At 43.4% G+C, this 129,427-nt stretch overlaps 2 protein-coding genes and 1 long non-coding RNA gene across 4 annotated transcripts; 2 read left to right on the forward strand and 1 right to left on the reverse strand.

The window, feature by feature from the left end:
• Positions 1 to 818: 818 nt before the first annotated feature.
• On the forward strand, positions 819 to 76,243 carry LOC145432274 (NACHT, LRR and PYD domains-containing protein 3-like). 2 transcript variants are annotated; one of them, XM_080309010.1, is made up of 10 exons: positions 823 to 1,094; positions 1,325 to 1,366; positions 3,614 to 5,411; positions 14,054 to 14,227; positions 24,470 to 24,649; positions 39,255 to 39,452; positions 49,990 to 50,163; positions 63,765 to 63,938; positions 69,796 to 69,972; positions 71,210 to 76,243. In XM_080309010.1, the coding sequence occupies exons 1-10, from the start codon at positions 827 to 829 to the stop codon at positions 71,217 to 71,219; spliced, it is 3,195 nt and encodes a 1,064-aa protein (XP_080165136.1). In that variant the 5' UTR covers positions 823 to 826; the 3' UTR covers positions 71,220 to 76,243. The 2 variants fall into 2 exon arrangements, with proteins under 2 accessions (XP_080165139.1, XP_080165136.1); XM_080309013.1 differs by lacking the exon at positions 49,990 to 50,163 and having other exon boundaries at positions 819 to 1,094.
• A 9,277-nt stretch (positions 76,244 to 85,520) lies between these two features.
• Positions 85,521 to 96,703, reverse strand: dnd1 (DND microRNA-mediated repression inhibitor 1). Its single transcript, XM_026181357.2, has 5 exons — positions 96,555 to 96,703; positions 93,941 to 94,046; positions 93,124 to 93,449; positions 91,522 to 91,654; positions 85,521 to 86,279 (listed from the first exon to the last, which is right to left on the reverse strand). The coding sequence occupies exons 1-5, from the start codon at positions 96,573 to 96,575 to the stop codon at positions 85,723 to 85,725; spliced, it is 1,143 nt and encodes a 380-aa protein (XP_026037142.1). The 5' UTR covers positions 96,576 to 96,703; the 3' UTR covers positions 85,521 to 85,722.
• Positions 96,704 to 116,543: 19,840 nt separating this feature from the next.
• Positions 116,544 to 117,314, forward strand: LOC145420445 (uncharacterized). The gene is made up of 2 exons (XR_013901756.1): positions 116,544 to 116,684; positions 116,773 to 117,314. It is a non-coding gene; the product is annotated as an uncharacterized LOC145420445 (long non-coding RNA).
• The last annotated feature ends 12,113 nt before the right edge of the window (positions 117,315 to 129,427 follow it).

The following is a 129,427-nucleotide window of genomic DNA, read 5'->3' on the forward strand; positions in this document are numbered from 1 at the left end:
CTCAAACCTTTTGTAAACAATTAAACAAATAACAGAAAACTGCAATAAATTACAGGCAGCAGTAAAATAAACTATTAACTCTTTTACGCTACGTCCACATGTACACTGGTATTTTTGAAAACGCAACTTTTCGCACCTTTTTCTATGCGTTTGGATCTTTCGTCCACACTTCAACAGTGTTTCTAATCACCGAAAACTGAGATTTTTTTAAAACTCCTGTCAGGTTGGAGATTTTTGAAAACTGCGTTTACATGTGGACGAGGAATACGGAGTTTGGCACACAACATCAAAGCTATGTGCCTTTTTTCACGTCACGCTGTGGCCACGTTATTGTTTACATGAGATGAACTGCAGAATGGCAGATAGAGACGAAATACTGTTAATCTGACTGTCTGCAGGTTTACACGCAGCTACTGTCCCTCCATTTACAAAGGCAGAGGCGTCACGGTGTCATTATTTTACGTGTAGTTGTTTTTTTTCCTGTGTAATAATATTCAACATTGCAATCAAATCAAAAAATGCCTCTCTGTGCAAAATGGGTTTAAAAACATAAACAGCTGTGGGATCCTGTTTGTCTGTGATTTGAAGAGCCCAGCGCTGCTCCCAACGCAGGGAAAACCAATCCTGCAGGGAGACCTACCTCAGCACCTGTGCAGGTGAAGCCAAAGGGAAGATTTGCTTCACCATATTTTCTAGTCTTTGGCTTGAAAATATGGCTCTGGCCCTCCACTTTGGGAACCTCTGCAGTATGTGATGGTTTTCCCATAATCCAGATTGAAAATGTAATCTGCTGTGAAATATACTAAATAAGTAAAAAGTAGATGTGATGAGACATGTTCTCATGTTTTACAGATCAAAGATGGAGAAGTCTTTTCAGGAGCAGCTGCTGGATATGCTGGATGATTTGGGAGAAGAGGAGCTGGAACGTTTCCACTTTTATCTGGAGAAAGGACCTGGAGGTGATTTCACAACCATCAAAAAGAGCCGTCTGGAGAAAGCAAGCAGAACAAGAACAGTGGATCTTATGGTGGAGACATATACTACTGACCGTGTGATGGAGGCGACAAGGTTGATTTTAAAGAAGATGAATGAAGGTCAGTCAGAGGAAAAAGAAACATTAAACACTCGGTGCAGTATGCAGACAAGGCATTGTCACAATTTATTTTATGAAGGTATTAAACTGTTTTAGTCTGACTTTTTAGTTTTGTGTCTTTCTAATTTAACTCTTTAGTACAAATGTTACATTTACATGATTTTGAAGCCAGGTAGGCTTTCATTTTTAAAGAGAGCAGTTCATGATTCAAGGTGCACTTTCCTCCAACAGGAAGTCCCTCAGCCCAGGAAGCTTCATCGCGATTATCAGAAGGTAAGAATTCGTGTGTTTGTCTGTAGAGACGTCAATATGGCAGAAACACATGAAGCCTGAGCTGACCAGTCAGAGCTCTGATTATTTCCATGTGGTATCGCTGTAGCCTCAGTGTATGTATGATTAAAGTCAGAGCTCCAATGGTTGTTTGGTTTAATAATGTCTAACTTTAGTTTCTGCATGTAACAGCAAACAACATTAAAACAGAGGACATGGTTACACAGCTTTACATGAGATGTGAGGATGGCTCATAGCAGTTTATAAGAAATCTAGAAAAACATCTAGCATGTTTGCACTCAGAAATAGTCACAGTTATCATGCTTATAATACATTTAGACCTTCACTCTTCATGGTTTTAAATGGCTTTTACATTTTAAACTGGAGTTTTTAGAAATGTTTTATTAATTTGTGATATGAATGAACTAAAGATATTCAATATTTTAACTGTGCTGTGCAGGATGTTATTAGTTTAAAATTATCAAAGTAAGTCAATAATTAATAACCAGAAAAAAAATGTCCATTAAAGTCTAAAACCTGATTGGAATTCACATAAAATCCAGCTGTCTTTTGTCACCTCAAGGTGCCTCATGTTATAATGCAGAGACGCTGCAATAGTGCAGAGAAAAGCTTAACAATGAGACAGCCCCCTTTGAACAGTGGGAAGAAAAAACTCCCCTTTAACAGGCAGACATGCTGTGGAAGAGGGCCAGAGATTTATAACAGCTGTGTGCTGTATAAACAAGGAGAGGAGAAGAAGAAGACAAAGAAGAAACACCCAGTGCATCATGGGAATCCCCAGCAGCCTACACCTATTGCAGCATAACTAAGGGAGGATTCAGGGTCACCTGGTCCAGCCCTAACTATATGCTTTAGCAAAAAGGAAAGTTTGAAGCCTAATCTTGAAAGTAGAGATAGTGTCTGTCTCCTGAATCCAAACTGGAAGCTGGTTCCACAGAAGAGGGGCCTGAAAACTGAAGGCTCTGCCTCCCATTCTACTTTTAAATACTCTAGGAACAACAAGTAGGCCTGCAGAGCGAGAGCCAAGTGCTCTAATAGGGTGATATGGTACTACAAGGTCATTAAGATAAGATGGGGCCTGATTATTTAAGACCTTGTATGTGAGCAGCAGGATTTTGAATTCTGGATTTAACAGGAAGCCAAAACAGGAGAAATCTGCTCTCTCTTTCTAGTCCCTGTCAGGACTCTTGCTGCAGCATTTTGGATCAGCTGAAGGCTTTTCAGGGAGTTTTTAGGACTTCCTGATAATAATGAATTACAGTCGTCCAGCCTGGAAGTAATAAATGCATGAACTAGTTTTTCAGCGTCACTCTGAGACAGGATATTTCTAACTTTAGAGATGTTGGCAGAAAGCAGTCCTATATCAGTCTGGTGCAGAACAGTCTCCAAGTCTATGAATCTGCTACATTAATAATAACTGAATGAGGCCAAGGAGTGACTAAACATTAGACACCTTGAGATGTAGAATGTGAGACTGAGACAGCTTAAACATGGCTATGCCAGTTCATCAAAAAGTTAAGTTGACACACCTTAAAATTCTTAATAAATAAATGCTACACCTCCAATTTCCCACTGACTAAGCAGAAAGTAGTTTACAATATGAAAAAAAAGACACTATGTAAAAGATTAATTACCAATCATGTTTTCCAAACTAAAATGATCAGACCACTGTCACCAAGTCCTTTTCTCATAGAAGATCTTTGAATGTTTGGGTTTTCTCTTTATTATTGTAGAGTCTTTACCTCACAATGTAAAGCACCTTGAGATGAATGTTGCTGTGATTTTGCGTTATGTAAATAAAACTGATTAAAAATCTATTTTTTTTAGGATTTCTCAAAAATGTCATAAAACCTGATTTTATTTTTTTTATCTTCTTTTTTCTTTCATTCCATTATTTACATAAACTTTACAGGAATGAATTTAAAAAAAAAATTAAAAATTAAATAAAGAATATATATATTTTAACTAGACAGTACTCACAGATCCTTTCTCCTTTTTACGTGAAGAAAGAGTAGTTAAAATTAGGCTTTTAGGCTTTTATTTTTAATGGTCTGAGGTATTATTGTTCAAACATTTCATTGTGGGGAAAAGACATGCTGGGATTCAGTGGACTATTTTAAAAAAATCCTAAATATCTCATGAGATTCAATTAAAATAGGCAAATAAATGAAGTTATTTACACTATAAACCGCAATTGGCCAATCATCTTATCTCCTGTTTCAAATTCAGAGGCTCTTCAAAACTGTCGACTTAAATTAAAGTCTAACCTGGAAGAGCAGTTCCAGTGTGTGTTTGAGGGCATCGCTAAAGCAGGAAACCCAACCCTTCTGAATCAGATCTACACAGAGCTCTACATCACAGAGGGAGGGACTGCAGAGGTCAATGATGAACACGAGGTCAGACAGATTGAAACAGCATCCAGGAAACCAGACAGACCAGAAACAACAATCAGACAAGAAGACATCTTTAAAGTCTCACCTGGAAGAGATGAACCAATCAGAACAGTGCTGACAAAGGGAGTGGCTGGCATTGGGAAAACAGTCTTAACACAGAAATACAGCCTGGACTGGGCTGAAGACAAAGCCAACCAGGACATCCAGTTCATATTTCCATTCACTTTCAGAGAGCTGAATGTGCTGAAAGAGGAAAAGTTCAGCTTGGTGGGACTTGTTCATCACTTCTTTATTGAAACCAAACAAGCAGGAATCTGCAGCTTTGAAGACTTCCAGGTTGTGTTCATCTTTGATGGTCTGGATGAGTGTCGACTTCCTCTGGACTTCCACAAAACTACAATCCTAACTGACCCTAGAAAGTCCACCTCAGTGGATGTGCTGCTGATAAACCTCATCAGGGGGAAACTGCTTCCCTCTGCTCGCCTCTGGATAACCACACGACCTGCAGCAGCCAATCAGATCCCTCCTGACTGTGTTGGCATGGTGACAGAGGTCAGAGGGTTCACTGACCCACAGAAGGAGGAGTACTTCAGGAAGAGATTCAGAGATGAGGAGCAGGCCAGCAGCATCATCTCCCACATCAAGACATCACAAAGCCTCCACATCATGTGCCACATCCCAGTCTTCTGCTGGATCACTGCTACAGTTCTGGAGGATGTGCTGGAAACCAGAGAGGGAGGACAGCTGCCCAAGACCCTGACTGAGATGTACATCCACTTCCTGGTGGTTCAGGCCAAAGTGAAGAGGGTCAAGTATGATGGAGGAGCTGAGACAGATCCACACTGGAGTCCAGAGAGCAGGAAGATGATGGAGTCTCTGGGAAAACTGGCTTTTGATCAGCTGCAGAAAGGAAACCTGATCTTCTATGAATCAGACCTGACAGAGTGTGGCATCGATATCAGAGCAGCCTCAGTGTACTCAGGAGTGTTCACACAGATCTTTAAAGAGGAGAGCGGACTGTACCAGGACAAGGTGTTCTGCTTCATCCATCTGAGTGTTCAGGAGTTTCTGGCTGCTCTTCATGTCCATCTGACCTTCATCAACTCTGGAGTCAACCTGCTGGAAGAACAACAAGCAACACCGTGGTCTAAATTCTTTAAAAAGACAAAGAGTTTAAAATCTCTCCACCAGACTGCTGTGAACAAGGCCTTACAGAGTCCAAATGGGCACCTGGACTTGTTCCTCCGCTTCCTCCTGGGTCTTTCACTGCAGACCAATCAGACTCTCGTACGAGGTCTGCTGACACAGACAGGAAGTAGCTCACAGACCAATCCGGAAACAGTCGAGTACATCAAGGAGAAGCTCAGTGAGAATCTGTCTGCAGAGAAAAGCATCAATCTGCTCCACTGTCTGAATGAACTGAATGATCGTTCTCTAGTGGAGGAGATCCAACAGTCCCTGAGATCAGGAAGTCTCTCCACAGATGAACTGTCTCCTGCTCAGTGGTCAGCTCTGGTCTTCATCTTACTGTCATCAGAAAAAGATCTGGATGTGTTTGACCTGAAGAAATACTCTGCTTCAGAGGAGGCTCTTCTGAGGCTGCTGCCAGTGGTCAAAGCCTCCAACAAAGCTCTGTGAGTACATTTGTAGTTTTTAACATCCAACTGTGTCAGCAATTTATTTCACCAGGCTTTCTGTCGTCATATGAATTCTCTTTTTGGAATTTCTCCAGTATAACTTTAACCTCTTTGATGGCTCAAAAACTCGGTGTACTCAAGACACTGAATCAACCAAAAACTTTGGTCATTACTGCGGCTGTAGTGTTATCAGTCTTTTTTTAAAAACTGGGGGGCTGCATTTGCTAATGTTGTAATACTTTATATTCACATGCATGCTCCTAGATACTGCTGGTCTGTTTTCAGTCACAAATGTTGGTGAAACACTCGCTTTTACATGCATGGTGGCTCATGCATTAAACAAAGCATTTTCACTGAGAATGTTTTATAATCAAGTTCTTTGAATTACTCAGTGAATCATTTTAGCTATAGAAACATCCCTAGTTACATTTTTTTAAGCTTAGATTTCTGGGCATTTCCCAGGATGTACTGAGCATTACTTCTTCACCCACCTGTCTCCACTTTCCATGTGTTCATGCTCCATTGTTGAATTGAACTGATTACTAAACTCTGCCTCGGTCTTCCACAGTGTGGTTTTTTGTTTCTTTGTTGTTTTTGGCCTGCTCTCTTCCCTCACTCCAAACTGGTTGCAGCAGATGGTTGTCCCTCCCTGAACGTGCTTTTCTTCAAGTTTTTCTTTCACACTGTTGCCAAGCGGGGGTTGTCATAATGTTGGTACAGACTTTGGTGCAGCACATCAGTTAATCTTCAATCTAAAATGAGCTGTTTTAGCCACTTCCCCTTTAAGCACACCTTCCCTGGTCATCTCTGCTATGGTTGCCATAAAATTTGATCTTGATTAAAAAAACAAACAAAAGAAAACCAATAACAACAACAAAAAAACCCAAGTCAGACTTCAAACCATTTATTGGCAGCATGGTGCCTGTTTGTCAGCCTTTGATGATAAACTGCGACCTAGTCTAAAGCAAACCTTCTCATCTCTTTTCCTAACAGCCTATGAAAGACATGATGGGCAGAGTTTTCCTCTGTGTGTTGCATATCTATCATGTATGTATTCTTCCTGTTCCCCTTGGACACACACAACAGCTCTCTTTTTGTTCTGACCTAAAGGTCAGAACCTAAATTGGACCTAAATTGGACCTAAATTGTTTTCTAGATCCAATCTAGATGATTTTTAAAGTGGCATCCTAATGAAAAGTTAAAGATCAACTTGGATGGCCTGTACAATGATAGCTGTCCTTTATGATGGCCTTGGTTGCACTACATTGATAGCCATTCTTGCCCAAGGACTCCTTGGGCAAGAAGACCATTCAAGCTCACTGTTTTTCCCCCTTGTTGGCTGATGATAAGTAATTTTTTTTTTTTTTTTTTTTTACCTGACTTTGTAACAACCCTTATTATGGTATAACATAGGGGGGCGTCGGCCTATCATTGTAGTAGTTGGAGAGTCTCCTAGTGTGAGTGCAGCCGCAGCCATTACATCCGAGTATGCTGCTCTCCATGCATCTGTTGAGAGCAGGGGTCGACGGTGGATTGGCCAGATGTGGCCAGTGTGTAAAAAATAACTCAGTTGTTTGGTAGTGGCTATGGCGTAGCTTCCACAGATTCAGTAACATTAGCAGAGGCCAGCAGGTGGATGAGGGAAAGGGGAAGCAAGAGGAGAGCCCCGAGGCGGCCGCCGGTCCGAGTGTCAGGTGAACTGAACTTCAGGTAAAAAGTTATGACCTGCAGTCTGTCTGGGAAACATCTAAACCAAGTTTAGGTGGAGTTTATTTTTGTTTTGCAGACTTTTTACCTTACAATAACTTGTACTGCGTACTAGCTAGCATGACGGAGTTTCTATACAGCTGGGTGGGTGCTATGATGTTACTGATAGTGAACTTTATTTTATTCATAAGGTTAGTTAGTAGCGTTGCCAAATGTCAAAAGACGGAATCGTCCCGTATTCAGAGAAAATATTACGCGTTTCGTGTTGAGGTGAAAAGGAGAACAGTTTGTCCCGGACTTAGAATGGAAAAAGACACAAAGCTGGAGTTATTCTGTCTTTGCTGCGCAGCTGCCTCTTCTTCTCTCATTCTCTCCCCCTCCCTCTCCTGTTGCTACTTCAATCATGAAACTGATCAATGATCAGCTGATCGGCTTTTCTCTCTTGTTTATTTATCGCCCATTTTGCGCCAGAATGCGGAAACAGGCGGCTGTCGCACTAAACAACAGCAGCACGTTTAAGCTTGATCAGCTGTTGGTAGAATTTATTTAATATTAATTTCTAGTATCAGCTGATGTTTGCTGGAGCCACAACTGTAAAGCTGCTGGTCATGATGTCGGTTTGGATATGTGGTGAGAGGGAAACATGAAGATGAAACCAGGAGATGTCCTTACTGAACCATCAGAGCTGAACAGGTGATGGAGAAACAGGTTTACCTTTTAGGTGACATGAATGAGTTGAAGTTATGAACTGTTTCTGAGAGACAAATAACACCAGGATCCTTTTCTAAGCAGCTGACAGCTGGTAACTGTGCAGGGGCGGGTCTATCAAAGTTTTGCCAGGGAGGCAGGTAGGGCATTAACAGGGAGAGGGGGGCACAAAGAAATACTTTCTTATTCTCATTTAAAATGTCTCGCTATTATTAAATAATTATCTGAAGGTTACAACCAAAGTTTTTATCTGACGTAAAATGTATAGAAATCATACATATACCAACAAGACTGTACATCACTGTCAACAGCGTTTGTTTTCATTCAAAGGCTTTATGGCTTTAATACCTGGTGGGCCGGTCTCTATTCACAATGCCCGGGCTGATTTCTTTTCCCAGTCCAGCCCGGGCACGACACGCAGTGAATTAATCTGAGAATGTGCATTAAAAAATAAATGGCCGCGCCAGCGGTGCACATCGCAGATTAGCTCGCATACACACATTAGTTGTGCCGCTTTTTAATGACGGTATCTTAGCTATTAACCCCAACTACCAGATTCAGCTTGTAATTGGCTAAAAATAACTTGGCCTACCGATGAGAGGGACGTTGCTAGCTTTCCACATTCTGAAATTTCAAAAGCTTCAGCAGCTGTCCGCTCAGCGCAGCATCAGCACCACGGAAATACACGGATACATCCGTAGACTCGAGACAGAATTCACAATGCGTTTTTGGGACTTTCAGGTGTTTGGACCAATGTTTATGATCAAACCAGAAAGCTTTAATGAGCAGCTGGATTTGTCTCTCATTAACTGACTGAGTTAATGCCAGTTAATGAAACATCGAAACAGCTGGAATCCACAGCTGTTTGTGTTCATGGAGCTGCATGTTCACCTGCTGGACGTCACTACCTGACAAGGTTAACTGTCTTCAGAACATTGCAGAGGCCTTATTGACAGTATTTGGCTCTACATGTCTGTGTGAGCAGATTCTCTCTCACATGAGTCCTCAGGTAGCCTCTGAATGCTGGACACTCGGAGACCTGAGTCTCTGAGTGGGAGACCAGAGATCAGATTAACATGTGTATTAACAAACATGCCATATTGGCTCAGTTTATTTTTCTTATCATTGTTGTGAGGAGACCATAAATAGAATGTGCATTTTCTGTTGTACAGTTCATTTGCTGTTATGAAGTTCTTGTTATGGATAAAAAGTGTCTTTTTTTTGTTTCAGAATAGCTGATAACTATTCGCTGATAGCTGCCAACATCTGCAAACAAATATAATTCTATAAAGTGGTTCTATATAGTGTGTAACTGTTCATATAGAGCGTTATTAAATTTATTGCTAATGCAATCATATGGCACATTGACTTCTGAGGAAATTTCAGATGGCACTCGTCATCAGAAAGGTTGCCTACCCCTGGTTTAGAGAGACCATACCATTGTAACAGGCTACCTAACCCTGGCACATGTATGTACAAATAGGGCAGAGCCTTGGACACCTGGCTTGCATGGTCTTGTTAAAGGTCTGTTGTTCTATCTAACTGACTGGCCTCCGAGTTGTCCGGCTAACCTCCATTTTTCTGCGAGCGAAACATCGGGAAGTGGCGTCTTTTTTTTTCTCTCTTTTTTTGTCTGTCCACAATGACCAAGCTGATAGGATGCTGTGATGGAGCTAACACCTCGCAATTTCAGTGATATTCGCAGGCAGGGGAGAATGCCGACCCACTGGCTGAAACGCTCGCCTGCTGAAGAAGAGTACTCCATGAGTAACTGTATGGTCCATGGGACTGCCAGCGCAGTAATATTGTACTGTTATGAGATCAGCGGTGCTAATACTAATGCTAAAGCCACAGTGAGTTTGACTTGGTGTTCATTCAGAGGGACGTATTATTTTGTGTGAGACATTAAGGCATCACAGTGTGCACAGACACTCGGCATCTGACTGATATTGACACTGTGTAAACACTCTTTCCACTTTGCCATAACTCTTGTTCGGAGAGAGTAGTTTCGGCCACAGACTTGAAATGGCATCCCACGCAGACACATGGGCTGTGTCCCAATCCAGCAACCGCATGCTTCGGAGTACACGCAGTTCGCGCACTACGTACGGCGCGTACTACGAAGTACGAGAAGTGCAGAAGTGAGAGGCTTGTGAAATGGGAAATGGGTTACCACGCGTACGTGCCCAAGTTGCATCTGGGTTGCCCCTAAGAGAATGAGGTGCTGCCACACCCAGGCCAGCCTCCCAGCAACCCAGTCCTGCCATCATCAGCCCTAGGGCCAGCCGATGCAGAGGGGCTCCAGTGACTACCAGCAGCTCGTGTAGCTGGCCGGCAGTCAGGAAACCCCAGAGGAGGGAGGATATTTCACTGAGGCAACCCTTCCCCCATTTGCAAAATATGCCTCACCCACATGATGCCCCCCAGGTAGTGCAAGGCATTGTTGGGTACGTGGAAGATGTGGAGTCTAGAGCGCACTGGAATACTCCACTGAAAGCTAAAGTTAACTTCAACTCAGTGGCATTCAACGCCACCCTTGACAAGGGGGGCGTCCTTGTCTGCTGTGCGAGTCAAAGGCATTCAGGTGAACAATTTGTATCCCAACAGGATTCAAACTGTTTGCTGGAGGCTAAAGCTCCAGAGGCAAACCTAGCAGATTGTGAGAGAGAATCATTGGTTGACCTCCTCGAGCAATTTAGCGATATGTTTGACGGCCATTTGGGTCGCATGTCCTTAACGGAGCATCCGATCGACATGGGAGATGCAAAGCCTATTAACCCCTGTAGCGCACCTCCCCAGCAAAAAACAACAAATTGAAGAACAGGTTTAGAAAATGCTGGAAGACGTAAAAATCGAACCCTCCAAAAGTCCCTGCGCCTCGCCTGTCATGATTGTTAACAGGCTGGGCTCAGACCCATGGTTCTGTGTGGACTTTAGGGGGCTGAACCAGGTGATGCGTAAGGACTCATACCCCTTACCACGAGTCAACGATTTTCTCAACTTCCTGGCAAGAGGTCGATTCATTTCGACATTGGATCCGAGAGGTTACTGGCAGGTGCTACTCTCAGAGGACTCGCACCCCAAAACGGCCTGTGTTTCACAGGATGTTTCAGTTTCGTGTGCTCCCTTTCGGCCTCTGCCGGACTTTGACTTCACCGTTGTACTTAAAGCAAGGGTGCACACCAGGGTGCCAGATGGTCTGTCTCACAACCCCCTGCTTGAGTCTGAGGGTCCCCCTATTGAAATCCTGCCAGAACATGCTGTTATCTGGGGCATGAACCCTTGTACTTATGATACAAGGGTATCATAAGTACGGTCCTCCAAAAAAATGGGTATCATTTTTTTGGAGGACCGAGCACAACTCAGGCAGCGGCAGTTGAATGACGCAGACACGGGTCAGAAGCTCCGAGACCTGGAGTTGTCCCCCCGTCCGTATATCCACTGTCCTTGGTGGTCAACGACGGCATGCTCTATTACCCAGGCCCAAAACGATTTTGTCGGACCACTGCCTCGCACCGCTTCTGGCAACTCTTACATACTGGTCTTTGTGGACTACTTCTCCAGGTGGATCAAGGTGTGTGCTGTTCAGGATAGAACTGCTCAAGTGGCAGCTAGTAAGTTTGTTAGTGAAGTGTTCGCTAGACACAGGGCCCCTAGGTACCTTATTTCGGACTGAAAAAATGAACAGAATTCTCAAAACAGCTATTCGTGTGTATGTGGATGATAAACACACTTCATGGGATAAGTTCATGTCCCAAATCTGTTTCACATTGCGCTCGGCCCCCCATGAGAGTACAGGACTCAGCCCTGCTATGATGTTATATGGCAGCGAGCTGGGGACACCACTTGACCTGCTTTCAAGGCCCTCTGTGGAAAGCAAGGAGACCCCCATCCCCTATCCAGAGACCCTTAAAGCTTCACTGCAGGAGGCCCATGATTGAGCCAGGCAGACACTGGCTCACAGCCATGCTAGGCAGAAATGCTACTATGACCTGGGGGGGCGATCGTGGCTCAAGAGTTGGGAGTTCGCCTTGTAATCGGAAGGTTGACGGTTCGAGCCCCGGCTCCGACAGTCTTGGTCGTTGTGTCCTTGGGCAAGACGCTTCACCCGTTGCCTACTGGTGGTGGTCAGAGGGCCCGGTGGCGCCAGTGTCCGGCAGCCTCGCCTCTGTCAGTGCGCCCCAGGGTGGCTGTGGCTACAATGTAGCTGCCATCACCAGTGTGTGTGAATGGGTGGATGACAGGTTGTGTAAAGCGCTTTGGGGTCCTTAGGGACTAGAAAAGCGCTATACAAATACAGGCCATTTACCTGAGGCGCCGGCCGATGACCTATGTAATCGGTGACTTGGTCAAAGTCAAAACTCATCATTACTCAGATGCCCAATCTAGCTTCATTGAGAAGCTGGTGCCCCTGTTCACAGCCCCCCACCAGGTTACTCAGAAGCTGGGGGAGGTTAGCCAAGTTTGACACCGGTGAAGATGCGGGAGATGTGAACGTGTTGTGCCCCTTTTTATGCCTGGGACTCCACACCACCTTCAGGACAGTGGGCTCCAGTCCACGAGAGGCCAGATGAGACTGGAGCGTGGGTTCAGCCCTCATTCTTGAATCCGGTGGATGACGGCACAGCCGGACACCCCTCTAAGGGTGTCTCTGCATCTCAACTGGCCAAGGTGGCGCGCTATCATTTGAGACCCCGCCAGTGCCCCAGGATCACTGATGGTTGGAATGGTACCAGGTGGACTAACCGTTATCATACAGACAAGCTCATTGTTGACTGAGGGGTGGTTGCATACAAGATAGATGTGTTGTGATTGTTCTGTTCATAAGGGATGCTTACTTGTTCTGTTCCACTCAACCTACATCAACGCTGCCCATGGGAGGCTTTGGGTTTGATCTTCTATACTACCAGGTTAAGCGACAAGATGTCTTGTATTTTTGACTGTTTTTCCCTGGTCTAGGACTGTCTCCAGAGGATGACTAGCCAGTGACACTACATGTTCTATATTGTTTGCCTCAAGGATTCAGTATGTTTATTAACTGTAGCAATGCTATAAGGGTGTATCAAAATTCCTCCAGAACGTGCTTATTACCTGAAGTAGTTATATATTGGGGGGGTTACCTGGGTCCGGCTGAGGCCAGCCTCCTTATTAAATAGATCTGAGAAGATTACATTTCCAATCATGGGCCAGAAATGACCTTTCTACTAGATTTACAGTTTGTTTTCATGTCAGAAGGTGCAGCAGTTGGAGCTTACATGGAGTAAGTGCTGATATAGAAGGACAGTTGTGTTTTGATTAAGCTATTTAGCTGTACCTGCTGCGGAGACTCAGGTCGTTTGGAGTGGAGGGCCCACTCCTGAAGACCTTCTATGACTCTGTGGTGGCCTCAGCCGTCTTCTATGGTGTGGTCTGCTGGGGCGGGACAGGAAGAGACTGAACAGGCTGATCCGAAGGGCCAGCTCTGTTCTGGAATGCCCTCTGGACCCAGTGGAGGTAGTGAGTGACAGGAGAATGGTGGCTAAGCTGTCATCCCTGTTGGACAACATCTCCCACCCCATGCATGAGACTCTGACAGCACTGAACAGCTCCTTCAGTGGGAGACTGCGGCACCCACGGTGTAAAATGGCCTGTATTTATATAGCGCTTTACTAGTCCCTAAGGACCCCAAAGCGCTTTACATATCCAGTTATCCACCCATTCACACACACATTCACACACTGGTGATGGCAAGCTACGGACGGAGAGATTTCGCAGGTCTTTCCTCCCCACTGCTGTCAGACTCCACAACAAAGACTTTTGCAGCTGATCAAAAACACAAACCCACACATGTGCAATAAGACTGCTATATGTGCAATTCTTCTTCTGACGAAGTTGTATTTTTGTATTTTCCTACTCAGTTGTATATAGTATTTGTATTTCTATTTTATTCTATTGTATATATTATTCTATTCTATTTTATTCTATTGTATATAGTATTTTATTTTATTTTATTTTATTCTATTGTATTTTATTGCATTCCAGTGTTTCCTAATTTCTGCTACATAACTTTGCACTTTTGCTGTAACAAAACAAATTTCCCACCTGTGGGACTAATAAAGGTTATCTTATCTTATCTTATCTTATCTTATCTTATCTTATCTTAGTTAACCATTAATTGTATTGCATTTTTTTTAAATGGTTTCATTTAACTGATATAATTTAATTTGTGTTTTTGTTTTTTTCAGACTGAGTCACTGCAACCTCTCAGAGAGAAGCTGTGAGGCTCTGTCCTCAGTTCTCAACTCTGTGTCCTCTTGTCTGAAAGAGCTGGACCTCAGTAACAATAACCTACAGGTCTCAGGAGCAAAGTTTCTGTCTGCTGCACTGCAGAGTCCACATTGTACACTGGAAACACTCAGGTCAGGATCCAAATGCTTCCACTGCTGATCATTTAAAGTCTGAATGATATTTTCCATAAACAACTGAGCTTTTTAGATTTGTCAAGTAACCTTTTCATTATCTTTGGATAGCTTGGGAGATTCTTAATTACTGTCTGAAGATTTTTTACAGTTACAGTTATTTCGTTTAATTGGTAAAAGAAAAGTATTGTTCGATTCATGTTTTCTGTGGAAGGGTTTGTTTGACACACTGATGAGCAGGCCATTTGTTCCACAGCAGTCAGTATAGCCAACAAGAGGCCTGCTCCCCTCACAATACATTAATAGATAATTCAGATTTTGCTACAATCCATATATTGAATTTGAGGAGTTTGTGAGCACTGATCACGTTGAGCTCTTTTTCCACATTGACTGGTTCAGATATTTATTGTGGCCATTTTTATCTGCATTTTTGGTGTAAAGTTTCAATCTATGGCCAGTAATTCCCTTCTTACCAACACTGTGGGGTTCCCAGTGCTGACACATTGGCTCCTCCCGGGGTGCTAGATTGATCAGATGACCTTGATGCTATGTCCATGTGGTTTTTTTTTTTGCCAACTTTCCCCAGTTTAATGGTTCTGGTCACTTCAGTGGGGTGGTCACTTTCCTTGTTTCTTCCGTGGGAAGAAAACTGTGTCAAAATTAAATGGTATGGTGTCTAAATGGTCGTAATTAAAATTAATATTCTATACTATCTAATCATCTCCATGTCCATATTTCAGGAAACTTATGATTTAAATTTATTTCAACCATAATGTTTACCTGTGTGGAGAGAGATTGGTTCATAGTTTATTTGTTTGGTAGCTTGTTTTGTTTTTCATTTGTATTAAATTATCTGTAATTTTAGAGAACATATTTTTAAAGTCTTATTTCTTAAATTTACATTGTAATTGGATTCTGTGAGAATACGGCTTCACGTCTGCAACACTTCCATCAATAAAAGCTTCAGTTTCCTGTCAGTATTCATTTTTATAGAGCTGTTTGTTCATATATCAGACTCTGATTTATGTTATTTTCTTGTTCAGATTTATCAAGTGGTCAGATTTAGCTTTGCCAGCTGTATAAAACCACAACAACACAAAATTGGGCAACTGTTGTTGTGTTCCAAAGGGATAATTATTTAATATGTGCCAGAAGTTGTTACAAAAACAACAAGTGCATGTTAACATGGTGACTGCAAACTAACAGTTGTCCCTATTTGGCTCAGGTTTCTTCTTCTGCAGGCTTATCTCCTTATGTGGAGATGCCTCCTCGCCCATCACCATGGCAAACAGGTTTTACCCTCTGGTCAGACCTGCATAAAGACTCAAAAACCAGTGTTATTTGTTATCATCTACCATCCACCTGGGCCTTACACAGAGTTTCTGTCTGATTTAGTGCTCAGCTCAGCCGCAACACATCATTTAACCTGTTATTAAACTCAATTGGCTTCTCTGAAAATGTAAAAGAACCCACCTACTTTAATAACATTCTAGAGCAGCGGTCTCCAACCTTTTTTGCGCCACAGACCGGTTTATGCCCGACAATATTTTCACGGGCCGGCCTTTAAGGTGTCGCGGATAAATACAACAAAATAAAACTAGTACCGGTACCGAAAAAAGAAAATTTATTCATAACACACGTGAAAAGACCCAGGAAAACCGAGTTAACGATAAAAACGATAACAAAATAACACTGAAAACTGATAAAAACCCTGAAAACCATACATTTCACACCTGAGGCCTCAACTCTCGCGGCCCGGTACCAAACGACTCACGGACCGGTACCGGTCCGAGGCCCGGGGGTTGGGGACCGCTGTTCTAGATCATGTTTTAACATATGGCGTAGAAACTGAACTTTTAACAGTGTTTCCTGAAAACCCTCTCTTTATTTTTTTATTTTTATTTTTTAAACTTCTGGTGCCGCTACGAGCTGGCAGCCAGTATCAGCAGCTCCGACCTGACAGTCTTTTTTTTTCTCTTTAATATACTTTTTTTTTTGCTGTTCTTGTGTTTCTTTTTTTTATTTTTCTATTGTGGGATGCTGTCCCCCACAATGGAGCTCAGATTTTTATTGACAATCGTGTTTTTATTACATTTTTTACGGCATCTGTGTCCAGAGAGCACATGGAGGTCTGATCTCCCATTGTTTACAGCAGGGATCGTCTGTTAGCCCTCGGGGCCTCCGCTGTTCTTCCTACCGCCGAGTGAGCGAACATCCCCCCACGGTACTCTGGCTGGGATCGGGCATTGCAGTAAGGTTAGGAGGTACTGGACAGCCATTCCATCTGTTGGGGAATGTGAGATCTCTCCCCAATAAAGTGGATGAGCTGGCGGCTCTAACCCAACATCAGAGGAGCTACAGGGAGTGCAGCGTGATGTGCTTCACAGAGTCGTGGCTAACTGCGCTAACTCCGGACTCACATAAACATGGATGGTTTCAATCTGATCCAGGCCAACAGAACAATGGAGATTGGTAAAAAGAGAGGAGGGGGTCTGGCTGTGTTTGTGAACAATCGATGGTGTAACTCTGAGCATTTATCTATCAAAGAGACGCTATGCTGTAAGGACACTGAGCTGCTAGCGGTTAGCATGAGACTGTACTAACTACCGCGAGAGTTTACACACGTTATTGTGATAGCTGTGTATGTTCCGCCCTCTGCTAGCGCTGCAGCAGCCTGTGAGGTCCTGCACACTGTAACCAGCAGACTCCAAACACAGCACCCTCAGGCCCTTTTCCTGATCTCTGAGTACTTTAATCACATCTCCCTGTCCTCCACTCTCCCCACCTTCACCCAGTATGTCACCTACCACACCAGAAACAATAAAACATTGGACTTACTGTATGCCAAGACCAAGGAGGCCCACAGCTCATCACCTCTCTCTCCCCTGGGGGCTTGGATTACAACCTGGCTCATCTCCAGCCTGTGTATAAACCGCTGGTACACAGAGAACCAGTTGTGAAACGCACAGTAAAAAAAGGGCCTGAAGGGGCCCTGAGGGACTGTTTCCGTTCTACTGTGTGGGACAACCTCTGCAGGATGACCTAATCAGCATCACAGACTGCCTTACGGATTACATCAACTTCTGTGTGGACAACACCGTGCCTTTATGCTGGGTACGGTGGTCCTCCAGCCGATCCAGGAGAGAAGGACAACTGCTGCCAAAGCGAAAACCTCTAGTGATCCCATATGTGTCAGGAGAATCAGAGCAGGTGAGACGCATTTTTTCTAAACCATGGGTTTCTGTGGTTTTTAAACCCCAAAACATGCTGCACCAAAAACTGGTCCAGCCCAAGGATCGGGTCCCCGACACAAACAGAGTAACATAGTGTACGCTGTTAAGTGCAGGAGGATTGACAGGATTTATACAGCGGGGAAACCAAACAACCTCTGGCGAAGCAGATGGCACAACATAGAAGAGCTACTTCGTCAGGCCAGGACTCTGCAGTCTATTTACATGTACAGGCCACTCTTTCACTCTTTCAAGGATAAGGATGTGCACATCTTGGACAGGGAAGAACGCTGGTTTGACCGCGGAGTCAAGGAGGCCATTTAAGTGAAAAGGGAAAGACCATCTCTGAATCGAGGAGGGGGCCTAAGGGTACATCTGTCACCATCTTACAATGCTGTGATTGCAGCCATTCCCCAACTCTCTGTGAATGGGACTCATGGCCATTGATCAGTGGTTGTTGATCAGTGGATTTTGGTCAGTGGTTGTTGATCAATGGTCATGAGAATGATTAAGGAACTGACCCCCCAGCCCATTGTTCATCAGTGGGCTGGTTTCAGTCATTATGCAAATGTACTGTTTATAAGATTGGGGAAACCTGCAGTCAGCTGAGACTGAAGAAGTCACTTGGATGAGTGACGAAACGTTTCTCCCACAAAACGCTACGTCCAGATGAACAGAATCAACTTTTGGAGATACTGTATTTTGTGTGTTGCGTTTGACTTACCTCGGAAATAGGAACACAGACCTGGGAATGATGTTTACTCAAATAAACGGCGTGTTAGCCTCGTCAGAGAAGTCGGGATTCCAAGATGACGACGCCCTCAGAAATGTTTTTTTTTGCTAGCCCTCTACATAAACAAATTACTACTAAACACATATGCAGCCGTAGCTGGACTGGCCATCGGCCCACTGGCCAATTTTTCGTTTTTATGGGCCGATGTTTTATTTCTTTTATTTTTTTTTCCGTAATGGTATAAACAATGAAAGGTGGTGGATTGGCCAGATGCTGGCAGATGTGTAAAAATAACTCAGTTGTTTGGTGGTGGCTATGGTGGAGCTTCCACACATTCAGTAACAATTATTATTATTATTATTTTTTGCCTGTCCCGTTTGGCTCTTTTGCCATCAGAATTATTGTCTAAAGGCAAAGAAAGATGCCCAACGGATTTACTTTACCAAATTGACCATCCCAGCCTTGCCATAATGGTCCGTTTGATTCACCTTTTATTGTTTATTTTATTTTCACTTACTGAATACGGGACAGACTTGACTGGGGGAAAGAAGGGGAGAAAGAAAGAGGGAAAGAGAAACAGCTGAGAAGAGGGACAGGGGAGAAGGGCAAAAGACAAAAACCAACAGAACGGGCAGAAAAAAAAATGCATATATCAATCACCTGGATCACCTGCTGAGAAAGAAAAAAGAAAACAAGCAGAAGAGAACAAGAGTAATAGAATAAACAACATCACAATGATATATGGGAATATGACAGTAAATACTAAATATTAAACATTATTGTGCAGCACATAAGATCAACAGAACACAGTGTGCTTTGAGGTAGGAGCCAAAAAGGGTGTAGTTTGTGGGTGTGATCACCCGTGTGTACACCTGTGAGCATGGACGCGCTTGTTTTTTTAAAAGGTTCCTTCATGTAATGATCTGCTAGAGGGTGTGGGGGGGCCACAGCCCCGTCCTCCAGGGCATGAAGCAGGTATGGAGGAGATCAAAACTCCAGACATCCAGAGGTCCCCAGAACACAAGAGACCAAGGAAGACCAACAGAGAGGCAGCTGCGCCACTGTCCCAGAAAGAGCTGAGGAGAGTCCCAGATGAGGGCTCACTCAGCAGCCGCGGAGCAGAAGCCAGGGGGAGTTGCAGTGACGCGCCCGTGAGCTCCGCCGGCAGCCAGCCGTGCCTGAGTGACCGAGCCCCAGGCCGAGAGGCCGGGGGCACCCCACCTCCGAAGTGGCCCGAGCGAGCCCCAGGCTCCAGGCCCGATAAGCTGCCGCCAAGGAGTGAGCCGGTGTGTACCTGGACGCCCATCCCCGGACACAAAGAACCACCAACGCACCGATGTCTGAGGGGGTCCGCCACTGGCAGGGGAAGTGGTGGTGGGGGGAGATAGGCCTCCAAACCTTGGAGGGCCTGAGATATCCCCAGAGAGGTGGCGTCTGACACCCAACCTGACATATAGACACAGACATACAGGCACACACAGATACAAACATCCATTCCCACCGTCATGCTCTCATATGCACTTACTCCACACTCAACCAACGTGGAGACAGACATAAAGAGACGCTGTACACACGATCACACTCCCCAAGCGTACTCTACGAACCGGGTCTAGGTACCCTTGCCCCTGGAGGGGGGAACTGCACCCAGACCCAGGTAGTGTTACCCTTTTCCCTGCGGTGGGGGGAGGCAGACCGCCCCGACTCCGCAGCAGCAGGGAGGCCCCACACTCCAGACCGCAGTCGGACGGCCAACTCCTCCTCCTAGCCCCCCCGCTCCAGCAGGCCGCAGAGAATGGGGGTGAGAGAAGACTCCAAACCTCCCTCCACCCGCTCATTGTAGTGTTGATGCATGTGTGTCCTAAGGTGCATTTAAAACCCAGGAGGGCATGGAGCTACCTGCCAGAGAGCAGCAGGTAAGCGCATGGTCCCTCCTGCTAGCCCTCAGTGTCTACGTGTATTTAACATTGAGAGGTGGGCAACGACGCCAGGGGTGAGGTGTACACCCTGATGGTCTTTTGGAGTCCGTGTAGCGTGCCCACCCCCAAGATCCTATATGTATGTGTAATGAGAGTGTGAGTAATGTGAATGTCTAAGTTGTGGGATCCTACCGCAAAGCACACTGTGTTCTGTTGATACAGTGGGGAAAAAAAGTATTTAGTCAGCCACCGATTGTGCAAGTTCCCCCACTTAAAATGATGACAGAGGTCAGTAATTTGCACCAGAGGTACACTTCAACTGTGAGAGACAGAATGTGAAAAAAAAATCCATGAATTCACATGGTAGGATTTGTAAAGAATTTATTCGTAAATTAGGGTGGAAAATAAGTATTTGGTCACCTCAAACAAGGAAAATCTCTGGCTCTCACAGACCTGTAACGTCTTCTGTAAGAAGCTTTTCTGTCCCCCACTCGTTACCTGTATGAATGGCACCTGTTTGAACTCATCATCTGTATAAAAGACACCTGTCCACAGCCTCAAACAGTCAGACTCCAAACTCCGCCATGGCCAAGACCAAAGAGCTTTCGAAGGACACCAGGAAAAGTATTGTAGACCTGCACCAGATTGGGAAGAGTGAATCTACAATAGGCAAGCAGCTTGGTGTGAAGAAATCAACTGTGGGAGCAATCATCAGAAAATGGAAGACATACAAGACCACTGATAATCTCCCTCGATCTGGGGCTCCACGCAAGATCTCATCCCGTGGGGTCAAAATGATCATGAGAACGGTGAGCAAAGATCCCAGAACCACACGGGGGGACCTGGTGAATGACCTGCAGAGAGCTGGGACCAAAGTAACAAAGGTCACCATCAGTAACACACTACAACGGCAGGGAATCAAATCCCGCAGTGCCAGACGTGTTCCGCTGCTGAAGCCAGTGCATGTCCAGGCCCGTCTGAAGTTTGCCAGAGAGCACATGGATGATACAGCAGAGGATTGGGAGAATGTCATGTGGTCAGATGACACCAAAGTAGAACTTTTTGGTATAAACTCAACTCGTCGTGTTTGGAGGAAGAAGAATACTGAGTTGCATCCCAAGAACACCATACCTACTGTGAAGCATGGGGGTGGAAACATCATGCTATGGGGCTGTTTTTCTGCCAAGGGGACAGGACGACTGATCCGTGTTAAGGACAGAATGAATGGGGCCATGTATCGTGAGATTTTGAGCCAAAACCTCCTTCCATCAGTGAGAACTTTGAAGATGAAACGAGGCTGGGTCTTCCAACATGACAATGATCCAAAACACACCGCCCGGGCAACAAAGGAGTGGCTCCGTAAGAAGCATTTGAAAGCCCTGGAGTGGCCTAGCCAGTCTCCAGACCTCAACCCCATAGAAAATCTGTGGCGGGAGTTGAAAGTCCGTGTTGCTCGGCGACAGCCCCAAAACATCACTGCTCTCGAGAAGATCTACATGGAGGAATGGGCCAAAATATCAGCTACTGTGTGTGCAAACCTGGTAAAGACCTATAGTAAACGTTTGACCTCTGTTATTGCCAACAAAGGTTATGTTACAAAGTATTGAGTTGTATTTTTGTTATTGACCAAATACTTATTTTCCACCCTGATTTACGAATAAATTCTTTACAAATCCTACCATGTGGATTCATGGATTTTTTTTCACATTCTGTCTCTCACAGTTGAAGTGTACCTCTGGTGCAAATTACTGACCTCTGTCATCATTTTAGGTGGGGGAACTTGCACAATCGGTGGCTGACTAAATACTTTTTTGCCCCACTGTATCTCCTCGACCGTTCCCAGTTTATTCAACTAAGATCATTCCGCTCTCGCCTATTCCCCGTCACCTCTGGTGTACCCCAAGGCTCAGTTTTAGGCCCTCTTCTCTTTATAATATACATCCTCCCTCTAGGTACCATCTTCCGCAAATTTGATCTTCAGTTTCACTGTTTTGCTGATGACACCCAGTTATATCTCTCTTGCAAACCTTATTCCTCCCTCCCACCTTCTTCCCTTACAGAATGTCTATCCGAGTTAAAATCCTGGTTTACCTCTAATTTTCTAAAGCTCAATGAGGATAAAACTGAGATCCTCCTTATTGGCACCAAATCCAACCTTTTGAAGGCAAACCATTTCTCACTTACCATCGATAACTCCACAGTTTTCCCTTCTCCTCAGGTTAAGAGCCTTGGTGTCATCCTAGACAGTACACTTTCTTATAAATCACACATCAATAACCTCACCCGTTCTGCCTACTTCCATCTACGTAACATTAACAGATTGCTTCCTTCTCTTTCCACCCAGTCTACATCCATTCTTGTACATAGTCTTGTTACCTCCCGTATTGACTACTGCAATTCTTTTCTGCATGGTCTCCCCCAAAAATCCCTCCATAAGCTTCAACTGGTTCAGAACTCTGCTGCTCGCATTATCACCAGAACCCCTCCTACCAGCACATCACCTGTTCTTCAGGAACTTCACTGGCTCCCTGTGAAATTCCGGATAATTTTCAAACTTCTTCTGCTCACCTTCAAGGCCATTCATAACCTCGCTCCTTCTTACCTTTCTGACCTGTTAACCACCACTTGTTCTGCCCGTTCACTTCGTTCTTCTTCTTCTGTCCAGCTTACTGTACCTTCCTTCCGCCTCACCACCATGGGAAGCAGAGCTTTCAGCTGCTCTGCTCCCAGGCTGTGGAACTCTCTGCCCCCTGAAATAAGAAATATTGGTTCTCTCCCCCAGTTTAAATCCCAACTCAAAACTCATCTGTTCAAATCTGCATATTCACTGTGAATCCACTGTTTGTTCATTTTATCTTGTGCTTTATTTTATTGTTCTTATTCTGCCATTGTTTTACTAAGTGTTTTATCCTATTGTAAAGTGTCCTTGGGTGACTTGAAAGGCGCTCATAAATAAAATTTATTATTATTATTATTATTATTGCTTGGTCATATGAAACCAACTTCAAGACCCCTTGATGTCCTTCCTGCCTCTTTTTTTCATTAGTGTCTTTGACTCCATTGGCCCCTGTATTGTGGAAATGATAAAATATTTCTCTTCGTACTGAAGGTGGAGGTAATGCACCTGAGGTCGTTTGTCAACCTCCATAAAAAGACAGAAGAAGAAGTGGCTCTGATACGTTGTGTGAGCACCACAATTATCAGGAGCTACGGCGGCTATTGGGAACTAGTGAAAACAAACTGGTGTCAAGCCACCCTCATGTTGAAGAATTACAGCCAAGCCAGCCTCCCCTTTGTTTTATGTTCCCTTCGTTTGGCAAGTATTTTGGCAAGACGTGGAAACCTGAATTCAAAATAAAGAACAACTTCCAGTGAATGTAGCTTCAACATTAACCCTGATTTCAAAGTATGTACCTTCGAAACCTGATTTCAAAATAAAAGCCAACTTCGAGTGAATTAACAGACATGTTATGTACATAATAACAAATATAATTTAGTGTTGTTTCCACACTAATGTTAGATCCAAATGACACACCCTTGTACTCTAGTAGCGCTCTGTCAATATCAAGGCCACCTTTCTTTGGATTTCAAAGTAAAAGCCCTGTGAATTTTCATTATACTCTTTCAATGCCAAAAGGTTGATTATGTTCATAAGGAGGTAGCATTTTCAGTGGTAGAAACATTTTTTCACTCATTCAATTGACTTCTTCAGTTGAAGAAGCTATGTCAAGATGAACAGAATCAAGCTTTTGGGATTTACTTACGTGGATGAATGAGCATGCATCAAGCACTCTTTCAATGACTTCAGAATGCCCTTGAAAGGAAAATTCATGTTTCCACCGGATAATTGCAGTCTATATCGCCAGTATACAACCTCTTTCAGTGTTGCACTTTGTATACAGTCCCTGAGTGCTCGTCTTACAACCAGCTGCACATTGTTGTTAGTCCAGGTCAGAAGATGACTTGTTGGAATGAAAATGAGCTTGTAGTCTGTCTGCTTTAATAATGTGACTGGAAAAAGGTGTTGGACTTCAAATATGTCCATTTCTTTCACACTTCATCTTTAAAAGTGAAGTGTGAAAAAAGTGAAGCCATGTGGTTCTTGTAATGAAAAACATGATTTTTTCAAGTCTTTTTCATTTTTTAATGATAAATGTACGACTTTAATGTGAAACATTCAGAGTTTTTTCTCTTGTTGTGTTTATTTGAAGCTGCTTCCTGTTGGCTTCAGCTGTTTGGAGTTTCCATTTTCTAAACTTCTACATTCTGAACCTTCTTAAGCTCTGAACAGATGATGAAACACTGAATGGGTTTAAGCTCACACTATGTCTAATAAACTCACATGTTTCATTTTTTTATACAGATTGAGGAACTGTGATTTGTCAGAGATCAGCTGTGATTATCTGGCAGCAGCTCTGAAGTCCAACCCCTCTCATCCAAGTGTGCTCGATCTGAGTGGACACTACAACAATCTGCAGGATTCAGGAGTGAAACAGCTGTGTGTTCTTCTGGAGAATCAACGATGTCGATTTGAAACTCTGAGGTCAGTCATCATGTTTTAGTTGTATTTATTGTTTAAATATTAATTGTGCTGACACTGTTGATGGGTAAGCTCACAGACCCCTATACGGGAAGTCTTGTTTGGCTCTTTGTAGAACTTCTAATCTCTGATCCTCTGAGTCTAACTCAGTAAGTAATGCAGAGTTGTTTTGTTGAGAAGCTGAGAGATGTCACTATGGAGGCAGATGAAACCACGGTCTCGTACGACGTTACATCTCTCTTCACTTGCATCCCAGTCACGGAAGCGTTGGAGGTAGTCTGTAAGAGATTACAGGATGACCCCAACCTCAGCAACAGGACCACTCTCAGCATCGACCAAGTGTGTTTGAACTGTGTCTTCATTCCACCTACTTCACATACAAGGGTCAGTTCAGAAACACGAGTGTGCCGTGGGTTCCCCAGTTTCACCCATCGTGGCCAATTTGTACATGGAAGAAGTGGAAAAGAGGGCTTTGCTATCCTACCCTGGAACACCACCAAACCATTGGTTCAGATATGTGGATGACACCTGGGTGAAAATCAAATCTCAGGACGTACCACAGTTCACGGATCACATTAACTCAGTGGACCGACACATCAAATTCACCAGGGAGGATATGAACAGTGGCAGGTTAGCCTTCTTAGACTGTGAGATTTCCATCAGTAATGGGGGACATCTAAAAGCTGACGTGTACCGTAAACCTGCACATACGGATCAGTATTTAAGGTTTGACTCTCATCATCCACTGGAGCACAAACTGGGCGTCATCAGGACGCTACAACACAAAGCGAACACCATCCCAATCCCAATCCCACCATCCAATGTACTGTTTATAAGACTGAGGAAACCTGCAGTTAAGAAGTCACCTGGATGATGATGAAACGTTTCTCCCACTGAAAACGCTACGTCCAGATGAACAGAATCAGCTTTTGGAGATGTACAACAGAAAATGCAAATGCTATTTATGGTCTCCTCACAACAATGATAAGAAAAATAAACTGGGCCAATATAGTATGTTTGTTAATACAGGGATACAAAATGAGATAACATAAGATAACATAAGATAAGACTTTACTGATCCCACGATAGGGAAATTCTTGCGTTACCTCAGCTCAAGTACAGATATCAGAAGGAAAATACAAAAAATACAAATAAAATACAAACAAACATAAAATAAGTAAGATAATACACTATATACAACAGTAGTATACACAGTATGTGATAATGGATATGGTTGTGAAAATATGCCACACATAAACTATATAGCTTAACATAACTATATAGTTATGTTAAGCTAACTTAACGTAACTATTCTACCACTGCTATTCCTATGTAAGTAATAGATATCTATAAGTATAGACATGTACACGCACACACACATGTACACACTAAATATACATATGCATACATATATGTATATGTATGTGTATATATGTATGTCTATACACATAGAAGGTGCATTATGCATGAAGTGGTGACCGTGGTGACACCAGCCAACAAAGTCACTGATGACCCCCCTGTATTCCTGATCATTCCTGTCTCATACGCATCCGATGATGGCTGTATCATCTGAGAACTTCTGTAGATGGCAATCGTCTGAATTATATGGTAAATGGTAAATGGCCTGCATTTGTATAGCGCTTTTCTAGTCCCTAAGGACCCCAAAGCGCTTCACACTACATTCAGTCATTCACCCATTCGCACACACATTCACGCATTATAACAGAAGTCTGAAGTGTACAGGCTGAACAGGAAGGGTGAGAGAACCGTGCCCTGTGGTGCCCCCATGCTGCAGATTACCACCTCGGACACACAGTCATGGAACCTCACATACTGTGGTCTGTTGGTAAGGTAGTCGATAGTCCACGTAGTCAGCTGTGTGCCTACTCCGGCTCCCTCCAGCTTCCCTCTCAGTAGTGCAGGCTGGATGGTGTTGAAAGCACTGGAGAAGTCAAAAAACATGATCCTCACAGGGCTCCCTGCTTGCTCTAGGTGAGAGAGAGATCGGTGTACCAGATAGATGACAGCGTCATCCACCCCAATTCCAGACCGGTAGGCGAACTCCAGGGGGTCCTCGCTGAGCCCACCAGTTGGCGAAGGTGGTGCAGGATGAGCCTTTCTATGGTCTTCATCAGATGAGAAGTCAAGGCCACTGGCCTGAAGTGGTTGGGCTCCTTGGAGTGTGCGATTTTTGGCACCGGAACCACACAGGAAGGCTTTCACAGTTCAGGTACCCTCTCCAAATTCAGGCTCAGGTTGAAGATGTACAGGAATTCAGTTCTGGGGTCACCCACGGTTTACTGTTTGAGAAACACTGTACCTTCTTGGTAGGCACAGTGTTCTCAACACAGAAATTAATGTAATCTGTAATGCAGTGGGTGAGGGCGTCAATGTCCTCACGGTGAGGCTTGCAGAGTTCCTGGCAGTCTGTGCATTCAAAACAGTCTCTCAGGGCCTCACTGCATTCCTCAGACAACACCCTTATCACTTTCTTCGTGGGGGGTTTCCTCTTCACCATAGGGGTGTAAGTGGGGTGGAGAAAGACCAGGTTGTGGTCTGAGTGGTCAAGCAGGGTGAGGGGTGATGTGCTGTAAGCCTGCTTTGTGTTGGCAAACAATATGTCCAAAGTTTTTCTGTCCCTTTTATGGCAGTCAACATACTGGGAGAAGTTAGGGACACTGGCAGATAGTGAGGCATGAAAGAAGTCCCCAGAGATAATAATGAGGGACTGCGGATGTGCCATCTGTAGCTGAGAGACAGTGGAGTGAAAGTACTCACAGGCTGCCGTAGCGTCGGCCGAGGGTGGGATGTAAACAGTCAGCAAAATAACGTGTGAAAATTCCCTGGCCAGGTAGTATGGCCGGACACTCACCGCCAACAGTTCAATGTCTTTGGTACAGTGCTGTTCCTTCACAGTGATGTGTCCTGGGCAGAGATGGGCAGTAACGTGTTACAAGTAATACGTTACTGTAATCTGATTACTTTTTCAAGTCACGAGTAAAGTAAGGGATTACTATTGCAAAAAAGGTAATTAGATTATTGTTACTTTTCCGTAAGCACGCTGCGTTACTGCGTTACTAAACCGTGACTTCGTTAGCAAAAATATCTAATGACAGTGACGTAAGCAAGTGCAACTGTGGTAGAAAACAGCTGTATGCAGTTCAACAATGGATCATATAACGAGTGAGTATGAGCGTGCAGCGTTTAAAGCGTGGAAGTACTGACCTTACTTTGAGTTTGATTCCGTAAAAAGTGGCAAAAAAATTAGCATCCGCTGTTCACTCCGTGGGAAGAAAACTTATTTTTACAGCGAAAAATACCTCTAAACTTCTGAGCAAGCACCGAGTACGCTACCAGGGAATGGGAAATTCACAGACAAACTCCCAGATCCTTCCACTTACATGACCGCTGCGGCACACCTGCACCAGGGCAAACCTCCGCCTGCCTCACTCCTGCTTTACAGGTGAAAATAGAGCAACAGGACCGCTGAGTCTTTGACTTTATTTATTTTCTGCTGTGTTTTACTTGCATCTATTTGAAAGACTGAGTGTAAACACAAAAAAGTATTTATTTTATGTGCTGGAATGTGCAGAAAATAGGTTTAAATGTTAAACTAATTTCTCCCAGTCAGAGAATGTTGCAGATAATTTAATTTTTGCTTGATGCATAAAGTTAAAAGGTTAAAACTAATAAAAAAAACTTTTAAAAAGAGACTTTTTCATTTGATTGCATTCCGGTGCGGTCTAACCAGTTGAAAGCCATCCAGTGTTATGACAGAGTCCGGTGTGTGGTCCGTGAGCCATGTCTCAGTGAACAGCAGGAGGCTGCTTGGCTGGTACTCCCAGTCTCTAGATGTGCAAAGCTGGTAGAGACAGACCCTGAAAGACTGGCAGCTGTAACTGCAGCATGTTGAAAACACGCAGTTCTTTGAATCTTTTGGGCTGAAGGAGGGACAATACTCGGTGTATCAATGCTCAATCAACAATCATTTATTTCCATACAATTCAACAGTCAGAGCATTACAACGTCCGGACGGGAGAGATGCTACCAGAGGGTCAGGCACATGTCTCAAAATGGTGACGGGTTGCTCAGCTTTTTATAGTCTCTAGTGGCCCCCAGCTAGTCGTAAAAGCCAAAACATCACATTTTTTCTCTGTTACAGCGCCTAAGTTATGACCTCGGCAGTTGTTTCTCTGCTTTCTGTAAGGTGGGGGTGTGGAATGTGGTCTGTCTATCTCCCCTGTCTTTAGACACAGAGTCTCCTGCTTACAACCTTCTCTTCATGATTCAACAATTAAGCATGTCAAGAAAACAGTGTAATACATTCCCAGCAGATCAAGGATACAGAGTGATGCACATTTATCTAATGAACTAATATGTGAATATGTTCTGTTAACTCAAAAGTATAATGAGAACTAAACTACATACAGATCACACACTCTATTTTAAAGGGTATAATATGATCTACAGCAGTATTCTAATTCAACTACTTTGATTACATATATAAGGTAACATATAATAACAGAATAATATCACAATACCCTCTTTTGATCTCTCATTAAAGAGATCACTAATAACAAGAACTTCAGTGTTGCAAGGTCCAGTTCTTCTTGGTCCTGAGGCCCTCTGTCCCCCTTTAACGGGTGGACCATATGTGGGATGACCTCTGTGCTCACGCAGTTCAGATGCAAGCAAAGTTAGATTTACAACCATAACAGCAGTTACAGATGACACTCCCATCACTCCCCAATTCTCCCACAGCTTTATTTTGGTGCTCCAGTTTTCCACTCCCATTTTAATGCCCCCTTATACCTTTCAAATGTACTTAGACTAGAACCTCTGTCTAAGGAGCTTTTAACCTTTATTTTTATTGCTGCAGCTACCAGTGTCTTCCAGTTGGGTGATTCTCAGCTTCTTTCTTCGACCTCCGGGGTTAGACCACCCTTTAGTCATTGCACAGTTCTGGGGATTATTCTGCCCTGATTTCAAACAAAGATCTGTGTGTTTTGGGTTCACCGGCGTGTCCCCCTTCCTGCCAAGAGCCTCTCGAACCTCGTTGGTCTGGTGTTCCTGGTTTTCGCCAACCCCTTCATGGTTATTGCTGTATTTGTGGGATCCATCTTCTCCAGGAGCCCAAACGTCATGACACTTGACCCCAGTTGCTGTCTCGGCTGTCCCTACATCTGTCTCTGCTGCGAAGGGTCCTCACATCTCCGTGTCCCCGTCTGGTGTCTGTTCCTTTCTCTGCAAGAGACAGAAAACCAAAACACCTCTCTCCCTAGCCTTGATAATCTAATATTGTTATCCATTGTTGTTCTAATGATTCAAATTTGGTTTACAATATTATGTTCAGGACTTATTCTAATCATAATCTATGTGTGTGTAAAGGAAATCAAAAATTAGTGAACCCTTTCTAAGTCTAACACATTATAAGCTTAAGTTTTACCATAGCTAATTTATTAAACACAAAAATAAACTCATAAGATGTTCATAAAACCATTGTTTGATGTTCGGACTCAACTTCCCCCTTTTTGACACACTCCCATGTGTCAATTCATTGGAGCTAGACAATTAAAAGAGAAGGTTAGTGACATCATATCTCAGAAAGTATCAGAAATTCTTCTCTCGAGTACCGTTGCTCCAGCCTTGTCATCCCTGAGGATCTTCGATCCCGAAAATGTCCCTTCTCCTCATGTAATAAAGTCTGTCCTCCTTCCATGCCCTGGTAACTGGTCCATCCAGAGCTGTAACATTTTGAAATGTACATACAACAAGCCAAACCACACCTTGGTCACACCAACCCTTTTCTGCCCCGAAGATGTCCAATGCCATCCTAGTATGGACTGTCAAACGTGGCTTTAACTCTGACTATCCTGACAATCCATTTTATAACGTTTCCTGGTCAGATTTGCCAATCTCTGCACCAGGGTTGTAATAGTTTTGCAATTCTCATCAGTTTTTATTTGTATTTAGCTTCGACTTCAGATTTTCAATTTTATATCAGTTTTAATTAGTTTTTACCAATTCTTTGCTAGTTTAGTGTAGTTTTTATTTTCTGAAAATCCTTAGTTTCAATTTAGTTTTATTTGTGTTTTGCAAAATTTAAGTGTAACAAAATCCCAGTTCCATCATATCAGTCATGCTCTTCTGGTTATCCTTGGGTGCTGAGACTAATAACTATTAACTCTTGCCGCACCGTGTGGTCCTAATTTTGGTTGAAGTGAATTGATAACCTTTTGAAGGCGATTGTTTCACACCTTTATTTAGATGCCCCAGTCCTGTTGTCTCGGGATACATCACACTGCCTTATCTGGGGTTAGCTGTTTTCTGGGGATGCGGGTTGAGTGGGTGAGCTCTTCAAGGAGGGGGAGTGTGCTCCCCCTGATGAGGTCTTCTAGGTAAGCTAGGTTAACCTTCTTGTGTGAGCTTTTCAAGTGCACTTTAAGGTTAGTGGGACTTTTAGTTTTATAAATGTCCCTCATGACCCCCTGATGACCCAGTATTTCATTTTTGCACACTGTAGTACACATTTTAGTTTTTGCTTGTAGCTCGCATACTCTACTTGCCACTCCTCTCAGTCCTGATGTTTCTTAGAGAGGGCAACAGTACCTTTAAAATTATATCACACGTGTGGGGGTGTGGCCTTGCCAATTGTTTTGCCCACCTTTTCAAAATGGCTGGCGTGCCCACAAGCACATTTCATGGAAAAAGAAAGGTAAGCTTGATATTTACATTTAAAATGTTTTGTTAAACTCAGATTTTTATTTTATTCCTTTTTGCAAGTACCCCTCCTCGGTGGCGAGAAACTGTTGGTGTGGTCAAGTGGGTGCTCTAGAAACAAACGCTCAGGACAGAACAGTTATCAGTCATGTACTTCCTACAAATTTTGCATATGTTTTATTCCATATTGATCCTCTGAGTGTAATGGTACATTTTAATTTGAATTTATCCAAACTAAACACAATATTTTCTTTATTTATTTTGCTCTTGTTCTTTTGCAGTACCACATCCTATCAAATGTCCCTGTCGATTATATTCTACATTTAATAACTTACTATTTCAAGTGAGAACCTAAATCATGTGGACCAATGTTTGTTATGGCATATCTCTATTCTGAATGTGGCCAGTCATTCATAGGTATTGTTAAATTTTGGCGATTTTCCTCTATAAAATTTACTTGACTTTTTACAGTGGCCTGCTGTGGTTAATAGTAACATATTCCTGTCATGAGTGGTATCAAAAAAGTCTTCTCCACTGTAGCATTTGGCATTCCCAATAATATAACATGATACCTTACTCAAAACACAGCTAATATAGCATAGTTTTCTTAATGCAAACATCGGTAACTCAAAATCAGCAACCAAAGTGTTAAGTCTGCAGTTCATACTTATGTGAAGCTAGAGTCTCCTCCTCCAGTCTCTCTTATCCTCCTGCTCCTGAAAAAACAAAACAAAACAAAGCGAAGCATCCACCCTTCTCTTGTCCGCTGGGTGAATTGTTTATTGGCATTTACTAATCCTAAAGTGGGTGCAGTCCTTGTCTCAGTATCAAGTCAGTCAAAACTTTTAGTCGTCAGTCCATCACAGTCCATTCACATGCATACCTCCATACACATTCATACCAGATGTTGCTGATAATGGAGTCTCACGCGCAACCTATTCGTGCATCCATCACCAGCAAGTTGACGTCATCATTTTAAAGGAAAACAATTCCTTGTTGTTTTTTGAGCTGGATTGACTCGGTGCAATCCTTTTAGACTCAGAACTTCTCAGTGTTCCCTATAAGTGAATTTCTCCCAAGCCAATTACAATCATGGAGAAGCACACTTTGCAACTGTTTACAGTAATAATATTTTATAGCGCTTTAAATTTCAATCTTTCAGGCCTTGTTTAAAGAGCTGATTGTTAAATCATGAACTCACAAAATATCAACATATCACCACCGGTGGATCACACCTCTCAGATGTTTTTTCTCCAGTGCACTGTAACAAAAACGAAAACAGACATAACCAACAAAATACTACTAAAATAACTCAAACTAGGGCCCGTTGCAGACATGTCCAAGCATAAAACTATCCCTCTCTCGCTTACGAGAAAGAACACAAGCCAAAGCTCACTGATAAAATCAAGCTAGCGCTAAACAAAACCAAACAATCAACCAGAAATTCACAGGAACATTTTGCTTCCTGTCGGGACAATATTGTGTGGGAATGAGAACCTCAGGTGCCGTAACACCTTTTGTTCCTCCTTGAATTAAAACTCAATCACAGAAAATGCCGTACTCCGACCTAAACTTACACTATTAATTCATCATTTTCACTCTGTGCCACTGTTCCTCATCAGGGCTGTGTGAAGCACAGCAAAGAATTCAGTCAAGGCCTTGAGCCATAAACAGACATCACGCACAGACATTGTTTTCATAACCAAACCGTTTTAGAGCTTATTCCTAAAATCTACATAAATGCCCTCTGGGTGACATATAACACATTCTAAGTAATCAATGGCTCCTCATAAAAATTATGCATTGGGATGTTTGTGTGCAGCATTTTGCATATCAGCATAAGCAAAGCATTCTTCATTGCATCAGCGTGTGTGTGTGTGTGTGTGTGTGTGTGTGGATCACTCTTCATTGCACAAGCGTGTGCATGTGTATGTGTGCATCACTTCTCAGTGAATCATCATTCCCGTGTGTGTGTGTGTGTGTGTGTCATTTCTCACTCACTCAACGAGTGCACGTGTTCATGTGTGTATTTCACTTCATTCTGAATCTGTGTGTTTGGAGACGTGTGTGTGTGTGTGTTTCTCTTCATTCTGAGTCAGTGCATGTAGATGTGTGTGTTTGTGTGGGTGTTTGTGTTCATCACTTTCCTGTTCTGGTGTTCTGGGTAAACCACGGCCTGAAGCGTGCCCTGGGGTCCTGCCCCCCTCCTTTTTCAGTTTGTTTGCGACCATTGCTGCTGCTGCTGCTGCTCAAAATTCAGTCCATCTTGGTTCTGACCCCAATTGGGGCAGTCCTTTCTCCAGTGTCGATGTTCACCGCAGGTGAAACCTGCATCTTCTTCTGTGTTTTTGTCCATTCTGAGGTGCCTTCTGTCCTCAGTTACTCCTCTTGTCTCGGTCACGCCCTTTTTCGCCACCCGATCATCCGTGTTGGTCCATCACTGTCCTGCACAGTGTGAATGCGAAGTTATCAAGGTCAGCATTCTTTCGCTCGGCCTTACTTTTCATTCGGGCTTGGCGGGCGTCTCGTCACAGCTCTGTCAGCTGACGCAATCTGGGAATTTTCCCCCGTGTAGTGAAACGGGCCTTAGGTTTAGTGCTCTCCGTCTCGGCTGCATGAGATCACATTCCTGCAGGTCTGTTGACATTCTCAGGTCGTTGTTGTGGGTCCAGCTGTTGCAGCATTTGGTCAGTGTCACGTATGGGGGAGAGCAGGAGTCCAGTCAGCCTCGGCTTTCAGGGCCGGCAAAGCAGCCTGTAATTAAATATGTATAGAAAAAACAAAAACAAAACAAAACAAAAACAAACAAAAAACAAAAACAAACGAACAGGAAAATGTTGTTGTGTTGGCTGTGTTATTCAGAGGGGAGGCAATGGGGCCAGGCCCTATGTCAGCCTTCTCTCCCCCTTTTTTTTGTTTTTTGTCTCCCGATATAATCAACTCCTAACCCACCAAGTTGACAGGACAACACCGGTATATGTTAAAATTCTTAAGATCATGTTTAAAAGCCCAAAAAAGGAACTTTCTTTCATTCAGTAATCACTTTTATTAATCAATCAACAGAAAACATGTCACAATTTGAATCTTTTAACCACTAAATTTGTTGTGTCTTGCCTGGTTGGTTAGACCAGTGTTCCTTTTTTTTTTTTTAGTTAAATTGTTGTCCTGCAACCCAGAGGGTTTCTTTGTCAGTAATGTATAGACTTCATCATTTAAGTATGTTAATTTTTCTTTAACCTTGCTGGAAAATCTTCACGTGTTCATGAGTGTAAGCTGTTTCTTCATTGCGTGTATGTGCATTTGTATAAAAGCAGGTTAATTTTATCTTTTCTCAAACTAGGCGTTACCTTAAAAGGAGCCTTTCTCTCAGATTTCTCTGCTTGTGTGTTTTTGTTTCACCTTTTTGTTGTGATGCTCCGGACGCCTTCCCAACCTCCACAAGTCCGTTGGCCCCAATTTTATGTGTTAAAACTTCTCTTAAATTCTCCTCTAATTCTCTCCTCGCTGCTGTCTTTTTCACAGCTGCTGATTCGTGCTGGGTGTGGTTCCCATTACCTATAATTTTGCTTCGGCCGCTGTGCTTGTGGGGGCAGTTGGTCCAGGTCCGCAGCTTCCTGTATTAACACACTAAGAGATTTATTTTAATTTCATTTTCATCACTTTTAAACAGATAAGCAGGCAACACGCCTACCTTGACAGCGTAAACTGTACGCCAGTCTCCCAACACATTCCTCTCTGTACTCCTCCATAATTCTCCACTGCACACCTCTTACTATCTCTCCTTTTTATTTTTATTACACCACAGAGTAATACACCCAATTATGCCCGTCTATCTCTATGTGGCTCCAAATTCCCTCTTTATTTTAAGTTCACACTCGTCAGGGGACAGGCACACAACAATTTCAACCACTGAAACGAGGAATTCAACCTTTTTATATTTCTTTACTAATCTAGACTCAACGTTTGTTCGCAAAAATGTGTCTTGTTCTAGTCCGGAAATAAATGTGAACCCGTGATTACACGGCCGTTCCAGTGTTATATCCGTAGCTATGCGGGGGCCCTCACCTCCCCAAGTCACCACCTCGGCACCCGGACGCCGCCGGTCCTGGCCACGCGTCCACGGACAGGAGGGTCGCCACTCCTAGGGCAAATGTTCCACAGGTACACTAGGCATCAACCTTTGATCCTAAAATGTGTATTTGCTCTAATGTCCTCCTAATCAAACACATCAACCGTCACTGTCACTGTGTTCACGCTTCACACTCCACACAAAAAACACACTCAGAGCGCGCCTCACTCACACTCTCACTCAGTGCGCGCTTTACCCACAAGACAGCACCCAGAGCGCGCCTCTCAGCTTCACACACACTCTCTCACCCAGAGCGCGCTTTGACACTCACACACAACACTTTTCCTCAGCGGGAATTTTACACAGAAACCTCTGAGCTCAACTATTAGATCTTCTTAAAGCACACTGCACCATAGACCAAAATACCCCTTTCTCTGCGATTATGACCGCCACCACGGGGCAAAGTCGCATCATAAAAGTGATGCTTGCATCCCCGAAGTTATACCTGACATCATAAACCAGGTGTTGCTATTTACTTAAATTTTTACTTTGTATTATGGCCGCAGCCCTTTATACTCGACTGACGCCACAAACCACCGTCAAAACCTCTATCAAATGTACTAAAACTAGCACCAACCACTACTGCACTTCACGGCCGCACCACCGGAACACGCCGTATCATAAACCAAACCTACGGACGTGTTTCGCTCTCGCGTTGCCAGCGTCCAACTGCACCGTGAAGCCAGCATCTGCTTGTCCTTAAATCAACTTCTATTTCATAGCCGGCAAAAGCCAGGACGTCACTGACACCATAAACAAAATAAACAAACCTCGACTTCAATGTACTGGACTAATGGCCGCGTCTTCAGAATAAATTCTAATGTATTATTGCTACAGAAGCCAGTATTAGACAAAATTAAATGTGGAAGGTAAAGTGGCTGCAACTAGCTCAACGTAGTATCTTATTAGTTTCTCGGTAGAAGCAGTTTACTGCAACTAGCTCAACGTAGTATCTTATTAGTTTCTCGGTAGAAGCAGTTTACTGCAACTAGCTCAACGTAGTGTCTTATTAGTTTCTCGGTAGAAGCAGTTTATTTAACACACTGGAATTCAGCCTCAACTTATGTTGTTAGTATCTTGCGCCAAAAACCAGACACCGACAAATTTACTGTGAAAATACGTGTAACTCAGTGAACAGATTAATTTGGAAAGCCCAATATGCACATTTGGTATTTATAATACAACAGGCTGTGCTTACCTTTTTATTTTTGGACCGGTCCTCTGTTCACCTCACCTCACGATCTCACCAAAGGCCAAATCTACACCTCCTCAGCACACCAAAGATCCGGGTCACACGGCACCAAGTTGTTGAAAACACGCAGTTCTTTGAATCTTTTGGGCTGAAGGAGGGACAATACTCGGTGTATAAATGCTCAATCAACAATCATTTATTTCCATACAATTCAACAGTCAGAGCATTACAACGTCCGGACGGGAGAGATGCTACCAGAGGGTCAGGCACATGTCTCAAAATGGTGACGGGTTGCTCAGCTTTTTATAGTCTCTAGTGGCCCCCAGCTAGTCGTAAAAGCCAAAACATCACATTTTTTCTCTGTTACAGCGCCTAAGTTATGACCTCGGCAGTTGTTTCTCTGCTTTCTGTAAGGTGGGGGTGTGGAATGTGGTCTGTCTATCTCCCCTGTCTTTAGACACAGAGTCTCCTGCTTACAACCTTCTCTTCATGATTCAACAATTAAGCATGTCAAGAAAACAGTGTAACACATTCCCAGCAGATCAAGGATACAGAGTGATGCACATTTATCTAATGAACTAATATGTGAATATGTTCTGTTAACTCAAAAGTATAATGAGAACTAAACTACATACAGATCACACACTCTATTTTAAAGGGTATAATATGATCTACAGCAGTATTCTAATTCAACTACTTTGATTACATATATAAGGTAACATATAATAACAGAATAATATCACAAGCAAAAGGTGGTTCAAGTATTGACTCAGGGGGCTGAATAATTACGCACACCCCACTTTGCAGTTATTTGTAAAAAATGTTTGGAATCATGTATGATTTTTGTTTCACTTCTCACGTGTGCACCACTTTGTGTTGGTCTTTCACGTGGAATTCTAATAAAATTGATTCATGTTTGTGGCTGTAATGTGACAAAATGTGGAAAAGTTCGAGGGGGCCCAATACTTTTGCAAGCCACTGTATGTACATACACATTTGAACAAGAAAAATACTAATGGAAACTGCCTTTTATCCATTGTACCACTCATTTATGTGTGTTTCACCTGTGCTAAGCAAGGATGAAGAGAGGGACTGGTTGGAGTTTTCCAACCAGTCCCTGTATGTCATCACAACGCAGTCTACCATTTGAAATCTGCTACACCTTGAGGCAACTGTTGCTGTGATTTGGCGCTGTATAAATAAAAATGAATTGAAGAGTAAAGAACAGGATAAAGAGCTCCCATGATGGTGGCAAAGAAATAGTCAGCAGACTGTAGCAGTTTATATCTGGATGAAAGTAGAACTAGCTCAGTGGAGCTCAGTCCCATATCTTTGGTTAGAAAGGAACAACATCAGCAATATACCGCTGCTCACACAAATTCAAGCAGTGCGCTCACATTACAGCACCTGATGAGAGAATCTGTGTATATGATAAACAGCTGATTGCTCGCAGCGCATGCACTGTTGGATCTCCAAATGTTCACTTGGCTGAAGTCTGCGAAGAAACTGTGCTCCACATAGTTCCCACAGTACAACCTCAGATTGGACCGAGCTCCCTGGATCACTGCAGGATCTTCAGCTGGTACATGGACGTCTCTGTTCCTCAGTCTTGGAGCTCCTGCAGGTCCGTCCACACCACCATAGGTCTTCTCACTCGCCTTTTCTTTGTCGTCGTTCTTCATCAGCCATTCTATGTCTTTATTAGTGCGGTGTTGTTCTTACGTGGCAGCGCTGATGTTCCCTCCTTGAATGCACAACAAGTACGGCGCTGGTCTTTCCTCGGGTGGAAAATCATCCTTCAGTGATCCAGAGCAAAGGTCCTAGTAGGACAGGAAACATACTGATAAGTGTTTCAAAGTGTCTTTGTAAGCAGACATGATTCAACTGAGCCAGTATGAGCTTGATTCCTGCAGTTTGTGCATCATAAACAGTGCTGAAGCAGAGGCAGCGTGTGCCTGCAGGTGAATGTACACTGCTGTTACAAGAGCTGTGGAAACTCTGGTAAAAAGGACATGACCATACTGCTGAAAGTTCCAGGACAGTCACAGAGTTACAGCATCATTTGTGAACATAAGGACAGAAAGGTCATCCAAATCTCGGGATTAAAAGTCTGTGTCCTAGTTGTGTCCAGTAAAACACGTCTCTGTGAAAGCTTCAATCCAACAGGCTCCAAAATCCTTCTGCTCTTCTTTGGGTTCTTAATGCTCTTGTACCATCTTTCTGTCATCCTCCTCGCTCCCTCTTTGAATTAAGACGTATGTGCATCATTAACACTGACATGTGGAAAACCAAGTTTTACTGAGCAGAAGATGATCATGAGTGACGCTGTCTTTAAAATACTCTTGTTAGAAATGTATGACTTTAATGTGAAAATTTCAGAGTTTTTTCTTCTTGTTGTGCTTGTTTGAAGCTGCTTCCTGTTGGCTTCAGCTGTTTGGAGTTTCCATTTTCTAAACTTCTACATTCTGAACCTTCTTCAGCTCTGAACAGATGATGACAGATGATACTGAATGATTTTTAAGCTCACACTTTGTCTAATAAACTCACATCTTTCATTCTTGATACAGATTGGGGAACTGTGGTTTGTCAAAGATCAGCTGTGATTATCTGGCAGCAGCGCTGAAGTCCAACCCCTCCCATCTGAGAGAGCTGGACCTGAGTAATGACTACCTGTCCTTGACTAGGAACAACAACCTGCAGGATTCAGGAGTGAAGCAGCTGTGTGGTTTTCTGGAGAGTCCAGGATGTGGACTTGAAACTCTGAGGTCAGTCAGCATGTTTTAGTTGTGCTGAGATGAATATGATGTGAAAGTCGTGCTGACACTAAACTGCAGACATCAGGCTGATATTATGTGTGTGTGCACAGATGGATTCCACGGAAGATCTCTGTTATGAAGGAAGTTTGTCCAACAGTGGGAAACATTTCAGAGAATATCTGTGAAGCAGAAGCTAAACATAGTAATAGAAGGAAAGCAAAATAATGATCCACATTCTGCTCTGAGCCATCGTTTAAACATCACTGTCAGACAGTAAAGGCTTCCAAAGACTGCTCACCCCTCAAACTTAGTTAAAGATGCTGGTGCTGACCACAGATCAGCTGACCTGCTGGGTCTCTTCAGTTGTCCAGAGCAGCAGGATGTCTGAGGTCTGCAGAAACACAAAAACACAGCTAGGGATGGGTATCGTTTAGGTTTCATCCGATACCGGTGCCAAATCGGTACTTTTGAAACGGTGCCGGTGCTCAAACGGTGCTCAAACCGGTGCTTAAAGAATGGAGAACACAAATTTGTCCAAAAACCTCTCATGTTCAGCTGTTTTTTGTAAAAAGATAACAATGTTAGCCTTTTCTGCAGCTATGGGGCATATATGGCATCACTCTTGGCTGGAAGCAGTGCTTAAACAATGGAAAAAACACAAACTTTGTCCAAAAACCTCTCATGTTTAACTGTTTTCCACTTTTTCTTTGGTCTTTTTATTTATTTATTTATTTATTTATTTATTTATTTATTTATTTATTTAAGTATTTATTGTCAGTGTCAGAGAACAATGAAATTGCGTTTGGGGCTTCCGTACAACCCGTAAATAAAATAATGAAGAAAATAATAAATACCCCTTAAAACCCAAGTGTAAATATTTAACCCAGTGTGACTCCAGTGCAATAAGACAATCCTTAGCAACAACATGAGAACATGACAAGTAATGTTCATAAGAAATTCAGACAAAGACCTGAGAAACATGACAAAGTACAACAATGCAACCCGTTCAATATTATTGTACTGTGAGATATGATGTCAGATATGATAGTTATCTATTTAAGAAAGAGGGGGGGGGGGGGCAGGAGGGGGAAAGAAAATAAAGATATGATGCACCAATGCAGACCAGTTCAGTGCTATTAAGAAGTTGGATATGGTTATTGTCCGTGAGAGGGGGGCAGAGAGTTCAGGAGCCTCACAGCCTGTGGATACAGGCTGTTGGCCAGTCTGGATGTTCTGGCCTGTATAGACCTGTACCTTCTCCCTGAGGGCAGCAGATGGAAAAGGTGGCGCGCAGGGTGATGTTGGTCCCGCAGGATACTGTGCACCCTCCTCCTCACCCTCCTAATCTCTGGCAGACTTGTTCCAATAATTCTGCCAGCTTCTTTCACCACCCGCTGGAGTGCTTGCTGATCGGCCTTGGTGCAGCTGGGGAACCACACGAGAAATCCATACGTCAGAATGCTGCTGATGGCACAGTTGTAGAAGTTCAGCATCAGAGATCTGGGAATGTGTGCGCTCCGCAGTCTCCTCAGGTAGTAGAGGCGCTGTTGGGCCTTCCGTGCAACTGAGGTGATATGGCTGCCCCAGGACAGGTCCTCGGTCACAGGTACCCCCAAGAATTTAAAACTGCTCACCCTCTCCACCGCCTCACTGCCAATGAAGAGAGGCGGATGGTTGTTATGACCCTTCCTCCGGAAATCTACAATGATCTCCTTGGTCTTTTTGGCGTTTAAGACCAAGTTATTGTCGTGGCACCATGACTCTAGTTGTTGCACCTCTGTCCTCTAGTTTGTCTCATCGTTGTTGGATATACAGTGGGGCAAAAAAGTATTTAGTCAGCCACCGATTGTGCAAGTTCCCCCACTTAAAATGATGACAGAGGTCAGTAATTTGCACCAGAGGTACACTTCAACTGTGAGAGACAGAATGTGAAAAAAAATCCATGAATCCACATGGTAGGATTTGTAAAGAATTTATTCGTAAATCAGGGTGGAAAATAAGTATTTGGTCAATAACAAAAATACAACTCAATACTTTGTAACATAACCTTTGTTGGCAATAACAGAGGTCAAACGTTTACTATAGGTCTTTACCAGGTTTGCACACACAGTAGCTGGTATTTTGGCCCATTCCTCCATGCAGATCTTCTCGAGAGCAGTGATGTTTTGGGGCTGTCGCCGAGCAACACGGACTTTCAACTCCCGCCACAGATTTTCTATGGGGTTGAGGTCTGGAGACTGGCTAGGCCACTCCAGGACTTTCAAATGCTTCTTACGGAGCCACTCCTTTGTTGCCCGGGTGGTGTGTTTTGGATCATTGTCATGTTGGAAGACCCAGCCTCGTTTCATCTTCAAAGTTCTCACTGATGGAAGGAGGTTTTGGCTCAAAATCTCACGATACATGGCCCCATTCATTCTGTCCTTAACACGGATCAGTCGTCCTGTCCCCTTGGCAGAAAAACAGCCCCATAGCATGATGTTTCCACCCCCATGCTTCACAGTAGGTATGGTGCTCTTGGGATGCAACTCAGTGTTCTTCTTCCTCCAAACACGACGAGTTGAGTTTATACCAAAAAGTTCTACTTTGGTTTCATCTGACCACATGACATTCTCCCAATCCTCTGCTGTATCATCCATGTGCTCTCTGGCAAACTTCAGACGGGCCTGGACATGCACTGGCTTCAGCAGCGGAACACGTCTGGCACTGCGGGATTTGATTCCCTGCCGTTGTAGTGTGTTACTGATGGTGACCTTTGTTACTTTGGTCCCAGCTCTCTGCAGGTCATTCACCAGGTCCCCCCGTGTGGTTCTGGGATCTTTGCTCACCGTTCTCATGATCATTTTGACCCCACGGGATGAGATCTTGCGTGGAGCCCCAGATCGAGGGAGATTATCAGTGGTCTTGTATGTCTTCCATTTTCTGATGATTGCTCCCACAGTTGATTTTTTCACACCAAGCTGCTTGCCTATTGTAGATTCACTCTTCCCAATCTGGTGCAGCTCTACAATACTTTTCCTGGTGTCCTTCGAAAGCTCTTTGGTCTTGGCCGTGGCGGAGTTTGGAGTCTGACTGTTTGAGGCTGTGGACAGGTGTCTTTTATACAGATGATGAGTTCAAACAGGTGCCATTCATACAGGTAACGAGTGGGGGACAGAAAAGCTTCTTACAGAGGATGTTGCAGGTCTGTGAGAGCCAGAGATTTTCCTTGTTTAAGGTGATCAAATATTTATTTTCCACCCTGATTTACGAATAAATTCTTTACAAATCCTACCATGTGAATTCATGGATTTTTTTTTCACATTCTGTCTCTCACAGTTGAAGTGTACCTCTGGTGCAAATTACTGACCTCTGTCATCATTTTAGGTGGGGGAACTTGCACAATCGGTGGCTGACTAAATACTTTTTTGCCCCACTGTAAGTCCGAGCACTGTAGTGTCATCGGCAAACTTAACAATGAGATTGGACGCGCAGGAGGAAATACAGTCATGGGTGAAGAGAGTGTATAGCAGAGGGCTCAGGACACACCCCTGAGGGGCACCGGTGTTGACCACAAGGGTGGAAGAGGTGTTCTTACCCACTCTGACACTCTGTCTACGGTTAGTGAGGAAGTCCACAATCCAGTTGCACAGAGAGGAGTTAAGTCCCAGTTGGTGGAGTTTGGGACGGAGTTTGTATGGCCGGATGGTATTAAAAGCCGAGCTGTAGTCTACAAAGAGGAGCCGTGCATAGGTGTTCCTGTGTTCCAAGTGCTTCAGTAATGTGTGCAGCACTGTGGCGCTCGCATCCTCGGTTGACCGGTTCTCCCTGTATGCAAACTGGTGCGAGTCCAGGGATGGTGGAAAAGCAGCTCTGATGTGTTTAATGACCAGTCTCTCCAGGCATTTGGCGGGAATGGGGGTGAGTGCCACAGGTCTGAAATCGTTCAGACATGTGACATTTGACTGTTTTGGGATGGGAACGATGGTTGCTGCTTTGAAACAGGATGGTACCAGTGAACAGGACAACGAGGTGTTATATATAGAGGTGAAGACGTCCGCCAGGTCCGCAGCACAGTCTTTAAGCACCCGGCCCAACACTCCATCTGGCCCGGCCGCCTTCCTGGTGTTAATGCTCCGGAACACACGCCTCAGCTCATGAGTGCTCAGGACTGGAGCAGGGTCGGTTGAGGGGAGAGGGGACAGGACAGGGTCGGTGTTCTCCCTATCAAAACGGGCATAAAAGAGATTTAGATCCTCAGCCAGAGTAGAACTGTCGGCTGAGGGTGATGGTGTTCTCCTTTTGTAGTCCGTGATAGCCCTGATGCCCTCCCAGACCTGCCTTGGGTTTGTGTTGTTCTCAAACCTGGCCTCGATACACCTCCTGTGCTGCTGCTTGGCAGTCTTGATGCCTCTTCTCAGGTTGGCCCTGGCAGCACTGTATGCCTCCTGGTCCCCGGATTTGAAAGCGTTGTTCCTCGTTCGAATAAGTTGTTGAACTCCGTGTGTCATCCAGGGTGGATTATTAGGGAACACACGGAGTCGTTTCCAAGTTGTTACATTGTCCACACAGAAACAGATGTAGTCCAAGACAGTGGAGGTGTAACTGTCCAATGCGACACGATTGTCAGTGTCCTGCACCTTGAATACATCCCAGTCTGTGCAGTGGAAACAGTCGTGAAGCATCGGAATAGCATCCTGCGCCCATGTTCTCACGGTTTTGGTTGTAATCCCAGTGCTCTTGATCTTTTGTGTGTATATTGGGTGTAGCAGAAGGGAGAGATGGTCTGACAGACCCAGGTGGGGATAAGCCTGGGCTCTGTATGCATTCGCCATGTTGGTGTACACCTGGTCCAACGTTCTATCTCCTCTGGTAGCACACTTCACATTTCGGTGGAAATTGTGAAGTACAGATTTCAGGTCCGCGTGGTTAAAATCCCCAGCCGCAATAAAGACACTGTCCGGGTGTGCTACCAGGCTGTTATTGATGCTGCTGCTCAATTGTGCTAACGCTAGCTTAGCATTAGCATCTGGTGGAATGTAAACAGCGCAGATGTAAACGGCAGAAAATTCCAGAGGGAGATAGAATGGACGGCACTTTAACACCAACAGTTCTACCTCTGTACTGCACAGTCTTTCCGTTACCGTGACGTTCGTGCACCAAAAGTTGTTAATATAGATGTACAGCCCCCCGCCGGTCTTCTTACCCGAGTCCGCAGACCTGTCGGCTCGATAGGCGGTGTGGCCTGCTAGATCAATAGCCGCATCGGGAATGGCGCTGTCCAGCCAGGTTTCAGTGAAAATCATGCACGAACAGTTATTAAAAGTCCGTCAAGTGGCGATCTGCAGTCGTATTTCATCCAGTTTGTAACGGATTGAACGGGCATTGGAGAGGAATATGGTCGGGAGTGGTGGTTTAAACGGACTAGTCTTTAGCCGTGCCCACAGGCCTCCCCGCCTGCCTCTCTTCTGCCTCCGCTTGCAACGTCTCCTCCTGCGGCTTGCTGTTGCGGGTAGCCCCGGGGGTTGCTTAACGATCTCTGGGGGGATGAGATACTCGGATGTTAGTTGAAGATCTCCACGGCTTAGTTGTAGTAGATCATCTCTGTTGTATTGAAGTAACCCCAGACTGTGTGAAATAATACCCAATACCACCAAAAGTGCAAAAGTGTAGGAGCTCCGGGCCGCTGCGTCTGTGCGCGCCGCCATCTTTTGTTGATATTAACAGCCAGGGTGAAGGGAGTATCTGCCATCAAACAAGAAGACAGCTGCATGTAGCTATGATGATGTTTGCTAGTTCACCTTACATGCATTAATGTAATAACGTGGTTAGCCTACTCAACGTAAATTACACTCGAACAACATTAAGCGACTCACGCAGAGAAGAACGGCTGCTGCATCATCATCCATCATCATTTCTGCTACACTGGCAGGGCTAGGGGCCAGGACTCTCCTCTTCGGGTTTTTGGGGGATATTGCATAACAGGCAACCCACCCGCAGTAGATGTGCTCGGTGTGAGGTCTCGCAGCAAGCTATGAAATACGGCGCATTTCTCGGCTTTAAAAAAAAACCGCTATGGGTCGCCAGGTGTTTCATCGGATTTGAGGTGTTACCTCCTTTGACAGTATCACAGTATCAGCTTAAAGCACTTGTTGCTGCTGAGTTTGCATATTTTGCTGTGAAGTACAGCCAGACTTTTGACCGCTTCGCCTTGGGCATTTTTAATCTGTAGCTCTGCTCTAAAAGAACGTACGTACCTGGGCCCGCCTACTATCCTCGGAAACGTAAAATGATTGGCTAGAAGTGTATCACAGCTCAGGAAAAAAAAGCACCGAAATAAAGCACCGAAATGTGCGCTGCTTTTCGGTCTGGTTACTACCGTTTATGTCAGAACTGGTGCCATCATGGCACCGGACACCGGTACCCATCCCTAAACACAGCAGATAAAAATAGTTGTTCAAAGAAAATGTGCGTGTGTGTGTGTGTGTGTGTGTGTGTGTGTGTGGGGGGGGGGGGGGGGTGCTGATTCCTGAGCTTTGAAACTAGTAGTAGTAGCCACTTCCTCGTGGCTGCGTGCAGCGGGGCTAGGGGAGGGTCTGTACTGACGGACATGGGTTACTGACCTGGTAGCCTTTCTGCTCCTGGGTGGGTCCGGGATGGGCGTGAGGTTCTGGGGGCGCTCCGTCTCTGGGCTGGGGCCCTGGCCGGGCCTCTGGGCCTTGGGTCCTGGTTTGTGTGTTGCCGGGGTTGTGGGCGGGTGGGTGCATGGGGGCCCATCCCTGGCGCAAGGTGCCGCCGGTGCGTCGAGCCGCCTGGGGGGCTCTTCAACTGGTGGGGGAGATTGTCACACCTTGCAGGAGCTTTCCTCTCCTCAGGAGCTCCCTCTGCAGGAGGGGGAGATACAGGAGAGGTGGAGGAAGATCTCAGCCTGGGCGTCTATTGTCTCATGTAGTCTGGAAGATGAATGGATGGTGGGGTGGGTGCAGTTTTCTCTGTGGTGGGGTTGGGTGGACTGTCCCGGGCTCTGTGGGGCCGGGGGGCGCTGTTGCGCTGGGCCCTGGTCTGGATGGGCCTGGGCCCCCTTTCCCTGGCGGGTCGCGGAGTATGGGAGTGCCTACTGGGGTCAGCGGGGGAGCTGGCCCCAGGGAGGGGTCACTTGCCCCTCCCTTCCTTCCCTCCCCATCTCCAGTTGCCTCCCTCTTCCCGCTCCACCACAACCACCCACACACGCAGGGCCTTGGAGTAGGGGTATGTCACCAGGGTACAGAGGAGGCTACCCCCCCCCCCCCCCCCGTCCCCTTCTGGCTGCCTCTGCCTCAATTTTATCCCACAACTTAGACATTCACATTACTCACACTCTCATTACACATACATATAGGATCTTGGGGGTGGGCACGATACACGGAGTCCAAATTACCATCAGGGTGTACACCCCACCCCTGGCGTCGTTGCCCACCTCTCAATTTTGAATACACGTAGACATTGAGGGCTAGCAGGAGGGACTATGCGCTTACCTGCTGCTCTCTGGCAGGTAGCTCCATGCCCTCCTGGGTTTTAAATGCACCTTAGAACACACATGCATCAACACTACAATGAGCGGGTGGAGGGAGGTTTGGAGTCTTCTCTCACCCCCATTCTCTGCGGCCTGCTGGAGCGGGGGGGCTAGGAGGAGGAGTTGGCCGTCCGACTGCGGTCCGGAGTGTGGGGCCTCCCTGCTGCTGCGGAGTCGGGGCAGTCTGCCTCTCCCCACCGCAGGGAAAAGGGTAACACCACCTGGGTCTGGGTGCAGTTCCCCCCTCCAGGGGCAAGGGTACCTAGACCCGGTTCGTAAAGTACGCTTGGGGAGTGTGATCGTGTGTACAGCGTCTCTTTATGTCTGTCTCCACGTTGGTTGAGTGTGGAGTAAGTGCATATGAGAGCATGAGGGTGGGAATGGATGTTTGTATCTGTGTGTGCCTGTATGTCTGTGTCTATATGTCAGGTTGGGTGTCAGGCGCCACCTCTCTGGGGACATCTCAGGCCCTCCAAGGTTTGGAGGCCTATCTCCACCCACCACCACTTCCCCTGCCAGTGGCGGACTCCCTCAGGTGTCGGTGCGTTGGTGGTTCTTTGTGTCTGGGGGTGGGCGTCCAGGTACACACCGGCTCACTCCTTGCCGGCCGCTTATCGGGGCCTGGAGCCTGGGGCTCGCTCGGGCCACTTCGGAGGTGGGGTGCCCCCGGCCTCTCGGCCTGGGGCTCGGTCACTCAGGCACAGCTGGCTGCCGGCGGAGCTCACGGGCGCGTCACCGCAACTCCCCCTGGCTGCTGAGTGAGCCCTCATCTGGGACTCTCCTCAGCTCTTTCTGGGACAGTGGCGCGGCTGCCCCTCTGTTGGTCTTCCTTGGTCTGTTGTGTTCTGGGGGCCTCTGGATGTCTGGAGTTTTGATCTCCTCCACACCTGCTTCATACCCTGGAGGACGGGGCTGTGGCTCCCCACACTCCCTAGCAGATCGTTACATGGAGAAACCTTTGGAATACAAGCGCGCTGATCCACACAGGTATGCACACAGGTGTACACACGGGTATTCACAGACGCGGACTACAGCTTTCTTGGCTGCTGCCTCAAAGCACATTGTGCGCTGTCTATCTTGCGTGCTGCACAATATCGTTTATTATTTAGTATCTACTGATATCTACTGCTAGCTAGTTTATTGTGATGGTGCCGTTTTTTTATTATGTTGCTCTTTGTTGTTTGCTTTCTCTTCTGTTTTTTTTCTCCATACAGGTAACCCAGGTGTTTTGTTTTTTTGTTTGTTTGTTTTTTTTTCTTTCTTCCCCCCCTTCTCACCGTCTCTTCTCCCCTTTGGTTTTCTTTCTCTCCCTCTCTTTCTTTCATTCTTTCTCCCTGTCCTATCCCCCAGTCATGTCTGTCCCGTTTGTAGCAACTGAAAATAAAATAAATTCATAATTATAATAAAGGTCAATCAAATGGACCAATATGGCAAGGCCATGATGATCCACTTGGTAAAATAAATCCGCTTGGCATCTGTCTTGGCCTTAAGACAACAATTTTGATGGTAAAGATCCAAACGGGACACAAAAAAAAAAGAAAAAAAAAAAAGAAACTAGTAGTAGTAGTAGTTATTCCCATCACTGCTGTAGGAGTTGCATTTAGTCACAGCTGATTGTCTTCTTTGAACAATCACAATGACTACTGTTGTAAAACCAAGCACACAAACAACCAATGAGAGTAAAGAACAGGATAAAGAGCTCCTGTGATGCTGGCAAAGAAATGAACAGCAGACGGCCGTCTACATGTTGTAGAGGTTTACAGTCACCAGGGGGCGCTGTCACAGCCATGCAGTCAGTAAGCTGCTCTACTTGTGCTGTTGTTGGTGAAGCTGAAGTGAAAATGAGTCTTAAAACAACGAAAAGTGTCCACTGCAGGCTCCATCTGAGCTTCTCTTGCTCCTCTTCTTTTATCCTCCATGTTTTGCTGAACACTGCTGTCGCTCTCTTCCCTGTTCCCACCCACTTTCCAACCAATCAGCATCGGAGCGGGCACAGCGTCGTCTGCACCAACTTTTGTTGTGAGCACGTAGACTCGTCTGCAGAACATTTCCAGTAATATAACCAGCTTTGCATGCTCCCCAAGCAGCAGCTTCAAGCTCACCTCAAATAAGTTTACAGGAAGAACTACTTGGCCATCACGCGTCCAGCTGTTCGTGACCACAGTAGAGTTTGACCACCACGAGCAGCTGCTCAGTGGATTTGGAGAAGAAGTGTCTCCAGCTTCTCACAGGCAGTATGCAGAATGTGGATCTCCACAAAGACTGTGGAGAACTCGTCCCACACTCTAAATTCACACTTGTCTGCACAAAACTTCTGACACGTTCCCGTCTTCGAAGTGTCTTCGAAGTGAAGCTACCAGGTTCAGGTCCAGCTTGTTTATCTGGAGCTGCAGTGATCCATCCTCACGTGCACATTTAGCATTCTTAGTTTTCGTGTTTTTGTATTTTGTTCTTTATTTATGCCATGGTTCCTAGGTTGTTCTATTAAGATGTTGCTTATTTGATTTCCCCTTGTGACTTTACCCCCTGTGTGCCTTTCTCTGTGTTCCCTCGGTGCTCAGCTTAGCATTCCCAGTTTAGTTGTGTTTCTTTGTGAAGCCTGCAATAAAGCAGAGATTTTGAGTTTAGCTTTTGTCTCTGTGAGTTTTCCATTTGGGTGCTCATCTGCCTGCACACAGCTAGTTCACGACATCCTGAACTGGTAGTTTGTTTTGTTTTGGACTCTGATATTTCTTGTTCAGTTTTTTTATTTCACACAGCAAAACTTAAAAAAATTTCATGTTTCTATGATAAATATATTACTTTAATGTGAAACATTCAGAAAAACGTCAATGAGATTTTTTTTTCCTTGTTGTGTTTGTTTGAAGCTGCTTTCTGTTGGCTTCAGCTGTTTGGAGTTTCCATTTTCTAAACTTCTACATTCTGAACCTTCTTCAGCTCTGAACAGATGATGAAACACTGAATGATTTCAAGCTCACACTTTGTCTAATACACTTTAATCTTTCATTCTTGATACAGACTGGAGCGGTGTGGTTTGTCAGAGATCAGCTGTGATTATCTGGCAGCAGTGCTGAAGTTCAACCCCTCCCATCTGAGAGAGCTGGACCTGAGCCTGAACAACCTACATGATTCAGGAGTGAAGCATCTGTGTGGTTTTCTGGAGAGTCCAGGATGTGGACTTGAAACTCTGAGGTCAGTCAGCATGTTTGAGTTGTACTGAGATGAAAATGATATGAAAGTTGTGCTGACACTAAACTGATATTATACTGATCCACACTGAGGATCTTCATGGTAAAGTCTGTTTTCTTCTTCTCTGGTTTAGTCCATTAACTGTTGCAGAACAATATTTACATTTCAAACAGTGATACTCAACGTATGGCCCGTGCCCCACACACGGCCCTCCACAGGGTGCCGAGCAGCCTGCCGACCTTTCTTAATTCAGAGAGAGGGGACCCTGATTACCGTTCTTCCTCACAGTTCTAAGTATCAGACAAAACAATGAATAATCCACAGCTGACTGTCTTTAGCAGGTCAAAGGTCAAGGCACACAGCAATCTGTGAAACAAACAGTTTGGAGCAGAAGTTATTGCACACTTACAAACTGACACTGCTGCACGGCATGCTGGGTAATGCTAGCTGGTCAGGTATGTACGGTGGCCCCTAGAGACAAAGCACGTACAAACTCCAAAACACTTGCAAAATCCAAAACACTTGCAAACTAAAAAACACTTGCAAACTCCAAAACACATGCAAATTCCAAAACACAACGGAAGTGCTCCAGGACGCTAGGGGCAGTGTTGAGCTTTTGTTACCTAGTAACTACACAAGCCAGGAAGTACCAATGACCGGATTTGGGGTTTGCAGCCTTAAAGGCCGCATTTTAAGGCCGATTAGTTTGCAAACGTGAGCACATTACCCCTGTTCTTGCCTCCTTACACTGGTTGCCTGTCCATTTTAGAATTCATTTTAAAATTTTATTGCTTGCTTTTAAAGTCTTAAATGGCCTGGCTCCGTCTTACCTGTCAGACCTTTTACACCAATACACTCCACAAAGGTCTCTCAGATCATCTGACCAGTCACTCCTTGCTGTCCCCATGTCGAGACTGAAACACCGAGGAGACCGAGCTTTCGCTGTTGTGCCCCCAAACTATGGAACAAACTGCCCCTCCATATTAGGCTGGCCCCAACACTTGAAATGTTTAAATCACTTTTAAAAACACACTTTTTTTCAAAGGCCTTCTAGGAGTGTTATCAGAGCCAGTTTGTAGTCAGTTTTTAGTCAGCTGTTGGTCATTCTTAATCTTTTTACTTTGTTAATCTTATTCATTGTATATCTTATTGTTTATTCTACTCATGTTGATTTATTTTTATCTTCTTTTTCAATTATATATTTGTTTTGTTTATTGATTTCATTGTATGCTTAAAGTATGGTTTTAACTGCTATCTCTGTTTTATTATTGGAAAGCACTTTGGTCAACTTTGTTGTTTTTAAAAGTGCTATATAAATAAAGTTGGATTGGATTGGATTGGATTACGTCACAGCGACAAGAGAAGGATTTCCCAATTCAAAGGCTGCTCGAAATGCGGCCCTCAAATGCATCCTTAATTTCCCTGAATTTTAAGGATGGGTCGGTGTTGCCTTCATGGCCCAACATATCCCAGACTTCATAGTGCGGTGGTGGTGTGGATAATTTTGCCGAAAAAAAAAAAACGGTGGAAGCGGAGCGGAGGAAGAGTAAACTTTCAGAAGTAAGTACTGAATATTATGTCACTTATTTATGCGCAAATATTTTTTTTAATGAAGAACATTAAACCATTATTGTTGGCCACATGTCGGGAAAGTTATGTGACATTAACTTGGTTTTAAAGCCTTTAAAATATACGCCGTTCAATAGTCGACCTTAATCTTACAGAGAATGTGATGATTTTGTGGATAATTAAAGTCAGTCATATATCCACAAACACAACAAGCTGAAAGTCAGTGATGCTGCTCGGTTTGCAGTCCTGAATATCACGGCACAAGCAGGATCCACTGCACTGTTAATGTTAGCTATGTTACATTGCTGCCTCTGTTCGGTGGTGTCAGCCAAACGGACTTTAACGTGTGTTTGAACGAGCTGACGGTTCACTCGTTAAGCTGAAAGAAAGATGCTTTAATCACAGGAGTCACACATGTGTCCACTGCACCATCTGGGAACTCTTCTTGTTTCGTAATAACACAAACACTAAATCCTGCTTCTTTTGTGCTGTTTTGTAGCAGTGTGTACACCTGAGACTGTCACCTGTCTGTCTGTCCTGCACTCTCTCTGTTTCTTTCTCTCTGATTGTGTAATAAAAGTATGAACATGTGTTTATAAGTTACACTTGTGTTTGAATCCTGCAGCTTATCACACATTTGATTTCCATGTGTGACAACTGCAAGTGTCCAGAGTGAGGACAGACTGAGGGACCCACTGCTGCACATCATCTGTGAGGCTTTGCACCCCTGATGATCCACCAGGACAAACTCAGCAGTGTGTGAGGAAGAGGAGGAGGAAGAGCCAGCAGCAGCTGACAGATGGAGAGAATAGACAGACTGTTCCCTGTTTGTGAAGGACTGCTAGAAAAGTTTAAAATAACTAATTGTCTGTCCTGAATCAGTCTTATTAGGTAATGTTCAAATAATTTGATCATTGCAGTGTTTTCAGTGTGGGAGAAAGTACTCAGGGCCTTTGTGGAATACACCAGGCACAGACACACGCACACACAGGTAGGTACAGCCAACTTCCACATTTATTCAAGTGTTTGTTGTTTTGACAGCTGACTCAGTCACACAGTCTGACAGCTCACGAGCCCAGCTGATCTCTCTCTGGCCGCTCCTCCTCGTCTCACTATAAACACAGCGGAGGGAGACCATCATCAGTCCATAAACAACATCAGCTGTTCTTACCGGCCTCGCAGCGCCGCCCTGATGAGCCTTCCGCTCCACTCCTCCCCTGCAGCTGCGCCCGGGGCCACGCCTCCGCCACACACCCCCACCGCCCGTTCGAGGCCGGGGAGCCGTCCGGCCGAGCCAACTCCCCCCCCCCGCGAGCGAGAGAGGAAATCGGCCACTGCCATCTGCGCCCCCGGCCTATGGATCACCTTGAACTTAAAGGGCCACTCATGCGGTGGAGCCACTGCAGCGGGGCGTGGTCCGAACAGAGGGTGAATGAGCGTCCCAGGAGGTAATAGCGCAGGGAGCCGACCGCCCACCGGATGGCCAGGCACTCCTTCTCCACGGTGCTGTACCGGCGCTCGCGCTCTGCTAGCTTTCGGCTGATGTATAGGACAGGGCGGTCGGCCCCCCTTACCTGCTGGGACAAAACGGCTCCCAGCCCTCTGTCCGAGGCGTCAGTCTGCAGAACAAAAGGGAGGGAAAAGTTAGGAGTGTGAAGCAGCGGCTCCCCACAGAGAGCCTTTTTCACCCGCACAAACGCCGCCTGGCACGGCCCCGTCCACTGGACCAGATCCGGGGCACCCTTTCGAGTGAGATCGGTCAGGGGGCTGGTTAGCTGCGCAAACCCCGGCACAAAGCGACGATAGTAACCCGCCAACCCCAAGAACCGTCTCACCTCCTTTTTCGTCCTGGGGCGCGGGCAGGATGCGATAGCCGCCGTCTTCTCCACCTGTGGACGCACCTGCCCGCCCCCCAGGTGGTACCCCAGATACTGCACCTCCCTCCGTCCAACTGCGCACTTCTTCGGATTGGCCGTGAGCCCCGCCCCCCTCAGGGACTCCAGGACCGCGGCCACCCGCAGCACATGCTCCGCCCAGGTGTCGCTGTGGATGATCACGTCATCCAGGTAGGCAGCAGCATACGCTGCGTGCGGACGCAGTACCCGGTCCATGAGACGCTGGAAAGTGGCCGGGGCCCCGAACAGGCCAAACGGAAGTGTCACGAACTGGTACAAACCGTACGGAGTGGAGAAGGCCGTTTTCTCCCTGGCCTCGGCAGACAAGGGAATCTGCCAATAGCCCTTGGTTAAGTCCAGTGTCGTGAAAAAGCGGGCCGTGCCTAACCGGTCCAGGAGCTCGTCGACCCGAGGCATGGGGTAGGCATCAAAGCGTGACACTTCGTTCACCCTGCGATAGTCGACACAGAACCGTATAGACCCATCCTTCTTCGCCACCAGAACGATGGGGCTACACCAGGCGCTGTGCGACTCTTCTATTACTCCCATCCTCAGCATTTCCGCCAATTCCCTCTGCACGATTTTTCACTTGTGCTCCGGGAGCCTGTAGGGCCGTGAACGCACCGTCATGCCAGGCTGCGTCACGAAATGGTGCTCGATGAGGGACGTCCGGCCGGGCAGGGGGGGAGAACACGTCCGCAAAACGCTGTTGCAACGCGACAACATCCGCTCTCTGGGCCTGTGTGAGATGGTCATCACAAGGGAGGGAGGCGGGAATGATAGAATTTGGCACCTCAGGCCCCAACTCATCTCTCTCCTTCACCAAGCTCACCAGAGAAGCGGTTTCAACCTCTCGCCACAGTTTGAGGAGATTGAGGTGATAAATCTGCGTGGCTCCTCCCCTGTCCGACCGAGCGACCTCATAGTCCACGTCCCCGACTCGCCGCGTGACCACAAAGGGTCCTTGCCACTTGGCGAGCAACTTCGAGCTGGAAGTAGGGAGTAACACAAGCACTTTATCTCCCGGTGAAAATTGCCTGAGCCTAGCCCCTCTGTCATACAGGCGTTGCTGACGCTGCTGAGCCTGGAGCAAATTCTCCCGTGACAACCTCCCCAAAGTGTGGAGTTTTGCTCTCAGGTCCAACACGTACTGAATCTCATTTTTGGCGGGGCTCGGACCGTCCTCCCAGCTTTCTTTAATCAGGTCGAGCACCCCACGTGGCCTCCTGCCGAACAGCAGTTCAAAGGGAGAAAATCCCGTGGAGGCCTGGGGCACCTCCCGCACTGCGAATAACAGAGGGTCTAGCCAGTGATCCCAATTGCGTTCATCCTCGTTAATGAACTTCCGAATCATGGACTTTAAAGTCTTATTCAGCCGCTCCACCAGCCCGTCAGTCTGAGGGTGGTAGACGCTGGTCCGAATAGATTTAATGCCCAGTAATTCGTACAGTTCCCGCAGTGTACGAGACATAAACGACGTGCCCTGGTCAGTCAGTATCTCTTTCGGGATTCCGACTCGGGAGATGACCTGAAACAGTGCCTGCGCCACACTCTTTGCAGAGATGGTGCGCAGCGGAACTGCTTCCGGGTACCGCGTTGCGTAATCCACCAAGACTAACACAAAGCGGTAGCCGCGTGCACTCCGGTGAAACGGCCCGATGAGGTCCATGCCGATGCGCTCAAACGGGACCTCAATGAGGGGGAGAGGGCGCAGCGGCGCCTTCGGTATGGCCGGCTGGTTAACAAGTTGGCAGTCCGGGCAGGACGCGCACCAGCGGCGCACATCTGCTCGGATGCCCGGCCAATAAAATCGGGCCGTTATTCGCTCCAGAGTTTTCTCATAGCCCATATGCCCTGCCATGGGGTTATAGTGGGCCGCCTGGAAAAGCGTTTCCCGGCGGCCCTGCGGCACCAACAACTGGGTGCGTGTTTCCTCTGTCTGAGTGTCACGACTCACTCGATATAATCGGTCGTTTAATAAGACGAAACGCGGGTAGGTCTGCGCGGCCTCAGGGCGCACCACGTGACCATCAATAGCCATCACTTGGTCAAAGGCTGAGCGTAGGGTGCCGTCACGAGACTGCTCCAGTGGGAAATCACCCATGGGGGACACTTCCGGGGCCGGCGGGACGTCCCGTGAGGGACCCGCCTGCTCCTCCCCCCCGGAGTCAGTGTCGGACGACCCCGCGTCACCGCTGAACGCCGCGCACACGCTACACCCCGCTTCCGGTCGTGATCGCACCCCCGCGTACTGTCCCAGTAGCTGATGAAACCCCGGCCAATTGGTACCCAGAATCAGGGGGTGCGACAGGCGCGGGCTAACCGCCGCCGTTACTCTATGCGTTTTGCCTTTATACTTTAATAACAGCGGCACTATGGGATACCTGTGAACGTCACCATGCACACACCTCACCTCCACCCATTCTGCCTCCAGCAATGCCCCGGGGCGAACCAAGCTTTGGTGTACGAGGGTCTGCGTGCAGCCCGTGTCCACCAACGCCTGGCGTATACCCCCTCGAGTCCTTACCGGAATACTGTATGTCCCTCCTGGACCGGGGGAGGGTGCTGGGGCGCCAGCAACACGAAACACCTGCCCCACTTCCATAAGCGGACAATCCCTCCTCAGGTGCCCCGGCTGCCCGCACTTCCAACACTCCGGCCCCGGCGTCTGTGCTGCTCTCCGTGGCTCGGGGGCGGCTCCACTTGGCTCGGCTGCCCTGGACGGCACCAACGCCGCGAAAGGGTTAGTGGGGCTCAGCGCCGGCAGCCGCTCTGCCTGCCCTGGTGCCGGCACACGGCGCCTCGGGGCCGGCACCGGGGCCTGTTTGTTCGGCCTCCGTCCGGTGTCCCCGGGTTCCCCTGCTCCAGCGGCAAGGTGGTCCTCCGCCAGCGTCACCGCTACCTCCAAGCTTGCGGGCCGGTGGCACCGGACCCATCTCGCCGTCTCCGCTGGCAATCCCTCCGTGAACTGCTCCAGCACCACCTTGTCCACCAGCTTCGTCTCCCCCTCCGATGTTCCCGGTTGCAGCCAGCGTACCGCCGCGTCGCGCAGCTGCCGGGCCCAGGCGAATGGTCGGTCCGTTGTAGCCAGCCGACAGGCCCGGAACCGCTGGCGGTGGTCTTCGGCGGTGAGCCCTAGCCTGTCCACCACCGCCCGGCTCACGTCCGCGAAGCTGCTCCTCGACGCCGGAGGCAGACTCAGGGCCGCTGTTTGTGCCTCCCCGGACAGCAGGGGGAGCAGCCGCGGAGCCCACTCCTCCCGCGGCCATTGGCAAGCCTCCGCCGTGGCACGGAAGGTCTCCAAAAAAACCTGTGGGTCGTCCCCGTCCCCCATCCGGGGCACCGCCACCGACAGTGGCGAGGGCTTCGGCGTGGCAGCGGCCCCGACCAGCCGCTCCAGAACTTGCGTCTGCCGGTCCGTCTGCTCCCGCAGCGCGGCCAGGTGGGCACGCTGGTCGGCCGCCTGATCCCGGCTCATCGTCGCCATCTCCGCCAGCATCTGCGCCAAGAATTGCAGAGGCTGGGCGGGTGGCGCGGCCTGTGGGTCGGACATTTCCCCACCGGCACTTTCCTGGGTTTCGGCACCACTTGTGGAATACACCAGGCACAGACACACGCACACACAGGTAGGTACAGCCAACTTCCACATTTATTCAAGTGTTTGTTGTTTTGACAGCTGACTCAGTCACACAGTCTGACAGCTCACGAGCCCAGCTGATCTCTCTCTGGCCGCTCCTCCTCGTCTCACTATAAACACAGCGGAGGGAGACCATCATCAGTCCATAAACAACATCAGCTGTTCTTACCGGCCTCGCAGCGCCGCCCTGATGAGCCTTCCGCTCCACTCCTCCCCTGCAGCTGCGCCCGGGGCCACGCCTCCGCCACAGCCTTCAAGTTACACACTGTGAAAGGCAGCAACAAGTGTAATATTCAGAAACCTAAAGTACAGTGTGGCAAAAAAGTATTTAGTCAGCCACCGATTGTGCAAGTTCCCCCACTTAAAATGATGACAGAGGTCAGTAATTTGCACCAGAGGTACACTTCAACTGTGAGAGACAGAATGTGAAAAAAAATCCATGAATCCACATGGTAGGATTTGTAAAGAATTTATTCGTAAATCAGGGTAGAAAATAAGTATTTGGTCACCTCAAACAAGGAAAATCTCTGGCTCTCACAGACCTGTAACGTCTTCTGTGAGAAGCTTTTCTGTCTCCCACTTGTTACCTCAGAAAATGGAAGACATACAAGACCACTGATAATCTCCCTCGATCTGGGGCTCCACGCAAGATCTCATCCCGTGGGGTCAAAATGATCATGAGAACGGTGAGCAAAGATCCCAGAACCACACGGGGGGACCTGGTGAATGACCTGCAGAGAGCTGGGACCAAAGTAACAAAGGTCACCATCAGTAACACACTACAACGGCAGGGAATCAAATCCCGCAGTGCCAGACGTGTTCCGCTGCTGAAGCCAGTGCATGTCCAGGCCCGTCTGAAGTTTGCCAGAGAGCACATGGATGATACAGCAGAGGATTGGGAGAATGTCATGTGGTCAGATGAAACCAAAGTAGAACTTTTTGGTATAAACTCAACTCGTCGTGTTTGGAGGAAGAAGAACACTGAGTTGCATCCCAAGAACACCATACCTACTGTGAAGCATGGGGGTGGAAACATCATGCTATGGGGCTGTTTTTCTGCCAAGGGGACAGGACGACTGATCCGTGTTAAGGACAGAATGAATGGGGCCATGTATCGTGAGATTTTGAGCCAAAACCTCCTTCCATCAGTGAGAACTTTGAAGATGAAACGAGGCTGGGTCTTCCAACATGACAATGATCCAAAACACACCACCCGGGCAACAAAGGAGTGGCTCCGTAAGAAGCATTTGAAAGTCCTGGAGTGGCCTAGCCAGTCTCCAGACCTCAACCCCATAGAAAATCTGTGGCGGGAGTTGAAAGTCCGTGTTGCTCGGCGACAGCCCCAAAACATCACTGCTCTCGAGAAGATCTGCATGGAGGAATGGGCCAAAATACCAGCTACTGTGTGTGCAAACCTGGTAAAGACCTATAGTAAACGTTTGACCTCTGTTATTGCCAACAAAGGTTATGTTACAAAGTATTGAGTTGTATTTTTGTTATTGACCAAATACTTATTTTCCACCCTGATTTACGAATAAATTCTTTACAAATCCTACCATGTGGATTCATGGATTTTTTTTCACATTCTGTCTCTCACAGTTGAAGTGTACCTCTGGTGCAAATTACTGACCTCTGTCATCATTTTAGGTGGGGGAACTTGCACAATCGGTGGCTGACTAAATACTTTTTTGCCCCACTGTATGTATCAGCAGCAGAATGGACCTAAAAATAAATGTTTGTTCCAGTTCTATGAAGCTTTGAGTATTTTGGATCAGTAGCTGCTGTGTTTGTTGCATCATATTGCTGTAATTGTTTATATGCTTTATATATTCTGAGGTAAGTTGATCTATAGTGTTACATCATATTCTATAAGGATGTTATGTGTTTGTAGACTTTCTGCCCAGTTTGACCCATTTAGCAGAAGTCAGCCTGTTTAAGGCTCTGATATCTATTCTGTATGACTTAAAGCAGTTATGACATGGTCTGATTTTCTCACCCAATAAAGGAATATTTCATATATCAGTCTACTCTTCATTCTATCAGACACAGTTATCACAGCTTGTACATTTTCTTTTTATAAATATATGTAAGCAATGAGCCAAATTTAGTAATGCCAACATACTGAAGGAACAACATTTGTCTCTTATATATGATACACCTATATTAGAGCTGGGCGATAGAACGATAACGATATGTATCGCGATATAACTTTTACTCGATAGAGAAATTAAGCTATCGCGATAGACCTCGCCGCTCTTGTCCTCTTAAAAAAAAAAAAAAAAAAAAGGTCAGCCGATCCAAATTAAGTAGCGCAGAGCCGAACCAATCACAGCCGCAGCGTCACGTCGCGTGACTTGTTACGTACAGCACAAGTGCCAAGCCGCACGTGTGTTTGTTTGGGAAGCAGCCAGCGGGTAATGGAGCCAGCGCGTAATGGAGGAAATGAGTGTGCCGACTAGAAAAATCAACCGAGCGTGACCGAAGAGAAAACAGATGATGGTTCCAACGCCGGAGAGATTGTCGAACGGAAGAGCCAAAGAAGTTCCGTAGTGTGAAGGTATTTCGGCTATTTCAAGTCTGACAAAAAACAGAGTAGCGTGCACTGTAAATTGTGCCGAAAGCAAGTCTGGAAATACAATAAACTGGTGCATGCGTCACACTGTGCGCCACGTTATTGTTTCGGTGAAATGAATTTCTACAATACTGTTAATTCTACTCTCTGCAGTGTTTAAATGCTTACACATACACACAGTTACTGTCCGTCCACACATACGACTCGGTTCTGCTTCTATGCCCCAGCTTTGTTTACTTTTTCCCACCGAGGCTTCTAGACTTCTGATTGGCCAACATTTCTGCACGGTTAGGAATCTAGCGCCACCTGCTGCTTTGGCATGTTCATAGCAGCGTTTTCCTTCATTTCTGCCTTTATGTGTGGACGGGATTATTTTTTAAAACGAAAACGGAAAATCTCAGTTTTCAAAAACACCCGTGTACGTGTGGACGTAGCCTCAGTCTCTGACTGGAAGCGCTAATTCGTCATTCGGCTTTTGTCAGACTAAAGTAACTGTTAAAACTGTTTGAAAAGCTCAGCTATACAACAAGGAGAGATTGAGAATTTCCTTTTAGTTCTCAGTTTATTTGATATTGACAAAAGTTAGTCAGTTTTGTCTGTTCTTCTGTAAAACAAACTAAGATTTATTTTTAGAATTAATATTTTGTTTCTAAGTGGAATTGACAATTTAGTCTGTTTCATTTGTTCTATTTTGAAACTTAAGCGGCTGCCTTTTGTGTAGTTTGCAATATTTGCCTTTATTTATCTGAAAAAGTCTCATGTTCCTTAAGTACATCTACCCTGTTGAACTTATTATGGGAAATAAATATTTAAAAACAAGCTGCTGATTATTTCACATTTTACTTGTGAGCAACGGCACATTTAAATCTTACAAATATAGTTATTTGGCTTATATCGTGATAGATATCGTTATCACCTGAAATGAAAAAAACATATCGTGATATGAAAAAATCTCATATCGCCCAGCTCTAACCTATATATGCACTGTCAAAGATACTTGTCTTTGAGTGAAGATTTAAGGTGATAAGACATATAAATAACTGCAACTTGAATCTGTACTGAAGCTCAGTATTTGACACAGAGTTCATGTTCACTGCTGTAATAGCTAATAATGATTAATATAATAACTATAATATTGGCCATATTATATTTACATTACCAAAGTGATATGACTTTAGTCTCATGAACAACATCAGCTAATTCTTATTTACTAATTAATCTTGAAATAACTGTTCAGTACAGAAATGAAGCCCAAAAATCATGTTTTACTGTCCTGTGGTCTCAGCCTCAGATACTTATCAAATCACACAAAGCTCTTGTAGAAACAAACAAACAAATGAACAAAATATGTTCTCCTTCATTTCTGTCAAACCAAGTTGTATGACACGTTTCCAGCGGTTAGTATCACGGTTGCTAGGCAACCTGGGAAGTGCGACGGAGACTAGACTGTCCCATACAGACAAACTTGCCGTTTATTTTGCAAATCGAGCTCAACACTGCCCCTAGCGTCCTGGAGCACTTCCGTTGTGTTTTGGAGTTTGCAAGTGTTTTTGAGTTTGCAAGTGTTTTGGAGTTTGTACGTGTTTTGGAGTTTGCATGTGCTTTGGAGTTTGTACGTGCTTTGTGTCTAGGGGCCACCGTAGGTATGGGTGTGTTAACAGCTGTGAGGCTTCATGGCTGCAGAACACTGAAGAAGAGAAAAGAGATGGAGGATGAAGAAAAGAGGCGGAGATGAACCAGAAGTTTAACTCCAGAGAGGAGCTGTGTGTGTGGCTGGGGCTCAGGCAACTCCGCCCACACAGTGACAGTGAAGCAGGTGAAGAGTAATAAATAAAGACTTCAACAGCAGACAGGATTTCATAAGCTGATGTACAAACATGTAGACTGATGGTGGCATCTACAGAAACAGGTCCATAAAGACTGAAGCCTGTCTCCATTCCTTTGCATATTCCATATTTGATACTGAGAGTTTCCAGAAGAGCAAACATCAAACATGCCTCCAAACATGTGTCGAGTCAGACTGACATAATTTCTACAGAGAACAGTGTGAGCTCTCAGCAGGTCACTTCAATAAGAAAGACAGACAGTGCAGCAGGAATGACTAAACCCACTAACAGTCTGATATCCCCGTGTTCCTGTTGTTCTACAGCATCATCAATAATGCTGCTCCACCACCATCACTGCAGCTGACCAATCAGCTTGTGTGACGTCATGTGACGCTCTGTGACTCTGACTGGAGAAATGCTAAATGGCTTACCTGAAGCTGACCTGAGAAACAGTCAAAGTACAGATGATTCCTACAAAGTGTGTGCGTTCAGCATGAGATGAGTTTGGCAGTATTGTGTGTGCACAGATGGACTCCACAGGAGATCTCTTTTATGAAGCAACTGTGAAAGTTTGTTCAACAGTGGGAAACATTTCAGAGAACATCTCAGAGAATACCTGTGAAGCAGAAGCTACACAAAATAATAGAAGAAAAGCAAAACAAATTCTGCTCTGAGCCATCGTTTAAACATCACTATCAGACAGTAAAGGCTCCCAAAGACTGCTCACCTCTCAAACTTAGTTAAAGATGCTGGTGCTGTCCACAGATCAGCTGACCTGCTGGGCTTAATGCTAACATGCACACATGAAGCTAATACCACCGCGAGAAGCTGCTCAGTGGATTTGGAGAAGAAGTGTCTCCAGCTTCTCACAGGCAGTATGCAGAATGTGGATCTCCACAAAGACTGTCGAGAACTCGTCCCAGACTCAAAATCCACACTTGTCTGCACAAAATTTCTCACATGTTCCCATCACAAGTGTCTTATAAGTGAAGCTACCAGATTCAGGTCCAGCTTATTTATCTGGAGCTGCAGTAGATGATCCATCTTTACAAAGCAACACAGACCAGATATGCAAACAGCATCATACAACACAACCAAAGGATTCTCTCTGCATTTCTGTGGCTGATGCTGCTGGAACGAAGCTGTTTGAAACCTTGTTGTTCTGCACTTTGGGACCAGAAGAGGAAACTGAAGCTCTGTGCAGAGGGTCCAATGGAAGCAGCCAAGTGCTGTAAGTGTCTGCTGTACAGGTATGCTGGTTCAGCTGTGGTTCAGCACAGTTTCACAGTGTGACTCAATAAATGCAGCATGAAACAAAACCATGATGCTTTCATCAGTGTGGAAATAAGAAAGTTATCTGTAACGTTAAAGACACTGAAGCTCTTTCACTCACAGCTTTACAGTTTCAGCTTTTTTGTCTAGCTTTACTGTACAGCCTTCACCACAGTCCTACTGTCAGCCTCCTGAACTGGTAGTTTTTTTTGTTTGTTTGTTTGTTTTGGACTCTGATGTTTCCTGTTCAGTTTTTTTGTTTCGCACAGTAAAACTAGACCATTTTTCATATGTTTATGGTAAATGTATGACTCTATTGGCGATCGTGGCTCAAGAGTTGGGAGTAATCAGAAGGTTGCCGGTTCGAGCCCTGGCTTGGACAGTCTCGGTCGTTGTGTCCTTGGGCAAGACACTTCACCCGTTGCCTACTGGTGGTGGTCAGAGGGCCCGGTGGCGCCAGTGTCCGGCAGCCTCGCCTCTGTCAGTGCGCCCCAGGGTGGCTGTGGCTACAATGTAGCTCGCCATCACCAGTGTGTGACTGTGTGTGTGAATGGGTGGATGACTGGTTGTGTAAAGCGCTTTGGGGTCCTTAGGGACTAGAAAAGCGCTATATAAATACAGGCCATTTACCATCTATTTGTGAAACATTCAGAGTTTTTTCTCTTGTTGTGTTTGTTTGAAGCTGCTTCCTGTTGGCTTCAGCTGTTTGGAGTTTCCATTTTCTAAACTTCTACATTCTGAACCTTCTTCAGCTCTGAACAGATGATGAAACACTGAATGATTTCAAGCACACACTTTGTCTAATAAACGTACATCTTTCATTCTTTTTACAGATTGTGGGACTGTGGTTTGTCAGAGATCAGCTGTGATTATCTGGCAGCAGCACTGAAGTCCAACCCCTCCCACCTGAGAGAGCTGGACCTGAGCCTGAACAACCTACATGATTCAGGAGTGAAACAGCTGTGTGGTTTTCTGCAGACTCCAGGATGTGGACTTGAAACTCTGAGGTCAGTCAGCATGTTTTAGTTGTGCTGAGATGAAAATAATGTGAAAGTTGTGCTGACACTAAACTGCAGACATAAAACTGCTATTATAGATCCACACTGAAGATCTTCATGGTAAAGTCTGTTTTCTTCTTCTCTGGTTTGGTCCATTGACTGTAGCAGAACAATGTTCACATTTCAAACACTCAAAGAAGAAGGAAAAATCCTCCACTGGATAATTCACTATGAAACTCTTAACCTCTTCATTCCACCTTAAAGACATTCTGACACTGAAATCCAAACCAAAATGGCAGTTTGCTTTAGAGACAACAGTCCAACACAAAACATACATACATCATACAAAACACAGGCCAACATCCAAAAACAATGTGGGCTTTAGAGATAATTGAGAAACTTTCTGGGGGAAACCCGGGCTTGTTAGGAGAGACGGCATCCATCCCACTTTGGATGGAGCAGCTCTCATTAAATCCCCCAAAACATTACTATCCAGAGTTGGGAGTCGCAAGTCATGCTTTGAGGTGAATCCGACTATATCTAGTCATTACCTCTCAGCCCCACGCACTAACTCAGGCTAACTGTTCCCTCAATTTTTATTTAATAGGGGTCTTCTGAATCGCTCTTTGGTTCTGGGTGAGAGACCAGATAACTTACCATGGGAGACCCTGCCAGGGGACAAAACATAGCCCCTGGGATCCCTGGGACACACAAATTCCTCCACCACAATAAGGTAGCAATTCATGGAGGTGCCCTTTCTTGTCTGATTTCCTAATAACATTTAAATTTACAATAACTGATCACACAGCAGTGGGGAGTAGACTTCATCACAGTAGATGTCCTGTAACTAAGTTTAAGAATATAATTCACCCACTGTTATCATCTTCAATGTCCTGTACCAACTGAAAAAACAAGTCTTTATGATTATAAAATGGATTGAATCGCGTAATCCTTTTAAACACAGGACTTACCACCTGATAAGACTTACCACCCGGATAAGAGAATTTCTCCACAGCCCATTGTAATCTGGAGGAACTCACCTTGTGATCACTCTCAACAAAATATTTTTTTTTCACAAAAAAAGAAACATGTGACATGCTATCATGTATTTTACAAAGCATGTTTGTTCCCATATAATCAGGTGTGTGTCTCTAGGTGCAAGCTTCACCCATACATCAGAAACAGGAAACTCAGTCTGTTAGAGTCTGTACTGACCTCCCAGCCCCTTGCTCCTTCAGTGGGCTGGTTTCAGTCATTATGCAAATGTACTGTTTATAAGATTGGGGAAACTTGCAGTCAGCTGAGACTGAAGAAGTCACTTGGATGAGTGACGAAACGTTTCTCCCACAAAACGCTACATCCAGATGAACAGAATCAACTTTTGGAGACCTTTAACCTTATTTATTCATCATAAATGAATTGTCTTTAAATGATATCGCCTTTCAGTCCTTCACAGAATTTCCCTCATACAGTAAATCACTTGTGTTGCTCAATCAGCAAAAAGCATCTCATAATTTTACTATATTACCAACTAAATTTATCGTCTGATCACTGGTTGGTCACACCAGAGTCTCTTTTCCAAAGGTTAACCTGCAACCTGGACAGTTAATTGTCAGCAGTGGATAAACTCAGCATTTGATAACAAGTGTATGTTAAGTTTTCCCTGTTTTAACAGTGATGAGAAATATGGGCACGTCATGAGTGTGATGTTCATTGCATGTGTGTGTTAGTAGGAGGGTTAATACACTCTCTGCTTGTGTACGTGTGTTAGCATTCTTTTACCATTTGTTGCGATGCTCCGGACACTTCCTAAACCTCCATGAGTCAGTCGGCCTCAATTTTCATGTGCTCTCACATTAACAACAACAGACTTCATTTTTCCTCCATGCTCTCTTCTCCCTCCTTCTCACCGCTGCTGTCTGTCTCCCACATCTGCAGCAGGTCACAGTCGTTGACGTATCAGAGGCCCAGTTCGCCATTCTACTTCTGCTTCGACTTATTTTTCTTCTTTTCAGTCTCTTCCTTTGCCATTTCAACTCCAGTGTGGCACATGTCAAACTCAAATAGTCTTCTAAAGTCCATTCACACAGCACTCAGCCTTAGTTTAGCCGGTGTGATCAGTCCCCGCGGACCCATCACAGAGTGAAGCTTCACGTGAGGGACCCTGCTCGCAGTGCCATATTGTCATGTAAGTTTAAAAAATAACCTGCAAACCACCCAGTGAGCATTATTTGAAGTGGGTTTAATAAACATATTGCAATGTGGAGAGAAACATCCAGGCCAAACACCAGGAATGATCTCTGACGATGGCCACTGCCTTGGACTCTTTTATACACACACAGACACTCTCAAACAAAGAACATTCCATAGGACATCACATATCCCTACACCTTCAGTCCAGCTCATCCTTGACCCCTTCCCACTCTAAGAAAAGTTACAACCAGTCACCTCCCTTGAGCAGGGTGCCTAGATGTCTTCAACTCTACAAAAGGCCCTCTGTGAAGATGCAATAAAACCTGAGGCCCACTCGTGATAACATTCCGCATGCATACAACTAAGTGAGAAAGTGATAATACTACTGCTAAAGTGATGTGATGTTAAAATATGTGATTAATACACAGAATAAAGAAATTTCCACCACACAACACGGAGCAGAGCAGCTACCTGACGCTACTCCAGCAGAGGTCGATTATCTTGTTAATAACTTTGCCTCCTCACTACTGTTACAGAATAAATATATATTCTTAGTGCTTATTTTCTGATCATATTGTTTCATGTATTTTAATACTAAAGGCCTGTATAAAGCAAGGCCAGCTGTGAGAGAGAACTAGGTCAGAGGGTGACAGGTTGCCTTAACAACGGAGTCTTAATTTAGAGGAGAATTAAAACAGGAAGTTTTGTGCAGAGCTGCAGAGAACAGGAAGTGAAACTAGTGCAGCACAGGAGTTGTTTTTATCGAAACTATGTGTGATGTGTAAAGGACCAAAATAACACCTATATGATACACATTTTTGGCTTCTAATGCTAGAGATCTGCAAATTGGCTTTGGACTGTGCATGTCTCTCTCTTCCAGAAGATGATTAAATAAAATAATTACCGTATTTCCCAGACTAAAAAGCGCACCTAAATATTAGCCGCACAAGCTAAAATTAGGGGAAAATCCTGTTTTGTACATACATTAGCCGCACCTGACTAAAAGCCGCAGGTGTTTCAATGTTGACTTATCATATGTAAGAGAATATGCACAAAGGGAATTGTCAGGAAAGAGATGGCTGTTTGGGGACACACCCCTTTTATTAATATTTTGAAAAACAAGTTACGGGTACATATTTGCATAACTTTTTAGGTATATGTACAAGTAGCGGTAATTACAAGTACGAAACATGTACTGTGCTTCATAAATGAGTAACAAATGTAGTACAAAACCACCAAAGTCCTCTTCTCCAGTGTCGGAAACGAACAGGCTCAGGGTGGCTTTGTCATCCACTCTCAGCTTCTTTCCTTCGTTGTCACTTTCAAAACCAAAGAAATCCTCGTTGTCAGTGTCGGAGTCGAACACCCTCTGAAGGGCCGTGGCGGTGTCCTCCTCTCCATCATGCAGCAGTCCAGCCCTTCGAAATCCGTTGGTGATCGTGGATGTTTTCACACTTTTCCACGCTGTCAGATTCCACCGGTGGAGTTGAGCATAACTTGCTTTTCACAAGTTTATCGCCGCTCGTCATCCACGCCTCCCGCTGAACGCGTAGCGCTACTTTGAAGTTTGTTTTTCGTGCTACTTCGTACGGCACTACGTTGCCTGGCGGACGGACATGTGACCAACATACCACTCTTGAACCCCGATCCTTCTGCCAGGCAACGTAGTGCCGTACAACAGCGGAACAAACAAAACAAATCATCTTACGATATGACAAAAATCATGGAAAATCCATAGAAAAGCCGCACCTGACTAAAAGCCGCAGGGTTCAAAGCTTGTGCAAAAAGTAGCGGCTTATAGCCCGACAATTACGGTATAAATATTTTGACTGAGTTGTGTTCTCTATTCAGTAAAAGAATGACAAGAACCAGATTTAATACTACGTACGACTCTGGATACTGTAGCTCCTGTGAAAACTAAGGTCTCTAATCAGAAGTACCTGACTCCGTGGTATAATTCTCAAACACGTAGCCTAAAGCAGATGACTCGTAATCTGGAGAGGAAATGGCGTGTCACAAATTTAGAGGATCATCATTTAGCCTGGAGAAATAGTTTGCTGCTTTATAAGAAAGCCCTCTGCAAAGCCAGAACATCTTACTATTCATCACTGATTGAAGAAAATAAGAACAACCCCAGGTTTCTCTTCAGCTCTGTAGCCAGGCTGACAAACAGTCAGAGCTCTGTTGAGCCAACAATCCCTTTAACGTTAACTAGTAATGACTTCATGAACTTCTTCATAAATACAGTTTTAATCATTAGAGAAAAAATTGCTCATAATCTTCTCACATTATCTACAGCTACTTTTAGTACCATTGATATTCATTTAGAAAGAACAACTGGAGAAAAAGACTCTGAGTTAACTTCAATAATTACTTCCTCCAAACCATCAACGTGTCTTTTAGACCCCATTCCTACAAAACTGCTCAAAGAAGTCCTGCCATTAATTAATTCTTCGATCTTAAATATGATCAACCTATCTCTAATAATCAGCTATGTACCACAGGCCTTCAAGCTGGCTGTAGTTAAACCTTTACTCAAAAAGTATCTCTAGACCCAGCAGTCTTAGCTAATTATAGGCCAATCTCCAACCTTCCTTTATATCAAAGATCCTTGAAAGAGTAGTTGTCAAACAGCTAACAGATCATCTGCAGAGGTTTATTTGAAGAGTTTCAGTCAGGTTTCAGAGCTCATCACAGCACAGAAACATCTTTAGTGAAGGTTACAAATGATCTTCTTATGGCCTCTGACAGTGGACTCATCTCTGTGCTTGTCCTGCTAGACCTCAGTGCAGCGTTCGATACTGTCGACCATAATATCCTATTAGAGCGATTAGAACATGCTGTAGGTATTACAGGTACTGCGCTGCAGTGGTTTGTATCATATCTATCTAACAGACTCCAGTTTGTGCATGTAAATGGAGAGTCCTCTTCACACACTGAGGTTAATTATGGAGTTCCACAGGGTTCAGTGCTAGGACCAATTCTGTTTACATTATACATGCTTCCCTTAGGCAGTATCATTAGAAGACATAGCATACATTTTCACTGCTATGCAGATGACACCCAGCTCTATCTGTCCATGAAGCCAGATAACACACACCAATGAGTTAAACTGCAGGAATGTCTTAAAGACATAAAGACCTGGATGGCCGCTAACTTTCTGCTTCTTAATTCAGATCAAACTGAGGTTATTGCACTCGGCCCTGAAAAGCTTAGAAATATGGTATCTAAGCAGATTCTTACTCTGGATGGCATTACCTTGGCCTCCAGTAACACTGTGAGGAACCTTGGAGTCATTTTTGACCAGGACATGTCCTTCAACGCACATATTAAACAAATATGTAAGACTGCTTTCTTCCATTTGTGCAATATCTCTAAAGTTAGAAATATCCTGTCTCAGAGTGATGCTGAAAAACTAGTTCATGCATTTATTACTTCCAGGCTGGACGACTGTAATTCATTATTATCAGGAAATCCTAAAAACTCCCTGAAAAGCCTTCAGCTGATCCAAAATGCTGCAGCAAGAGTCCTGACAGGGACTAGAAAGAGAGCAGATTTCTCCTGTTTTGGCTTCCTGTTAAATCCAGAATTCAAAATCCTGCTCCTCACATACAAGGTCTTAAATAATCAGGCCCCATCTTATCTTAATGACCTTATTACTTTATTTATACAGATTGAGTTACTGTGGTTTGTCAGAGAACAGCTGTGATTATCTGGCAGCAGCACTGAAGTCCAACCCCACCCACCTGAGAGAGCTGGACCTGAGGAGAAACTACAGCCTGCAGGATCCAGATGTGAAGCAGCTGTCTGATCTTCAGGAGAGTCCAGACTACAGACTGGAGACTCTGAGGTCAGTAGAGTGTTGGAGTGTGTGGGTGGTGCTGTCAGCAGTATTGTACTAAACACAGTCGGTATGAAACAAAGAAGCTGTGAGAGGAGAATGGTGACAGGCTTCAGGATTGGATACAAACACTTCCTGTTTCTGCCTTTTTGTGACCTTTATGGTCACCATAGTAATGGCTGACACTCTCTGATCAAACACTGTAAACATCCAATCAGCTCTCTGAACAAAGCAGCACGCAGACCAATGACTGCATTCATTTCCAAGATAAAGCAGTGAAGAACACAGTCTGTAGGTGAGGAAGAATTTAGTGAGAGCAGATGTTTGGATGGAATTCCTCCAGTTAACAGCTGGAACCGTCCTTCTGGATTGTTGGGCTTGTTGTTGGGGTTCCTACAGAGCTCAGAGTGGACACACCAAGTTTATTCTAATGAATGAAAGTCCAAACTCAAACTAGGAGTGAAAAACATTTTCACCAACTTCAATAAAAATCCAATGTAAAGATTAGCAAAAGTGAAACAACGAGTCCTAGTACAGTCCCAGCACTGAAGTCCCTGCTGCTCTTTATACTGGATGTGTCACGGCTGCCGGGGCAAGCCATGTGGTGTTTGTAGAACAAGGACCCAAGATGCAGGAAACAGCTAGATGCAGGTGAACGTTTATTTACAAAATGGAAAACAGGAAATGAGGCACGAGAAACTACTAAAAACCTAAACTGGGAAAACTAATGAGACCTGAAATAATAACAAAGCAGGACAAAGAGCAGAAAGACAAAGAGCAGAAAGACAAAGAGCAGAAAGACAGAGAGCAGAAAGACAGAGAGCAGAAAGACAGAGAGCAGAAAGACAGAGAGCAGAAAGACAGAGAACGAATGAAGAGAACACCATGAAACGCAGACAGCGTTACAACCAGCACAGGCAAACACACTCTATATATACAGACACAAGGTAACGAGGGAACTAGACACAGGAGGGAGACACAGCTGAACCTAATGAACATGACGAGGAGGAAACAACCAGAAAGCATGAACCTAGATCCAGAAACACTAGACATTACACAAAGACCTGACAGAACTGGAACAGAGGGAGTACAGAACCAAAAACAAAGATAATATATAATAATCAAAACAAAACCACTGAGTCCAGAGAGTCAGGACCGTGAAAGGATGTGCTGCATCACTGACTGACAGCTGATGAAGAGTCTCTGGAAACACTCGTTTATCTCCTCTTCCTTCTTCTCTCTGCAGGTGGTCCTGATAGTAGACAGGACGGTGTGTGTGCCTAGAGGATGAGCTGTGTCCTGATGATCCAGAGAGGTCGAAGCAGCAGCAGCTTGTGTGTAGAGACGCTCTGACTGGGCCATGTTACTGGGAGGTGGAGTGGAGAGGAGAGCTTCATCCAGCAGTGACTGATAGAGGAATGAGAAGAAGTGCAGATGACTGTCAGTGCTGCAGAGTGAACTGCTCTGAGAACAGCTCCACTGTCAGACACAATGTAGAGTCCAGCATCATCCCTGTGTGTCCCTCTGGATCTGACAGGATCTTCAGTGTATCTGGACTGCTCTGTCCTTTTACAGTCTGTGACTGAAACCTTTGAATCAGACTCATTTTTAATCTTTGCTGTTAAACTGGGCAGTGATGCAGCTTTGAACTGTTAAATATTCCAATTCTTTGATCTTTGGGCAGAAGGAAGAACAACACTCGTTGTATAAATGCTCAATCAACAATCCCTTTATTCCATACAATTCTCATTATTCCATACAACACTTTTGAGCATTGACCATCCGGATGGGAGATGTGCCTGAAGAGGGTAACAGCAGATCTCAAAATGTCAAACCATTACTCAAACTCTCATAGCCTCTGGTGGCCCCCACCTAGTCATAAAAGCCTAAACATCCACATTCTTTCTCTCTCTCAGTGAGCCTGAGTTACGACCTTGGCTCCCTGTTCAGTATGTTCTGGGGTGGCTGTAGCTCAGGTGGCAGAGCAGGTCAGCCACTAATCAGAAGGTTGGTGGTTCGATCCCAGGCAGCCTCCGGGCTGCATGTCAAATATCCTTGGGCAAGATACTAACCCCATGTTTGCCTACTGGTGGTGGTCAGAGGGCCCGGTGGCGCCTGTGTCCGGCAGCCTTGCCTCTGTCAGTGCGCCCCAGGGCAGCTGTGGCTACAACGTAGCTTGCCATCGCCAGTGTGTGAATGTGTGTGTGAATGGGTGAATGACTGAATGTAGTGTAAAGCGCTTTGGGGTCCTATGGACTAGAAAACGCTATACAAATGCAGGCCATTTACCATTTACCATTTCTCTTTGTAATCAGAAAAGAAAGGCCATGATTCTACACAAACAGCATTTCTTATAACTCAGCAGTATAATGCATCATAAAACTATGTATTCATTCACAAGAAATCAGCAGTCTAATGTAATACAAATCAGTCTAATAAATGTAACAGTTATCACATTCTTCTAAGTCAGGAGAATAATGCAACCTAAAACTACATAATAGTTTCACAATCTTTAATTAGAGGTATAACGTGGCATAAGATGATATAATAATCTCACAGAACCCACGAGAGTACCCTTTGACCTTTAAATGACCCCATGACCTTTCCTCCAGCGCCACCCTCAGTTCACAAACAGCGTGTGACTGATTAACTGAACTGATCAATATTCCAGAAGTTTCACAGACTCAATGCTGCACTCTGATTAAAAAGAGCTTTCACTTCCTGTCACTGCTAGTGTATGGGCAGAAATCTGTGCCATCAGAAACTGAATTTGAATAAGTTAAATTTGAATTTGAATTGCTTGGATTGAATCTGAATTGTAACTTGAATAAATGCTTTTAAAAACTGAATATGAATTAGCCTAATGAATGAAATTCAATTTATTGGTATGAAAATGATCATCACTAAATTGAAATTGAATATTATATTTTGAAAATGAATTCATTTACTTTGAAACCGTATTTTATCCTTTAAAAATTTAGATCTCGAATAATTTCAGATTCACTTCTCACCATTCAGTTTCAGTTTTACAATTCAATTTCAGTTCCAAAATTCAGTTTTTTGGGACTTACATCTGGTTCCGGTTCAAGAGTAATCGAGCGCAGATTAATAGGACCGAAAGTGTTACTGACGGGAATCTACAGCATCTTGAGCTGAATTAAGACTTCAGAAGTCATTTGTCATGTCGAATGACCAGGTTGGTAATAAATTTATTACATGTATAAGAATGAGCGTCATGTTAACAAATGATAGCCGTACAGTAACTTTTATGCTTATTGTAGCTGTTAGCTAAAAACGCTAATTTAGCGTAGTTTGCCCTGGATTCAGCTTTGACAAACAAATATGATCGACTGTTTCTTGTAGAATTCTAAAGTTGTCATCTTGTACCCTCTCAGAGCCCTGTATGCTTGCAGAGACCCCTACAGTAGGGAAACATGCAAAACAGTGTCCAAACCTTTGTATTTTTGCTTTATTTATGTCTTACACAGCATCCCAACTCTTTAGCTAACTTAATAACTTAATAACTTTAGCTAAAGTGAATAGTTAATTCATATCAAATTAACATTAACTGCTAACATCAGCCTACCTTCCACTAGCTGCTCACATTGTTATAAAGAAAGGGAAAACGGTATTACCATTAGCTTCTAATAATTATTCACCCCTAATTACTATTAGCCGCTAATGGCAACCTATTTAGCATTAACTATCACATCGTTATAACGCATGGGAAACTGGAACTGTTCCACTTGATCTTAAACATGCTATTGTCCACCCACTTCTCAAAAAAACTTACTGTGACACAACTTAATTTTTAGACCAATCTCTAAACTGTCTTTTTTGTGTAAAAATTTAGAAAAAGTTGCCTTTCTCCAGCTTCAAGCCTTTCTGGAGACTAATGCCATCTTAAAATTATTTCTGTCTGGTTTTAAAGTGCTACATAGCAGTGAAAATGTGCTCATAAAAGTTCTTAATGATCTTTTACTGATTACCGATTCTGGAAATACCGTCATTTTAGTACTTTTAGATTTAAGTGCGGCATTTGGTACAGTGGATCACGGAATTCTGCAATCAAGATTGAAAAATTGTGTGGGCATTAAGGGTACTGCACTTAAATGGTTCAGATCCTACCTAACTCAGGAGTTTTTCTGTCAGGTTTGATGGCTCTTCTTCCACATCCACCCCACTTACCTGTGGGGTCCTACAAGGGTCTGTCCTTGGACCAATACTTTTTCCCTGTGTATGCTCCCGCTAGGTTCTATTTTTAGAAAACATGGAATCTCGTTCCACTGTTATGCTGACGATTCTCAAGTCTTTTTTCCCATTAAAAAGAAATCTGCAGACTCCTTTAAAGTTTTACTTGACTGTCTTGATGACATTAAATCATGGTTCACGTTAAATTTTTTGCATATAAATGATCAGCTACTAATGATTTTTTTTACCTCAAATTAGCATTAGCTGCGAATGGAAGCCTACTTACTGTAGCATTAGTTGCTGACATTGTTTTAAACCAAAGGTAAACAGTGTCAGCATTAGCGGATAATGCTAATTCACATCAAAATAGCATTTGTTGTAACGGCGGCCTACTTAGCATTAGCTGCTCACATTGTTATAAAGCAAGGGACAACAGTATTAGCATTAGCTGCTAATGGTTTTTCATCTCACGGCTCTTTCTGTGACTGACTAGAGGATCCAAACCAATCAGATGACAATATTTACATGACTACCACTCCTTGAAGTGTATTTGTGAAAATGTTGGACTGTTCCGTTATCAGTGTCTAACAGTATGTGTATGAGAGCCATGTAATGTTGAGAGAGAGAGAGCGAATTTTGATACGTGAGAGATTTGTGATTTTTAGCGTGTTTTAGTTAGTTAGTGTGTAGTTAGTTTGTAGTTAGTGTGCGAATAAAGAAAATATTTTACTGATACATATGGCTTTCATCATTATCATTGCATTAAAAGCTACTGGAATTAGATTAAAACTTTTATTAAAGGTGTGGCTATAATCATTTTATACACACATTGCATTGTGCTCATGAAGCGTTGATGCTCAGTCTATTTAAAGGTCTTAAGCTTCGTTTGGCACGATGTCCCGACAATCCATGGTGTAAGTGACTTGGAGCAGCAGAAAGTGAAAAGTCCTAAACGCTTACAAACACAAATGATTTTAAAGATAGGCCAGGCCAAAGGCCTGGAATTCATTTAGCTTCTAACTGCATTTGAGTTTGCCTAGTAACAGGTGACAGAAGAAGAGTCGAGAAGGTTGCAAACCCACAGGGACCATCTGGAGGGTGAAACAAATTGCCATGTATGGAAGAATGTGATAGAAAGAGGAACTTCTTTGTCTGTTTTTAGCTTTTTAATTGACCGTGTACTGTAACAGCTGACTGCGGTCGTGAGGTCTCAGAATCTGCTCTTTGAGCAAAAGAATGACAAGACCACGGAACTGAAGGTTAATAACATGGAGAAACTCGCGGCTATCCAACGGAAGATTGAGAGACCAGTGTCGGAGTGTTAAAGAACAGCTTGAAATTCTCATGAGTTGTTGCAAAAGGAAAATTACCATCATAATGCGGCTACCCCTTCGGCGCCAGCTGTGGGCTCAAGGCTGGAGCTGAACAAAAACACCCTGATAACGACTGTGTTGAGTCTGTTCCTTCCCATTCCATGCAAGGCCACCTGGGTTGGCTGGAAGACTGTTTACTTAGCCTGGCAGGGCGAAGGACACTGTCTCAGCTGAACTATGGACACACACACATACATATACACTGATAAGCACTCCTGACGCATCACCCTCCCTACCCCGGATCCAACGCCACCTCCAACGCTTACCTCCCCTCTGATGTGGACATCGGGTCAGCTGGAGGCGCAGTCGAAAGATTGCAGCGGTCCCAGATCAGATGTACACACTGGAACTCTTTGCCATGCTGCTTGTCTGTGTTTATTGTGCTATGGTGTGTTGATATCTGTGCATTCCTGTATTATCCTTTTGTGTTGCACATTTCGATGTTTTTTTCCTCGCTACCTGGCCTGACCTGTCTCCCCAATGTGATGTTTGTGTATTGTATGTACGGTCGGCAAGGTCTGTCATCTCGGTTGTGGGCAAAAGACCTGCAACTGACAAATAAAGGCTATCTCATCATCATCATCTGATGCATGTCATATTCTTGTTAATGCATGAAGGGGCATTCTGAAGTGTATTTTTGGGCGAAGGTCTATGCTGATGTGTTGCAGTGTACATCTTCCCATGCGTGTGTTCAATAAAATCATTGTTTGACTGCACTCTTCTGGGCCAGTGTTGGTTTGTTCTTATCCTCAATATTTAGAATTCGGGACAGTTTTGGTGCCATCACCCGGATATTGAGGAAAAACGGTTGGAGGTGTTGACGGAGAAATCCGGGGCCCGAGGGGGGTCAGACGGACGGACACGATCCAGTGGTTCGACTGAGTGGACTGGGCTCTTATAGAAAGGTAGGCACATGCCTGTTGATTTTTATCCAAAGTGTGCTGAATTGGACGACAAAATTAAAAGTCTACTCAGTTAATTAATGGTAAATGTCTGTTTTGATTTTTGATGAATTCTTGAAAAGAAAGTGAAACTTTGAAGTAATGATAATGAAACTTGGAGAATGACAGTACTGATTTAAAGGTCACATGTTCGTTCATGGTAAAACACAAAGAGAATAATGTGTGTTTGAGAATATATAGGTGATTGGTCATTTTTGTTAAGTGCAAAGTTCAGGAGTGGGAACTCCCTGCCTTTTACAGATGTGTAAAAGGACCCTCCGGCGTGAGGATTATCCCAGGTAGCACCTGCCAAGACTTGGGACCTTGGTTGAAAATAGCTAATGATCAAAGGATTTCTTTATGCACTTATTTGGTCAGTAGAAAACCAGATTTCGGGCGTGGGAATGCTGAGGAATAAACCTTGCGTTGGTCAACGCTTTTAAATTGTTTTAGAATTTTAGAAAATCGAGCCAGTTGTGGTCCGGCAGTTTACTGGTAAATTGATTTTAAAGAAGGTCAGACTCTGGTGAAAGACGCTGCCATAGAGCGGGTCAGATTCCAAGTGGACGCTTCATAAAGTAGGTCAGACTCTGGTGAAAGACGCTGCCATTAAGTAGGTCAGATTCCAGGTGGACGCTGCTAAAATTTGTCGAAATTGTGTAGGTTTTGGTGTTGAGTATGTCAGGGATCCGTCTGTTTATTGTTATAATTGTAAGACGTCTGTGTAAAATAAAATAAGCTTCTGTTTATAAAAGAAATTATTAAGTGGGCATTGTTGGAAGTGTGTTGACAATGTGTGTTGAAATGCAGGTGTGAATGGCGTGTGTATGGTTTTGAGCTGTGTTTAAATCATTGCTGGACCCGCCGAGGTCCATTTGCTAAATCTCTTGGGTGGAAATATGACAGAAGCAACTTTTGAATTTTGTGGAGAAGTTTGAAGAACTGAGCTTCAGTCTTCTCCATATCTTTGTGCGCTGTGACGAGTTAAACCACTGTTATAACCCCCAAGAATTGTGTGTAAAGTAAGTGTGTTTTTAATGTGATTCATGAAAACAAAGCAGCACACATTCAACCATCTTCATCATTCACATCTCTGATGTCAGGAGTCATCATCAAAGTGTCAATCAATGAACAGATGATGGATCAATAACTGCAGCTGGATTGTGTTTGTTCTCTCCATCAGATTCCTGTCAACTCACAATCGACACAAACACAGTGCACACAAACCTCCAACTGTCTGACAGCAACAGGAAGGTGACACATGTGGAGGAGGTTCAGTCATATCCTGATCATCCAAACAGATTTGATGTTTCTCAGCTGCTGTGTAGAAATGGTCTGACTGGTCGCTGTTACTGGGAGGTCGACTGCAGAGGATAGGTTTATATATCAGTGAATTACAGAAGAATCAGAAGGAAAGGAGACTGTGATGACTGTGGGTTTGGATGGAATGATCAGTCCTGGAGTCTGAACTGCTCTGTTGATGGTCCTTGTTTTGTCTGGCACAATAACACAGAAACATCCATCTCCTCCTCCTCCTCTGTCTCTAACAGAGCAGCAGTGTATGTGGACTGTCCTGCTGGCACTCTGTCCTTCTACAGAGTCTCCTCTGACACTCTGATCCACCTCCACACCTTCAACACCACATTCACTCAAACTCTTTATCCTGGGTTTATGTTCTTGTTTCCTGGTTGCTCAGGGACACTGTGCTGAGTGGAGTGTAAAGAGTGTCTCCTGTTAGAGAAACACTCTGACTGTTGAACAGATAGTTCAGTCTGTACATGTCTGTCTCTTTCACTCACAAACACGTTTTCAGATTCATGGATTCAATCAGTTGATGTTTCTCTTTCTTAATGGCATGTTTCCATCATGGCTGAATAAGTGGACATCCAATAGTACTCAGTGTATCAAATATTAAAGACATTCAGCATCTCTCATGTTTCTGTTGTTCTATAAAAACAGCTGCTTTTAAAAACTGATCCAATCACAGAAACATCAACTTCCATATTGATCAGATCAATACGTACAGCTCTGAGGTCACTAACATCTCCTTGAACTCTTCATTGATGGTGATTTGTGGCCCTCTGCTGGTGAGAAGATGAACTGCATGATGTCAGTTTAATGAGCACAGATGACATGAAGTGTTTTAAAATCTGCTTTTTCTAATTTTTCAGGGTCCTGCTCCAAGAAACGGCTTCAACAAACTCTGGCTTTCAAATTAAGACCTCATTCTGAGTTTTTAAAAAAGCTCTTATTTTGGAGGGACCTGACATTTAATCTTCATGTTATCAGTCCATCAATGGGCGTTATTAGCAGTTATCAGCCCATAACTGTGGCTCAGATTGGCCCTCTTGCACCTGCTAGCAGGCTCAGTAGGTTGTTATCACCAATTGGTGAGCCGGATCACTGTTTCACTGTTGGAGGGGTGACGATGAATCCAGATCCAGTACAGACAGACTCCAGTTCACTTCACATATGATTTCCTCATGAACAGAAACAGATTTCATAATGAAAAGGCTTCTGAACGTTACTCTTTTGCCACGAGCATCATCTGTATGGAAGTTGAGCCTGGAAATAGTTTTTTGCTAGTATATTACTTTAGCTGATGCTAACTTCAAAGTACGCCATGAGAGTGTTAATAACATTACTAATGTTCAGCTACACTTTACTAGGTCACATCTGTGACACACGTTACTTAAACAAAGAAGGAAATATTGGCTCTGTTTTATCTGCTGGGCCCAAAAGTGACTCCCTGTATTTAAACTGCTATGAATAACTTGTTGGTCTATAATATGTGAAACATGTGTCAAATGTATCCATCATGAAAGATATCAGATTATCTTGAGCCACAAAAACATTCCTATCATGAGGTAGAAGCTGGACTCAGTTTGTTGCAGAGGGACGTTTATATATCCGATATTTATCCAGTTAAAAGTCACACTAAAATTCAAAAATGGCTTTTCAAGAGTTGTCTCTCCAACAGGAGCAGAAACTGCAACAAATATAACAATAGTTATTTAAGGCTATTTTAAATGGCCACAAAGGAGCAGACTGGTTATAATGCAGCTGCTTCAGAGGAATAAAGATACTTGAAAAACTGTTTTTATTTTATGTGTAAGACCTTTCAATAATGTGTTCACTAAAGTCTATTGACCAGTATAAGTAAAGACATCACACACACACAAACACATGGAAACACTGAAACCTGTTTTTGGTGCAGCAGCGGTCCCAGCTGCTCGCCTTTATCTAGACTGGGTCGGCTGCTTATCTCAATATAATCAATGTTTAAAGTTTTGTTCTCAATGTTTCTGTATTGCTTCGTATAGGATCTCCCAGCATCATCAGCTGTGCTGTCCAATCATTGTGTGCGAGGTTACCTTATAGTGCGATGTGTGTTTGCACAAAGAGAAGCATGTGTGTCAAATATAAATAAGCACAGAACAGAAACAGCTGCTCGTTTCTTCTGTTTAGAGTCAAGTTAGTGTTTTGTGTCTTTGTTTGAGGCCTGATGTCGAGCAGAGGTGTGTGTAACTGCACTGGTCTGTTATATGTGTGAAGTGTGTGCTTCTCTTCAGCATCATCTTTGTCACTGCTGATTCCTTTGTGTCATCATGTGTTGAGAAGAGAGAACAGTTATAACGGAGGAGCAAAAGGAAGCCCTGAAATCTGCATCCAACAAGGAAGTGTTGGCTCACCAGTGATCCCAGCAGAGGCCACTGGTTTGGCTCCAGTTGTTATAGATTCAATGATGTTGTTCCTACAGATACATGTCAGCATCTTTATTGTAGTAAAGTCTTGTAATGTGAAGATAGAAACAAGGCAGCAAACAGCTCCATGATCTGATCTTAATGATGTTGTTTTTATTCCTGTCTGTCAGAACTGGATTGGAAACTATCAAAGGTCTAAAAACAGCCTCGACCCTCCCACAGAGCAAACTTTACACACGTCATCTTTCAGCTACAATCTTTGTTGCAGGGATCTTCTGCCAAACAAGGCTGAGAGAAGATTTCTTACAGCTGTCATGTTGATGCTGTTTCAGTCTTTGGGCAAACACACTCATATATTAGGGCTGATATCAGGGCTGCACAAGTTCTTTGTGTCTGTGATCATGAATAATAGAAGTGTGCCTGTTGAAGATCATGTTTGCTACATTATTATATGTCCTGTTATTGTTCTGTATTATATTCAGCTTTCAGCATCCTTTCCCAGTCCCCTGTTACACCATCCATACAAAGCCAATCTGACTGTGAGCCAATGTGTTTGATAGTTTGTGTTGGATCAATAGATTTGACAGACTTGGTTCATCCAGAGGGAAACAGTCCAAATTCAGATCTAATGAAGTGATGGAGGCTGTTTCCTACCACGGTGCTAATGTGTGACTAACAAGGCTCATGGTCTCCAGCAGACAAGCGCCTGGAATGAGGTGAGCTGAGTGTTGCTTTGGTAGGTCTATGCCCACGTCATGCATCAGGATTCATATTGGCAATAGTTCATATCTCTGTTCTTTAGCCTTCATCACAAAGCTGTGAAGGAAAAACAAACATCTAACAGGATGTGATGGATGCAAAGTCCACTGAGCTCTTTGTCATTTACAAACTTGTCCAACCAACAAGAGCACAGATGAAAAACACAGTGACAGTTACAGGATTTTGCCATATATGAGCATAGATTACTTTCATATAGATTTTCAATGCAGGCTTTTGGTGAGCCGCTGGGTTCTGTCTAATAATCATCTCAGCATTTGACAATAGAACAGCTCTTTATTAGCTCTTCATTTATCGTTATTGTACATGAAACAAGGAAGCTGTGTTTCTCATTGGATGTTAGTTCCATGTTCATCAGGATCATTTTCTAAAGAGCTGATATTGAGACCATTTACTGCACTGGCTGCACATCCTGTCTACATTTCTCTGTATGTGCTGTGTTTGTCTTTCATATTTCTCCATATTGACACAAACAGTGAACAGCAGTAGATCTACTCTTCATCTGTTTGTAGGGCCAGTGAAAGATATGAAGCAGAAATGGTGTCATTAGGAGAAGAAGAGGAGAACAAGTCCGGCGAGGAGGCAGCAGCTCTTAAAGATGAAACACAGCAACTCAGCCCTGAGCTCAGAGAGCTTCACATGAAAAAGCTCCTCAAGCAGATCCTGTCAGAGGTTTGTCATCAACAGGAGGAACTGTTCATATCATAGGATGAAGGATGCTGTCAGCTGGATGAAGAAGGTTATTTAATGGCAAACGTTCACATTGAAGTCAAATTGTTGCCGTGTTGAACAGATTCATGTACTGATCGTCTCCAGAATGTTAGAAGAGCTTCAATGAACCATTAGAAACAACTTACAGCTGCACAGCTGTGTCAAACACATCTTTGTGTCATTGTGGGATTTTTGTGTTTCTACATGTGACACACGTCTAAAACATGCACACAATCTGAACACAAACAGGGACTCATTTGTTACCACAGCCAGATGCTGAGAGCCATTTCCTTGTAGTCCTGTGTCTATATACATGAACCATTAGATGTTATTGGAATGATTGTCAGCTTTGATAGTTTCATGTATGTTTAGCTGGACGCTGTTTGATCCTCGACATGTTTAAAGGTGTCCAGTCCTGAGACACTGGGGGTGGAAACAGCTGTGATGTCATTGGACTGTCACAGACAGAAGTGCATGAAGTAAGCAGCCGAGGAGACACAGACACATTTGCACATAGAAAGCTGAATTTGTCATATGTCACAGTGAACTCACTGTTCAGTGTTTTTCAGGAAGCTTCTTAACTGCCTCTGCGTCCAAACAAGCAGCTGAGAAGAAGCTGAAGAAGTCTTCAACAACAAATACAGGAAGTGGACTTTCAAATACTAGATTCACTTTAGACTCACAAAAGAAATTACTAAACTAGCTGTGTTTGATTGACTCATTTGACTATATGAAAGGTCAGTGTGTGTCTGCACACAGACTGTTGTGTTGTACTATTATTCAGTTGTCTGCTGAATGGTTTCAAATGTCTGCCTCTCAGCTGTGATGAGGCTGGGGGTCATGGGAGGCCACCATAGCAGTCTCTTCAAAATCATGACATCATCATATATGCTGCTGGACTGTCTGATGGGCTGACGGTGAAAAAGCCGTCGGGAAGGAAACAGAAGACATTTCAGAGGCTGCAGCAGATTTCTTTGATTCGGGGCCTTTTTCAGCTTTATTGGACAGAGCAGTGAAGATAAGTGACAGCAAAGCAGAGAGAAAGGGGGCGTGGCCCGGGTCAGAATCAAAGCCAGGCCAGCTGCTCTCCACCTCGTGCTACATTTAAGTCTGGACTACATGCTTTTATATTGAGGGAGATTTTTCACTGTTTTTATTCCATCAGCAGCTCAACATCATGAGCAGCTTTGACATAAAGACATCAAACTCAAGCTGACTTTAAACTGGATTGACTTTTAATACAGGGGCTCAAAAACAACAACATCTTTATTATATATCAGGACAGAAAGTCGTTTCATCTCAAATGGAAACAGCTTTATTTGGAATAACCAGCACTATCCACTGGTTTGGGATCTCCACCAGTTTCATGTCTTTACAGCTTCTCCAACAAAGTTCCTGTAAAATCAGCATGTTTGTCTTTATTGGTTTGATAGTGATTGATTATTCAGTCCCAATCTGCTGTCATCTAAAGAACAAAATGATGTTTCTATGAGTCACAAAGCTCCAGATGTTGTCGGCTTCACAAAGAAAACAAAGATTAGGAACTTAAACACAAAGTGTTTGGAGCCAAAATGTTACCAAGCTGCTCTTTTTGAAATGGCAGAGGTACAGTGGTGTCTAACAGCACACTGTGGAAGGCAAACATGTTATTGTTGGATGAAACTTCATGAATCCTTTGTAGATTTGAGCTGTTGGAGCCTTTCTTTTCTCTTCAGGTGTACAGATGCTGAGGAGGCAGGTGGAGCAGGTGGAGCTGTTGTAATGCTGGCAGAGGGTGTGTCTTAGTAACTCTGTGAGGTAGAACTGGATCCAACATTGTGGATGTGTTGATGTTGGAGCCATTAAGAGTCTCTGGCCACATTGTAGGATTTCCCTTTGATTCACTGCGGGGGCATTTTGGAGTCTGTCAGTGAAACTCCTCATATTTGTGTTTGACTCCAGTTTATAGAAACAGAGAAATGTGTCATGCTTTTGTTCGGCCTCCACACATATACACATTTGTTCATTGGTTGGACAAAGACACAAAACATTTTTTAAAAACTTGCTTTTGGTTGATTTCTGTTTTTCTGTTTTAGTTTTTCTGTGAAGCACTTTGTGATTCTTGTCTTGAAAGGTGCTATACAAATAAAATTTTAATTACTTACTTTTTGTAAGGAGACATATTGAAAACCATGTTAATAAGATCTTGTTGTTTTGTGTTTCCTGTGGATCCGACACAGAGAGTGGACTTCAGACAGAAACCGTAGGAAAGATTTTAGAGGCCGTGTGTGGCAACAGGAAGTTTCTGTTTGTTTGCTGATGACTATCTTACATGTGGAAAACAACACGTGATGTTTATGAAGTTCTACAATCATCATTGTTCATCATTGTTCTAACAGCATTTTGAGTGGGAACAGTTCAAACTGAGAGTAATAATAATAGATTGCATTTATATAGCACTTTTCGAAGCTCTCAAAGTGCTTTACAATGCCACTATTCATTCACTCTCACATTCACACACTGGTGGAGGCAGCTACAGGTGTAGCCACAGCTGCCCTGGGACAGACTGACAGAAGCGAGGCTGCCATATCGCGCCATCGGCCTCTCTGGCCATCACCAGTAGGCGGCAGGTGAAGTGTCTTGCCCAAGGACACAACGAGCTGGGGCTCAAACCGGCAACCTTCCGTTTACAAGGCAAACAGCCAACTCTTGAGCCACGATCGCCACAGTAGTCTGAGTTATTTACTGATTTAAACAAGCTGAATGTTTCTGTGCACGATGAAGATCAGCAGCAGCAGCTCAGCTGATCAATGAATTGACATCTATCAGTCATTTCATGAGATGAAGTCATCAGTAGACATTTGTTCTAACTGTGTGATAAATGTCAGAACATCAGGGCTCCGGTTTAGTCACTACTTGACAAGATGATCATTGGCTCATTGTTGAATCCAGTGGCCCAGTCTGACCTCTGACCCTTTGCTGAAGGTCTTCTGTGTTATCTCCACTTTCATGTCTGAGCTTTTGCTGTATTGTCCAAAATAAACATATGAATCATTTCCAACACTTCGGCAGATCTTTAGTTTGGGCAGTACAGTACAAAATAACACATATTGTACTATACTGCCCACTTCCTGATCTTTTTGGATCTGTGTGTGAGGTTGGTGAAGGAAACACATGTTCACTGAGTGAATCACTGCCATCAGGAACTAGTTTTTGATATCACAGCCTAGAAATCAGACAGGAAGTGTCTTGAAATTTATATATCTATATATATAGATATAGATATATCTATATATATAGATATATATATATTTATTTATAACGTAAGAATGAAATGGCTCTTACGTTATATTGAAACCAAGCACACCATTGTTTTTCTTGTGACATTACCAATAAGTGTGATGTGTCACATGGCCCTCTCCCTATTGGAAAAGCAAAAGTTGTATCCAAGATGGCCGACTTCTAAATGGCCACCATGGTCACCACCCATCTTGAGGAGTTTGCCCCCTCACATATACTAATGTGCCACAAACAGGACTTTAATATCACCAACCATTCCCATGTTATTACGCTGTATCCATAGAAATGGCCCACCCTGTAGATCACAGTAAGTCACTTCCCAAACCATAAATCACAATCCCAACAGATCTGTTTAGACTGAAGCTATCCAAACAGGTTCTCTGTAAACGTGTCTGTCAGTTTAACATAAAATGCCGAACCAGTGAGGGGGTTAGTCTCAATCCACAACTTCAAAGATGCGTTAAGGTCTGGATGAGAGTCACTAGGCTTCATAACAGCATGAAGTGAGACAAGTAATAACTGCTTTACCATTTTCCTAAGTTAATTTAAATCTTTCATTCATTTGAAAGAAATGCCGACACTTTCTTTTCAAAGCTCATTTAATTAAAATGAGAACCAATCCAGTAACACAGAACACTAATGTACAGTAAAAATCATGCATAAAACAAACCACAAGTTCTAGTCAGAGAAACAAACTTGGTGCTACTCTAGTAAAAACATGCAGAAAAAGAAAGCACATAACACAAACGAGGTGAAACAGAACTGCAGGACGGCATCAGCTGTTCAGGGTGTGAGACCAGTGTTGTACATCTTCTGCAGGACCTGCTGGGCTACAGCCTTCTGAGCCTCCTCTAGCATGGTGCTGGCATTAGGACCCGGTAATATCATGACCAACCCCTTGAAAGTGGCAGTGATCCCGAGGATCTGCACCTTATAGGAGAAGTAGAGGAATCCATCAGGCCCAGCGTGGCTGTACTGCACTTCATAAAACGGCTGACCAACACCTGCTGTCTCACACAGCTTACTGAGAAGCATCACTGGGGATACTGCAAATACAAGATGGCCTTGGGTGGAGGAATCGGGGAAAGAGCATGTAGGGTGAGGGAGCTGAGGAGCAGTGGGCCCTCCCACTGCTCTGCAGAAACCTGCGGGTATGGATGCAGGGAGGGTCAGGAATGAAGGCGGGCCTGAGGGTTGTGGAGAACTGTGGTGCAGGGGCCCTAGGTGTGACGGCAACAGGCTCTTTGCACGTTTCTGAGGGCAGCGTGACTCGTCAGGGTTTGGCTTCTCTGTTGGCTGCCACTGGACTGACACACACATTGCAAACTGCTTCTTAAATGCTGGAGACACAAGAAAACAGTGAAGTAGTGAGTTTAGCAGGAAGAATGTTTCCTTCTACCAAAAATACAGTTTTTAAAAAAAAAAAACCTAACAGATCAAATCTTAGAGATTAATTATAATATGAGACAGAACACAGCAGAATTAACACATTTAAAGGATTCAAATGAAAAGAACTGTCAAGTGTTAACAGTAAGATAGACATGCAAACTTAGAATTCCAAGTGGTTTCCACTGGAAGCCCCATCAGGCTCTTGGTTGATCCACTGGCCAAACCATTAAAAAAAGAAATTTGTGTTCATTTTTAGTTTAAAGTCAAAATTTCAACATTAAACTTGAAATAGTATTTTGAACTGTAATCTCCACATTTGGACTTTTCTCTCAAAGCCAAACGACTGCCGTGGCTCCTGCAGCCACTACGCTACGTGCATTTCAGTGAAACAAGTTGATCAGCTGTCTTATTGTATAAGCATATTGATCGAGGGTGTAATCCTTCCATCGGTCCACTCCCTGCCATTTCATTTGCACCAAGTTGACCGACTCTTCCAGGTTTGTGCGTTTTCATCTTCTGCACCTTCTTCTGCAGCTTTCTGCACCATGACTTCAACATCCTTGTGTGTCACCACACTAAGGTTATGTCCTAAAAGAGAAATGTCAATGTAACCAAAACTGATTCTAAAGTATGATTTTGCTAACTCACCTATGCAAGTGCTTTAATCTATAGATTTCTACTTTATTCTCCAAAAGATCAATGTATGATTTTGTTAATGTGGCCCCAATACTACTCCTTATTAATTACATAAAGTATGTTATCTCGTAGATAAGGTAGACTGTGCACTTGTGTGTGCATGTTTAAATCACTTGTGCATGAGTACGTACTGTTTTAAGCCTATATGGTGGCTGCAACGATGAAAACTGTTTGGCTTGGATGCAAAAGGTTTTGCTGCTGAAAACAAGACACTGGTGTAGTTGTTACTAATTAATGATGATAATTCATTGTCCAACCTAACAGCCCAAGATGAATGGCTCAGAGTTTTAATGGCCCATGGACATTTTATTAGCCTGTGAGGGGGGGAGCAACAACAGCTACACACTTTAATACTCCATTTTACTTTAAATCTGAAAAATAATGTTATGAAGTCCTTGAGATAAAGATGGTTTAGTATCCTCCCTTCTTGCTCAAGTCCTCACTGTCACAGAAACTGGTGAGACTGCCATCAGCCTTTAGCAAACTAGCCAATTTAATTAAACATCAGAACAAATTAAGTCTGCATTAAATGCAGCTTCTGTAGATTTTCACCATGTAAAACAAACAGCTACAAAGTTCGCTTTTCTTTGCACAACTCTGTTAAACGCATACACAGACACTGTGTTGTTATCACTTGCCGATCTATTATTAATGCCCTCTTCCTTTTGCTTGTCCACCACTACGGTGTCCTGTTGGTTAGCAACCACCAGTTTGTCCGTCCGTATCTGGAAGTCTCACAGGATCTTAGCTCGGTCATCCTTCACCACCCTGGCTGCATCTCCCATTTTGACCTCAGGACTTCCAGGTTGTACTCAGCACAGACGTTTCTGTATAGACACTTGGTTATGGCGTTCCATGTCTGCCCTGCTAGCATTTTGCAGCCTGCTGTTATGTGCTTATGTGATAGTCTGCATATCCTGCACCTGGGGTTTGCCTGGTGTGGTAGACCCCAGTGCAGATCAAACTTGTGATTAGAACTTGTTCCAGTGCTGCCATGATTTGTGCCTCTATGGCGTCTTTCAGTCCAGCTTTGTCCAGCGCTGGTAGGACTTCTCCATACATCAACCACGTCTTCCACCTGTCCTCTCATGGTGGTTCCTCTTCTTTCTTGGGTTTCTGCTACCCGAGGTATTTAGTTCTGAACATCTTCCTGATGTAACTTATGGATCTTTGTTTTTTCCATTCTGGATAGTGGTTCTGACACGCACTAGTCCTCAGCCACCTTTGTTTCACTTAGCACGCAGTCTTGGAGCGCTGGATTGGAGGAGCTTCTTTGTCTTTTAGCTTCCATCTCCTCTTTTGGCCAGATACTTGTAGCTGTCCTCAATGTGTGCATGGTTACCTTCTACACTTCTCCAGTCTTCATTATAGATCCTAGTGTTATGGATCAGTGAGTTGACGTCTTGTTCACTCCTGGCATACAGCAGTGTATACTATAAATGCATACACTATAGTTGTGTTAACATCACAAATATTCATCATGCTTGTTTCAATAGTGGTCTAATTCTTTTTGACATTACAGACCTTTAACCTCCTAGGACCTGCGTCCACATATGTGGACATCACATTTTGGGTTATTTAGAGTAAAATACTCAATTTTGCTCTATGAGGGCCTGATATCCACTTACGAGGACATTATGCTGCTACTGTTCTATCAAAATTTTAAACGAATATCCTCATATGTGGCTCTGATTTTTCTTAGAAACAAAAATAAGGTAAAAAAAAAAAATAAAAATCTAGTAATTCTTTGTTTTTACATTCATCGGGCCCCAATCAGCCCAAATATCAAAGAGAAATTCAAAATGCATGTCGTGGAAGAGTTTGGGTCTTAGGAGGTTAAGCTCTAGTACTATTCACTGATCTTAAAAGATGAAAGTGAAAATGAAACAAATTTATTGACACCAATTAGAAAACTTAAAGCTAAAAACATGAGATTCAGTTTATAATTTGAAAAAAAGAAAAAGAGCACTTACTAGGAAGCATCTTAAAAATATATTTCTGCTGTATGTTCTTATTAAAAATATTCAAAGGAGCTTGCAAAGAAAAGCATCTGGACTTCTTTAAGGACCCCCTGATGATCCTCTTTTGTCCTTTTGTCCCTCTGTGGGGGGTTATCTCCCACTTGACTCCCATTTGACCTTAGAACTGAAGAAGCTTCTCGGATGAGAGGTGAAACGTCTTCAAGCAACTTAAAGAAGTCCAGACGCTTTTCTTTGCAAGCTCCTTTGGCTACGATGACCTGGATGACTGAGAACCTTCACAGACATATTAAAAATATTAAAACTCCAAGTGATGAAACAAAGAATGATAAAAGCATAAAAATAAGCTGAATCACATTATACGAGCGAATTTGTTGAAACTTCTCGGGGTGCTCAGAAACAATATTCAAAGGTATTCAATCAGGTCTTTCATAAGGGTCATAAAACTGTTGTTCTTCCTGACGCCATAGTTGAGCAATGTATCATAAATTATTATTTTTGATGCTTCATACTGATGAATTTCTGAAATTCAAGATGCATACTGACAGTGAACATAAAGATATAGGGACCTAGATACTCCCTCTGCTCTGCTCTGTCATTGTTACGTTTTTTCATTTCAAAAAGCTTGTGTTATGTATAATGCAGGATTTAGACTTAAGATTTACTGTAGAGGTCCACAAATTTAGATTTAGCTTTGAAGGACTCACAACTCTGAGCTCTCAAAGCATTTTATACAACTGAGTTATGTTTGGACACCGCTTCATATGGACTCGTATGGATATGGATATTTAGTGATTTAGAATATAATGTAATAAGCAGTGTTGGGCAAGTTACTTTGAAAAGGTAGTTATAGTTACTTCATACACGTAACTGAGTTAAAAACTGAGTTACAATACTATAAAAGTAATTACTAGGAAAAGTAACTATTGTGTTATTTTAAAATAAATAAGTTTAATAATAAGTTGAACCCTCTGGGGTCCAGGGTATAATTGGCTGTTTCTGAGTACTTTTGATTTGACCTCTACATTTCACCTTTAAAAACTGTTTACTTCGCCTTGTTTGGTATCATCCTTTTCTGCACAACCAGTTATTTTCCCCCCATTTTGACAAACTGTATTAACACAATTTATCTAAAAATCAGACTATAAAACAAAATCAGCGTAGAAGTTATTTTACTGTAACGACCACAAACATGTTTATTGGATCATTTTCACAACTTAAAATGTACATTTTTAAACTTATGCACAAGTTATGCAAACAACAGAGTTGTATGCAGGTATTTACCTAAAAATGTGGTGGTTTTCTTTTTTTCAACATTACAAACACACAGAACAATCAGGTGTTCTGCATCAAATAAGATACGAGAAATTATTTGTGCCACTCCAATAAGAATAATTTCTGTCCACTATAAGACAGTGGAGCACATCCCAGCCTGATACCTGCAGGCCTGACAGCAGGAGGTGTATCACTCCTGTTTTCTACCTGGAGACAGCATTTACACTGCAGTCTGTCTGGAGCAGCGGCCTCATCGATCTGACACAAAACAAAACAACTTACACTACACACTAACTACACACTCCAAACACACTGAACATCAGAAATCTCTCTCCCTACTTCCCCCTCTTCCTAAACAACCAAACGCCATGTTGCATATAATTTTTTGATTGGTCGACATGTTACATTTTTCCACCAATAGGAAAGGGGTGTTTTTTCCTTCTCTTTTTTTGGTCACAAGCAGAGAGTGCTTGCAAGCGCTTTCCTTAGAAAATGTCATTTCTAAGGTTTCTTCCTGCAGTAAACAACAGTATTCAGGAAAATAACAATATTGCATATATTTTTTATAATAACTCTGGTTTTACGTGGCCGAGCAACACAATTTAAAGACTGCTATATGATCTGAAGTCCCCACTTTCTTGTCTTGGGCTTACATAGCATCTTGTTGCCATGTCATCTTAAATTGGTCAAATGATTCGTTTACCATGACTACGTTATTCTTCCTCAGCCAATCAGCAGAACTTGTGTGATTGTTTCTCCCCCCAGCTCCAAGTAGGCTGAAGACAGCTTCAACCATCTGTCTGCTGAAAAATCATAACGTGTCCGCATCGCATTCTCTTGTTAGTAACGGTAACGGCGTCGTAACGATAAAAATAGTAATTACATTACGAACACTGTTACTTTTAATGCCATTATTCTTGCAATGTGAGAATTATGCATTTGTAGGACATTTTCTAGTGTTTACCAGCTGATTAGCTTTTGGGGAGCTCCACTTCACAAATAACCATTTTACTTATTTTCATGCTACAATTTGTATTTTAATTGAAAACTGAACTGACTTGTGAATAAAATGACTTCTGACTTAAGACCTAGTTTTCTGCTCTCCATACCAAGTGATTATGAGAGTGGAGTAACAGTGCACAACCAGAAACTGGTTTGTAACCAAGTGACACCCAGGCTGGCATAGAAATGGGACCATGATCAATATTAAGTCACTCATCTATATGAACAAGAGCTCCCATACCTTCCACCAGCACTTTCTTAGCCATAGAAGCTGCATGGTGAGATGAGAACGCAACAGTAGCAGATACCCCCTCGATACCAGGTCCAGCCTTCAGGGAAACTCTCTCCACACCCTCTACCAGCACACGCAGCACCTAGAAGCAAAGCATGGTCACTCAGAAGACAACATTCATCCACACAGCAGTTAAATGACAACCTCAATACCAGATGTGACTGAAGGGCCAGACATCTATAAACACCTACTGTATTTTCATGTTTAGGTGGAAGCTAGCGAGCTAACGTCCTGCTAACTTCTAACTCCGTTAAATGTAATAAATTCTGTTTTCATGGATGCCTGGATGTTAAACTTAATTGTTACACCTGGTAAAGCAGCAACGCTGATCATTTTATTACAGATGAAAGAATTTCGACAATTTTTAACTCTCAGTGATGCTGCAGTGTTCGTTTGACTTTGGACCTGAACCTGATGGAGTTTAGGACCCAGATTACTCTGCGAGGCTCCTGCCTACAGTAGCTGTAATGCTCCAACAATCCATCAAGCGGTGCGGCTTCGTAGCAACCAAAGTCGTGCTAAAACAAGTTTTGACAGGTTTTTGAGCGCCGTGTAGCACATAAAATCGGTTTGAGGTCAGTAAGCAGAACCAGAATTCAGACATAAGGCGCACTGTCGATTTTTGAGAAAATTAAAGGATTTTAAGTGCGCCTTATAGTGCAGAAAATACGGTATATCATCTATAACCCTTTCAAATACAGTACATGTACTGCAGAGAGGTTTTTTTTGGCCTTCTTTTGTTTTGCACTCGTTTCCTTGCATGCACACACTGCACATCATGTCCAGGTATTCCATGGGTAGCTGACAAGTCTTTGGAAATCACCTTGCTGTTGGAAAAACTATTTTGCCCATCAAACTCTTATCATACACAGGGGAAACTGGTCAATCTTCATAGTTGATTTGCTTTTCTTCAATTACCCCACCCCACCTCCCCACCTGGATGGCTGGGTGTGTGTGCAAGTTGTGAACATGGGAAACACCTGGCTAGGATATATTATGAGAAGAAGGCAAGCCAGTCCGAGGCAGTGTAATAGTTTGGCCAGTGTTTGTTGAGAATCCTTGGGTCCTGGCACCCATGTGGATGTTACTTTGACATGTACCACCAAACATTGTTGCAGACCATGTACAGCTTTCCCTGATGGTGCCGTGTCACAATGCAAAAATGGTTCAGGAATGGTTTGAGGAGCACAACACTGAGTTTGAGGCATTGACCTGGCCTCCAAATTCTTCTGATATTAATCTAACCAAGCATCTGTTGGATAAAAAAAAAAAGATCCAATCCAGTCGAGAGGCATACACACTAACCAACCCTGCATCAGAGTGGACTTTGAGTGACTTAAGACACGAACACAGAAGTACCAGCTGTTATGGGTTAACTAGCACTGCCTTTAACTTGGAAACACTGACAACCTCCTGCTCATTCACTAATGTATTGGTGCATAGAGATGTGGGTGATAGATGATGTGTGCCATTTCTTACTGGGTGACACAGAATGAATTTCACCCCTTTCCCTCGTCAACACACTCAAAACACTCCACAGTTCAGCTATACCTGCAGTATGTCTTCTTGCCTAGTGGACGCAGGCAAACCTCCAATACAAAGGTGTCGCTTCTCTGTGCTCCGCCGTACACTGATGCGGTAGCCAGGCTCCAACATGTGACCGTGCAGCTGCCGTATGGCTTCAGCAACTACAGCAGCTGAGCCATATTTGGCATACGCAAAGCCGCGGTTCTGCCCACTGAAGTTCATCATCAGCCGGAACTCCCAGAGTGGTCCAATGGAGCTGAACAGGGGAATCAGGATGTCCTCGTACGCGTCCCGTGGGATCTGGCTGATGAAGACTTCACAGCGCGGTCCTGGCGTGGCACCTTCCCACACTGACCATGAAACAGAGGAAATGGTATGGCTGATTATGCAATTTTAAAATTCAAGCTCATGCAATGCAAAATGTACAACAAATCCTTAGTGCACTTTACAAAGCAAGTCCGTGTCTTTACAATAGAGTGACATGTGAGCAAGCCGGGCTTTTCTTGTTTCAGCTGGAAATAAGATCAAACTGACTTTTAAGTCCGTGGCCATCAAGTATTTCCACATTTAGCTTTTAGAGATTTTTTTTATATATCAACCGAGTCTTTTCACAGCTGCATTTTACAAACAAAAGCAGCTGATTCATTTTTACCTTTGAGAAATCTATATCATTATTGGCACTTGGTGGCAGTGGTGAAATGTTGAAAATCTGAGCCAAAAACTCAATATTTCTTAATGCTCAAGAGAACAGGCAGTGTTGGTACTACTGCGGTGAAGATTCGAGAACAAATTCTATTATATTAAATTAGGCAAAGAAATATGGAGACGCAGATTCTCTCACCCTCAGGTGGTCCTCCATATTTCCTCTGGCCATTAACTTGAGTCAGCGTTGTGTTGGTTGCTTTCAACCAGATTTCCAGGGCCTGCACCCGTTCAAGGTTCAGCACCTGATGTGGAAACAAAATAGAACCAGCACAAGTCCATCATCTTCATGTGTACTACCAAGTGAGTCCAAAATACTTTGTTTTTTCGATTTATGATATGCAGTCACATAAAGCTGCTCATCCATTTGCCAAGTTTCCCTGATATAGGTTTGAGTGTGTTCACATGAATGAGGTATTGTTGGCAGCATCTGACCAATCACACTGATTATTATACCAGCAGCAAGGCCTCACTTTCAAATGCTAGAAAACCAGCAGACCCAGACAGTTTGGAGCCCCTCCTTTAAAAGCTGGCTGCTGATTTTAATTGCACCAGCAGTTACTTTTCTAATCTTTTGAATACCAATTTAATTCTAACCATATGAAAATCTGCTCTACTCCTGTTAAAGTTGTGGAAACTAGTGAACAGCTGAAAGACTTCCTGACTGTAAATAAGACTTTAGGTGACTTTCAGTGATGCTTCAGGGCAAATTAATGTACAACTAAAGCAGCCTTAAAAGCAATAAATGATTTCATAAATTCAGTTGAAAACAATGCTGTGCAGCCTTGACATTTGATACAGTTGATCATAAAAAGTCTTAAAGACAGCTGAATGGTTCTAAACGTCTCTCTCAGGCAGGTCTGAGAGGCAGGTCGGGGTGTATGGGTAGAAGGACTTTGTTCTAGCTTGGTTTATGTCACAACAGGAGTTATCCAGGGTTCTGTTCTTGGATCACTGTTATTCATTTTATATATAAAACAATCGTAGTAATAATATCGCTACAGCACATTCTCATTTTATGCTGGTGATATGCTGATGTACTACTTTGTACCTACTCATAGCCAGGCTCTATTTCAGCTTTCACTACACTACAGCATAACCTGTGCAGAAACGCGTTTTGAATATTGACAACATCAAACTGACGATCTTCTCAAAGGAAAACTAAACCTTTTATGTACAGTTCAGGCAACTTTAGAATAAAGTCCTGTTTGTCCTGTGAGGCAAGAATAACACTCGTTCTCCCTTTTTTCATGTCTGTACTTAATTACAATGATGTGATTTATATGCACGCATGCTCAGAATGCCTACAGGCTGGATTCTGTCCATCATGGAGCACTAAGATTTATTATTTATAAGAGTTTTAAAGCTCTTACTCACCACTCTACATCACATGTGTGGGTAACTGGTCTTCTTTGTCATGTTGTAGATTCAACCACTGGTATATTCTTATTTATGAGGTGATTCTTGGTTTGTTCCATCTAATTTATAGACTTGCATTCTTTGAAAAAAATAATAAATAAAGGGACGTTATTCTCTCAGATCCCAAGAGTTATTATAGCAGCTCTCGAGTTCATTCTGTGTCTGAAATAAGCTGTTTGGCTCACTTTAAAATAACCTTTTTCCCCATTGGCAGCATCTTGCAAACAAACAATTTTAACAATAGGCTGATGATGCTCATCTGCTCCTCTGGTGTGTTTGAGATGACAACATGAGGATCATCTGGAGTGCTCCAGCCACGCTTAGTTGAGTCAGTGTTTTTAATAAATGATCACCTGAGGCTGACACAAGCTCTTGCTGTCAGACATGTCTGGTCTTGTTTTAGTATTGTGTGTTTGATATGCTCTTTGCTAGCACATGCCAGACTTTTTCTACCTTAACTCTCTTTTTACGCCAGCTATCTGCAGTCCTCTGTGCCTGCCCAGCAAGTGTGCACGTTGACCTTTATACACTAAATTGAAATGGTCTGAAACGCTGGGAAAGCAAATGTATCATATTTGCATGGGTGACTTGTCATTTCTTTATGACAAATACAGTAATAATAACTGTAGTGTAGAGCCATTTACGCAAAACCCAACGAATGAATCAAGTGATGTGAATAGTGGGCTCTACAGGTGAACAGAAAATGCTGCTTGATGACTTGCAAACATCAATGTCAAACCTGTTTTTTTCTTTGATAAATGTATTGTTGATTTACTTGCGCCAAACTCAATTGTTTATTTAAACCATATGTTGGCATTTAATATGTTTAAAGACAATGAAATTGAACTATATAGGTACTGTGCCCACTTTGATACATTTTTGTTCATTTCTATTGGAATGGAAAACCATGAACCAAAATCAGGCACAAGCTTGGCATTCCCAGCCAGTACTTGAAGAAAAAAAAGGGAAAGAATGTTGGTAGTTTTCACTACAGCTGAACAAAACACTGACTGAGGCTTTATTTCTATAATTAGCTGCAGGTGGGCCCTCATCGGGGAAAACAGCAGAGCGTCACCGCTGGAAACACAAGCTAAACGAATCGCGTAAAGCACAGGAAAACGCTTCAAGCGCTGTAGCCAACTCTGCCAGCGACTTTTTATTTTAACCAAAAAAGACTTGCGCCTTCATTTCTGCTTAGATGACAAAACTTTTTTTCCTTTTCACGTGCCTGCTTCCACTTATTTCCTAGCTAAACGACATATTTAAAAAGTCTAAAATCAAACAAACAGAAAAAAAAAGAAAAACTTGAGAGGAAAAGGATATTCCAGAATTACCTGGCTTTGCTTGTTTTCCATCGTCTCTGCGTGGTTGTGCGCACAGCGACGCAACTTTGTAGCCCGTTTCCAACTGCAGAAGTCCTTCTATTGGCCAGCAGCTTCCACTCGACGCTGTGGCTTTAGTGCCCACTGACCCGTGGGCGGGGCCTAGCATAGCCCGTCGCTAAGGTGTGGAATGAAATTTTGTGACAAATAGCAAGAAACGGCTGTATGGAGGACTGCTTCTAAACTTCTTTGTAACCTATTGTGCATTGTCTCTCTTTATCATTTATCTGTGCCACTCTTATTATATATGTTAATTGTTATCAACATATACATCATTTCCACAATATTGTTCTTTTGTAATCTTCAAGTCAACTGACTGTGTAAAAAGGAAAAAGGAAAGTGCTTTTGTCAGTAAGACTGGAAAAGAGCTCCCACATTAATAAAGTCTGGTCTATTTAAAGCTTGGAAAGAAAGCTGGCAAAAATGCTGCATAAAGTGGTTTTTATGGGATGGCCCGTTTGCCTGCACTGAGCTCTGTTGCCACAAGGAGGCGGTGTACATGGTATGTCAGGTCTGTGGCCACCAGTGATGGGAATAACGCCGTTACGAGTAACGGCGTTACTAACGCTTTGGCACAACACCTCGAGCTAGGGGGCAAAACAATCACATGAGTGATGCTGCTTGACTGACGAAGAATAAAGTAGTCGTGGTAAGCCGATCACATGAGCACTTCAAGATGACAAAGCAACAATGTGATATATACCAGGTTTTAAATTGTGTTGATGGGCCAGTAAAACCAGAGTCATGATAAACAATATGTACGCGTGTTTTTTCCTGGATAGTTTCGTCACGTTTAACGTCTAAGGAAGCCCAGCGAGCGCTCTCTGCTTATGAGCAAAACAACAACAAAAAAACAAAAAAAAAAATCCCTGCCCGCTCGTGAAAAAATGCACCATGTCGACCAATCAAAAATCATATGGCAACATGACGTTTGGTTGTTTAGGAAGAGAGAGAGAGAGAGAGTTTTGAGATGTGAGAGATTTGTGACGTTTAGCGTGTTTGGAGTGTGTAGTTAGTGTGTTGTCTTGTGTAGTTAGTGTGTAGTGTTGTGGATAGTTTTGTGTTGTGTGTCAGAACAATGAGGCGGCTGCTGTCTCCAGGTAGAAACAGCAGTGACACACCTGCTGCTGTCAGACCTGCAGGTATCAGGCTGTGATGTTTCCTTTATAGTGGACAGAAATATTTGCAGTGGCACAAATAACTTGTGTGGCATCTTATTGAAGAACAGCTGATTGTTCTGTAAATAGTTTATTTTAAAAAATCAAGGTAAAAGGTAAATGGCTGCAAATATCTTTGCTGTTTGCAAAACTTGTGCACAGGATTTTAAAATTGACCATTTATATTTACATGTAAAGTTATAAAATATGATTCATTAAACATCTTTGTGGTTGTTACAGTAAAAAATAAAACTTTTTCTACTCGGATTTTATGTTTTTTGTCTGATTTTAGATCAGTTGTGTTAACACAGTTTGTCAAAATGAAAACATGACTGTAAATTCAGACATGTGAGGTTGTGCTGATGAGACCAAACAAGGCAAATAAATAGTTTTTAAAGGTGAAATGTGGAGGAAACATCAGAAGTAGTTAAAAATGGCCAATTGTACCCTGGACCCCAGAGGGTTTTTTTTTTAAAGCAATGTAATAGTTACTTTTGTATGGCTGGGTCTGAAGTACACTGGGGTGTCATCTTTGGAGAAGACTTTCCTGAGTTCCTCTGATATACCTGCTACATAAAGGATGACAATATTATTCCGGTTGTCCTTCTGATTCTCCTTAGTTGATGTCTGACCTTTTCTGTGCATCTTTGCTGATTTGATGAAAGCCCAATCGTGATAACCACATGTTTAAAGACATTTCTTTACATGCGTGTTCCTTTTCTTTCCCTTCTTCCTTTGGGGGGAACATTTTCTGCCTGGTGTTACAGGGTCCTGAAAGTTTATGCTCCAGAGGGTGGTGGGAGTCAAAGAGGAGGTACCGGTATTTGTATGTGGTATATATTCAGGTTTCCATTCTCCTCAATGTGCACAGCACAGTCCAGAAATAGCAAACTATTATCCTTTGTATCTTCGCTGGTGAAAGTTATGTTTCTTTTGATGTGATGCAGGGTGTTACCCACAAGGGGAGCAAGGATGATGGCAAGGTGATTGGAAATGTTGTAGGTGGCAGAGTTTATACAGCTGACAATGGGTCTGAGTGGGATTCCTTCTTTGTGAATGTTTGGAAGTCCGTAACTAGAGGGTATAGCATCCCCTGGGTACTGATGGGATATGAAAGGCGGTCAACTGATAACTTTCTTTTTGTTGTTGCTTGTGGGGTCCCATTTTAGGGCTTCGTTGGCATTGCTGTCACTGAGGAGTGTAGGAATTTGTGTGTGATAATCCGTTGTCTTTAGAACAACAGTGCACCTCCCCTGTCAGACGGTAATATAGGGATGTTTTGGCTGTCACTTCCCTAATGACCTTCATTTCTTGTATTGTAAGCTAGGTGGTTTCTTCACCCATTTTTCTTGACTATCCTCAGTTGTGGTGTCTTTCTTTTCTTGTCTGTATTATCTAGGCATGAACTAGGAAATATACGTTTTTCTTTGCAATTTATGGAATTTCTGGAGTTGACTTTAACGTGTTGGGCCCGCTGAGCCTGGTTCACAAACATAAAAACTTAAAGAGGGGAGGGTGGGAGTAGGGCTGGTATTACCATACTGTTCATGGTAATACCGTGAAATATGGCGATAGAATATGGGTAAAACGCGCATGCGCAGTGCCTTTGTTTTCATACGCACATGATGGCGCCCGTTCAAATACAATTGACCTATTTAATGTCGTATACAGACATATTTCCACATACACACATTCCATGAATAAAAGTAATCATAACAAATCATAATAACTTTTGTGATTTGAAATCATCACACACATATATGTTTGAAGTATTCCACAAGATGTCAGTGTTGGATAAAGTCTGTTCTCGCCTGCAGCAGGAGACCACTCTGTGTCGTTTCTATGGGCTGAATAACAGCTGTTATCCATTTAGGTTTGACATTGATAAACATTATGAAATCGTACAGTTCTGTTCAAATGTAGAGTTCTGACAATGACAGAGACACAGCCAGTCAGTGTTTCTGCAGGCACAGTGATCAGTGAAAGAGCAAGTTTAAAGTGTAAGCCATAGAAAAATCCTTCACTATGAAAAGCTGTCTGGTCACTGAGCTGAGATCTGAAAGTTGAGGATGTCTGCTTCACCCACAAAGAGGAGTTTTTCTTTACTGCCTATTGCAGGAGAAAATATAGCAGAACTGTTGCATTGTCAGCAACACCAACATTATTTTCAGAAAGAGAATTTCTGCATTATACAGAAGCAAAATGCTGCCAAACTGCTGACTTTGATTTTCAGCTGAGCTATCTGTTTTAGTTAAACGAGCAGTCTCTGTCCCCTCTGCCTATGAGTGTGTGTGTGTGTGTCGCCTGGCTTCCTCATATTACTGCCACACACACCAAATATAATGGACCGGTACGTATGTAGAGCCTTTCTACTCAATTTGAGCACTCTCTCCATCCAGTCACACACACTTTCATAAGGTGATTTCATCTACATCCAAGCATTCTTACATAACATTCAGACACACGCTCTGACATCAAGTGGTGGCCTACAGTAAAGAGAGCTCAGCGTAAAAGCTCACCTATCGTTCGATCACAGCTCTTTTGAATGAGATTGCAGATACAAGTGCTGGAAATGAGCTTTACCCGAAGGGTGGCTGGCTTCTCCCTCAGAGATAGGGTGAGGAGCTCAGCCATCCAGAGGCACCGCTACTCTACATTGAAAGAAGGCAGTTGAGGTGCTTTGGGCATCTGACAAGGATGCTTCCTGGGGACCATCTGGGTGAGATGTTCTGGGTGCAGACCCAGGACACGCCAGAGATATATCTCTTAGCTACCTAGGGAATGCCTCCCTGTAACTTCTGACACCACTCGTAGCAGGGTGGCCTTTTGTGGCTGGATTTACAGTGAGGAAGACCAAGATGGTGGAAGCAAGATGCATTTATTTGCCTATATAGCTCTGAGGCCATGACGATCAGCCCTCTCACAGCACAAACAATCCCTCTGCTAATGACGACTGGCAGCCTGAAATACTCTCAGCTGTTAAGGACTAAAGCGTTTATTTTCCTGGTGAGTTTTCCAACTTCCAACCTTCCACCAACAATAAACCATTTTAATAAATAAATATAGACATACATTTTACCATTTTCATATGATTAAACATTTTTACACTTTACCCTTACACCTTAAAATCAATTTCAACAGCAACTTCTTTGCATCACCTTTACCTCTAGACTTTGCACACACATTTGCCTATTAGGTTTTCCTTAATAGTAGACCTCATTTTCTCCCAGTAACAGTTGTTTCCTCCTCACAGACAACCACCACACTTACTGATGAGGAGCAGCTGTGCCTACCTTCTAATTATTAAAATACTCAATAAATAATTAAACCTCTTGTGTGCAAATAGTTATTGATGTGCAAATCTATTCTTAAAGTGCAGTGCTAAATAAAGTGCAAGTAAAATGCTTTTAATAAAGTGCAAAGGTGCACCCAAAGTGCTGTACAATTTATAATACCAGTAATACCAGTAAAAGAGTCCTCTTCCTTGCACTCCCCTGGATAGAGGAGGTGGCTAGAGAAGATGGAGGTCTGGGGTTCTCTTCTCAGGATGCTGCAATCACATCCAGGCTCTGGATAAGCAGAAGAAGAAGGATGGACGTGTTTACCTTCCCTTGCGTCACCTGTTTCAGTGGTTTCTCTTTCCATTTGTGCTTCAGTTGCCTGAAGCTTGTACATGACAGCACTGTAAACATGGATCTTGTTGCTTTGACTGAATTAAGTTATAGCTAGTGTAGCTTCAAATTACCTACACTTAAATGACTTAATTACTTATATAATATAATTTGGATTAAAAAAGATAAGATAAAGTTAAAAACTTAAAACACGGCAGTTGAACCGAGTTTATCAAGTTTTTTCAAATGTGAAACAAACTGGCTCCACATAAAATATTACTTAACCTACACTACCAAGCATCGTTTAGATTATGTGACCTTTTCCAGAACTTACTAAAACAAGAACATACCTATAAAGCTGCTATAATGTCACAGTGAATGAATCTATCCTAAACATAATACACACGAAAATACCTGGAGATCTCTTTGAAATCAAGAGTTTAATTGCATTAATTTCAACAAGTAACTTGTTCAACACAGTTCATAAAACCACATTTCTCAGAGACAAAGTAGCTCCAAATAGAAACATGATGATGTTCAACTAAAAGTGTCCGCGCCAAGGTGACAGGAAATCAGAAACTGACTCTCAGTGTAACCATGTCCTGGCAGATCACCAGTGTTTGTGACATTATGGAAGTCTCGGAAATGGTGAGGAGTAACTAGTAACCCTTGCAGGACCACCTCGCTCACTGCACCGCACAGCCTTCACTGAAGTGATCCTGTGAAACAATTAGTAAAACAAACACTTACATTTTTAAGTTTATCAGCACACAACAGAGTGAAAGTACTTTTTGCTGAGAATAAAAAGATATTTCCTTTCCAGATTTTAATGCATTAAACATGGAGACGCTTGAGTTTGTTAGAAATGGACGCTGAATGACGTTGCAAAAAAGATGCAAAACAACGAGTCTTCACTCAAAAACGTATAAATGAACAGAAAAACATAAATATCACTTTCAATTACACAAGACCTTTTGCTTGTGTGTGTTGACGGCAGCTTGGCGTCTAAAATAGGAAAACATTAAAACTGTAACTTTTTTCCTGAACTAACAGGAAAGAAAGAGATAATTAAAAAACTATGGTAACGCTTTATAATAATGATTGTTTACATAAACCGACCGACCGACCATTTATTCATCTATCCATCCTATCTAGTCCCAATCATAAGTTTAAGACCGCTTGCAAAATGGCAGAAGATCCTATTTTGCATGGTTGGATCTTAACAAGGTTCCAAGTAGAGCTTCAACATAGAACAAGAAGAAATGAGTGAGACAAAACATTTTTTGAGCCTGTAATTTATTGATAATGAGCAGCTCCACCATTATTGTTGATCACTTCAAAAATTCATTGCGCCATACATGATGCAAACGCTTCCATGAGGTCAGTGGGAACATTTCTCCAAGTGGTGAAGACGGCCTCGTGAAGAGCATCTACTGTCTGGAAGTGTTGAGTGTTCGCACTCTTGGGCTGAGTCCCGATTGTCTCACCTGAGTTTCCTCCTCTCCTCGTCTGTTACCTCTCGGTGGCCTCCCAAGAGTCTTGCTTCCATGGTTTATTCGCTGTGTATAATCTTGTTTCCTTGTACGTCTTGTCCTCCAAGATCTGTCCGCTGCTGCACTCACACAAATACTATATCAGATACCTGACTTAACTGGTATGCTAACTGTGGTCTGTCTGTCTCTACTATCACGTCTTCACCAAGTGTGAGGAGAAGGCAGTGCTGTCTGAGTGTCTGTACTGAGAGAGGCAAGCCTTTCACTGTTCCTTCAACTCCCCATCACATCTGCACATCAAGGCTCATGCTGCTCCCACAGCTGGGTTTCAGCTGGTAAAAAAGTCAGTTCAGTCATGTCTCAAATGTTTAATTTAGTAACAGCCGTCTGTGCTTGACAGTTTGTGTATGTGTTCCAGTTTTTCTATCCTGAGAACAAGTTGAAAAAGACTTGGGATATTCCTCATTTCTGAAAGGGATTAGTTCAGTATTAGATCTAGTTGGATAGCTGAATGATCAGAATTTAGGGTTAGGTAAGAATGGGTTTGATTTATTATTATCAAACAAAGTGGTTGAAACAATAAAAAAAGGCATTAAAACAGCACATTTAACTGTATGCAAAGGTAAAAAGCATATCACGTCTAGAGTGAGGATGTAAAACAAGAAAGTGTTAGTGTTTAAAGCATCATGCTTTTTAACAGAACACAAGCTTTATGTATAAAGAACCCATTAACACTTATAAAAAACAACTTTTTTTCATTTGTTCCAGATTAATCCTTTTGCTGCTGTAATTTTTTTTCTTAAACATAAATTGGCCTATTGAAAAAAATGTAGTAAGAAACACTACATTGTTTCAGTAAGCCATCTTTATGTTCAAGACAGACTATCACACACACTTCTCATCGGACGGACTCTGTTGCAATACATCTGTTTTGTCATGGGCCCCACCATTTGGACTTAAAAAGACTAATTCTTTTCTCGCGCACAATTTTATTTTATTCTATATTTTTGCTACTTTGGGGGAAACTTCATATACTCGAAATCTTTGTTAAAAAATGTCATAATTCTGTGTTGTTTACAAAAATATTTTAAAAAGCTTAAAATTGCTAAGGTACTTATAAGCCACACAACTGTGTGTTTTCTGGTTTCTCTTTCATTCATGTAGCAGAGCTCCAACAGTCAGTGTTATTCTTCTGATACTAGCCCAAATTACTCATCACCTTGGTTATTACCTATTTATACTGTATATAAAGCCACGTAGGTGCTACAAAGTGTTTAACATTTCCTTATCAGACACATTGTTACATCCGTTTTACCTGTGATGACATTCACAGGTAAAATCCTCTGCGGTGTCTTTGAGGGGAAAATGATGGGACAGAGTTTTCTACCCCTGATGATGCAGCAGTGTGTGAGGAAGAAGAGGAAGAAGAGCCAGCAATCAGCTATGAGATGGAGAGAATAGACATTTTAAACATTTTCTATAAATGTTTAAAATATATTTTCAAAATTCATGTTCATTCATTCACTTCCTGTTGTAATTACAAGGCACAGTGAAGCCAATTTTATTAAAAAACGTACTGTCACTGAATCACTGAATCGGAGACCCTGACTCTGCACCCTTGAAAAAACTGTACCTAGCCTGGCCCCTGTAGTTGGTGCTGGCCAATGTAACATAGACCCCATTAGCTCTCCCCCAGCAGATTGTCTTGAGCAGCTGGGAAAACAGGTTGGCTGCGCACTGGTGAGGAGGAAGCGTAATTCTAAAAAGAAGCCCCCGATACATCACCGACCCATACGTGGACATTCTTCCAGGGCCCAGAGCGAGCGACACTGAAGGAACCCTGGAACTGCTGGTAAATGTAGATTTGGTAAATCTATAATTCATGTCAGCAGTAATGACACTTGATTACAATCTGCCTTACAGAAAGCTGTTTACAGCAGGAGGTTATATTAGTTTACATGAATCAACACACCCCAGTTATACTATACTGGGAATCCTCAAAGCACAGGGTGAGGAGGAGGAGCAATCTTCCAGCTCAACTCATTTGAAAGCTGGACTCTTTGTCTTGTCCACCCTAGTTGGAAAACACAAAAAACAGTTTTATTTTTTGGTGTCTTTTGTCAAACTGGCACTTATTCAGAGTTTCTATATGAGTTCTCAGGTTTTTTATTCGATTTAGCGCTTAGTTTAGATAAAATAATTTATCTTTAATCATATTCTGGCACTAAGCAGTGAGAAATACTCTTCATCAGAGCAGATGTCTTTCAGAAAGCGCTGTAACTAAGTTTAAGGATATAATTCCTCCACTGTTATCTTCTTTAATGCCGTGTTCCAACTCAGTGCAGAGCTAAATTCTACTCCCACACAGGTTGCTTTTCTTGTTAATCGTGTTACTTCCTGTGTACAACTCTGGATACTGTAGCTCCTCTGAAAAAGAAAGCCTCACATCAGCAGTACTTGACTCCCTTGTGTAACACCACACACAGCTCTCCCATCAGGTCCCAGCATCCTGCTTACGTAGGGGAGGCATGATTAGATGATCCGCTGTTCTCGTCAGCCTCCCCTGACACCACACCCTGAACCCACTGCTCCACCCCTTCCTTGGTGCTCCCCAGCTGAGACACAAACCGCACTCTGCCACTTTCTCCTTGGACTCTGCAGACAAGAGAATCTGCCTCTGTTAAATCCAGTGTCATGAATAAACAAATCCAACCAGTCCCTGTGGACCCGGTGCATGGGATAAGCATCAGAATCAGAATCAGAATCAGAATACTTTATTGATCCCTGGGGGAAATTATTTTTTGTTACAGTGCTCCATTTTAAACCAACATCGAACTGTGGCTCATCTTTCTTCATCACAAGAACTGTGGGGCTACACCATGTGCTGTAGGAATATGCTATTACACCCATTTCGAGCATTTCTAATCATTCCCTCTGAACAATTTGTCTTTTGTATTCAGGTAGGGAGGTGAAAGCACTGTCACGCTTGGACGTGTTTCAAAATGGTGCTCAATCAGCGAGGTACAGCCGGGCAGGGGAGAGAACATCTGCAAAATGCTGTTTTAATGCATTAACATGCACTCTCTGGGCCTGTGTAAGATGGTCATCACAGTGGAGGGAGGGGGGATTTGGCACCCCAACCTTCACCGGGCTCACCAGAGGAGCGGCTTCAGCTTCTCTCCATGCTTATAGGAGTTTGAGGTGATATCCCTGTGTGGCTGCTCCCTTCTCTGTCCGCATTAGCTCATAGTCGACGTCCCCGACTCGCTGTGTGACCATGAAGTGTCCTTGAAATTTGGTGTGTACCTTTAAACACAAAGAAGGGAATAATACAAGCACTTTATTTGCCGGTGAAAATTACCAGAGCTTGGCCCCTCTGTTGTACGGGTGCTGCTGACCTTCCTGCACAGAGGTGGGGAGTAACAAAGTATGTGAATGTTTGGGTTTAGTGCGAACAGCTGCATCCAATTTTTACAGTTGGTCTAATGTCCATCACTTGTCACCAATTCTCTCAATTCCTGTTGTTCTTCTCCAAGATCTTATTCAAAACACAGTCTGAGTACTCACAGCCCTGCCAATCGTCTATCATGTCGGCCAGCCTTGTGGGATTTTGAACAGCTGTAGCTGCTTCTTGTACTTCGATAAGCCAGGTCCGAGCCAGCTCCAATCAGCCAGAACTCTGTTGTCATGAATTGGTAGCTGTCATTCAATGTCCCTCCAACGAGAGTGTCGCCAGACACACGACGCAACCGACCATCGAGTATCCGGCAGCACAAGTCTCCGCAGGACGGTCGGGCTCTCCCGAGCCCAGGAAGGTGTCAGTTCCGTTACGGGACCAGTTGATCCTGCAGGCTCGTCGGGTGCAGCGACGAGCACCCGACGAGCTGACAGCTGGCTGCACCATAGCAGACCAAGCTCCTGGCCCAGAGACCTGAGACCCAAGAACTGTAAGTCGCTCCTGCTCTTGCCTTTATTCAGCCTAGCATTTACTGTGTGTGTTTTGCATACTTCCTGTTTTACTTTGATAGTCACTTGTCTTGTGTGCAGCATGTTTTGTTTCCCCTGTTTCGTCTGTTAGATTGTGTTCAGCTGTGCACGTCTCTCTTAGCTGTGATTCCCTCCTGTGGTTTGTTCCCTCATTTGCCCTTGTGTGTATTCATGTCTGTATCTCCCTCTGTCCTGTGTCGCGACCTCCCACATCCTCAGGCTGTGTGTTCAGTCTCTTAGTGTAGTTTCCTGTACCTCCCAGTTTAGTTTTGGCCCAGGATGTGAGTGGGCGTTATGGCGTCTGGGAAGGATCTCAAAACTAGATTATAGATGGCAGAGAGTTGGTGTCGTAAACCCCCGCCTCTGTTCAAAGATGGTCGCTCACAGTGGACGTAAATGGCTTCTTTCACTCCTCTTTCAAACCACCTGTCCTCTCTGTCCAAAATGTGAACATTGCCATCCTCGAAAGAGTGACCTTTGACCTTTAGATGCAGATGGACTGCCAACCACCAATTGACCTTAGAACTGAAGAAGCTTCTCGAATGAGAGGTGAAACGTCTTCAAGCAACTTAAAGAAGTCCAGACGCTTTTCTTTGCAAGCTCCTTAGTCTACGATGACCTGGATGACTGAGAACCTTCACAGATAAAAACACTAAACTGAGGAAGAACAGAACCAAAGTCACAATAATAGAAAACACAAAACGCTGGGACCCAGGATCATGACAGCATGAGTACTCTATCAAATTAAATAATCAATGTGCATTGACAAATAGCCCCTCCACCAGCCCATCAGTCTGGTCCGGACAGACTTAAAGCCCAGTAATTTGTAGAGCTCTTTTAGTGTGCAAGATATTAATGATGTGCCTTGGTCAGTCAGTATCTCTTCATACTGCCAACTCGGAAGATGACCTGAAACAGTCTTTGCAGAAATGGCACTGCTTTGGGATGTCGCTTTGGGACGACTGCTTTGGGATGTCGCTTAGAGGCTGCACACCATCAGCACACATCCACCTGAATGCCCAGCCAATAAAATCAGACCATTATTCATTCTGGACTTTTGTCATTTCCAATATGCCGTTTCACGGGGTTGTAATGAGCCACCTGGAAAATAATTTCCTGGTGGCTTTTTGGCACCAGCAACTGGCTGTCTCCCTTCAAGTGTCCCACCTCCTTTGATACAGCCTATCTTTAGTCTACATAAAATGCAGGTAGGTCAGCACTAAGTCAGTGTGTACCATTTGACCATCAAGTTTTATCACCTGGTCAAATGCTGAGCAGAGAGTATCATCACGAGTTCGTTTGTTGTTCGTTTGGGTCTCCTGAGTGAGGAAAGAGACATGCCACTTTTAACTCGAACCTTTAACTACTCAATAAATTTAAGAAAATGCACTTTGGGCATAAAGAGAACTTTCATACAATGAATCTGACAAATTGGCTCCTCAACTTGATTGGATAGAAGAGAAGGAGACCATTGGAATCTGGACCAGTGGTGCAAGTTGAGCCTCAGCCTGGTCAAAGCAACAAACTGGTTGATCACTCACGAGAGAAAAAAAAAAGGGGGGGGGGGGGGTGGGGGGACCCCGAAAATTCAGTGTGGAGTATACATTGACCATGATTACAACTGTGATGAACAGGAAAGGCTTGAGCCGTCTATATTTTCGGACTCGGCTGAGGTCTGTTAACATCTGTCAGACAACGATCAGGATTTTCTGTTGTGGCCAGTGCCATACTCATACTTTCATGCTGGGGCAGCAGGCTGAGTGTCGCAGATGCTGACAGACTCCATAAACTGAAGCGAGGCCAATAATGTTGTGGGGATGGGCCCGAACTCTGTAAAGGTGGAGAGGTGGTTGTTCTCCAAGATAAGGACAATACTGGACAATATCTCCCATCCACTTGTGTGCTGGTCAGTGACACGTTGAGTGGGAGACACAGTGAATCATTCCTGTCTGTGGATAATCTCTCTGGACATCTGAAAGCACAAGTACACCCTGAATCAGATCATCTGCAGAGAAAATAACAAAGTCAGTATGATAAGAAGGGCATCTCAATCTCTAACATGTATATCAGGATATTTATTGATTAGTGCTATTTGTATTACTAAAGCTATCTTCTAATACTTTGTAATATACTATATTTTTTAATATTGTAACTTTAACTTGTTCAGTATTGTTATTCTTTATCTTTAATTTGAATTAATGCATTTGTTCTTTAACTTAAATCAATGGCCTGATGCTACTGCCATCAGTGAAGACCTTACAAATACAGAGAGTACAACGTGTGCAAAGCAGCACATTAAACTGCTATTGACAAGGTTGTTTTTGGAAAGGAATGACAATAAAAAATACCTAAGCCACTGACTGTACTTAGATCCAAGAGCCGAGTGCCATTAGTGTGCACGTGTGTTAGTGAGGTTGTAGCGCAACAAAAACATAAAAAATACTTATGAATTTTTAATTTTTTTATAATAATGTCTCTGCTGCAGTTTGAGATCATTGTACCAAAAACAAGTTGCAGATGAGAAGAAAGATTATTTTAGAAAATTCATGAGGACGACCTTAGAGCAGACTAGAACAGCCCTTCATTGTGACTGGACATGTACAACGACACAGATGGAAAGATAGACGAGAAGAAAATGGAAAAGAGGGGGGCCACTGAGCTGGGATATGGTGTTTCCTCCTATTGGCCCTTGTTGTTGTTGTGTTTCCAGCAGAGGAGTTTATCTGAAGTATCTGGGATCTAAGTGAATTACTGTAGGCTATCTCCACGCAGTAGATAAGCAGACCTGGCCTGCTTTCAGGACAATCAGATCCCCATCAAGGTCTTGGGACATTTTTATTGACCATTTGAGGGTACCTGTGGAGTTTATGTTGCTCTGTGTGTGTGCTAGTTGATTCCTGCTCTTTTTAGGTCTTTGCTAAGTTATTTAATAACTAATAATGTAATAACCAATAATAAGTTATTGTGACTGACTCTTAGGTATGGTTTGTAGTGTGCTCAGAGATCACGAGGTCTAAGGAGTTTGGAAAGAAAGCAACGGGACTTCTTTAAGTTTCCTAAAGATGTTTCCCCTCAGACCCAAGAAGCTTCTTCAGTTCTAAAACCAAATGTTGGTGAGTGTCCCTGAAGAAGGTTGTTGACCTATTATTGATCATGTGTCTCACTACGTGAGCCAAGGCGTGAAAAAGGCATGGGTCACCATCAGAAGAGGTTTCGTTTGAACCTGTTGAGACCACCTGACAGAAGAGGTGGGGGTTGAGGGGGCTGGGAAGGGATCTCAAAACTGCACTGTAGGGCAGACAGTGGGTGTCGTAAGCTATCCCCTCTGTTCAAAGATGGTCATTCACAGTGGACGTGGACTCTTTCTCTTTTCTTTCAAATCATCTGTCTTCTCTGTCCACAATGTGAACATTGGACCCAGCGAAAGAGTGACCTTTAACCTTTAGATGCAGATATACAGCCTTGTGCCATGTGTTTACTGCACTGCATATCAGATACTAAGTAAACATAAGCCATAAACAACCAGAGGAGTCTGTTCAGTGACAGGTTGCTTCTCCCAAAGACAAGAACCAACAGACTTAAAAACTCCTTTGTCCCACACGCCATCAAACTCCTCTCTGGAGGGGAGAGGGAGGGGAGACAGGAGGACAAGGGAGGGGGGAACAACTAAGCTGTAGTGCCTTTTCACTGTGCAATACTTTTGTTAATATCCAACGGTGCAATAGACTCACAACACTTGAAATGTGCAATTCCCTTGTATTCTTATTCTTATTTATTCTATTTATCCCTTTTATATACTCTGTATTTATATGTGTGTATATATGGTATATTTCTGCTCACATTCTGTAACTTCTGTCGGTGCTCTGCTATTGGAAACCGAATTTCCTGGAGAAACCCACCTGAGGGATTAATAAAGTTTTATCTAATCTACTTGTTTAGCTTGTTTTCAGGAGTTTTGTCCTCAGGATGAATCAGTCTTTGTCTGAGGGTGTGGCTGGGTCCTAAATGCACCATCATGCTTGGAGAAAATCATCTCTGATAAACCTGCTACACCTCTTAGGAGAATTTTGTGCCAGTGCTTATCTTATTTTTCTCTTTCAGATGTTGTTTAGTTTGTAGTTAGCCACTGATTTAAACGGCTAAATTAGCTCCTCAACATGTCCTGAAGTTCTCCAGAGGCCTGGTAACGAACTAATCATGTGATTCAGGCGTGTTGACCCAAGGTGAGCTCTAAAACCTGCAGGACACCGGCCCTCGTGGACTGAGCTTGCCCACCCCTGGTTTATAGAGTTTGTGTTTACAACAGTACATTCAGATCATAATTCTGACTGCAAACGCTGAAAGGAAAGAGGCTAAAAATTTTAGGCTTTTACTGGTTTGTTTTTGCTGCTGCTCAAAAGTTAGGGATGCATTCATTGAGGTAAGTGTTGTAGTTTATGCACCTTGCTGAAAAGACTATCTGACTTTAGCAGACAATTTAGTTTTCCACTCCATGCCAGTAGCCAAAATCCTGCTGTAGAAGTGTCAAAATGTGGCGTGAGGAGGTGGTTATGTTTTTGTTTTGTCCATATTTGATATGGTCAAAGGTCTGAGGCTGTCCAGAAGTGTAACATTTCATAAGGTTTAAAATGAGTATTAGATGTATACACGTGTGTTGTTGAATCAGTTTTTTTAATGTGGTGAAACTTGTAAAACAAATGTAAATATAATAATTCTGTGATATTCAAAGGCTGTGTGGAAATCATTGGCAGTTTGCTGCAACATTATGGCAAAGGTTACAATAGTGCACTATCACGAAGTTGTGCAGGGTGTGTTGAGTCATTGCTGAGGTTATATTCACTCACTGAACTCTAACCTTTCATGCTGCTCCCAACTTTTTCAGATTGCTATGTAAAAACAGCCTCGTGTTTAAGATGTTAAATTTTCATGGTTTTTATGTAGACTACTTCAGCAGGTACTTCTTCCTGTTTTGCTTCAGTCTACTTCTTATTCGTAGTACTCCTGTTTACTACTATAGATGTTGTCCACCTGTATGCACCTTCCTTTCCTCTTAATACGTCACTCTATGTTCCTCCCTCTTCCTGGAGTGTGCCAGGAAGTCACACCAGAAGCTCCTTTAATAACAAGGGAAAGCGAGTGAATCAGAACCCAGCGAACAGAGACCGGGCAGGTATAAACAAATTTATTCCCAGAGGATGAAAACAGGAATAAATAAACACAATTTAAAAACAAAACAAATAATAACAAAAATGTTCTTTTATAACTAAAATCCCAAACAAATCCCCATTAAGTTATCCAAAATACCCACCAAGAAGAACATTTTAAGAGGAAGAGAAACGATTCCTGTTCTGATGTTGAAGCCGTGCCAGCCTAAATCCAGGATGACGATGAACCTCTTCTCTCTGCTCTGTCTCTCCATTGGGTTCATCGCACTACAACCCAGAGCGCAAGTCCCTGGCTCGCTGCAACCACGGCCTAACTCGTGGCACTGTGCTGTGAACAAACAGACACAGGCCAGAAACGTTGTTGAGAAGCTGGCCTAGCTAATCTCCACTGCGACCCTCCCCCTAACAGGGCTGCACCTGGCGAATGACAGTGGAAAACAGTACCTATGGATGCAGGCAGAGGTTGGCCCCTGCCCTGCTGGCAATCACACCCAAAATGGGACGCTGTCCATCTGCACACAAGCGATCAGACAGCATGTCCTCTCTCTCTCTCTGGCTCCTACGCGCTCCTTCCTCCTCGTTTGGGTGCTCAGCCAGCTTTTCTAACAGGTCCTTTCTGCAGCTGATAAGTCACCTGAGGGCACACCCACACCTCAGCAGGTGGCTGCTATTAGCCACTTTGTCCATTGTCCAGCCAAAACAATGCAATACAAATATTTAAAATACAAATCATGCAAAAAAACAAACAAACAAACAAAAAATATACACACTAAAATCAGGATACAACTGATTATAAAGACAAATACAAATTTCCACAGCAATTTCCATCCTTTTTGCAAAATCCACTACCATCATTCTAGACCGTATCTACTCAACATTTGTTCCCTTTACCTACATATCCACTAAAGTTTGCTCCAATCACCATGGTTAATGGACGGTTACTGGTCATGCCTGCTCAGTTTGAGTACTCTGAACTCTTCCCGTCCATTCACCCAATCACAGACACGTTCTCTCACCAAGCAAGAACCGAGATATGACTATGGCTGCACAGAGACTGGAAACAACTAAATCTAAACACACACACTACAAGCAGTTACTGCACAGTTTACTATAACTGCTTGATAAAGGTAACATTTTTATCAAGTAGATTTTTTCCAGCAGAGCGACGGACAGTCATATTAATGAGTAGCTTTCCTTGCTCATAACTGCTTGGATCAGGCTTGGACAGCAGCTCTCATGTTCAGCTTTAGAAGGACATGACCCATTCTCCACCTCTAGCGACACTGTCCACCACTTTATCCAACTTACTCCTTGTTTCCTTTTCTATCTCCAACATAGAACAATCTTAATCCATCTCCAGTACTCCTGGCCTTGTTTTCCTTCTCCGTGGTCTCACTGTAGTACACTAGCTTGTTTTGTTTAAGGTTTGCTAACCCTAACCCAGTGTGCACTTTTTGCTCCCAGTCCTTCTTTAGTCTGTATTAGCTCCAGCTGTGTTCCCACCAGGCAGGAGCAAAAGAGAAAGACCACAGAGGAAGTTCATATACGAAGGACCAGGCCAAGAGTCTGCTAGTGGAGGCGTGAGATGGACGTGTTTCCTAAATGGACCAGCTGAAAGCAAAAGCAGAAACAAGAAGTACACTATGAACGCACATTTATTCTTGATGCTACTTTATTTTTTTTTTTAAATAGGTCCTGTTCACGTCTGCTCTGTCCTTGAGGAACAAGTGTTTTCATGGAAAATCTACAACATCCTTGGAAATGGTGTTTATCAATAATACTTGTTTTATTAGTCTTTCTATATTTAGCTGAAAACAATAAAATAATCCAAAACTCAACATTTACATGTGTTAACAAGTTTTTATTTCTAAGAATATTTTATTAAAACAACACCTATCAGCATGTTTATGTTGTTCTATGTGAAGTACTGCACCATAAAGCATAATTATAAACATTTATTGTCACAAGTAACAACTAAACTTTGTAAAATAAAATAATAATAAAAAAAAAGTATAAAAATAAATATTCCACTGAGTATATTTACTTTTTTTTAAGTTGTGTGTTCATTTTTAGTGTTAGGGTACCTGGGTCTGGTTATGGATTATCTATATTCTGTGATTTAGTGTTTCCACTATTTAGTTTTGTATTTCACGTTCCCCCAGTTACATTTAATATACAGAAAACATGCAGAGAAAATAGAATTGGGCTGAAAGGTCTATTCAGGTTGTGCATCATGTTTTCAAAAAGTAACTAAGTAAGAAAGTAAAGTAATTAGTAAAGTAATGGGATAAGTTTTTGGAGAAGTAATCAGTAAATAGTAACCAATTACTTTTGTAAAGTAACTTGAACAACACTGGTTATGTTCAGCTTTGCATCGTCTGTGTCATTGTGTGTTGTCAGCCCCAGCTGCTGTGGTGTGTTTCCTGTTTCCTTGTGTATTTAAGCCCTTTGTTTTCTTCCGTCCAGCATTGCGTTCCCCCCCATCCCTCGCTGGTGTCTTTGCTTTTAGTTATCTTTGCCCCTGCGAGTCTGCATTTGGGGTCTGTAAATCACCACGGCAGACCCGATGGCATTTTCATGCTTTCCAGCAGACTTTATTCATGGTTGCTGTTTTAACAATGCCCGGTTGCAGCTTTGCAGCTCTCAGCCACACACATCACCAACTACAACAACAACAACACATGCAGAGCACAGGTTACAAGCTGGCGAGGCGTGATTGTAGATGCACATGTGCATGTGTGTTGAGTTTCCTGTTTTACTTTGAAAGTCTGTGTGTTATGTCAGGGTATTCAGGTTGCGTTCTCCCTGTCTCATCATGCTTATTAGGTTCAGCTGTCTCTCCCTTCTGTGTGCAGTTTCCTTGTTTCCCGTTGTGCTTATACAGTGTGTGTTTTCTCTTGCTCGTCACTGGTCTGTCTGTGCTACCTCCATGCTTCTCTCCCATCTTGTCAACCCCCCGTGTTACCTCTGCTCTAAGTCAGCTCACATTTCAGGTTTGTTGCTTCTGGTTCCTCGTTTCTTAGATTTCCCAGTTTAGGTTTTAGTTTCTGTCCATGCCATCTCCGTTTCTGTTTGTATCCTCACCTTGCAAATAAAGCTCACTCGCATCACAGCCAGTCCCTGCATGTTGGGTCCTTCACTCATTACTCCACACGTTTGCTGCCGCAGCCGTGACAGCAATTCTAAGTGGCTGTATCTGTATCAGGACCAATTTAAAGCTCTGCTGGAGGACATTATGTTGCTTGATGGAAAAAACAAACTGTCTTCTGATTTAACTTTTTAGATTTCAGAACCAGCCCATGCAGTTAATGCAGTTTTCTCAATCAAAGAAATTAGCATGATTTCTTTTAACACAGTCAGTTTACATCAGGGATGAGGTGCCGGGTATCATCACTGATTTGATTCTGGTTCGAAAAGTCCCGATTTGATTGAATTCAATTTGGACTCAGAAGTCTTGTAATTATGATCATTTATCAGTACATATCCATATTTTATATAAAACAAAGCTGACACTTGTGAGACTTCATCAGAGGTGTAAGCATCAAAGCAGATGCCTTTGTGTCAAAGTAACTGGATACATTTAAAAATGGAGTTTTCATCTAAAAATGCTCTGCGTCCACACTACCGTTTTCAGTCGTTTCCAAAGAGTTGTTCATCCACACTGCAGATGACACTGCTTACCCCCACAGTAAGAACGACCTCACAAAACTCATAATTACAACAAAATTAAAGGCTATAAGGCTTAAGTACAGACACGCGGTAGACTCCAGATGGAAGAGTAGCATGCCTGTATTTTGAACCTTGCGAATAGCACTTCTCCTTCGCCCTGTAGTTTTTGCTCCAATCTCCTGCTATAGCCAGTCAGGACTAGTCTACAGAGACTCAACACAGACGTGACAGGCTGAATGCAACGTTGTCATCATACAGGCAAGAGAGGCTTAAAAGAAAATTATCAAATGAAGGACAGGTTATTACACTTGCACAGGAAGATCTCAAGCTGAGGAGGCAGACTTTTGAGAGAACGGAGGCTGCAAACAGAGAGTTTTCTGAAAACACTGGCAGACTGACATCAAACATTGAAAAACTTACAAATTCAGTTACAGAGGTATTTCAGCGAATGAGACAATCAATGGCCCAGACTCCATTTGTTGCACCACCAGCACATTACACCTCAACCTCAGCAGCATGGTTACTTCTCTGCTCCAGTTGTTGCCTCTGCCCCCTCTTCAGTAGCAACTACACCGACACCACCACAGCACCATGAAGATGCTGAGTATCTTTACTCTGACAAACAGTAGTCATGTCTTTAATAAGCTAAATTGCTTGTTAAAAAGAACATTTATTTGTTATTGTCAGGGTCCTGGGACTGGGCGACCCAGGATCCCTGAGCAGTCATGTATTGTATTATATTATTATTATTATTATTATTATTATTATTGTTGTTGTGTATTTTGGTGTTGCTCCCCCTTCCCTGTGCTTGTGTATATATGTGTGTGTGGGTGGCTGAGCACTTGTTTATAGGCGGCGTCAGGCCTGGAGGGTGTGGCCCTGCAAGGGGACTGGCCACACCCGAAGCCACACACCTGCTGCTGATCAGGCCTCGTCGGGGGAGCTACTTAAGAGAGTCTTGGAGCTCCCACCGACGCGGGATCATTCCTTGAGACTCCACGTTAGTCGTCCCATTGAACTGAGTTAATGTGTGTAAGTGTATGCCCGCGGTTATTTGTCCTGACGGCTGCGTCTATTGTTTCCCGCAGGAGGAGCGTGGAAGGCACGAAGAGCAGCGAGCACCGGGGGGTGCTGACACGGGAGCGGAGAGCACAGAGACACGAACTATTGACGCAGAGACACGACACGGGAGTCTGGGAGAACACGGGGATTTATTGTTGTTTTTGTTCCACTCTGTAAATAAACACACTGCTTGAACTTTGAGCTCCGCGCCTGGGTCCTCCTCCTTCCCCACATCCCCACGGTCTGCCAGCCAGACCGTGACAGTTATTGTTGGTTTAATTCTTTCCTGTAGCCATGGCTACACCATTAGCCCTGTGTTAAGGTTGTTTTATGGACTTTGGCTCTTTTTTGATGTTGTTTTCTGACAGACATTTAAAGTTCATATAAAAGTGAAAAGTTACTTTTCGAACATTTTTAGTTTCAGCCCGTTCTGGTAAATTCCTGCTGACACTGATTTCATTTTCACTTGTTTGTTTGACAGAGTGGATTTTTCAGCAGTAACACTTCTGCTGCGTATGTTGATGTTCACAAAAAATACATTACACAATAAATGAATGTTTATAAGCAACATATAGTTTGTTTATTTCTTCACTGTAGTGCTTTATACAGTTCTGATATGTAACAGGACTGAATTAACACTTTCCAGTAGCATAACACTCGAGATATTGTTTCATGTTCACAGAAAACTGTAGTTTAATCACACAAGCTCAGTGCCATCCAAACTGGATTTTGCTAGTTATTTGTCTTGAGTATAATGACTGTCACAATCTTTTTTGCATTAACACTTTTCAGCCTAAGCACTTAACAATACATAACATTAAGCTTGTTTGACTGAGCTTGTGTCAGATTGCATTTACAGTAAATGGAAACATATGTGGGTCCCAGGTGAAATGTGATAGCCCTGCACACTTCTCTGATTATTTTTAGACACAGTTTGTCCGGCTAATCCAAATGCGTTCGCCGTTTTCCGCAGTCTGCCTTCATCACTTAAACAGTACAGCGAGCAAGAAAACTTTGTAACAACGTCCACCGGTGATCTTAATCGTGTTGTCTGGCCTTGAATGTAACGTTGTAACAGTTCACTCAGATGATACAGTCTCTCGTCATTCTAAAGTTCTCGCGCCACTCCTCGAGCACAGCAGTCCCACACACAAAGTTATCCCACCACGCACAGCTCCAGATCCAAATAATGCAGAAAATAGAGATCTTTCATGGTAAACTGGTCTTGAAGTGCAGTGAGAGAGAGCTGTGCAGAAAGTGTGATTTTATTGTGATAGAAGCAAAACAGTGAAGGTGAGACAAAATTCATAACAATGTTTTTCAAACGTGAAGCGTCGTTTCGATCTTCTTCTGCTGCTGTTTCAGTGAATTTTTTGTTGGAGTGACGAAACCTGCAGCTTCAGAATCTGTGAGATGTCTAGTGTCAGCACCCAAGGGCATATCCATGTACGTGACTCGAGGGTCAAGCTTTGTGTTTACATCTTTTTGCGAAATCTATCAATCACATCTTAAATGGACTCCAGAACGCCAAGATAATGAGCCGCAGGTGAGTGATGATTTGCAGGCGTGCCGGCCAGAGGCAGGAAACTGCAGTGAGGTCCGCCTCAGCAGGAGAGAGAGAGAGGAAACAAAAACAAACACTGACGTGTCCGAGAGACACCGGAGAGGTACGGGGACCATGACATGGATAATATTATGTATAATATTTTATGTTATAAGGCAAATGGTCCCACCATTTGGTTTCACACCACAGCTCAGGTTTTCAGGGATTCTTAGTGTACTCAACTGAATGGCCAAACACAGCGGTGTTTCATTCAAAGAAACTGACGTGTCTTTGTCATCTAAATAATCTGCTTCTCCTCAGGCTGCACTGCTTGTAGATATGTGCACCAGGTGGTTAGAGAGCTGTCCTGTTTTCTCCTCTGTCACACATGTATGTAAGCATCTCCCACATTCTGTCTTTGTGTTTATCAAGTCTTTCAGATGAATTCTTTATCATCATTTTCAAGTACATATATTTGTACAGGATATGAAAACATCTATGAGCATCTTGGTTTTTTCCCCCTCAGAGTCAAATTAGTTTGTAAAAAATCTGTCAGTCTGTCACTAAGAAGTGAAAGCTGCTTGCTGACAGCAGATCCTCGGCCGCAGGGCCTTGTTTGACACACACACACTCACAGGCCAAAACTGTAAGAAACACACAGAATGTGGCGTGCATAACATCTGTGTGTACATGTTTGCACGGTATGCTTATACTCTGCCACACCCCCTCCACACACAGCTGTGCTCTTTGCTTCCTTCACCTAAACATCAGTGGGGGTGATCTGTCTTCTGTAGTTTTACCTGAGGGTGAGCTGCAAGCGCCAGCAAGCTGTTGGCTGTCACTCCCTATCACTTTTCAATCCTCATTCCCCTCTGATACACACAAACCAAGCCAGGCTGCGCCAACTCTTTAAAGACTTTAAAGTCATCAGACTGCAGTTCAACACCTGCTCCATAACGAATGGATGTTGATGTAAGGATACCTTGCATGTTTTTCATCTTTATTGCCCCTTACTTTATTTTGTAATTACTTCTCCCTTTTTGTTTTTAATAGGAAAATGTTTCTACTGCAAAACCCCTTAGCCTACCTAACACGACATGTTTCAGAATAATTTAATTTAGTTCAGTTTGATTTTGTTTATATTGTGCCAAATCACAACAAGAGTTGCCTCAAGCTAAATAAATACCCTACAATAATACAAAGGAAACAAAGACAAAACACCCCAGTAATCATAAAACAGCAAGAAATCTCTAGCAGAATCAGGCTCAGCAGCTCTGAACACCACATCCAGAACACTTTGGATTTTGTGGAGAAGGTGAGAGACATCATGGAGGCAGATGAAACCATGGTCTTGTACGATGTCACATCTCTCTTTGCCTGTCTTCCAGTCACTGAAGCATTGAAGGTAGCTTGTAAGAAGTTACAGGATGACCCCGACCTCAGCAACAGGCCCACTCTCAGCCCAACCCAAGTGTGTTTGCTCTTGGAACTGCGTCTTCATTCCAGATATTTCACATACAAGGGTCAGTACTGCAGGCAGAAACATGAGTGTGCCACGGGCTCCCCAGTTTCACCCACTGTGCCCAGTTTGCACACGGAAAAGGTGGAAAACAGGGCTCTGTTATCCTACCCTAGAAGACCACCATGTATGTGGATGACACCTAGATGAAAATTAATTCTCAGGATGGACCGTAATTCACTGATCACATTAACTTAGTAGACAAACACATCAAGTTCACCAGGGAGGATATAAATAGTGACTAGCCTTTATAGACTGTGAGATTTCCATCAGTAATCGGGTACATTTAAAAGTTGATGTGTACTGTAAACCAACCCATATGGATCAGTATTTAAGGTTTGACGCTCATCATCCACTGGAGCACTAAAACACCATCCCCACAGGCACAGCAGCCAGGGAAGGAGAAGAACATCACATCAAAAGACCCTGAGTAAATGTGGTTATTCCTGCTGGACATTTAAATTCTTAACGGGTCAGAATTTTACTGGCCTGAGGAATACACAGGCCTGTGAAAAAAAATAAAATAAAGACAAACAAACAAAAACACCACTGCTTTAATTTTACATTTTAAAATATTATGTGAGGGCATCCAAAACAGTGTAGAGCAAACCACGGAAGCCCCAGAAAAGTGCAATCAAACGTTGAGTTTATTAAATGGTAAATGGCCTGTATTTGTATAGCGCTTTTCTAGTCCCTAAGGACCCCAAAGCGCTTTACATATCCAGTCATCCACCCATTCACTCACACATTCACTCATTGGTGATGGCAGCTACATTGTAGCCACAGCCACCCTGGGGCGCACAGCTCAGCCGGCGAGGCTGCCGGACACTGGCGCCACCGGGCCCTCTGACCACCACCAGTAGGCAACGGGTGAAGTGTCTTGCCCAAGGACACAACGACCGGGACTGTCCAAGCCAGGGCTCGAACCGGCAACCTTCCGCAAGGCAAGGCGAACTCCCAACTCTTGAGCCACGATCGCCCTACACACAGGAGAAAACATCAACATACGTCCTCTGACCAAAATACATGTTGTGGATACTTTTTAATAGCTATAAGCAGACGTAGAACTTCTCTTTTCTATAACACCTTCCATTGCAGTTATCCTTCTATGCACTAGTCCTTTCACAATAGACTGTCTGGACTCGCGCCAGACAGAGCTTGAGACCCTCTGTAGACTGATGCAACAACTCTCAATGAGCACAAATATTTATGCAATGTGTATAAAATACTTCTGGCTGTACCTGTAATAAAAGTAAACATAATAAAAGGATCCTTAAATGAAGATCTTCAATAAACAACTTTAATGCAATCTCAATACTGTGAGAAATATCATTAAATGGAATAATGCTGTAAAGAATGTTATTAATGCAGGTATAATGATGCAGATTATATGGCAGCAATAAAAGAATTTCTGTATCTCCACAATATTGAAGCACTCGGAAAAGATCTCAAGATTCCTGTATTTGGCTAATAACTGGTGTCATAGCCCATCACCACTGTTCAGTGATGGTCATTTGCAGTGGACATAGATAGCCTCCTTTACCGCTCCTATGTCTTCTTGGTCCAGAAAGAGTGTCCTTTGTCTTTTAAGTGCAGGTGTACAGCTGAGTCTTGTCCCGTGAAGGTGGCTCTCTTGTGCTGTGCCATGAACTTTGGCACAGCACAAGGTCTGGGCACTCTGACCAGCCCGAGTATGATAATCCAGTTTAGACTTAAGAACAGCCTTAGACAAAAACTGGTTCATCCCGAGGCCAGAACTCCTAACAGCGTTAGGAGCGTTAGGAAACAGCGTTCCCTTTGCCTCCTTGCATTTTGCACATATGCCCATTATATTTTTATTATAAAAAAGAGTTACTTTTGTTAGTATGAGGTGAACTGGACTAATTTGTAAAAACCTTTCAGAGACCGTTCTAACGTGTAAATCAATAATTGTCTTTCTTAGATCTTCATTAAATTCCTCCATTTGTTGTTCTAGTGGTTAATACAATGAGTGCAATGAAAGTCCTGAAATAAATCCAAACTTGTGCACCCAATTCTTTTTCAAAGTGCATACAGATATATAGACAGTATGCTCTACAATAGTCCCACTTTGGACTTTCAATGATTTCTTGAAACAGTTCCTTTTCCAAAGTTACTATGACATTCATGCCCATGTATGTAAGCTTCACAACTGTATACACAATGGATCACACAAAAACTTTTTAAATGAATTATTAACTATATTAATTGAGAAATGTTGTTGCATAGCTGCTTCCCTAAACAGACTCAGCTCCCTTACCGTTTGCCACGACCCCCGTAAGTCCAATATGCCTTCATGTGTCTACCTGCACTGACATGCAAACACCACACAGATGTTGGAGTAAGAGGAAGCCCTTCTTTTGGTGCTTCCTCTTCTGAGGAGCTCCGAGGAATTGATGGGGGAAAACCATTTTATGGGCTGGACACAAACCCTGACATCGAGTCAGTCAAGTGTTTTAAATCATGTGAAGTTGTTGATTTTTTTTATGTTTGTTTTTTGGTAGATTCTGTTTTTTAATTACGATTCAAGATCTCTAAATAGACTAGCCTGTGCCATCAGTTACCACAGGCCAGTCTATGATGAACCTGGCTATTAAGGGCAGTTCACTTGAAGCACCTAACACCTAGCCCATGATTAACCTGTGTTGGGTTCATAATGTGCAACATGAGCAATAGCAAGTCCTCAAAAATACCATGCATCTGTTGCTCTGTGTCATTGTTGTAGGTACATCTGATAGAAGCATGAGAAATCATTTAAAATTAATCTATTTCAAAAAGATCAGAGTCCAGTCACCGAACACATTGGTGAGGCAAGAAAAAATAACCGTTGTTCATCTTATAATGGGTCTTGTTGGAGACTTTCAGTTTATCCAATACAGAGTCTTCAGATTTTTGACTCCTCTTGCCTTCCTCTTAAATTTAATTTCTTACAACTTGCTACCTTTCATTAAAAGAAGGTATGAACAGCAGGTGGATGGGGTGCTTTGATTCAGTTCAGTTACATTCAGTTCTATTTATATAACGGCAATTCACAACAACAGCTGCCTTGAGGTTTTTTAATTGGGTAAGGTAAAGACCTTACAACAATGAGTATGACGGCTGAGAAAGTGCACGTTGGAAAAAGGTTTGAAAACATTGCAAACGTTTGCAATGAAAAATATTTTTTCCCTTTCGCTTCCAAATCCAGGCCTGATTTTAGGGAAATATTACATGCAATACTTAAAAAAAACCACATGAATATATGTGATGTAATACTTCAAAACAATGTTTAAAAAAATACAATAAAAACAGCGGTTCCACTGGCTCCTGGCATACTGATCTAACTAAGAACCCTTCATTGGGTTCTTTTGTTTCTTTGTAATGTACTGTTATGTTAAATCTTTTAAAATACAATTAAGCATCAGGAGCCATGTGCACACCTCGGTGTTCCTCCTCGTTAATGATTTATCAATTTCTTCTGCTGTCATTTGAACAAAAACATATACCTGCTCCCCTTGTGTTTTACTTAAGCTTATTAATCAGTAAAGGTAAACATATGGTATATTGTAAGAATGTGTCTTTATGGTTTCACCATAACAAACTATATTTGTTTCATATTTCTTCATTCTCATCTTCGCCTTTGCCTGCTTGATTTCAGAGATCTTCCTTCCTTCGTTTAGTCATCCGTGCACCGAGTTATTTGTCTCTTACTGAGACACGTCTTGCTCTATTCCATTAGCAACATTAATGAACTCAGTAAATCCACTGAAGGGACTCGTTGTGAATAACAAAACCTTTAACACACTCTGCATTTTGATGTGAATGAAGTTCTTCTTCAACCACATCAACATCAAACTGTGGGGACAATTACTTTTTACTACATCATGCTATGGGACAGTGCAAATTCTGTTTAGGGATGATTTGCCAGTTGTTTTTAACTCCACCTACAATAAAGGAGTATAGGTGTTCCACTAGCTGTTTACCTTATCATGCCAGTGATCGCTGATACTCCTGACAAAGGCTCTAACCATGACCCTAAACTAGATAAGTAGTTATGAAAGTGGGTTGGATGTTAGATTTAAATGCTTCTGTTCCACTGGAAAGATGAAATGATGTAGAAAATGTAACAATGTCCATGTCGATACATGAAACTACTATTTCCAACCTACTTATTTTCAGGGTTTCACTTGTGCTCATTTTGTGTGTGTGCGTGTATTTTGTGTGTGTTGTGTTGTGCTGTGCTGTATGTAGTGCCGACGCGGGACAGTTTCTAATTTCATTGTACTATGACTGTGCAATGACAGTAAAGAGCTATAACAGACAGAGCAATGTTTCGTACGGAGCAACCGATTGAGACAGTGGTCATAAAAAGACAAGGAGCTCAACATAATCAGAACGGTCCTCTGCATGAATGTTGACGTCCCCAACAGTGATGATCTTGCCCAACTTGTCTTCTCCTCCAGAAATCTGAGGTGTTGAGAGAAAAGAACAGTCTGCAAAATCCAGCTTCTCTGTACAGAACAAGTCATTTCAAATATATAAGACTTGTTTGCAATTGAGTGAGCATTAATTATCACCATTTTAACGTTGAGACCCACTGGGAAAGGTGTCTCAATGTGAAGGGCCTGGAACAGAACCCAGACTGAGGAGCAGGTTGCACAGCAAATCAGAGTTCCTGCTGGGATGAGCACTGGCTTTACAGACTTTCAGATGACAGCCCGGGTGGTAAACACAAGCGGACATGGAGATCAGTCTCAGGCGAATCTACCCGCCAGCAGCCCAGGAATGAAGCTCCTGCAGATCTGTTTCTCTCTGAAGCCAATAAAGCAGTTCAAGAAAACCAGCTCTCCTCGCTGATTCCTCCGATGAGTGTTTTTTGTTTTTGTGTTGAATTAAAATTAAAAGTTTGATTAAAAAATTAAATAAAAGCAAGAATGCCTGCTTTTGTAACAGAACAAATACACAGGCAGTTATAAGGCTTCTCATAAAAAGGGTTTATCAACACACACAGCATTCATATTTGCCAAGTAAAGCTAAAATATGAGACGATAAATGATAATAAATTAAGAGCCATTTGGGAGTCAAAAGAGCAAGCTCTTCTTTGGGAGCCGTGGCACTAGCTCCCAAAGTGCCAAGAGCTAAACTTCCCATCACTAGTGCCGGGAGGCCCCTGTTTTCACTCTAGCGAGCCTTTACCTCCCGGTCTGCTATCGAGCTGGTGGGGCAGCCGACGTCTCTGAAAACGTCAGAGCACTTTTGCACATGTGATGGCATTCACCAAGGAGCAAATACAGAATTTGGTGCTACTGCTCATTAAGTGTGGCCCACTTATTAACCATTTAAAATGGCAGAAAGTTGTGTCCCAGGTGCAGGGAGCTTCAATGTAGAAATGGTTATTTATTTACTTATTTTTTTATCTTGAATGGCTAGATGATGATGTCATATGACATGAAAGTCCTCTTTTCTAAGTCTTGCTATCTCTGACCCTCCCCAAATGGAAATAAACAACGTTTGACACACAACAGAAGCCACATATATGTCTCTCCTGCCAGCTGCAGCATCTATATTTAAAACTTGTATTCACCCCAGTCTCCACCTCCCTCTGGGGTGTTGTGTGGGTGATCAGTCTGACAGACGGTGGCTAATTCACCAGGTGATAAGACATGTCATTGGGTTTTTGTGCTCCATGGCCGTTGCTACCGTGCATAATCTGACCTCCTGCATGTTGCCATGAGTGCTGCTGGTCAATATTAGCTCTGCAGTCGCTGACTCACAAGGACATGTTTGTTCACCCTACACCCCCCTCCCCACCCCCACCACCACAGAAAACAAATACACATGGTGGTGAGGGTTCTGATAGTAGCGTTGAAACAGTCACTCACAACACCTGTGGAAGCAATAAAACACAGTAGCAGCAGATGTTTGACAAAAGAAAAGTAGTGTTGGAGTCAACTGTCTCTCTCTCTGTCATACATGTGTGTTTGTTGTTATAATGTGTGCATTAAGAAAACAAATTTCATATGAGAATTTAGGAAGCTGGAAGGGGTGGGCTGGGTGAGTGTTTCAGCTCATATCCTGTTTGTGCAGTTCTACAAGGGCAGCAAAGTAGCAGCTCGCTGGCTTTAGATTGTTTGTCATTTGACATCTCAAGTGGAACTAACAAGCCCATAAAACGGTAACAAGAGGAAGATGGAAAGGGGTGGGGGGGCAACCTGGGAATCAGAGGGAGACACTGGTGGAGCTGACACTGGTGGATAGCTGGGTAGAACCAAAAAATATGAGAGAAAATTAGATGTGTAGGTGTGAGATATAAGACGTGGCTGAGTGGGAGTGGGAGGGAGGGAGGAGGAGAAATCTGTTAAATTGTTTTCTGAGATTTGGTAGCAATATCAGCATGAAACAACCAGATATTATTCTGATCATTTTGTCCCTTTCTCTTACCACAGCAGCAATAGAAAACAGATAGAGCAGGTGTGTTGAAATGAACACTGACCACTTAGTGTTTGCTTCAGTAGGGGAGACCGGGGATAGTTGTAACATTTTTGACATTTCTGTCTGTAAATTGGAGCTCTTTTAAGGTAGTGGATTCAAAATGTAATGTAAAGGATTTACATGTCTCTGCTATTAAATAGTGCAGCTATTTTCTCTGCAGCACAATTACCCATTGCATGGTATGGCCTCAAACACAAAGAGTGAAATGTTACAATTAACCCCATAGTCTGGGTTAGTTGTAACATATCCTGGGGTGAAATGTAACACAATGAAATAAGGGTACTAACAAAACATTAACATGTAATCTTTGTTTATTCAACACATGAATGCACTTAGAGCCATTTATGTAGCTGTGTGTGTGTGTGTGTGTGTGTGTGTGTGTGTGTGTGTGTGTGTGTGTGTGTGTGTGTGTGTGTGTGTGTGTGTGTGAACATATTCCAACCCCCCAAAGAAGACAAATTATGGAATTTTCTGCAACTGAATATTTCATTAATTTTGGTTGGTCTTCCTTGCGTTTGGCCTCATTGGCTCAGTGGGCATTATAACCTACAACTCTTGCACCAATTTTGAACATAACAATGAAGCTGAAAAAATGTAGTTGTTCACCAGCATCGCAATTCCATTACTTTTTATCCTGGCTTACCTTGGTGTGGTTTGCAAAGTGCTTCAGAAAGATGAGGAAATCTGTTTCTTGCACCCATCCTGATTTATTTCCACTACCAGTACTTCCTACTGGTCCATCTCTGACACAGTGGTCTGCATAATGTATGTGTGGGAACACAAACAGTGGAGGAATTGTGTTGCCAATGGCATTAACCGCATATACAAAGGTGACCAGTGAACCTCTCTCTGCTGATGTCGTTGCCCCAACTTGTTTAATATAAGTTAAAGTAATAGTGTGGTAAGTTGTAACATCTGCATTATTGTTACAACTAACCCAGACTGTTGCTGTTACAACTGACCCAGACTCCTATAGCCATGAACTAGCTAACATTACAGCCAATGGCTAAACATTAGCACTAAAGACTTACACAGAATATATCCCCATAGGCATACAAATAACATAATTTAAGTTTGATGAGTTTAACTGCAAAGCAGATAATGCTATTAGAAATTGAAATAAAGTAGAAAAACTTACTTTTTGCCATACAAATGACTTTTTTTCATGTTAAATTGTCTGTGTTTGACAAAATGTGCTGATTTTTCACATGTGATAGCAGAACTGAGTTGGGCATGCACAGGATGAGTCACATCATTTGAAACTTAGCCCTGATTGGAGAAATTGGAAGTGTTGCAACTGACCCACGTTACAACTATCCCCGGTCTCCCCTACATCAGCTGTAGTTTTTATGTAGTTCCACAACTTCCATGAAGCCCTGAGACCCTGTGTGGATCACAACTTTACCACGTTCTACCAAAGTGGACATAATAGTGTGAAACACTATTACTAATGCTCTATTAAAAATATTTAAGCAGTAGTTTGATATTAAGAGCATTACATCAGATCCATGCATTTAAATGGTGGATCCAGGTGTGTGGTTTTGTGCAGGTTTATGCCTCTTGGCACATTGTTTGGATTGCAGTGTATGACTGCATTGAGTCCTGTCTCCCTACAATCGGTGAGATTTCTCTCTAACTCTGAAGGTATGAAGTCTCCAGTGAGCTTAGCTTAACAGTGGTCAAGACTAAACACATATCACTGTGTAATGTGTAAGCTTTCTTTTTCAATGTCAAGTTTATATTATTGTATGCTTAAATACTGGACTTCACAGTTTTGGATGTGTCTGTCCCAAATTACACATCCCGATTAATTTTCACAAGAAAGAAAGTCTGGTGAAAATTCCAAGCAAATATTATCTTTAACAGTTTTTGTGATAATCATGTTCAAACAGTGTGTAAGGAAGAATGGCATGAAAGTGGATGAACTGTGTAGAAAAAACTGAATATCTAAAACCACGTTTGATATATGAAACTTAAATTAACAGTAATTATCATATATTCTATGTTCAAAATTTGGACCACAAAATATTAATGAGCAGAAAAATGTTTTCTTATGATTTTCTGATTTAAGGTGGATAGACTCAGTTGTTGGAAGTTTCCAAGTTATAATTGAAGAACCATCTGGAAACTCCAGAATTTTGTTTTATGTGGGTATGTACTGATATTTCTGTTTTTATGGTTTATGCTTGTCATGTTTACTCAATCCAGCATGTGGCTCCATCGGGCCCCTTCAGGGGGGGGTGCCCTCAACCTCTGGGCCTGGGGTTCGGTCCACTCTGGCACATCTGGCTACCGGCGGAGCTCACGGGCACGTTGCTGCAACCTCCTCTGGCTTCTGCTCCGTGGCTGCTTGGTGACCCTCATCTGGGGCTCTCCTCAGCTCTTTCCGGGAGGGTGGCACAGCTGCCCCTCCGCTGGTCTTCCTTGGACTCTTGTGCTCTGGGGGTCTCTGGATGTCTGGAGCCTAATCTCCTTCATAGCTGCTTCATGGACAGGCTATGGCTCGCACACCCTCTAGCAGATCATTACATGAAGGAACCTTTTTTAAATACAAGCGTGCTCATGCTCACAGGTGTACACACGGGTGCTCACACACACAAACCCTCTAGCAGATCTTCTACCGTGTTACTTATAACAGAGATGCATCTCTGCTTGTGGTGCAGCGGGTTGGGTTACGGTCTGATATTCTTTGGTTTTTCTATAGTCTCAGGTGGAATGGTTGGCTGGCTTCCCTTACTGGGCTCGCCTCAGGTGGTGTCCCCCATGATTTCATCCTTTCTAAACCTGCTTTTTACAGTTGAGTGCTGGGCTGCAGTGGTTCTTTGTCAGATCATTGTTGGCAATGAAATCATGGCAATTGGAAAATCCCTCATCAGGAGCATCTGGCAACTCCCAACCAAGGCTGCTTCTTTCTTCATCCAGCTTGTCAAAGAAAGGATTTCCCCTCCTCACCAGCCTGCACACTCTCTTCTTGGAACTCTCATGGATTTTTAGTGCGCCACCAGCCAGCCACACACTCCCTCCACCCCTTCTGTTGCATGCAAATCAAGTACGACTGACTTTGTAAATTCCATCTCTCTTTGCCAGCACAGTATCTCTACTGGACATCTGTTAATTCTGTTTCTTCTTT

This window comes from Astatotilapia calliptera, chromosome 2 (genome assembly GCF_964374335.1).
Source record: "Astatotilapia calliptera chromosome 2, fAstCal68.1, whole genome shotgun sequence".
In the NCBI taxonomy this organism is placed as follows: Eukaryota; Metazoa; Chordata; class Actinopteri; order Cichliformes; family Cichlidae; genus Astatotilapia; species Astatotilapia calliptera.

What these genes read in the sequence shown, in the direction of transcription:
- LOC145432274 (XM_080309010.1), top strand. Translation starts at nt 827, where the DNA reads ATGAGACATGTTCTCATGTTTTACAGATCAAAGATGGAGAAGTCTTTT. An exon ending in AAAGCCTCCAACAAAGCTCT is followed by an intron (nt 5,412 to 14,053) that starts GTGAGTACATTT and finishes TGTTTTTTTCAG; the next exon opens with ACTGAGTCACTGCAACCTCT. An exon ending in TGTGGACTTGAAACTCTGAG is followed by an intron (nt 50,164 to 63,764) that starts GTCAGTCAGCAT and finishes TTCTTTTTACAG; the next exon opens with ATTGTGGGACTGTGGTTTGT.
- dnd1 (XM_026181357.2), bottom strand. Translation starts at nt 96,575, where the DNA reads ATGGAAAACAAGCAAAGCCAG. An exon ending in TGGAAAACAAGCAAAGCCAG is followed by an intron (nt 94,047 to 96,554) that starts GTAATTCTGGAA and finishes TTTCCACATCAG; the next exon opens with GTGCTGAACCTTGAACGGGT. An exon ending in TAAGAAAGTGCTGGTGGAAG is followed by an intron (nt 86,280 to 91,521) that starts GTATGGGAGCTC and finishes TTGTGTCTCCAG; the next exon opens with CATTTAAGAAGCAGTTTGCA.